Raw genomic sequence first — 125,682 nt, 5'->3', positions numbered from 1 at the left:
GAAAGAAGGTATTTCCTGATGTCTACCTTCGCAATATGAGCGTTTTCAGGTGTCTCAGTCACGTGATGATTGTTTCATTGTTTTATGATCAACCCCATATTTTCTTGTTTTTTGATTGCCTCAAGACAGATCTTCAAATCAAGGGTAATTTCACAAAAATTGAAAGGCTGGAAATGCTGATAAATACAGGATATGTCGTATATTGTTATCTTACATTATAGAAAATAGACGCGGAGGCATTTAGTACCTTCTAATCATAATAAAGTGTTGAAATCAATAAACAGGTCCCGTAAGTGGATTGTATATTTAACAAGACTTAGTAATCAATGCCTTCGAGTGATTTATCTTTTAATTTACCACGGTTCAGATGCGTGGGAATTGAACGCCCTCGTGGTTAAATACTGAAACATCTGAACGTCCATACACAAGTAGCCAATGTGGCATAAAAAAGTGTTCGCCTTTTTCACATGCTTTGGAATTAACCATATATGGTTATGAATGTGCTATTCAATTTTATGCCAAATAAAGATTATGTTATGTAATGTTATGTTATATTACATAACATAACATAACATAACATAACATAACATAAATTTTATTAGTCTTAAGCACAAAACAGCTCATCGACATAAGCACAAATAAATGTTCACAAGCATGCGTAAAACATACATATAGTAAACCACGAAATACATTAAGTATCGAGAAACACATATTGCAAAATAGTTCATACATCTCGCATTACATTGCATTAAAGTTTTATAGTTATATTAAACAATCTCATTTCTGTTATATTACAGTATTTGACAACCAATTGGCCATATTTATTTATTTTGTTGGGTTTAACGTCGCACCGACATAATTATAGGTCATATGGCGACTTTCCAGCTTTGATGGTGGAGGAAGACCCCAGGTGCCCCTCTCGTGCATTATTTCGTCACGAACGGGCACCTGGATAGAACCACCGACCTTCCGTAAGCCAGCTGGATGGCTTCCTCACATGAAGAATTCAACGCCCCGAGTGAGGTTCGAACGCACATCAATGAGGGGCAAGTGATTTGAAGTCAGCTACCTTAACCCCTCGGCCACGGAGGCCCCCAATTGATAAAATTATATACACTCAAAAGGTGGTGTTCCGATCCTCCACATCCCTGCTCTTATGCCTATGTATGCAGTAAAGGTTACTGTTCATATATTGCAATAATGCATTAAAGCTTTAAAAATTTCAATTAATTTTGCACTCTTTAGCATTGTTTTAATGTTGATGGAAGTGCTGTTCTTCCTTAATAAAAAGTGTTATGTAATGGCACACACATTAATATAAAATATTAAATCTAAAAACAATACAAAATAAAAGAACATAGCCTTCAATATGATCTGGAGCCAGTCTTATTTTTCAGTGATTTGGGAGTCAGATTTTTTTTGTCATTATCCCCCACCCTTGAATATCAAATGGTCGGTCCCTAATACTTCCTCATTGTTTCCACGATATCTTAATAATTATCCCTTTATCCCTGACATTTTGCAACATCTTTATCATTGCCATTTATGATGTTTTTTTCTCTGATTAGAACACTATTTTTACTTATTATTTTGTAACTTATTAATAAGGTTAATATGAGCCAAACAGTCGTTTATTTAATAATAGAGATCAATCAATGATACAAATATTAACCCTTCCCTGCATTAACCTGCACACCTGTATGTTAAAGACTTAGTGATAAGTCATTTCATTAAAGTTTCAAATTTCTTGGTAAACGCTGAAGAGTTTTTTCTTGTTTTATCTATGATGTGTGATATGGTAGAAATAACATTATATCTAAATTTCAGCTGAATTTATTTTATCAGACTTGAAACGTTTTCCGATGTCATACAACAATCATGTATTTGACATCTTATTTTATTTGAGTTAAGTTCTTCCCGTAATAATCCAGGTATAACTGAGGATTAAAGATTGATCAATGACTTGATAGATAAGGGGATACATGGAACTTGAATAAGAAGTTTTAGACAATCTTAAACAACATGCTTCAAAATGATCAAATCAAGACTTATGTTTTATATTCCGCCTTAAATGTTATATTTAAACAACTAAAGTGAATTTTTAATTGCTTTTCATAATTTAAAATTTTAGGTACTATCTACTATCTCTATAATGTATTTATTTAATGTCATTGTTTGGGGAGTAAGAATGTTTTACACTTTCCTGGCGGCGTTTGCATACTTTATTGCTTATTTTTTATATTTTATATATTGATTTATATTTAAAACTATGCATTTTCTGATGAATAAGTTGTCCCAGGATACAGAAAATGATTCTTCTCGTATAAAATGGACTTGGCTGATCCGTCAGGTCTAGCTTTACTTTACCAACCTGCGGTTGTCCGATTTTCGGTTGACACGCTAAATACAAACTCCGTCAAAACAAAAGAATCATAGAGTGATAATACGTACATAAAAACAACACATTATAAGGTCAAAAAATAAATTCTTTAACGTTTTGATTAAAAAAAATGAATCTAAAACAAATGCATCCGTACATCCCTATTAAAAGTCATTCATGAAAATGAAAGCAATAGACGCATTTTTCTACAAACTAAAGAAATTCATAAATAACAGGAGAACAATAGTACATGTATATCGATTTTAGATAACGTATGTTTTCTTTACAGATCAGCAATAGGCGTCACTTAGTTTGCAAAATCTGAATTACTTCGATGACAAAGGTTGTTATTTCTGCTTATTAAGTCAATAACCAGACTCGTAATGGCATGCAAAAAAGGACAAACTGGTATTGATGGATTAGAAAGGATTAATTCAGCACTTGATGTTCTTGTGAGGTATATAAAGAAACAGCGGACGACAAAGGAAATAGATGTACTGTCATCTAAAGTAAAGAATGAGATCCAAAAGGGAAAAAGAGCATGTAAGTTTTTTGTTTTATAATATTATATTCACAAAAGCAATGCCAGAAACATATTACATATTCCAGAAACTTGGTAATTGATTTGTCTATTTATATTGATTTGAAAACGTCAAATTAGATAAATGCTATTCTGTAAAAAAAAAAATACGAGCGGTGTTCAATAAATACCTAATAAGTGCTCTCATTTCTTCATGTATCATCAAAAATCAATGAAACTGTTACATACTGTAGACCAGGGAATACATAGTTCATATGTCAAAACATATTTTTTGTGGAAAATTAATAGAAAATGCTAGTCCCCATGGCAACGTCATGTGACGTCATCAGGCCCAATTTTATGTATTTTTCTATTTTCCATTCTATAAATCATTTCTTGCCATTTACTTATTTTTCGAGCTACCTTTTCTTAAATAGCATGAATATTAACGTGAAATATAAAATAAAAAGTGGAAAACCACAGGTCGCCCAACACGACATAAACGAAAATGTTGCAGGCTCGGTTTGATTGAGCCTGTTCATGGACGGTAGTGGAAATGCAAGCTACCTTCCGCACCCTCTAGCCCTGGGTTGAGCAGAACATTATTTCGCTAATAAATTATAAATGTGACACCATTGACATGTTTGACAGGCATATTTCGTTGGACATCGCTTAAAAATAAGTGTTGAACGGAGACATGAGGTAACATGCTTGTGTTTTGAAAACATGTATAAAAAGATCAAGGAAAATGACAAATGCTATGTTACATAAGCTTTAAGAGTCAATGTCTTAAAGAAAACAAAATTTTATTAGTGGTACGGGAGGTTTAAAGTTGTTAGAAGAATATTGCTAACGGCTCGCGGTCCCGACGTCAAAAGACAACAAAGTTCGGTCACGTTTTAAAATAAAAAGAACTCCGATACGGGTTGGTGCATCACAATAAAGTTTCCCATTTCATCAGTACGATAGTACATGTAATGTCATATGAACAATATTTATTTGTTCTTAGGAATGTGTAGAAAATGTATTAAATGTCAAGAAACACTTAACCCATTGAAATTACAAGTTATATTGATTAAGTGTGTATAATATGACAGCGTCATAATGATGTTGGGCCTCTTTAGAGGTAGTGACGTTGCCATGGTGACGATAAATAAATAGTGTGCATGTTCTAAAATCAGTTATTTAATAATTCACCTTAAGTATGTTCTTGTCAATCATATTTTCAAATGCTAACAAAAGGACCAGAAACAAAGATATATTCCGAATATTGTTTTAACACCCCTCGTATTTGAAAAAAAAAATACCGTTTCACAGGCCGAGAATCGCCAAACAGGTATTGATGGATTAGAAAAGATCGATTCAGCACTTAATGCTCTTGTGATGGATATAAAGAAACTGCCGACGACAAGAGGAATAAATGTACTGTCATCTAAAGTAAAGACTGAGATCCAAAGGGAAAAATTGCGTGTAAGTATTCTGTTTTATAATATTATATTCATAAGAGTAAAGCAAGAAAAATATTTCTTATTCCTGAAACTTGGTGATTGATTTGTTCATTTATATTGATTTAAAAACGTTACATTAAATAAATGCTATTCTAAAAAATGCTTTAAAATAACTTACCTTTTCACAGGCCGAGAATCGCAAGTTAGAAATAAAACAACTACAAGAAGATAAAAGGAAATACGAGGAACAGATTGAAAACTACACAAACTTATACTCTAAAGACCGACATGATATGGAAGGAGCATTAACGTCAAAGGAAATGGGTATAATAAATGAACTTTTGGTAAAGAAAGTTAAGGAAAAAGATGTGCAGCTATCTGAGCAGAAAGATAGGTACCAACAAGCTTTGAATCATATACAAGATAAAGAGGCAGAATCTAAAACCAAAATAATTTCACTGAATATAAGAAATGAGCATTTAGAAAAAGAGAAAGATTCTCGAGATCGGAAAATAGAACATCTGCAAGAAAAGTTACAGGGTATTGAGATAAACCTTGAACGTCGTGATCTGAAAATTAAAGATCTAGAGGAAAGGTTAGACAGTATCAGAACGGAAATGACCTGTGAAAAAGAGCTTCTTATAAAGAAAATGGAAAAACAAAAGAAGCAATTGTCAAAGCAGAGGGATGAGCTGCATGAAGCCTCAAATCAAATATACGAGTCCGATCAGAGCCGAATTATAAACTCGCTAAAGAAAGACAACCAGGAAAAAGATTACCACATTTTTGAGCTGAGTGAGCAACTGAAACATACTACGAAAATAGCGGATGACAAAAACGCTAAAATGTTAAACAGAAAAGTGGTCGAAATAAGTCAATTGAATGACAGAAATGAGTTTTTAAAACAAAAAATGAGGGAAAAGGATAGTCAGTTACATAAACAGCATGATCAACATAACCGCACTCTGGAAAGACTGCGAGAAACAGAGACTATGGCGAATGAAAACAAAGCGTCACTAGAAATAACAATTCAAAGTCTTGAAAGAAATATTGAACGCCGTGATCTGCATGTTAAGGATCTTGAAAAAAGTTTAGACAGTATGAAGGCTGTATTGAGTTGTGGAAATGAACGTCTTGAACAGAAACTGATTGCAAAAGACAAACAGTTATCTGTAGTTAATGCCCAGTTGGAAGAAGTTTTGAATCAATTACAGGAAACAAAAAGCGACCAAGGTAGACTCCTCACCTCACTAAAGAATGAAAATATGTGTCTTTTGGCACAGGTGAAGCTAAGAGATTTGAAAATAAATAAGCTAGAGGAAATGTTGGAAAGCACAATTACTGAAACAAGGATGCAAAGGAACGAATAGCAAATGAAACTGTACAAGAGAAATATAACCAGATATCTAAACTAACAGATCAACAGCAACACAATTTGGAAACATTGCAGAATAAAGAGGCAGAATTGAAAGAAATTATCACATCACTGGAAAGAAAACTTAACTGTCTTAAATCAGAGCTGGAGCTCCGTGATCAGAAGATAAAACAATACGAGGAAATATTAATAGGTATTAATTTCAAAATGACACAAACTAGTTATAGAAATGAATTTCTAGAAATTAAATTAAAGGAAAAGGATGAGCATACTGATCAACGGGGTCGCACTTTGGAAAGACTGCAAAAATCGAAAACTGAATTGGTAGGAACTATCGCTGACTTAAAGAAAAAAAATCTACACCTTGAGACACATATTGAGGATAGTGACCTGAAAGTAAAAGATCTTGAGAAAAGGTTTAACAGTATGAGGACTGAACTAAAAGATGAAAATAAGCTTCTTGTAAATAAATTTGAGGAAAAAGATAGGGATCAAAGGGAACAGCTACAACAAGCTAACAATCAGTTATATAAAAGAGAGGTCGAATTGAATGACATTATCATCTCGCTAAAGAAAGAAAATCAGGAAGAGGATTATCGGAAATCTAAACTGAAAGATCAGCTGAAACAAACTTTGAAAAAGTTGGATGACAAAGAGGCTGATATGACAGAAATAAACACTTCACTGAATAGGAAACTCGAGTGTCTTGAGGCAGAGGTGGGTCGCCGTGAGCGGAATGTAAGACATCTACAGGAACTGTTAAACGATAGGAAGATTGAAGTGACTAACGTTTCTGAAAGAAATGAACTTTTAGAAAAAAAGTTGAAAGAAATGGACGACCGGTTACGTGAACAGAACGAACAGCAGCGAAAGAATACTCAGCATCTTCACAGAGAGGTTGAACACCGTGAAAAAGATGTAAGGGAAAAAGACGAGAAGACGTCCGAGCTGAAAGAACTGTTGCAACAGACTTTGAAAAAATTACACGATATAGAGATTGAACAAGATGAAACTAAAACAAGGTAAGCATATATAATGCATTACTCAACACTTATTAACTGCAGCTCACAACTGTTCTTTTAATTAAAGTATTAATAGCATTTGTTCATCTGAACGTTGCACGGTAATTCTGGGTTATTTTGCAGGTTTAACTAAGCGACAAGATACATGTTATACTATGCTTTCAGAAAAATAACATTCTATATGACTCTCATTTTATATAACTGTACACTAACTGAAATTTGTTGCATTTTGCTCTAAAGTCTCATTAAAGCTACGGGAGACAGTTTGGCTGATAATAACCCTAACATTACCGACCTAAGCGAAAGGATTCGCCCTACAAAACTCGCTGAAAGATGTGCTGAGTTGTATGACAATCAATGGACTGATGCGTTTGACATTCTCGACAAACACTTCGATACAGAGGAAAATGTTATAGAAGCCCTCCTATGGATATTGCAGGTACATTGTAATTGCATTGCAGATCACATGATTGTAAACTAAAGGAGCAGTGTCAATATCTATTTTACACGGTGAACTTACGAGGACCAATACATGTATATATATATTCCTTTCCAAAACCCTAGTCACGAAGCGCTTTAAGTCACATAATGCATGCATATCTGCTAATAGAATGAGATTTTTATAACTTTGGTGTCAGATTAAAGATATCCAATGCCTTTCTTTCATTACAATATTTTATCTTTAGATATTTACTTCAAATGTAGAAAATCCTCGTCAAATGATGTTAACTTTACTTAATATATAAATTAATTGTGTGTAGAGCTACATTCATAATTCAAAGTTATGTAGTAACTGTCGTTTGTTAGAAAACACTTTCACTTTTTAGTGGTACACACATTTATTCTGTGTTGAGCTATACATTGAGTATGTACTATTTTAAACCTAATACATAGTATTTGTTAAATTAAATATACACAGACTTGTTAATTTTAAATTTACAATAAATTGAATGTAGTAATTGCTAATGCTTTCAAACATGAAACTTGGGTCTACAGAACCTTAAATAAATTAAGCAAAATTATGTTAGATCAAAGAGAGGTAATCATATATTCTATATTATACTGTTAATGTCTATAGCCTCACGTCTTAACCATTTTGAAAGGAGGCATAAAAAAGCATCCACGAAGTTAGATTCTACATTTTAAATGTGCTATGATCTCGTCTGCAGGATGTCGTGACTTTCTGCGAAACAAAGGCGCACAGACAGATGGAGGAGTTAGGACGTGAACTGATATTTGCAGACAAACATGTACGACAGTAACTATGAATTAACGTTTTGATCTACGACTCATAACTTGTATAATACAACCTTTCGTCTAGGTAGTTGTTGTATCGTTTTTTAACCCATTTTGTCTCGGATATGTACATTGCATATTACATTTACTTTAAAGTTCATGTATCTACATTTTGCCCTAGCATTAAAAAAGAAAAATTCAAATTTTACAGGAGAGTAGAGATATATCAGCCGATGTGCGTAAACTCTTTAAAGATTGCAGGAGGACAGTGTCACCTGTTGCCGTAGGAAACCTATATAAGGTAAAGGAAAATTTAATTGAGAATGCTTGAATTTATGTAATCAAATATAAAATTGTTCAAATATAAAACTGTTATGTAATCACCTAGTGAAGTACATTTCAGTATCAAAACATTTCCCAACAACTGATAAATTACTGTTAGTTATTATTTATTGTTTGATTATCGAAAAGCGAAAACTCTATTTTTCACCTTTCTCCTATTTTCTTTTTCTAAACACATTGGACAACTACCAGCAGCTTCCTACAATAATAATCATGTCATTTCTTATCCGAGTGTAAGTGTTTACGTCACGCGCACCTGCTGCATACGCTGAGTTGATACCCATCCAGCTGGTTAGTCGTTATTTTAGTTATTAAAGCTACAGTCACACATACGGATATGTCCGTGCGTTGAGGTACGGTGCGGATAGGATTAGTCTGTGGGTGTATAACTACGGAGCAGTACGTCTTAGTACGTGAAAAATACTGAGAAACAGGAAACAAACAAAACAATACAGGACGCGAATAAGTACGGATAGGTACGAGGTAATACGTTGAATTACGTTTTACTGCGCCTTGCAACTTGCCCAGCGCACGGACGGGTCTGCGGTAAACTACGTTGAAATATGCTAAGTACGAGCAGCCTCGGATAACTACGTTCAGCTACGGTGAGGTACGTAACAGCACGGATAACTACGTTTAAGTACGTTTAACTACTGATGAATAAGTTTCAGCCAAGTTGGACTAAAGTCACGCTCAAATGGCTACGGTTCGCTCAAACTTTTGTGCATGTTCAAAAGTTGGAGAAACTTGCAAGTTTGGAATAAGTTTTGAATACGTTTTGACCACGTTTTGGTACGGATTAATACGAATGACTACTCTGAGGTACGGCTCAGGTACGGATCGATACGGATTACTACGTTTCTGTCCGTAGCTAGACGTAGCTATCCGCGCCGTATGTGTGACTGGGGTATTAGACCATCATCTATTAATCATCCTGGCTAACAAGCAACGTTCTGAATGCTTCACAAGGTTTCAAGATTACCTCCGCACAATGAGATTAACAGCATAGATACAGTTTACACAATATTGCCGCTTTTAATTGTGCCGCTTTTAAATGTTTATTTACCCTCTATTCAGCATATGTAGAGTGGAAAGTCAGATTCGATCGGTCCCAAAATCAAGAAACATTCTTTGTAAACTCTAGTGTACGTTGGGTTTGACCGTTTCATCGAGGATTGTCTACTTGAACTGGAAGTGGTGTAAAATCATTGTAAACGGGATCCGTGCAGCAAGTGCGCTCGACGATAATTCTTACCTAAAGCTTTCTTTCAGATGTATATGTTTCATCTAAGAAAATCCACCGACTAATGTCATTTATTGTGTCGATTTTATTGTCTAAATGTTGATATTTTCAGATGTATGTGTCACATCTTGGACAGTCAACAGATAAAACATTAAGAACAGCTGTAGAAGTCAGCTCATATACATCAGAATGCCTTGAAATCTGCTGGTTTATGGTGGTTTGTATTTAATACATATACGAGACGAGACGTTTTGTAGAGAATATTAAGAAAATTTTACATTTATAAAGTATATCAGTACAAGACATATCCTACTTATGCGTAATTAAGACTTTGGCACGTTCATGCTTCCGTAGAAACAACATTTATTGCTTTAGCCGATATTTTAAAAAATGAAAACGGCTTTGAACAAAAACCCTTCCAAATTGATATGAGTCATTTTACCACATCAGGTATAGTTAAAAGCTCAACTAATTTTGAAATTCATGAGTCAGTTTCACCTGTTGATTAATAAAAAATACACATGCACCTATGATTAGATTATTTTCAAACCGCTGAACTAAACATATATAGGTACTGCAAAAGTAGGAGATGAAATCTCGACTTACATTAGAGTAAATCAATTATGTCAAATACAGTACAACCTCTCCAGAGCGGCCCTCTCTTAAGCAAAAACCTTCGAGTTGGAACGAACCAGATCGGCTTTTGGCGAAATTAACCAAATAATGTAATTTAACCTTATTTTTTCCCAGGAATCCCCGTTTGGTCGGTGAAAGATAAAATGAGAATTTTGATTGTTCCGCTAAATATTACTGTCCAATGAAATAGCGCGTTTCAAACTAAACTTGGCTTGCTACCCAAGATGGACGCTCAGATAAAAAATTGAAGATAAAGATGTTGCCGAAATGAAAATTTTACCCGTTGGGTACAACACAAAAGATCTAGAAGAGACCGAGAAAAACAAATGGAGGTGGGAATGGCTAAACGAAATGGCTAAAGAAAACCGATATTTTGTGAATTTTGTGCGAAAACGATCAAGTACGGATCGAATGGAAAGAAAGGTCTAAAAAACATGCAAATGATTCGAACCACCTGAAAAACAATTATTAAAAGATTATTTTACCAGTTGTTTCCTTTTGTTAATTGCATACTTTTCATCTGCACTGCTTTTGTCTACCGAAAATTCATCATTGATAGTGACTAGTTATGGACCACAACAGATGGATATTTCGAGGTTGTTGTGTCTGTGAAATGCATTTTTCAGGTCTGGTAATTCGCATATTTCTGGGAGCTTCCTGGGGCCTCCAGCCCCCTTGACCCCAGCAGAAATTTTCAGGTTTTTCTGAATTTTTAACTTTCACCCATGCGGATAGTGTACCAAACAAAACCGTTACAATAGAAATGTGTTTTTCAGGGGTGTAAAACCTAATTTTTTCGACATTATTGACCCTCTGCCGCGCGCAACATTTTCTTTTAAACATTTAAGGGGCGGAAAAATATGTGCCCAGTGGAAACTCTGCCTCAATATAACAACATCATCAAAATTTCCCTAAGCTGACATATACAATCAAATTTACCTCTCCAGAACAACAGCCTCTACATAACATTAAATATTTGTATCTCCCAAAGGGTGTTGCTCAACAGAGGTTGCACTGATATATTTAGTCTGGATTAATCCCATCCTCGTCGCAAGTTCAGGTTATTTTGACGACGACATTCCTAAGGATATAAAAAATCACAAACCGAATAGTGTAAAACAACTTTCAGCTTATTTAAAACTCCGTTTGTACCATGTTTTGCATAAAATACATTCGAATTGAATTATTACAGATCCACGACCCAACCGTAGTATTTTCACCGTTGCTAAGGAGAGGTTCAAGCCTTAATACGGACCTGTACAAACCCTACACAAGCTGCGGCACACACGTCGACTATGTGGTATGGCCTCCCCTATTATTACACGAGGGTGGCCCAATTCTGGCGAAAGGTGTAGCTCAGGGATACGGCAAGAAATCAGAAAAGAGTACATAATGAAATATTTATTTCACATCAGCTGATTAAGAAAGGTTTAACCAGCTAAACAGTGCGATAGAAACGTGAACTGACCAAATTTAAAGACTGATTTCGAGATGTAACTTAATTCGTCAACTCTGTGATTCATCATTATTTGGTTTTTATCACTTTTATTATTTCGTTTCCCACATGTAGTGGTAGAGACATACTGATTTAGTTCTGTCTGTCTGTCTGTCTGTCTATCACAAAGTTTGTCCACGCAACTCCCCCAACACCATCGGACATATTTACATCAACTTTCACAAGAATGATCAATGTCAAGACCAGTTGTGCATGTCGGCATTTTCTGGTTTGATCATTTTCAGTGAAGATACGGACCTTAATTCTTCAAATTTTATGATGGTTTGGCCATTTTTCTTGTGTTATTGGGCAGATTTCCAGCATACCTTACAGGAGTAATTAGTGCTAAGCCTCATTTTGCATATTATCAGCATTTTCCGGTTAGATGATTTCAGAAGAGCTATGGCCCTTGATTCAACAAATGCTATGATGTTTTGACCACTTTTCTTATATAATTGGGCGGTTTTCCACCAAATCTTACAGGAATTATCAGTGCTAAGCCTTATTATGCATATTATTGGAATGTTCCAGTTCAGTCATTTTTTAGTGGAGTTACGCCCCTTGATTAGTTGTATTTTACCTTGTCTGGGCAACTGCTCAGATACCACAAAGAGGAATTACACAAAATTTTAAAAAGTGATCATTGCCAAGTCTAGTTCTGAATATCGCGAGCATGGTCTATTAGTTCGGTGTTTTTCAGCAGAGTTGTGGCCCTAGATTCGTCAAATTCTATGATGTTTTAGACACCTCTTATATGATAGGGTGGATTTCCACCAAACATTACAGAAGTTAACAGTGCCGAAAAAAAGCAAGGATAAATATCAAACAGATGTACACACTGCCAATACATAAACTCACATACAAAGCAAACACATGAGGTCAAAACGAATAAACATTATGTTTATCATGTCTTATGCATATTATCGGAATGTTCTTGTTCGGTGATTTTCAGGGGAGTTATGACCCTATACTTGTCAAGTTTTATAACAGTTTGGCAACTTTTCTCACATCATTTGACAGATGTCCACCAAACCGTACAGGAGTTATCAGTACCATTCCTAGTTGTAGTACATATCATAGGCATGTTCCGTTTCAGTGATTTTCAGGCGAGTTATGACCTTGAATTTGTAATATTTTCAAGAATTACACTGCTTGCTGTATACAATTAGGCTGAGTTTTTAATTGTGAAGTGTAGTTATGCATATTATTTCAATTTCCGATTATATGATTTTCAACGGAGTCATGGTTCTTGAGTGATCTGTACTACTTCTCCTATACCACTGGTTGGAATTCCACCAGATTTCACAGGAGTTACCGCTGTCAAGCCTAGTTGTCTATTTCGTTGGAATGTTATGGTTTATTGATCTTGCCGGGGCATAACTAAAATACTATGCAAAGTATTGGTTTGATACTCAACATATTGATAGAGGTCGATGAGAGGGGGTACAGTGACAAGGAACCATAACTCTACGCGATCCCATTTTTTAATTATCTACATTTTTTGAAAAATTTATACTGGACATAACTTGGATATTATGTAAGATATTTATTTCATACTTCACATATTCATAAAGGTCAATGAGAGGGAGTGCAGTGGCAAGGACACATAACTCTAGGTGTTCCCGTTTTTTAATTATTTCCCTTTTTATAAAACCTTGTCCAGGCAATAGCTCCAGTACTATGTAAGGGATTGAACTGATACTTCAAAAATTGATAGGGGTCAGTGAGAGGGAGTGCAGTTAAAAGGAACAATAATTCTGGGTGGTCCCTTTCTTAATTGTTTCCCTTTTTTTGAAAACTTTGTCTAGGGCATAACTTGAATGCTATGTAAGGTTTTGACTTTATACTTTATATATTTATAGAGGTCAATGAGAGAAAGTGCATTGACAATGAACCATAACTCAAGGTGGCCGCATTTTGAATTATCTCCCGTTTTTGAAAACCTTGCCCAGGGGTATAACTGGAATACTTTATAAGATCAGTGACCGGTAGTCACAACTCTTGCTGAAAACGTTTGTCCTTAACACAACCTCCGTGACTAAAAAGCCCATTATGCTACAGTGATTTCGTAATGGCACCCATTGGTGTTTCCGATCGCCTTGTTTGCTTTTGTCTGCCACTCTCACGCACACTATTAGTTTTGCCACGGCTTTATTTTTTTTCAATTAGAATATACGTAGTTGCTGTTTGTATTCCCTGTCTATACCACTATGTTTATATTCTTTATTCATATCATTTGTATTTATTAAACTGGTTGTTTCTCTATTCCATTTCTTAATTCATTGTTATAATAGTGACATGCTATAATCTATCCTTACATGTGAAATGTCTTGATATTATTCCAAATTAGTATAATTATTCCGTCAATCACTTTCGGGAAGGCGCCAACAGAAGTTGTTATTTAATACTATTGTCATTATCGTAGTCAAAGTGACATGTATCGCATTGCAGTGAATGAATTATCAAATATGCTCATTTTTGTTACAGTATAGAATCACATTCCTTCATCCGAGGTACCTTTAATCACTTTTTGTATCGACTGCTGCTTTACAATTTGCAAATTTGCAAATTATTTAAGAACATTACAGAATGTCGTTTTACCACGCGGACGTTTATATCTCAGACTGATTTAAGAATAAGTGCTAATAAAAATAGTTGGAATATGTTTACCCGTTTATGTTTTTGTTAATAATGAAAAATGTTATTCCGATTTATTAATACCATGTATAACTTGTCTCAGTCCTTGGGCCCCTTTTCTTTCTAGTATATGTTAATGACATCATTGAGAATTTGTTATGTATTGCACGTCTTTTTGCGGATGACACTTCTTTAGCATGTACTACATCTTCTTTGACTGATCTTGAAGGAATTGTTAACCATGATCTTGCCATGATAAATGCATGGTCTAAAGAATGGCTTGTAGATTTTAATCCGAATAAAACAGAAGCAATGTTTTTTTAACTTTACAACAAAATATCAACAAACCATATTTGACATTTGATAACGTACCTGTTAGATTTGTTGAACGACATAAACACTTAGGTTTAACACTAAGTTCAAATGGAAAATGGCACGACCACATTGACCAAATAACTACATCAGCTTCAAAATTGTTAGGTATGATGAGAAAATTAAAGTATACTCTTAATAGACAGACTCTTTATCAAATATATATATCTTTCTTAAGACCTGTTTTAGAATATGCTTCTGTAGTGTGGGACGGCTGTACTCAGTACGAAAAAGAAACACTAGAGAAAATTCAACATGAAGCAGCCCGTATTGTAACTGGACTTACCCGGTCTGTCTCAATTCAAAATTTATATCAGGAAATTAACTGGCTCTCACTATCTGACAGACGATCATATCAAAAACTTTTAATCACATTTAGAATTCGCAACGGTGATGCGCCCAAGTATTTGAATAATATTTTTCCAAACATTGTCAACAATTCTACACATTACAACTTAAGAAACGCTGAAAATTTTATAATCCTCAGTCGAAGAACTCAAATATTTTCTAATTCCTTTGTGCCTTCTGCTATTGATATTTGGAACAATTTGAGTCCTGAAATAAGAGCCACAAACACCTTATCAAGTTTTAAAAGATTGTTAAAAAATACCGTTTTTCCAACTACAGAAACTCCAAAATGGTATCTTGTAGGAGAAAGAAAATTTTCTATAATTCATGCAAGGCTTAGAAACGCGTGCAGTAATTTGAATTTTCATTTATTTTGCAACCATCTGTGTCAGGACTCAATCTGTTCTTGCGGAGAAGATATTGAAGACGTTAAACATTTTCTTTTCACTTGTACGAAATATACAAATCAAAGGATTAAACTTTATCACGATCTAAGGCAATTTCATCCTTTAAATACCCAACTTCTTTTAGTTGGTAATTCCGAATTGTCATATGAAGACAACAGCAAAATATTCTGCTCAGTCCAACATTACATAAAATCAACAAACGCTTTTGAGACTCACCATATTTAGCAGGCAATATTATTCAATTTATTCATATATAATTATATAAGTTTATTATTGACAAGACCCCAGTTGTTTCTTTTTTTTATGTTCTTTTCCCCCAAATGTAGTACATGTTAATGCAATTGAATTGCATCTCATTTTTTGTACTCTTACATCTTTTTGCACACTGACTAGTCACAAATATGTTTGTCTATATAAGTCACATGTACTCGTTTCTCTTTTTTAAATTTTTTCCCCCAAATGTAGTACATGTTAATGCAAATTAATTGCATCATTTTTACTCTTACATCTATCTATACATTGCCATTAGTCACAAATGTGATTGCTTTTATAAGTACACATGTACTTGTACCTTATACTTATCTCAACTCTTTTTTTTTCTTTCCTTTTTTTTTTGTAGCTATAATATTGTAAATTTACTATTTACCACACATGTACCTGATTAGTTGTCATTGTTGTAAATTAAATATGTAAATATTTGCATTAGGGAAGACCCGTTACTAATGTTGCGAGAACTTGTGGGTCGACCCTTTTGCCTATTATATGTACAATTGACGTAGATATCTGTTTATATATGTATATATTGGCAATAAAATATGTTTAAAATAAACTATAACTTGTCTGTAATATGTTTATACATACTCTGTGTCTTGTTCATCTCTTCATGTTAGAGGAGTAAATGAAATAAAGGAAATAACCAGGAAAGGTTTTCTATCATTGTTTTGTTATGATCAGAGAACATTGTGTAATGCTAAACCATTTATTATTATTAGACGTTTAAATGTGAAATGTGTAAAGGGAGGTAAATCGACAATATCTTAAGTTTGAATATCAATATTTCAATAATAATTGTCATTGTTGTATTTACATTAAAGAAAGTTCTTGCATTTGTTTTTATTTCAACAAAAGTTACAAAGTAATGTTTATGATTTCCGATTATGTCAATCAAAATGGTCTGTAATTGTTAAATAATTGCGGTTACTTGGAATAGAAAACGAGTATACACATTTTAATCATCATAATCAAATCCCGCAGCGTTTAATCAATAACCCGAATCTAATATAAATTCTAACACGATCCGATTCATTTTCCTATTAAACAAAAAACAGTGAATTATTAAACAACAAATCACTGTTCTGACGTCACAATTATTACGTCATGGCGTCAAACGGCATAGCGGCGCGCTGGAAAAGAAACCGATTGAAAACGGGCAAATATTTCATGAATGTCGTCAAGGATGTACTTAAAAATCCTTGGTAACGTGTTAGAATCGAAATAATATATCTCATTTAGTGATTTGCTCTTGAATAAATCATTGTTTGTCGTTCAGCTGCGCCCTCGTGATATAATTCCTTCGCATCTGAACTCCAAACAATGATTTATTCAACGACAAATCACTGGATGAGATATATTATTTCTTAAATATATTCGTATTATCTCCGAAAAAAGATATTAGCCTACAAAAGGTACATTTTTGACTGTACTTGTTATTCCTAAAAGCATACACATCGCATGTTTTGTCGCTACTGTCGTTTATACAGGTTTGTAATATCCGTATCTTTAGTGTGTTTATATTATACTAGCTCTTTTCTCTAATTCGCGACTTAAATGGTGATAACAGTAGTTCCCTAACGTGACCATAACGTCACGTACATTACGAACCTTACCAAAAATAATAACTCTAACTACAAATAACATTTCAGATTATTATTTGATAATCGTCATATACGAAGCACTTGCGAGGCGCAACATGAAAAATACACAATTTTAACCATATTATTACAACAATTCATAATATTCAATACATTTATACATATAAATATATATGTTTGGCATTAAACATATGCTTAATAACAACATGAGAGCTTATTTCTCTCATAATGTAACTTGTATATATCGATTTACTAATCATTAGTGCATCTATCCTTACTTCACACTGCCAATAACGTCAAAACATTACTTAAATATAAAATTTAACGTGTGAACAGTTACGCCTCGCAAAGCTGAATGACCACTTTTCATAAATTATTAATCAATGCGCTATGTATTATAGCGCATAATCAACTGTCCGTGACTATCTTACACATAAGGGAAAATAGTTTTCTTTTAATTCGTAAACTCAAACTCAGAAAACTATATTTTCTTTTATTCCACAATTAAAGTGTACTGATGATGTAGTTTCGTCAATCAGTTTCGAAAAGGCGCCATTAGCAGTGACGGTAATCCACTATCATCACATAATAGTAGCGATACAGTTCTTTATGATGGGAATAAATGTCGCTGAAAATCTGAGATTCTAACTTTTTCCTAAGTAGACCCTTGAGCCTACAATCTTATACATGGAACATCTAACGCGGACACTCTTGTACTTCATTGATATATACTCATCAACTTTAAAGACGCCTCATCCATATATGGCAATTATTTCATTCTTGCAAATTATATTTTCATGTATTATTAACCATTAATATATCTTAATATATACCAATCTAGTGATTGATTCTTATGTGATACTTGAAGCATGGCCTTGTCACCTTTGCACGCACAGCTCGTGCTATAATTCATGACATCTCCGTTTGACACCTCCAAGTGAATGTTTAAAATTACGCCAACGCCGACTACGTTGTCGTTTTACAGTTTGTTTATCATTGACAAAACTGGTTATTATATGTACAGTCGAGTCCACTTAATACGAACTCGCTTGATACGAATTTTCGGATTAAACGAACAAAGTCCGAATTCCCCGGCCGAGTCCTTCTATTTTCTTTGTAAAATTATTTCGGTAATAGCGAACTCGCTTGTTACGAATAATCGGTAGATACGAACACATTTTGGAAGTCCCAATAAGCTTAAATATTATACTTTTCCATCTTTTGATACGAATTAATTTTAGAAGTCGGGGCCGTTATAAAATGTGTTGAAAATAATAATATGGACAAGCTTGTGCCGCTTGGTAATTGGACAATGGAGTAGTTCACACCTATTCACAAACAAACACTCGGTCCTTTGTGTATCATGTCAATATAAAATAATATAATCAATTAACAGGTCAAGATTTAAAGAGGTGTAAATAATTTTAAACACATTATTGACGTTCTAGTGTCGATACAGGTAGGCTGTGTCTTCCAAAATATACAAACTTTTATACCTCTTAGAATTCTTGTTATATAGTACAAGCTTCAATGTTGGCGATGGATATAATTTGGCGCTCTTGACCTCGAACGCACATTAAAATTTAAATTAATACAGTTTTACCTGTTTAAGTATGACTTTTCTTGAGTAATTTCAATGTTATCTGCATGAATTAACTTAATCAGTTTAAAACTATTAACTACTTTCATGTATCATAATATTGGAATCTATTCACCGGTGATACCGGTGATACTGCCTAAATTGCTCGGACAAATTATCTGGTCATACATTCATTAATACGAATTTCGTTTGATACGAACATATTTCATAGGTCCGGATGAGTTCGTATAAAGCGAGTTTGACTGTATTTATCTTTTAACGACTTGAACGAATATTTGATATTCTTTTCCGACGACGACAATGGAATCCCTCTATCCGAATAGAACTAATCCGAATATAAACTGCATACTTCGTGTAGCACAGAAAAACATAAAAATCAACTTGGAGCAAATTTTCAAAATGCGTTTAAGTGTATATACAAATATATGATGTTGATATATTGTCTGCTCGTTCATATATAATGCATCGTGGATTAACACATATCTGCCAATGCATATGCCATATGATATTATCATCAATAAGAAGATAATACTATGTCGATCTATATTTATGTACATGTATCTGTAGTGGTAGCAGTGCTTGCGACATTCTTCCGATCACAAATCAATGCGTTTAAAGCACTTATGATGTCTGCAGTTGCTTCTAATCAAATTGCCAAATATTGACAAAAAGTAGCATCTTAGCAATTCTCTTTCTATAAATCAGAAGAACAAATACTTTTTGCAAAACATTCAGCTTTTGAAATTTCAGTGTTTATGTATTTTCGTTAGTTTACATAGCTTAAATACACACTGATTTAGTCTTAAAGTTTAATGGATAATTTTGCTTTTTATTTGATTATCTGTGATGAAAACGGAAACAAAATTTACACCCGATGTTGGTTTTTTTTGCTATAAATAGGAATTTCAAAATGTACATTTTCCAAATTATTTAATTTTAAGATCTTTTCTAATGTTTTTGAACAATGCTTGCCGTTGATTCTATACACATTGATGTAGTCCTTACCAGAGAACTTTGGTTTTCGTGAGATTATTGTGAAGGAAATCACCACAAATATGCACCACAAATTTACCTCAGAATTCAAGTTAGTCTAGTCGGCAGTAAGATATACAGAATAAAACAATAGAGAAGCAAAACGTATCACCCTATTTTCTGTACCCTAAACCCGATACATAAAAAAGCAGGCTTCGCGAAAATGCCGGACAGACTGCTTCATAACTTTTGTCTTGCCGAGAGAGGCATTAAAAATTGGTTACTGGCGAAACAAAACCGGTATAATGTTGAAGCATAATTGTATATGTATCAACCCTGAAAGAATATTTAATAGAAGAGGAAGCTAGAGCAGAAGAGTTTTTAGAAAAAAATTAATTGTTTCAATATTTCTATTGATGAAAAGGCAATGGTGGTATAAATTTAAAGTCTTCATGTTTTGGCTGCAAGACTGAATTGTTCATATTTTGAGAAAATACAGGAATTGTCAAAACTGGAAAAAAAACCTCTCCAACGACATCTCAAAGAGGCTGAAATATAGGGAGACCCAACATCTAACACCACTCTCGAGAAAGTTAGAAATGTAAACATTTGGTACTAAAAGTCTATCCGTTAATCGGTAATTGTTTTGGGTACAAATATGTTTTCTAAATTAATTCTTGTTTATTAATCTTGATCGTGATATTAGAATAAAACATTTGAAAGATATGCTGGACAATAAGAAGATTGAGATACCAAACGCAAATGAACTAGAACTAAACACTCAGTTAAAAGAAAGAGATGACCAGTTATCTGAATTGAGTATCCAGCTTCAACATACTTTAGAACAAATGCAGGAAACGGAGACCGCTTTTGATGCAAGAGTCACTTCACAACGAAAGAAAATTCAACATCTTGAAAGTGAGTTGGATCAATGTATTCTAACAATTAACTGTAAAACGGTACAAATGACGGAAATGAGTAAAGTAAATAAACATTTAGAAAAGAATGTAAAGGAAAATGATGGAATAATACGTAAACAAGGTGATCAACTGAATTGCACTTTGAATAGACTGCAAGAAAAAGAAACTGAATTTGTTGGAACAAATATCTCATTAAAGAAGAAAGAACAGGAGCTTGAGCGTCTTGATCAGAAAGTAAAAGATCTGGAGGAAACGTTAGCAAAGATGAGGACGGAAATTAATGGTGGAAATGAACATCTCCTAAATCAGGTGAAGGAAAAGGATAAACAACTATCTGATCTGAGTGATCAGCTGCACGAAGCTTTCGAACAATTACATGAAAACGATATTAAACAGGGTGAAACTATAACCTCACTAAAGCAAGAAAACGTGCATCTTGTGGCGCGAGTTAATAGTAGTGAAATGCAAGTGTACACTCTAGAGAAAATGTTAGACAACACAATTTCCGAAATAACTGATATAAATGAACGATCTGCAAACAACGCTGCAAATGAAAATGATGATCAGATATCTGACATGAAAGTTCAGCTGGACCTTACTTTAAAATCAATGCATGACAAAGAGTCTGACTTGAATGGCCTTATCACAACACTGAAGAAAAAATCTCGGGAAAAGGATGATCAGATGCTTGAATTAAGTGTTCAGTTAACACGAACTTTGAACCAATTGCATGACAAAGAAACTGAAATGAGACAAAATGACATTGTGCTGCAGAAAAAGCAAAAATATATTGAGGAAGAGGTAGATGATAATAAGTGGAAAATTAAACATCTGGAAGAACTATTAAACAGAAAAGAAAATGAGATGACGCAAATAATTCACAAAAATAAACTTTTAGAAAAAAAGCTAATGGAAAACTACAAAAGTATCTCTGAACGGGATCAAACTTTGAAGAATCTTGATCTGACAGTGAAAGAGCTTGAGAAAATTATTAATAATCGTGATCTAACAGTGAAAGATCTTGAGGAAAAGTTACAAAAAATGAGAACTGAAATCAGAGATGGAAGTGATAGCCTTGTAATTGAGGTGAAGGATAAAGATCAGCAGTTGTCTAAGCAGGCAGCTAGACTGCAACAAATCTTAAATCAGTTACACGAAAAAGAGTCCGAATTAGGTGGAACTATTTCTTTACTAAAGAGACAAATACAAGGAAAGGATGACCACATATCTGAACTGAAACAAGCTTTGAAACTGTTAGGTGACAGAGAATTTGAAATGAAAGAAATCGACACTTCGCTGAGGACGAAACTTGATTATCTCGAGAAGGAATTGGAACGCCGTGAGCGGGAGGTAGAAAAACATTTAGAGGACATTTTAAACAGTAAAACGGCAGAAATTACTAAAATGAGTGCTCAAAATGAATATCTAGAAAACAAGGTGAAAGAAAAAGACGAACTGATTGATCAGCGGGATCGCGTCTTGAAGAAACAGCAAGAAGCAAAGACTGAGTTGTGTGGAATTATAACTTCACTACAGAAGAAGAATGAGGATCTTGGAACAGACATTAACGATCGTGATTTGACAGTAAAAGATCTTGAAAAAAGGTTAGAAAGAATGAGGATGGAAATTAGTGGTGGAAATGAACGTCTTATACTGGCGATGACGGAAAAAGATAAGCAGATATCTAAACAGGCGGCTAAACTGCAACATGCCTTAAATAAATTGCACGAAACAGAGGCCGAATTAGGCGGAATTATTACTTCACTAAAGAAACAAATTCAGGGAAAAGATGACCAGATATCTAAACTTGGAGATCAGTTGAAACAAACTTTGAAACTGTTAGATGACAAAGAATCTGAAGTGAAAGAAATTGACGCTACTCTGAGAAAGAAAATTGAATATCTGTTGGAACGCCGTGAGCGGAAGGCAGAAACACATTTACAGGAAATGTTAAACAGAAAAACGGCAGAAATTACTAAAATGAGAGCAGAAACTGATCTTCTAGAAATAAAATTGAAGGAAAACGACAAACAGAGTGATCAGCGGGATCGAATTTTGAGGAGACTGCAAAAAGCGGAGACTGAATCGAGTAGAATTATAAATTCACTGCAGGAAAAGAACTACGGTCTTGATACGGATATCAAGGGTCGTGATAAGAAAGTTAAAGATCTTGAAGAAAAAAATGCAAAAATGAAGACTGAAAGTAGAGTTGAAAATGAACGGCTTATAATGGAGGTGATGGGAAAAGATAAGCAGATATCTGAACAGACGCTTCGTCTGGAACAAGCTTTAAGTCAGTTTCATGTAAAAGAGACCAAATTAGGTGAAACTATCATTTCACTAAGAACAGAATGTCAGGCAAAAGACGGCCTTATATCTGAACTGAGAGATCAGTTGAAACAAACTCTAGAAAAGCTGGATGTAAGAGATTCTGAATTAAAAGAAATTGAAACTTCCCTTCAGGAGATGGAACGCCAGAAACGGAAAGCAGAAATACATTTAAAGGAAATGCTTAAAAATACAAACGTAGAAAAATCTAATGTGAGGGAAAGAAATGAAACTCTAGAAAACAAGGTGAAGGAAAAAGATAAACAGTTAATCGAACAGAGAGATCAATTGCGACAGACTGTTAAACAAATGAATGAAACACAAGATAAATTAGATGGAGTTATTACTCCGCAAAAGAAGACAATTCAGCATCTTCAGAGAGAGGTTGAACGACGTGATCTTAAGATAAACGATATAGAGAAACTTTTACATAGTATAAAGACTGAAAGCAGAGGAAATCAGCAGAGTGAAGCTGTAATAGAAAAAGAAGTTAAGATAGCAGAGCTGAAAGACCAGTTGCAAAAGACTTTGACAACATTGCAAGATACAGAGGCTGAACTAGACGAAACTAAAACAAGGTAAATATAATTATTGTCAGGATACTGGTTATATGACCCAGGGAAGTGCCTACGCCTTTAGTATCTTGAACAATGGTTTGGGTCCAATCGCTAAGGTGACTATGTCTTAGACTAGCTGACAAACGATGTAGAATGTCCTTTGTTAAAACTTATAGCTGGTGAGACCAAATATCTCATATATATAGAATTTTCCTCTGGCTACCTTGCCTAAATGATTCGTGTACCAATGATTCGTAAATGATTTCTTATTATAATCTAGATGATTTCAGGGATCAGGCAAATCATTAAATGTTTCGAACTAACAATCTTCATTTAAAAATGATTAGCTCAAACTCCTATAGGCTGGAGACTCTATACTTGACTGGTCTTTTTATTGAAGTTCCCGTCAGACACTGTCTTTGAATCAACAACATACGAGTCCTATCGCATAGATGCTCGGCCTCTGTCCTCTTAACTCTATATGATTGCCCTGACTCCTGGATGCTCAGCGCCTATATGCTATCATATGTAACATTCAACTACCATATAGGTATTATCCCCGATGCCTTGGCTGTACTTCGCCAATAATGCTGAACCGTATATAAGCTGGAACTCTCCTACTATCTCAGTAGATTACCAAACTCAGGGTCTCTGTCTCAGCTTCCCGATGCTCAGCCTATATATGCTATCGTCTATAGCATTCAACTACCCTTAAGGGTAAACTCCTATGCGCTGGCCCTATAGCTCGAAACCTTATCGAAATTCTGCTACTCTTCTTTAGTCTTCTATTTTTTTTCCTTTTAATAATTTATCCGCCCTGACAGTGTAGTTGCAATAACTTCCTTATCAAGGTACTGGGATAAATTATTAGTTGAATCCACGATGTGTCTTCTTCAACCGCTGGATACCGAATGAGCTCTCTGTCATCCATCTACCTATTTATACCCCAGCAGACGTGCTATTTTTAGAACTTGTTTCTGATTGGTCCAAATTTAAACATAACGTATTACAATGAGTACCTGCTCTATCAAATATCTGGTTCCCTTTAATTTTTGTATATGGCATAATGTGCGAAGCTGGGACCCAGCCATCCACATAATGAACCCAAATCAGCCACAAATGACCCAAATTCTATTAATAACAGCAATTCAACAATAATTATAGCAATGATAGCATGGAAAGGGAGTCAGGCACTATCTGTGCTTAATGTGTTACGTTATCAATATATAAAAAAATACAAATTATTCTGACAATAGCCCCCTTCTCAAGAAAATACTTTCAGTTTTTCAAACACTTAAGGAATAATTTGTGTACAAAACAAAATCTCCTTTTCTTTTTACTATTTCTCGATTTTTACAAATCATGTATCACTGCTATTATTAACATACATTCACTAATATACTGATTGAATCAGTATCAAAGATCAAACATCTCTAAAAGACTCAACATAAAGTATATGATCTCAAGAATAGCTTACAACGTTAATCTCCTGACCTTTTAATTTACTATCATCATTCTTCATAAATGATATTCATTTGTTTCACTGATTGTGAGAGTACTTGTCATCTTTTCTGTTGACATAATAATTGTTTTCACCAAAACCTCCTTTTACATGATAACTCCAGTCAGATCTACGTATAAACTCTTTACCGAGATCATCTCTCATGTCATTTTGTCTCCATGACTTCTTATGATTAGATTTATTTGGGCCATGGTCTTTATAACCCCTATCATCTCGTAGGTTAGTATATCTATCATATATACCCTTTCTGTTATGCCAACGTGATCCTCTTTTTACGTACCTAATAGATGACCTCTCATGATACAGGCTGAATCCTTGCTCATCAAAATTGTGTGACTCTAGTCTGTCATCAGGTTGTCTCCAGTTTCTTTCTGTTCTATCATGATGCCTATATTCTTGCAAACCATGTCTACCGTAACTGCTCTTTGATGCCAGGTCAGTCTTTACTTTCTGGCATACATCACATGACCGGCAAAACCTTGTAACTTCATTTGTGATGCCTGGCCAATGAAAACTCATTCGTATTTTATCAAGTGTCTCTTTAGCTGATAAGTGGCCCCTGGCTATTGACTTATGAGCTAATGTCATAACACTTCTCCTAAACTGTGTTGGGACTACTATCTGTTTAACAACTCTGCCCTTCTTCTCCTCGAAGATCCTATATAATACGTTTTTCCTCACTTCATAATGAAACCTGAAACCTCTTTTTGTTTTCAGTTTCGCCTTATCTTTAGCATAAGTCCAAAGTTTCTGTAACGTCTCATCATCTTTCTGAGCAATTTTCATTTGCTCAACATTAAACGTTTGCTCTTTGACTTCGCAAACCTCAGAGGGTTCCGTAATTTCTACATTTATTGCATGCTGGGTTTCCGTCATCCCAGTGGCAGCAATATTTTCACCGGATGAAGGCTGTCTTTCATCTCGGATTCTCCAGTTTATGTCTGGTTCATCTGAAACTCCTTTTATATTTCCGATTATCAAATCGCATATCATATTTGGCACAACCATTGCCTCAATTTCACCTTTAAAATATGGTGTATCAACCTGTATCATTGCTGCTGGAACTGTCCTTGAACGTCCATCAATCGCAACCATAAGATACGTCTTATCCAACATTTGATTCTCTGATACGTGATCTTTCTTGACAGCTGCCAATTCACACCCTGTATCTCTCAAAACTTGAACTTCTTTATCACCAATATATCCTTTCTTCAATATCAAGTTCCTTTCACCGTTTGTTGAATCAATGGTACAGGTGCTTGCTATAACCGAAATGGATTTTCCATGTGCTAGCATAAGTCGTCCATCTTCTATGCAGTCTTTCAACCGTTCGTCATCTAATGATATTGCTACAACTGAGGCTGCAACTTTCCTTTCATCCGACTGTCTGTCTTTCTGCGCTTGGCCTTCCTTTCTCCAATCTTTAGGTGTAGACTCTTGTGTTCCATGCCTATTTCTCTGTCTTTCCTCATATAATCTCCTACTAGCTAAAGCTGCACCGCTTACGTTCCTCTTGGATAGGTCTCTGCATTCTCGTGCTATATGACCTTCCTTATTACATATGAAACATATGGGCTTCTTAAAAGCTGGCTTTTCTCTTTGTGTAGGCTGAGACACTGGCTGAACCTCGGTCGAAGGCTGTGGCTCTTTGCTGCATGACAAATTACTTCTATTCATCCGGTTAGATGTGATAGAGCCACCATGAGCTTCAATATATTGTTCTGCCAACTGTGTGATCTCAGCTCTCGACTTTGCAACTCTTTCCTTTAAGAATAAAGCAAGGTCCTTGGAACAAGTTTGGATGAACTGTTCTCTGATCATAAGGTCTTTCAGCATTTCAAACGTATCGTCAACTTCTGCCATCTCCGTCCATCGACTGAAATACCTGTCCAGCCTTGCCATAAACTGGAAAACAGTTTCACCACGCTCTGGCTTGCATTCCCTGAACTTCAATCTAAAACCTTCTTCTGTTAACTGATAACGCTTCAGTACGGCTTTCTTCAATGCCGTATAGTCATTGGCTTGGTCTGGAGGCATGCTTGTATATACGTCCAGGCCTTTTCCTGTCAGCAATGAACTGAGGCTCACAGCCCATGTCTCTTCTTTCCATCCCTGGGTTTTTGCAAAACGCTCAAATCGTTCGAGGTATGCATCCATATCATCTTTACTTTCCTCGAACTTCGGGAGTCTCGGCCGCAATGTCTTACTGTTGTGGTGCTCAGAACCTTTATCATCTCCCAAAGCTCCGGCATCAGCCTTTATTTTAAGCATCTCCAACTCCTGTTCCTTCAAAGCTCGTTCTTTTTCCAAACGTTCCAACTCAAATAACCTTTTCTTCTCAGCCTGTTCTTCCTCATAATGCCGCAGCTTCTCGGCCTGTTCAAGCTCAAACAATCGTTTCTTCTCAGCTTCTTGAGCCTCAAACCTTCGCCTGTCTTCATCCCGTCTCAGCATACGCTCCTCGCGTTCAGTGTACTCCTTTTCCTTTCTATCCACATAATCGCTCAGCTCTGAACCCGAAAAGCCCATTCGTTCACCCATCGCTACCCATTTATTGTAGTCCATCTTGAAACTTTAAGTTGGAACTATCTCTAAAGCTCAACTGTATGTAGCTCAGACTACCTGCTGTCACAGCGCCTTCTGGTACACCAACAGAACGTTAAAACCACTAGTCTCTGTACCTCCTTGGATATAGATCCCGGACGAGCCCCCAAATTGTCAGGATACTGGTTATATGACCCAGGGAAGTGCCTACGCCTTTAGTATCTTGAACAATGGTTTGGGTCCAATCGCTAAGGTGACTATGTCTTAGACTAGCTGACAAACGATGTAGAATGTCCTTTGTTAAAACGTATAGCTGGTGAGACCAAATATCTCATATATATAGAATTTTCCTCTGGCTACCTTGCCTAAATGATTCGTGTACCAATGATTCGTAAATGATTTCTTATTATAATCTAGATGATTTCAGGGATCAGGCAAATCATAAAATGTTTCGAACTAACAATCTTCATTTAAAAATGATTAGCTCAAACTCCTATAGGCTGGAGACTCTATACTTGACTGGTCTTTTTATTGAAGTTCCCGTCAGACACTGTCTTTGAATCAACAACATACGAGTCCTGTCGCATAGATGCTCGGCCTCTGTCCTCTTAACTCTATATGATTGCCCTGACTCCTGGATGCTCAGCGCCTATATGCTATCATATGTAGCATTCAACTACCATATAGGTATTATCCCCGATGCCTTGGCTGTACTTCGCCAATAATGCTGAACCGTATATAAGCTGGAACTCTCCTACTATCTCAGTAGATTACCAAACTCAGGGTCTCTGTCTCAGCTTCCCGATGCTCAGCCTATATATGCTATCGTCTATAGCATTCAACTACCCTTAAGGGTAAACTCCTATGCGCTGGCCCTATAGCTCGAAACCTTATCGAAATTCTGCTACTCTTCTTTAGTCTTCTATTTTGTTTCCTTTTAATAATTTATCCGCCCTGACAGTGTAGTTGCAATAACTTCCTTATCAAGGTACTGGGATAAATTATTAGTTGAATCCACGATGTGTCTTCTTCAACCGCTGGATACCGAATGAGCTCTCTGTCATCCATCTACCTATTTATACCCCAGCAGACGTGCTATTTTTAGAACTTGTTTCTGATTGGTCCAAATTTAAACATAACGTATTACAATGAGTACCTGCTCTATCAAATATCTGGTTCCCTTTAATTTTTGTATATGGCATAATGTGCGAAGCTGGGACCCAGCCATCCACATAATGAACCCAAATCAGCCACAAATGACCCAAATTCTATTAATAACAGCAATTCAACAATAATTATAGCAATGATAGCATGGAAAGGGAGTCAGGCACTATCTGTGCTTAATGTGTTACGTTATCAATATATTAAAAATACAAATTATTCTGACAATTATACCTAAAACAAATTTTAAAAATTATTAAGACGTTTATTATCAGACAATTGCATGGCAGAGCTACATTAAATTTATAACAATTGGCCATCAGGAATTATTTTAACATTAATTATATTATTAAAAAAAAGATCCCCTGTGCCATTTTCAATTAATTGATATTGTCTCTAAAGGCTCAGTAAAGCTATGGGAGACAGACTGACTGATAACAACCCAAATATTACGGACTTAAGCGACAAAAATCGCCCTACAAAACTCGCTGAGAGATGTGCTGAGCTGTATGATAATCAGTGGACTGATGCGTTTGACATTCTTGACAAATACTTCGATACAGAAGAAAATGTTATAGGAGCCCTCTTAGAGATTTTGCAGGTAAGCATAATGCGGGTTACATAATTGTTAAATGAAACGAAATTAACCAGTGGAAGCAATGAGCATGAACATTTTCTGTTTTATACGCTTCGTTATGAACTTATAAATAGTTCTCTATTTAACATGTGAAGCCTTTTTCAAAACGCTTTACTTTTTATGAACAAGATATGTCACTTTTATAATTAAGTATCATATTAGCATTATTGTTCAATGCTTTGAATAATGATACCACCAGTAGCCCACTGAACTTTAAGTAATCCCTGTAAATCAGACTGTTATATTTTGCTGCAGGATACTATGACTTTCTGCATAAAAAGGGCACATGAACAGATGGAAGAATTAGGACGTGAACTGAAATTTGCAGACCAACATGTACGACATCTTTTATCTTAGGCTTTTATAACTCAATTAACCGTTTTGAATTATGACTTATCTATCACGCGGTTAAGGTATTTAAACAGTAATATTCACAAAAATAATTGGTATAATACATTCGTTTTTCCTTATGCTCATTTCTAATTGGATAGGTATAGAATCACATAAATATTTCTGGTCTTTACAAATGTATGCTTATCTTGCTATAATTAAAATAAAAAGTATTTTATCAGGGAAATGGAGATGTATCAGCAGATGTGCGTAAACTCTTGAAAGATTGCAGAAAGGCAGTAGCACCTGTTGCCGTTGGAAACCTATATACGGTATATGTACATACATTAAGAGGAATGATTGAAACTAATATAAAATTCAATATTTATAATGTATCTAAAACGTTATCACATTAAGGCAGTTTATATCAATATCATAAAAATATGAAACCAGTTATACTTGTATAACAATTACTTCTACATTTGAAAGGCTATCGACAAATGAAAAGTTTGACTTTTTTCACATTTCTCACATTTTCTTTAACTAAATAGACAGATCAGCTATCAGTAGCCTCTTCAATGATATTCTGTATTAAAGGTGGTTATTTCACGATTGTGTTGTTCCATGTTTCTTGTCTAATAGTTCCAATTTTCAGATGTATGAGTCTCGTCTTAAACGGTCAACTGATAAAACATTAAGAACAGCTTTAGAAGTCAGCTCATATACATCAGAATGTCTTGAAATCTGCTGGTTTATGATGGTTTGTATTTTAAAAGTTTATGGACGTAATGTAGAAATATTGAGTAAACCAAACATGTACATGTATCTTGTGCAATGTAGGAATTGTATAAACAGATGCGTACGAGTACTTTATTTACTTTTTATGTACTTTTGCATGTACGTTATACTAGTCATGCATTTTTTATTCAGCAATAAAACGAGCGGCATCAGTTGTTAATTCCATTGTTTCTGGCACAACTAAATATGAACATTTTTCACTGCTGTTAATGTTACATTTTCTGTTGCGCAAATCAAAGATCACAGACAAGATATTTTATTGGCTGTGCTGATCTTCCGATATTTAATAACATGACTCTACAATTTATTCGTTAAAAACCATAACCAATACATATCAAAGAAGTATCATTTGAATATTTTATTTCTAAACATGCGGAAAAGCTGTATTTTGACCATGTTAGATCAAACAGCTAATTATTTGTTGACATATTTACATATAGAAAAACTCATATAAATCACAAGCCGAGTTTCACTTATTAAAACCTCTATGTTATCAATTGTTTTTCGTGGAATACATTTGAATTGAATGTTACAGATCCAAGATCCGCCCGTTGCGTTTGCTCCGTTGCTTAGAAAAGGTTCAAGCTTTAACACCGACTTGTACAAACCATATACCAGCAGTGGGACAAACATTGACTATGTAGTCTGGCCTCCTTTGCTTTTACACGAGAGTGGTCCAATTCTGGCGAAAGGCGTAGCTCAAGGGTACGGCAAGAAATCAAAAAAGAGTGCAGAGTGAAATGATAATGTCACAACAGTTGATAAATAACAGTTCAGCACGTTACACAGTACGATAGAGACAAGAACATCAGACTGATATGTAGATGTAACTACATGCAATAATAGTATGATTTATTATGCCTGTTTTTGATGATGATTATTATTATTAATAGTATTATTGTTGTATCTACTTAAACTTTTAATGTGTCACTTAGTTTATAACCAGCATGTTATTTGTGTACACGACCACTAGAATCTTCAAAGTTATACATCTTACTAGAATCTAAGTGCGATATTCCTTTTGTTTTAAAATTCTTAAACGCATACATAAACAGCCTCAACTCGGGACAATTCAGTGTCTACCTGTTTATCATTTCATTAGACTGCAACTCTCACGAACACTTTATTTGATTTTTCGACGGCGTTCTTTTTGCGGTCGCTTTATGTTGTAGTTGCTTTTTGTATGTCCTGTAAAGGTTCCCTTGATCATAACAGTATCACTGTTGTGTGTTACACTTTTTCGTTTTTCTGATCGCTTTCCCATTATAGACAAATAATGAAGTTACGGCGCAAAATGATAATTTAGACTTCAGAGTGATATTATTTATTATTTCGTTCGGAGTCTAAATAGTTTTCCAACTGAATGTAGTTATTTCGTCAATCACATTCGAGAAGCTTCCAGTAGAAGCTAGAGGAGATTGATTATCTTAGTCACAGTTAATCGTGTCAGTTAATTGTCACGTTTTTTTAATCTCAAAGAGCTTTCTCGACAGTTTTTTTTCAACAGTATCAAACTTCTGCCCTTCAGCCAAAGGATTTTAATACTTATATGTAAGGACTGGTGCTTTACAGGTTCAAATTATCTAAAAACTATTCAAAATATTTTTACTTTGATGACGTCTATGGCAGACTGTTGGAAAAGTCATTATTATTATTAAGTATTATTATCATGTATACCCTTTTATATTTTTGTATATCCAATACATTGCATACTTTATTGTTATATCATCTAATATTCTGAGTGACAAATGTTTTAGGCACAATATACCGTATCATAACGATTTAATTGCCCTGAAACTTCTATTTCTGCTTCGTTATAATCACGGTTCATTTTTAATAGTTGTTACACGTCCAACTTCATGTAAAGGGAGGTAATTTGAAATATGATAAGTTTGGTCTAAATATGGATATTCTCTCACAATAGGAATTTCCTGATTTTGTTTCTTGGATGTTACTATAGTTACAAAGTATTGTTTAGGAATTCCACATGTTAGTCAGAAATGTCATTAACACATAATAGCGGTTTCATGGAATAAAAAATAATACACATATTTTTATTAGAATATAAAACACCGTAGCATTTGGTCAGTAATACCGATAGTGTATCTATAGACCTAATGAAAATTTCGATTTAGAATTTGTAAAGCAAAGTTGTACATATCAACAGTGTGTATAAAGAAACATCTATTGTTTATCTGTGCTATCTTCAATACACAGACAAGGCATATTAGCTTTTTGTTTTATATTTCTTGGTAATATACACTGTTCTGTTCAAACATTTTTATTTTAGCAAGCTTTTAATAAAGATGTGATTATATTAGTTTCTCAAATATTAGATTACTTAAAGTATTGATTGGTTTTTTCCTATGAAGATGTTGCGAATTACTGTAACAGTTGTGTGCTAATGATTTTGAAATCGCCTTATTTTTTAAATATATTGAAGAAAATTAAAAAAGACTCATTCACACAAGGAAAAAAATTATTCCTTTAATCTGTATGCAAATATTTTTGTTAATTTATGATTATTTATTACATACAATGTGTCATCAAATGTATGCCAAAAGAAGTTGTAACAGTTTTAATTAACAGATCTCAATTAAGTAAAGGGACACAACTAAGTTTTACAGTATAATCATTGATTTGTCATTTGATCAAGTTACCTGAAATAGAAGATATTAAATCTGTAAGAGTTTCTTTTGAAAGCAGTAGATTTTTACAGTACTTTACGTTCATCCCTGTTAGTATGTGAGTTTATGCATGCTTAACTGATTTTCGTCTATATGAAAATTGCAAATATAAATTACAAATATATGCTTAATTGCAGATGGTTCTTTCATTTCTAATTTAATGTCAGCATTGTTACTGTCAAGGGAATATCTCTAAACAGAAGCACGAGGAGCGTTCAAATATGAATGCAACTAGGGTTATATCTCGCTTGTACCACAATTTTCACAAAATAATTAACTGTATTTTGCGGGATGTCAGGCTACTGCATAACAATGTGTCTTCACACAAGGCGGCCATTGTACGAGACGTTCTGAAACAGGAAAAGGTTGTTGAGCTTCCCTACCCTCCGTATTCGCCCAACCTTGTCCCTTGCGACTTTTTCCTGTTTACAAGCCTCAAAAATACCTTACCGAAAGAAAGTATTAAAACACGTAAGAATTTCGGTCCAGTTATTTTTCTGGACCAGTGTCTGCACAGTATACCTAGAAAAGATTATGAAAACGCCTTTAAAAATTAGATTAGAAGACTGAAATTATGTATATCAAATGATGGTGAATATTTTGAAAGAATGAGATAATTATTTTGAGATTGTTTGTTTACTACTAATCAAATTGCACAGAATTGCATTCAAATTTGAACGCTTCTCGTATTTTCATTTCCTATAAAACCTGGCAAAGGAGTCTTACCCAATTGTATTTTACATCTGCTGGAATATAAACAAATATCTCTTCTTTTATATGAATTGAAACATATAAACATAGTTTTAACTAAAATATAAATATGCTTGAATAAAACAGTAAAATATGACTTGATACGTGGGGGCGGTGTAGACCTTACTTTGACACATATCAAAATGAGCTTGTTGACGTTTTATGCCTTGTATTACACCACTGGTCTTAAACTGACGGTCTTTACTTGGATGCATTGTAACTGATTTACTTTGTTCTTTGGGATAACAGAACCCACTCAATGTTCAATTGTAATGAGTTCTGCTTAAGCCAGTACTAGCATGGGTGAGATAAGTTGAACTTCTCTTACGAATAAATTCAACAAACCCGCCTCTGCTACTATTTAGCCTGGTTGCGATCTGTGCTTTCAAGCGATCTTCTTACAAACTTACTTAGTGCTATATTTGTTATTTTCATATAGAAGAGTAACGGAGGCAGTTATCGACCCTTTAAGAATCATTTCACAAAATTCTCTCATTTGATTGGTTACTTTCACACTGCCTTTGGCCCAACCAAATTAATAAACCTAAGAGGAAATAAGTAGGCCTAGTGATAGGTTACATACCACTATATTCTACAAGATGACCTTGGGAAAAGTATTAGGTTAATCGGCATATATCGACATGTTTCGGCAGTTATCGACAGGGTGAAACGGTTTTAAAAAAGTGAACGAACTTTACCAGTATTTTATTTAAGGGAGTGCAATTCTATTTCTATAGCTGCATAACAATACATAGTAGTACGACATTTACTTTTAACAGTCTGAATCAAATTAAATTCATTTCTATTTTACTAAATACCCGGCAACATCAGCCGCTAAATGTTTTATTTGATTACGTTTAAACAGTCGGAATCAAAATAAACAATTTATTCAGTCCTTCTAACATTGAATTTTTCTAAAGACAATACTCGCAATAAAACGGGTAGTTTTTCAACTGCTGCACTGGTATTTCCAGTAAAACTGCATCGCCTGTGCAGCTGACATGCCACATGCGTGGGCACTTTTGACACTTAATCCATTCATCGTCATCTCCGCTAACATCATCAGTATGACAGCCTGGACACAGTTCTGTTTCATCGAAACTATCGTCCGACTCCATGTACTCTATTTTCACTTTCCTGTTTACTTCTTCATCCGATGAAGAGCTGTCTATGTCTTTTCGTTGACGTTTTGCCTTAGATTTCTGTTTCCGCTTTTTTTTTATCCCTTTCTAATCGTTTTTGTGCTTTCATTATTTCCTTTTCCTTCCTTTTCTTTTCCATTTCTTCTTTACGCTTACGTTTCCTTTCTAACTCTTCCTCCTTCTGTTTTTCCTTTTGTGCAAATATTTATATGGCTTTAGTCCCAGATATAGCTTTCGGCAACTTGCTTTGCAATGTTGCAGGTCGTTTCCTCTCTTTGGGCTCTGGCACTTTCAATAAAGCAAATGCTGGAGACACGTAGCCAGGACCAGACTGTGACACTATTCTGCTAGGCCCTGGTTGCTCAGAAATAGTTAGTTTTGTAATGACAACTTCTTCACTACTCTGTATGTTTGTAATTTGTGTTTGGTTTTTACTATCGTTTAGTTCTGCTTTGGTATTCTCGTTTGAAAGAGAGGTAGCATTGTAGGATTCGTCATGGTCTGGTACCATGCCATCCTGACTGTCTGGAACTGAAGCTGCATTGCCATTATCTCCAGTTGCAGTGACCTGATGGTTGTTCGCGTTAGTTTCCATACTTTTGATCGGATTAGCAACGTTTGACGGTTCTAACTTTGTTTTGTCAATAAGGTTCGAATCTAATGGAAATAATCCAGATCTCCTGAAGCCATGCATCGCAACTTCTGTAGTAGCAACACAATCCCATGCCTTTTTTAATACTATCGGGAAGTCCCGTTTCGTTAGTGCTTCACCGATATTTTTAAGTTGCCATTCTTTTACGCTACATTTCCACGCCGATTTCATTGGGGAAAAGAAACCCACGTCACATGGCTGCAAGATGTGGGTTGCGTTGGCTAGCAAACAATGCAATATGATACCCTTGTCAGCGCAAAACTGCGCTGCAGAGCGAGTCATATGGGTGGAATGACCGTCCACAAACAAAAGGACAGGTTTACTTATTTGTTTCTCGGTCACATACGATTCGAATGGTTGCAACCATGCAACAAATAGTTCTCCGTCCATCCACCCATTGACACTATGTCCATACGTTGCCTGTGGAAAGTCTGCTAATCCCGTGTCACGAAAGCGTTGTCCTGGATAAACAATAAGCGGTGGCAAATAGTCACCAAAGGCGTTGAAGCATACCATGACAGTTATTTGTTGTTTATTACTTGTCGTCACATTGTACACATGCGATGCCCCTTTGGAAGCTAGCACTTTGCCAGTTTTGAAATACAAGGGAAAGCCTGACTCATCCGCATTGAATATGCGCCTCGGGTCTTTTACTAAATTTTCATAGTCTTGCACTTCACTCTTAAGGTACTCATATAACCCGGCGTACCAACCCTCAACCATTGCCAAATTGACTATAGCTCGCTGATGACCTAAATGCATCGCGGTACGCTCGCTTACATCCGGATGGCGCTTTTTAAAAGAATAGAACCAGTCCTTTCCGGGATTATTGTTCTTAAACGGATTACTGCGGCCGTCAATATCTAGGATTTTTTAACTTCAAGAAGGAGTTCTTCTCTAGATACTGGATAGCCTATGCTGGCCATAAGCTTCAAATAGTCCACCAATACAGTTTCGTCTGAAGAAGTAAGCACAGGCTTTGTTCCTGGGGAGGTTCGCTCTTCTGGTACACGTCCAGCAACCTTGTCTAAAAGGGTTGTCCTTGGGACACCATACGTCTTAGCAGCTTGTCGCTTAGACATCAAACCCTGCTTTACCATAGAAACTGCAGTCGCCATTTTCGTTGGTGAATATTTTAACCTCTTTCGTGCGTTTTGCTGACTCGACATCTGAAATAGAGAAAATATGTTTGCTAAACGATGTATTAAGATATGTTGTCATTATTCAATGTCAAATACGCACCCGGTCGATAACTCCAGAAATACAATATTTGATCTGGAGTTATCGACACCCTCCTTGCCATGTGAACGACAGTCCGGCAATATGAATTCGCGATCAAATTTTAAAGGCAGACATAGTTCATATATAATAAATGTCTACATAAGCTCACTGATGTAAAAACTATACATAAAATTTATTTAGAATATTACCACTTCTTATGAAACTCAGTAACGAACGCATAATATTAAGTAGAAATAATACATACCTCAAAGTTGGTGCCAATACAATTTTGTATGGAGTGCGGGCATATACAAAAAATGGCGGAAAAAACTTCCGAGAAAAATTTTGACGTATTCGATGAAGTCAAATATATTTGATTGACGCGAGGAAATTAGAAAATAAGTGGAATTTAATTGACTGTCGATAAGTGCAGTTGCTCTACATAGTGTTCGGTATGAAGGTAAATGTAAATCCAATTGCTTTAGTAGTATCAGTAAAATCTCTTGAAACTGTCATTATGACCGTTTTAGTGCCTTTAATTACCCTGACTTCCGATAAGGATACAGTACCAGTGTGTGCCATTTTGTACATAATGAATTATTAAGGTAAGGTTAAGTAAACAATGAAATACGTACCATGTACATTTTGTCATATTAAATTCACAGGAAATTTCAAAAATTCAGTTTTTTCTTCTTTTGTTTTTTAAAAAAAATAAAATAAACATTGAAATTGATGATAAAATGGAAAAAGTGTTCAGCAGTGCCGAGACACCGACATTTACAGCTACTGCCGTGACCAGGATTCGAACCTGGGTTGTCGCGGCCACAACGCGAAGTACTAACCACTATACGATCACGGCTGTTGCGCTGAACTGATATATACAGTACAATCCACTCAAATTATAGAAGTACTTCAAGAGTTTGTATTGCTTCTTAAAGCTTTAGCCTTTTAGTGTTTTGCATTCTCCTACCATATTTCTTTTCATAGTATTATTACTAGTGTTGTAACTATTTCTTTTCCACGTAGCTGTAAACAATTAATAAATGACCTTAATGACAATCTACAATAAGAAAAACTAACATTTACTTACATTAATTTAACAGAACTTAGACGACTCTCGTAACAATTAATGTTTTTACTTTACATATATTGGTATTAAAGGAAAGCTGCCAATCTTGATGCGTACATGTATGTATAGTAATAAGAAAATGTATTTACATTTTCCTTAAAACTGTCACAAAATTTGTCTCAAAAATATGACGCGTTTCACGGTTACTGGTTTTATGGATGTTTAGGTAGATGAATTTATTTTTCCCCTAGCTGTCCTCACTACCTTATATACTGACATGGCATGGTATTTTAACGTGTGAGTGTTTTTAAGAAAAGCATATTAACATTATTCCCCGTGAATTTCATAGAATAAAAAACAACTTGATTTCCACACTTTCTGAATTTACTTTTCAAAGAAAACATGAATTTCTCTGAAACAAGTTTCAGTTTTGTTTATGAACTCAGCTAGACCGAAAATGTAAACAAAAAGTAAGACACGATAAATAGTTCAGTCATAAACCTGTTCGTTTACTTTCCTGTAATGTAAAATTAACTGAAGTGCATTAAATCGTATACTATAACTTAATGTTCTCTGTTTGATGTGCAACAAAGAAAGCAAGATAAATCAAAGTGGGGTAATAAATGAATACGATTTCGACTGATTGGCTGTTGAACATATAAGTTTCAATGCAAATCTTAGACAAACATACAAAAAATTCTTATATTTATATTATTCCTTGTGTAAAGTATGTTTATCAAATCTATTCTGATGATAAACATGTTTAAAAATCAAATTTAAAAAACATTATATGATTACACATGTATCTGACATCAATTACTTTTAAGGCTTACAAAACATTAATACAAGTAAACTGTTGCACAAATTATTTTTATAACAAAAAGATCTGATTAACCACAGCACCGACGTGTTCTCCGCAAGGTAGTGACAACTTGCCAACATGAATCAGACGTCCCGAAAGTAACTGATTAAACCATGTCTTCCTTCAAAATGTCTCAGCGCACTGTTACAAAAATTCAAAGCTTAAATAACTTGACGAAATTTGACATGTGTTATATTTAAGCATATCATTATATATCCATCGGAGTATTTGGACAATTGTCCGTCGCATTGCAGGTTGAGCTTAGGATTTTCCACGGGCGGTGCCAGTTCAGCCTCCTGTATCTTTGTAGGCTTACGAAGACAGTTAGTTCAAGCTTGTGTAAGATTAAAGAATAATCATGCATGGTGAATTTTCGGTGAAAGTCTTTGTTTTCTAAATTGTGTACATTTGAAAGGATATTGCAGCCGTAACTTAGAGCCACGTTTAATACAATTCAAGATTGACTTACTTTGTTATGATGTATACCATTCGAAATAAATAAAATTTTGAACATCTTAAAATGAGCTCAAAGAATATGAATATGTTTTAAAATAACTAAGCGTTTGGAAGCTGGTATTGTGCAGCCTGCCTTCCAACAGGAATTACCTCCCTTACATCACTTATTATTATCATGCAACTATGGTTGTTTGAATGAGCATGATACAAGTGATTCTGTTAACACTTTTCCTGACTATAACTTAAAAAATGTCTTAAAGGTGAATAAACATGTTTCGGTCGAGTAATGGATTCATTCAAAACGTAAACATCTGATCATTCACACTTATATATGATCTCAGAGTGCTTAACACAAGTCATGCTAGATATTTTAGCGTTGTTTTTAAGTCTGATTTTCCTATCCTGGTCGCCAATCAAGACTTGTTTTAGGATAACTATAAATTTGATGAACCAACTTTGTCTTAGTAACAGACTTTATTAAAGAACTATTGCATAATAGTCGTCAAAGACTTGCATAGACAATGATGCATGTACCCGCGTTAGAAATGCAAATCTGTAAAATTATTGTTACCTCCCTTTGCCTATACTGGTTGCAAAAACCGTAGAAGTACAAAGCCACACGCATTTAAGAAGTTTGATCGTTTGTTCAGATTGTTGAAATATCTCGTTATTTATGAAATGAATATATGAAACTAGAAATTATATTGAAGTCATTCATGAAATATACTTTCATATCAAAAAGAGGTAAAGCACATTTTACAAAAAAAAAAATCGAATAAAAATACATTCTAACTAGGATCTATATAAATATAACTTTTGTCTTTGGGTATTTCTTTTTCTTAAATGAATCCTTTATCAAAATACGTTGCTGACCACCTTAATATAAAAACAAAATGATAAAGTCACATATTTTACTGAATCTTTATAGCGTTAGAGGCCTATGAATGTAAAGTCAGACCATTGCGCATGAGCATGATTTTACGACATGTGCCCGACATATACACATAATGTGTCTTATTGCACACACAATTTTCAAGTAACCGTACAGCTATCGGGAGACAACTTGACCAGCACAATAAATCGTTACAAAGCTAGCCGATGTACAGTTCACAGGTAAGTTTTACAACAAAAATATTTGGTCCAGAATTTATATCGAAAAATGCTTGTGGAAATTCACTGTCGTATTATTGGACAACACACGGATTATATTTGCAGTGAATCTTACAGACATTGTTGTACAGTATTCCATTAGGGCTATTATTGTTTCGGCTCTTCGTTTTTTTACATTGGTAAGGGCGATAGTGTGATAACATTATGCAAAAACGCCAAAACACGATAATGTGAAGTTATTATCATCGCACTTTCGCATTCTTACGGTGAAATCACTAAAGTACGACATTAATACTGCATTTAATTTACCAAACAATGCTGTCGCGTTTTTCGTATCGTGTTTCCGTGCCGTCGCCCCTTTCATCCTAACGGCGAAAGTTCGATGTTGATATCGTAATTTTGGCCCTAGCCGATGGAGCGATATTGCGATAATAGGATGCGCGAATGCGAACACACGATACGAAAGTGCTATATTAACACACCGCTATCATTAATATCGATGGCACGAACGGAACACCATATTATCATATACAGTACTTTTCTAGTGCAGTTGCCCATTTTAAATACAAACTGCTGAAATTTGACTCAACGATGTATTTTACGAGAGCTTGTTTAAGAAATTAAATGTGTTTTAAAATAAAAACTTTTAATATCATACTTGAAACAAAGAAAATTATAAGTTTTAGTTTTGATTAAAGTTATATTTACATATATCTAACTTGAACAAGCGTGCTCGGCAGATTTATATCGAATGTCCTTAAAATGTTTTACAGGTCAAAGGCGAGTTCTTGTGTAGCGCCTGTATTCTTATGTCGTGTTCTTAACATGAGCTCTGTGCCACCAAATGTAAATATTTCATCAACAGCGTTGTTATCAGCCTTTAAAGTGCGATCCATTGGTATTACAACATGTCCAATGACTTCACAATCCGGATCTGTTGTGTATGCCGGATTGCGTTGCTTTGATTTGACAATTTTTAGAGAAATCTTTGGTTGGTAATCATCGACCGCTCTTCCAATCCTTGGCACTTCGTGTCCATTCTTTATCACCTGTCCGATCTCAACAGCCTTCCAAAACGAATCTCGGCATAACGGTCCAGCATCCGTATCAACTAGTTTTTCTCTAGAATGCTTTGTACGATCAAAAGGAACAGCAATTTCCAGACCGTATGTGTACCGTGCAATTCTTGCTGTTACAACTGTAGGGTTTTGCCCAAAGAGTACAGCTCCTTTTAAGACAGCAAGGCCACATTCTGATGGAATAATAATTCGTCTGCCTGTAAAGTGTGCTTTGAAAGTCTCTTGTACGTACGGGCTTTCAGCGAACCCTCCCACCAGCATTATCTTGTCAACATTTCCCATGTTTTCTTCTGATAAAATCTCTTCCACATGTGCAATGACATCATTCACTGGACCTTCGAAACATTTCTTCATTAATGTTACAGCTACTCTTAATTTGTCCTTTTTCCAGTCGATATTCCTGTTAAACCTTTCTTCCACATCTGATATAGACCTCTTTCCATTATGTTCATAAGCATCTTTCAGACTGCTCGGCATCTTGACAGTGATCTGACCGGATGAAATGGTAGATATATTTCTTTTCTTAGTTTCAAAGTCCCTATGGATGTCAAGTATATCTTCCAGTTCTTTTTGCTCGTACTTTTTCCATTCGTTCGGTCCAATTATTTTTGCTAGAAGTTGTATGTAATTTTTGTCAACTTCTGTTCCTCCCCACGCTCCTCCTGTAGCTTTATGTATCTCTAAGAGTGTATTGTTGTGTCTCTTCTCGTGAACAGTGATGTCTGCGGTTCCACCTGTTGCAAAAATATGGATCTTAAGATACTTTTAACTGCAAGTCATTTAAACGCAAGTTTGATGAAAACAATAGAATGATTGTGCTCTTGATTTTCGTTTCGTATTAAATTGTTTCGAGATAATTGCTTGAGGACAAACGAAAAATTGAAGTTCATAAACGTTGACCACTTAATGATATAATCATTCATGTTATATTAAAATAATCATCCATGTTATATTAAAATTTTAACTTAAAACGATAATATAATCCTTGCCGTAACCTCTATAGCTTTTTTTCATGCTATTACCAAATTGGCAACTTACGATACACATAACAATTTAATAAGAAAGTCCTTCAAACGAACGCCAGTATAGCAACTTTAAGACAGAGACAATAACTGAGTGTGTAAGACCTTCAAGTGAAAGATACTTTATATTTTGGTTTACGAAATATTCTAACTCTTGGCCATACCGCCTAAATCCACAATCATGTATCGTGTACCAACAGCTGAAATACCAAGATCGGTGGTATCAAAGTTTCGTTGAACCTCTGTGTGGATCCCCTGACACCAAATAGACGCTGCTTCAGGTTCAAGCGCTAATGTAATTTGGTCGTTTGGAATACCAGCCTGCAATTTAAACGAAGGCCTACAGTTGATATCAGAGTGACATATGATCAGACAAAAACACGGTAATTGGTCTAGTAAATTTCAAAGGGAAACTACGTAACGTAATTTTGTCTACATAATAATATTAAAATATCAATATACATTAAGTAATTATGAGTACAGGTATCATTTTACTTCATGTTATTTTAATAACAATTATTATCATGACAGATTCTTTGAGAGTCCATACGTGCACGAGTATGCAAACATGTTGAATTTAATCAAACACCTAAAATAAGCGCTAAGGTACACATTCATAAAAAACCAATATGTTTTTAGTTCGCCTGAGCACGAAATGCTCAAGGTGAGCTATTGTGACCGGTTACAGCCCGTCTGTCGTGCGTCGTCCGTCAACATTTGCCTCGTGAACACTCTAGAGGCCACAGTTGTGATCCAATCTTTATGAAACTTGGTCAGAATGTTTGTCTTGATGATTTCTAGGTCAAGATTGGAACTGGGTCATGTTGGATCGAAAACTAGGTCAGTAGGTCAGATCAAAGGAAAAACTTGTGAACACTCTAGAGGCCACAAGTGTGACTAAATCTTTATGAAACTTGGTCAGAATGTTTGTCTTGATAATCTCCAGGTCAAGTTTGAATCTGGGTTATGTGGGGTCAAAAACTAGATCACCCGGTCAAATCAAAGGAAAAGATTGTGAACACTCTAGAGGCCACAGTTGTGACTCAGTCTTTATGACACTTAATCAGAATGTTTGTCTTGATAATCTCTAGGTCAAGTTAGGAATCGGTTATGTGGGGTCAAAAACTAGGTCAGTAGGCCAGATAAAAGGAAAATCTTGTCAACACTCTAAAGAACAAAATTTAAGCATTGAACTCATGAGACTTAGTCAGAATATTTGTCTTGATGACTTCTAGATCAAGTTTTAATCTAGGTCATGTGGAGTCAAAAACTAGGTCACCCGGTCAAATCAAAGGAAAAGATTGTGAACACTCTGGAGGCCGCAGCTGTGACTCATTCTGTATTATACTTATTCAAAATGCTGCCTTGATGATCTCTCGGTCAATTTAGTAAACTGGGTTGTGTGGGGTCAAAAACTAGGTCACTAAGCCAGATGAAAGGAAAATCTTGTTAACACTTTTAGAGTCCACAGTTTAAGACTGAAACTCATAAGAACTGGTCAGAATGTTTGTCTTGATGAAATCTAGGTCAGGCTTGAATATTGGTCATCTTGGGTCAAAAACTAGGTCACTAGGTCAAGTCAAAGAAAAACTGTTTGTGCAATAGTTGCTGCATCTTTGACTGGATATTCATGGTGTACGCGCATGGCAACCTCTCTAATAACTCTAAACGTGATATTATAAAAACAAGAGATCACAGAGTGATCTTGGCGCCCACCAATGTGCCATTTTTGAGTGTTCCAAATTTCAAGACTTATTGACTAGCTCAAGGTCAAATTTCCGTACACAACACTGTGCATGTGGTCCAAATTCGAAAGCTGTAGCTTGAGAAATGTGAAAGTAGGTCACTAGATCAATTTCAAGAACAAAGTTCTTTGTACACAAAACTATGCATGTGCATCAAGTTTGAAGGCTGTAGTTTGAGAAATTTGAAAGTAGGTCATTAGGTCAATCTTAAGGTCAAAGTTTATTTCGGTACACAAAACTATGCAAGTGGTCCAAATTTGAAGGCTGTAGCTTGAGAAATGTGAAAGTAGGTCACTGGGTCAAAATCAAAGTCAAATTTCACTTCAGAACACAAATCTATGCATGTGGTCCAAATTTGAAGCCTGTACCTTCAAAAATGTGAAAGTAGGTCACTAGGTCAATGTCAAGGTCAGTTTGTTTCGGTACACAATACTATGCATGTGGTCTAAATTTGGAGCTTGTAGCTACAGAAATGTGAAAGTAGGTCACTAGGTCAAACTTAAGGTCAAAGTTCATTTTGGTACACAAAACTATGCAAGTGGTCCAAATTTGAAGGCTGTAGCTTAAGAAATGTAGAAGTAGGTCACTAGGTCAAAATCAAGGTCAAATTTAATTTCAGAACACAGAACTATGCATGTGGTCCAAATGTGAAGCCTGTACGTTCAAAAATGTGAAAGTAGGTCACTAGGTCAATGTAAAGGAGGTCAAAGTTTGTTTCGGTACACAAAACCATGCATGTGGTCCAAATTTGAAGGCTGTAGCTTGAGAAATGTGAAAGTAGGTCACTGGGTCAAAAACAAGGTCAAATTTCATTTCGGAACACGAAACTATGCATGTGGTCCAAATTTGACCTTGACATTGACCTAGTGACCTACTTTCACATTTTTGAAGGTACAGGCCTACTTTCACATTTTTGAAGGTACAGGCTTCAAAGTTTTTTCCAGTGCACAACACTATGCATGTGGTCCAAATTTGAAGGCTGTAGCTACAGAAATGTGAAAGTAGGTCACTAGGTCAAAATCAAGGTCAACTCACGTCAAGGTTCATCTTGCCACGCAAAACCATACATGTGGCCCAAATTTGAATGTTGTAGGTTATTGACAAGAAGATTTTAAAAGCTTTTCCCTATATAAGTCTATATGAACCATGTGACCCCCAGGGCGGGGCCATATTTGACCCTAGGGGGATAATTTTAACAAACTTGGTAGAGAACCACTAGATGATGCTACATTACAAATATCAAAGCCCTAGGCTTTGTGGTTTGGACAAGATGATTTTCAAAGTTTTTCCCTATATAAGTCTATGTAAACCATGTGACCCCCGGGGCGGGGCCATATTTGACCCTAGTGGGATAATTTGAACAATCTTAGTAGAAGACCACTAGATGATGTCACAAACAAAATATCAAAGCCCTAGGCCCTGTAGTTTTGGACAAGAGGTTTTTCAAAGATTCTCCCTATATAAGTCTATATAAACCATGTGACCCCCGGGGCGGGGCCATATTAGACCCCAGGGAAATAATTTGAATCATCTTGGTAGAGGACCACTAGATGATGCTTCATACCAAATATCAAAGCCCTAGGCTCTGTGGTTTTGGATAAGAAGATTTTCAAAGTTTTTCCCTATATAAATCTATGTAAATTATAGAAATAAACAAAGGGCCATAACTTACTTAAAAATACTGAACCAGTCTGATTTTCAGGGGGACACAACTAGGGTACCAATACATCATTCTGACAAAGTTTGGTCAAAATCCCCCTGGTAGTTTCTGAGGAGATGCGATAACGAGAAATTGTTAACGGACGGAAGGACGACGGACCACGGACGCAGACTGATTTGAATAACCCACCATCTGATGATGGTGGGCTAAAAACTACCATTACCTCAATAGCTGCTTCTCGCATAAATCGCTTTGCCATGTCGTTCCAAATTGCTGGAACTGTTAGAACATAATTCACATCGGTGTCCTTGACATTCTGAACTCTGTTATGGACTGTTTGCATGAAGTTGTTCTTCAGATAACGTATGGCATGAGCAAATATTACCAGTGCTGGCATTTTCTTTCCAGATATGTCTTCAATGCTCGTGTGACGATTCAGTTTCTTGAAAGGAAAATAATATGTTTAAGACTTACTTTATGAATAATTCAGAACTATTTAGGCTTACATAGTATACACTCATCCGAGGTGCCGTGGACGGTCAGTATTTATGACTTTTGACCTTTGACAATAATTGCGACTGTTAACCGGCAAGCCGTTCAATAAGTATTTACGTACATGATACAGAAATGTTTTGTTTTTCAATGATATATGTTTCCTTCAACTTTGGACTTAAATTCCTGAACAAATTATTGTTTGATATCAGAGTTGTCAAGAGCAGAAACTACTGTCTTATATAAATAGTATTATGATAATAATAATAAGCATCTGCTGAAAGTCTTCTAATTGAGTTGTTTGCTATGTCATGTGTTCTATTTCAAATTTAAGTTTAACAAGTATATTTCAAATGTGTAAATCTCGAACATTAAAAAAAAATAAAGTCATGTTCTATATTTGACACATCAGGCAATTCTTGAAAATTAAGAATAAAATCCCACTCATCCACCTCTGTGCTAAGTTAATTTAGAGTTTACAATACGTAAGTGTAAATGCACACACAAAATACTAATGCAGCAAACAAAGCCGAGTCGGATGAAAAGACAGCTTACATGAAACGTATGTACAAGGAAAAAGAAGGCCGTTGATGTGGTACATAAAACTAGTCTGTTATATCGCATGAAATATATGGATATTTCACACTTTTGTTACAGATGTCTGCATTTTTTTTTCGTCTACACGGTTTGAAAACAACTTACACGATCATCAAACAAAGTCATTTTAAACCTTCGAAAGTAGTACCATCCATGATGCTTGCCTTCTTCTGCAAGACCTGCAAACTTAGTTTCTGCTTCGTAGCCAAACGCTTCGAACTCTTTTTTCGGCGAAAGCAGAACACAAGAGGGTGTCTTTTGTGACGCTAGTGTTCCTGTGCCAGCAAACCATGCTTGGTTGGCAAGTACTTTATCAGGGTCATTAAGTGTAGAATAAGCCCAGCCGCTGTATGTTGTACCTAGATCTATAGCTGCCACGAATAGACGTTTCTTTTTGGATGGCTGCTTTGACGTTGCAGCTGCCATTCTTGTGCTAAGAATATAAATATAGATTCGCTTTATTGTATTTTTCCCATACGTTTGTTAAATATTGTCTTATAATAAGTGTAATTAGATAGAAAAATATACATTGATAATTCATCTCTCGTCAAATTAAAATAATTGTGCGTCATAAAAGCCTCGAGTGTTAGTTCTATTTATTTATTGTACTGAAATGTCCACGAGGACATACATTCATAATATTATGGAAAGTGTATGTTAACATATACAGTACAATGTCAAATGCAAACTATACACTATGTTATTGTTTAGACAAATATTTTTCATCACCGTGAATCCAGTATCCATGTATTTAAGAAAGTTCTTTTTTATGCAAGTAAAAATGTCTCAAGTCGTCGTTTTTAAATACATGTATATTATCTATAATGCATGTATACATACATACAGAAAGTTTATCTTAAATCTAAAACCAGTGATACGATAAATACACAGTGTTGACATGTCATTTCTTTTTTATCTTAAACAATGTTAGTTTCTATAAATATACTTAAATACAATCTACATTAATTTTGTCAGTTAGTATCCGCGTTAAAAGATATACAGATTTTCGTAACATGTTATTATTTGAAAATTAAATTATTAAGGTTTCGATGGAGGCCTTGAGAAACAAAAATCAAACAACACCAAATCATAGAAAGAAAGAGTTGTTTGACATAAAAATTGAACAGCATGTAAAACATGTATATTACTTTACGAAACAAGTGTCAGTATACTGATATAAACATTGAATTCCGGAAAAGAGCTGCCCAAAGGGGCTCCACTTCCGGACAGTTAAACGCCTTTAAAAACTCACCATTTTCAAAGAACTGTTACACGTGTTTGTTTTGATGCATTTGCAATAGCGTGCGAGTGGTGAAATTTCACGTAACAAGGTGGAACATAGTTTTCAGCAATTGTTTATCTTTTTTTCTTTACAAATGGCATTCATTTTCAAAGGGAGACAACCTGTTCTCAAAGATTACTTAAAATAATCGGAAAAAGTTGTTTCCCTTTGAAAATGAATGCCATTTGTACTTAAAATAATCGGGAACAGTTGTCTCCCTTTGAAAATGAATGCCATTTGTAAAGAAATAAAGATAAACAATTGCTGAAAACTGTGTTCCACCTTGTTATGCGAAATTTCACCACTCGTACGCTATTGTAAATGCATCAAAACGAACATGTGTAACTGTTCTTTGAAAATGGTGAGTTTTTAAAGGCGTTTAACTGTCCGGAAGTGGAGTCCCTTTAGGCAGCCCTTTTCTGGAATTCAATGTTTATATCAGTATACTGACACCTGTTTCGTAAAGTAATATACATGTTTTACATGCTGTTCAATTTTGATGTCAAACAACTCTTTCTTTCTATGATTTGGTGTTGTTTGATTTTTGTTTCTCAAGGCCTCCATCGAAACCTTAACTAATATGTAATTTAAATAAGTCGGATATATTGTTATATTGTTTAAACAAAATGAAAAGTTGGCCTCTGAAAAGTGAAATTCTCAAGCGTGTGAAATAAATGCATTTTACCTCCAGCCATAAAGAAAGCATTTTGAATAGATTTTGCTAATGTCAATTATGTAAATAAACTACAAGTGTACCCTATTTTTCGACCAAGAATGCAAGATGAATATAAATCCTACTGAAGTATACATGAGATGAAATATTCTTACCGTACATATGTATATTTGCTCCTATCTATTGATCACCATTTTTGACCTCTAAAATCAACACGAGGAAAAAATCCGTTTTTATAGATTTGAACTCGACAGGATAATACAGCCCGGAATGTAATATCAATACAACCAGTAATTTACTTCCTCTTTCGCTTTCAAATACCTGGCAAATGGTGTTAAGCCCTAAAGATTTACTCCCCTTTTAAGTATAAAGTTTATACAGGTTGTAAACATTATTTATCCGTAACGGTTACTATAATATTATGCCAAAGTGCATAGAAGATAACGTATCTATAAACGTGATTAAGGTACTTTCTTCGTATAATTTCAGAAGCCAATACATGGTACTAGCATGCTACTCCCTGTAAACGTATTGTAAGCTTAACATGTAGGTTTACCTTTAAATGGACAGATTATCATAACAACATAGTTATTTAAGTTTTGGATCTAGTAACATATTATCAGACTATAGTTTAAAGGTTATCTAATAGTAAACGGATAATTTAAATGGACAGATTATCATAACAACATAGTTATTTAAGTTTTGGATCTAGTAACATATTATCAGACTATAGTTTAAAGGTTATCTAATAGTAAACGGATAATTGTGATGGGCATATGGGGGAAGGGGTGGCGGTGGTGGGTGGGAGAGAGAGAAATATATTTACTTCTACAGGCATGTCACCAGATCAAAGTATCAAAATTTCTAACACAATATTATATTAACATCTATAAGATATAAAAATGTTACGTTTGTCAATAGCATGCATGCTTTCTAATATTATACAGGACATAACAAAGTAGAGACATATAGCATATATATATATATATATATATATATATATATATATATATATATATATATATATATATATATCATTGGTTTGGATGGGAAGCAAATATTGTCAACATGAGTCAATTGTCAACTGAGGGCAGAGCCGAGGCTCCCCAAATATTGACATATTACTGTCCCAGCAACGGAAAAATAAAAAGATTAAAGTGCACTCTGACTTTAAAATTTACAAAATAATTGATGATCTGTTTCAGACGAGTACCATTATATCAAAAATATGTAAATCGATATCAAAACCGTAAAAAGCGTTCGAAACTCATAGTATCTTAGTTAGTAATAACTGTCAAATCGTTGAAATCTCAAACCGACCACTTGAAATAAAGAGATTTTTAAGAATATTTAACATTTGTTATATGGGAGTTTTGAAGTGGCAATAAATCTAAAGTGAATCGCTTTGGTTTTATTTTTTGTTTTCTAATAAATAAAAACACGCTTTTAAACTTTCATATTCAGTAAAGACGTAAGTTTAGAATTTATGCTATGACGTCATCCTTTATAAATAAATGATTTTACAGGGTAAATATGATAAGGTATTTGATATACCGTATTATTTATTGATAACCTTGTTTGATTGTTTTATATTGTAATTTTATAGCAAATGTAAAAATCAGTCACTTTTTTGTGGATGGATAAGATAGCGTTTTCTGCACCTTTTGCACAGATGCATACGAGGAAAAATGACATATACATTAGAAGGACATAGGACTTCCAGTTGTAAGTGCAGCGCTAATCTTTAACCGCTGAATTATTACTTCCTCTATACACTGTCATGATTTTGTCCTTTTACCTTGTTCCATTTTTCCCTTTACGGTGCCCCTTACTTTCGGTTTAAAAAGATATAGGTATCAAGCGTAAACGGTTATCAAAAGTGTACGCCTTAATATTTCGCTGATAAAACGAGAATTTTAAGAAAACTAGTTTTAATATACTTCCTGGATTAATTGGTATAATCGAATCCATATAGCAGTTTTTACCAAATGGAGATAGATATGTTTCTGTAAGAAAAGGGTAAGCAAATTATCTTCCTGAAGTTTTACTTGCTAAATCTTAATATCATAAAAGGGTTTACGTTCTTAAAAATTATAGATCTAATGTTTACATAAAGTTTACTTTGTATTCGTGATTCCGTTGATATATCATTCTTATTTGGATTTAATTTGTTTTCTCTCTTTTTCAAGTCTACAGAAAGTCATAAATATCTCTTAATTGCGTCGTTGTGTCAGTGTGACTAGAAAACCTAACATATATAATTATGTATTTCATGGTCATGTTTGAATGTAAATGTATAAATTTTGACATTTATGTTGGCATGGCATTTTCGCTTTCTTCTATAATGTTATCGACGCATGGAGAAACAATTCAACTTAATGTTATGTATATTTCGAATATTTTGCGTCCCAGAATGTAGTTTTGTGTAACAAGAGAAGCCCTGAAACAAAATGCCAACAAGGAGGAAAATATTAGGACTCTATCGATTGTCCAACGCTGTTCCGGCCCAATGGTAGTTTCGCTTTCAACCAGGCATTTAATGAGAACACCCCTGTACTCTGCGGCCATGCGGCTAATTTGCACAATCTGCGGTCAACTGCGGTGCATTTATAAGAGTTGATTGGTATTGATGATAAGATCCATACCACCTATCGTTTTATACTGCTTGACAAGACAGCATTAAAATGTCATACATCTTTCAGACAACTTTGCCTTTTTAATGGCTTTATAGTGAACAATATTTTTGTCAAGGGCACGGATTTACAAACATTTGTATTTGCATTATCAAACTACACAGGTGCTAACATTTTCCAGAAAAAATACTTGTTATCTGTGGTGAGAACATTATGAAAGTGTTAGTGGATATAACTTATTCCAGTTTATGTCCGGATCATTTTTAAGTCTGAAATTTTGGTTAAGTGTGATATGTTACTGATGTAGATTTTAATGCAACTATCTACATATAATATCTTTGAAAAGTATAGATTTTGTGAACTTTACTGATGCGTAAGACATTATAATTTGAATATGATTACGTGTCAACAGAAATTAATTTTGTTATGATAACCATCTTTTAAATATTTCAAATGAATCTTCAGAAGAAAAAAAAACAGATTTAATAGACAGGAAGAAAATTGAGTTCTATTAACTAATTCATCCGATTACAGGTTTTATCAAGGTAAATGCCTTGAAGTCATGTAATGACTTCAATATTACAATCTTAAGACGGAAGAATTATCTAAATTATATTATTTTCTATTGATTGTTACAGTATATTCAAACGATTATTATTATATTTTTTTAGAATGATTAAAAAGCACTCCTACAAATATTGCAGCATTACGCAACATGCCTTCGAAACATCTAGTGTTTTTTTCTATCGAGGGAAATGCTTAAAATTCATGATTTCTTTAATCCAATTTAATTGGTTCTACCAAATGGTGTATAAAACTGATTGAAACGAGTTTATTGCTTGATTTGCACTGTTATCTCTGAAGATTTCTTCAAGTACTACATATGCATTTAATCTAAGTTTAATAAATCGAGCAGTACTAACTCATTTTGATCTTGCATCGGTAGGTAATATGTAGGAGGGTGATTCAGAAGTAACCGGACTTATATTATAACTTATTTTTAAATACGAGAAAAGATACTTAAATAAATTATGATTTCCTAAATATACAATATATACAAATGTACCACTTTATATGTGTAAACTTACTAGTTGGTGCACCAAAAACAAAATGGCAGTACTCTCATATTGGCAGAAGTATGTAAGGGCTGGGAACCTGGGGCAACGTCGTAGTTGAGTTACAATTTCTTTTCTCAAATCAATCAGATCATCTTATATTGCATAACTATTAGACACTGGTGATGCTTTAATGTATCAAGGATGAAGCAGACACCATTGTAACAATCATTTGATTGTCGTTGAATTATTTCCGAAAGTACTAAAATTTTGATTTTTTTTTTAAATTTGGACTCTCTAATCATTCATATTTTCCAGTAGACGAATGTGTCGTTCCTTATTTGTCCTAGTGTCAACATAATAATGGATCTCCTGTTCTTCGATTCGATTATAATTCCAGTAAGGGCATGTAATTGAAAATTGAAAACATACGTCGACACCCATTTTTAGCTCGACTATTCGAAGAATATGGGAGCTATCCTACTCGCCCCGGCGTCGGCGTGAGCGTGAGCGTCACACAAATGTTAAAGTTTAGGTACCACCCCAAATATTTTCAACGTCCATTGAGATATTGCTTTCATATTTTGCATACTTGTTTACCATCATGACCCCAGTCTGTGAAAAGGAGGAGGCAACTCTATCAAGCGTTTTGACTGAATTATGGCCCCTTTCCGACTTAGAATAAACGTTAATGTTTGCGTACCACCCCAAATATTTTCAAAGTCCATTGAGATATTGCTTTCATATTTTGCATACTTGTTTACCATCATGACCCCAGTCTGTGAAAAGGAGGAGGCAACTCTATCAAGCATTTTGACTGAATTATGGCCCCTTTTTCGACTTAGAATATGCTTATTGTAATGTTACAGTTTTACTCATAGCTTATATTATACTGTCAAGCACTGAGAATAGTCGAGCGCGCTGTCAAGTTATAGCTCTTGTTTATGTCTGTTCTAGCTGTAAACTAAAAAAAAAACATGTACAATAGTTCAAATATGCATGTATAACAGCGCCACAATTTCTAAAATAGTGATAAAAAAAGTTTTAAATATATCGCTGTATAGCATCTTCATTGACAAACATATGTTGTTGTTGAAATTCCATGTGTACTCTGGATTATATGATAGGATACAGGTGACAGTGCACGTATCTTGAAAGTATTGTACTGTGAGCTACAATTTATTGGCAATACATTTTCTGAATAATGAAAATTAGGATTTTGTACGTGTTTTCTAGAACGACATGCACAACAGATTGAAATGGGGTGCCCAGAGTCAAAGACAAATTATCAGACGAATCCTCAAGAGGAAAGATGTGATAACACCAAGTCACCGCCATCACAAGAAATCGCAGTAGAAAACACGTATGTTGCTATAGTAACTATGATCACGTAATTATTATAAATAATAAATTGCTTACTGGCGTTAAACAATAAATATTCACAAATTTTATTATAAATTGGCTTAGAAATGGGCAATCAAATGTTGGATATTCATACCATTTAGTTCAAGATTGACCTTACTGTAAGTGGTAAATGAACGATGTTACAGATGACGTCACATATGGCATGTCAGACGTTGCTAAATTATTATGTATGTTATTATTATTGTATGTTTGTTATTGTTATTCAATGTCTTGTCATTCATATTCTAAAAGTCATTATTGTTATTCTATATTTCGTTATTCTTATTGTATCTTTGATATTGTTATTCAATGTCGTGTCATTCATATTCTAAGTCTTACCATTGTTATTCTATATGTCGTTATTCTTATTGTATGTTCGATTTTCATATTCTAAAAGTCATTATTGTTATTCTATATTTCGTTATTCTTATTGTATCTTTGATATTGTTATTCAATGTCGTGTCATTCATATTCGAAGTATTACCATTGTTATTGTATATGTCGTTATTCTTATTGTATGTTCGATTTTCTTATGGTAAAAGTCATCATTGTTGTTCAATATCTGACGATTCTGTTTACAAAACGTGTCATTCTTATTCTATGTTATGTGATTGTATTTGTATAGCTTCGCTGTGCTCTTTATATCGCGGGAAATCGCACATACAATAAGAATATCAAGCTTACAAAAACAATAATGAATATACAACAACAATATAACGTCTTTTACAATAAGAATATCGAACATACAATAAGAATAACGACATATAGAATAACAGTGGTAACTGACACGACATTGAATAACAATATCAAAGATACAATAAGAATAACGAAATATAGAATAACAATAATGACTTTTACCATAAGAATATCGAACATACAATAAGAATAACGACATATACAATAACAATGGTAAGACTTAGAATATCAATGACACGACATTGAATAGAATATCATAGAATAAAATAATGACTTTTACCATAAGAATATCAAACATACCATAAGAATAACGACATATACAAGAACAATAGCAAATTTCAGAATATGAATGACACGACATTGAATAACAATAACAAACATACAATAATAATAACATACATATATAATTTAGCAACGTTTGAGCATTCATAAGCAAAACCGGCTTCTAGCGACATTATAATCGTGGTTAAATTGTGCTCACAGGCATGTAAAAAGAGCAAAGAACAAAGAAATGTATTAAACAAAATACGACGCAAAGACATGTCACTGCGTATTTGACACTTCATCCGTAAATCCTAAGATGAATTCATGTTAATAGTTAGAAAAGAACCGAAAGGTAGAGAGGATCTTTGCTATTAAACATGACTAGATACGCTCAGCATTATATGTTTGTACGATAAAAACGACACTTAAGTGGCAAAAGACAAAGTAGCGAAAAGAGAGAAAAGGAGTAGGACGAAAATGTGAAAGTATCAAGGAGAAAGGGCGTGCAAGAAAGTATTAAACAATACGACCATAGACATGTTATTGCTATTTTGGGATGCTTTCAATCCGTAAAGAATGTTTTGAAACTGTTAATTGACGTCAGGAGAGAGAGAGAGCAAGAGCAACTGTACTGTTAAAACATTCAAAAGCATAACTGGCTTCTAGCGACATTATAATAGTGGTTAAATTGTCTTAACAGGGATGGAAAAAGCGAACACTTAAGTGGCAAAACTGAGAGCAAAAAGAATTCAGACGAAAAAAAGAAAAAGAAAAAGGAAAAGGGACAGAAGGGCAAAACATGTGAACAGGTGTCAGATGTAGAAGCAAAGTGGGCGGTGCCGGAAGAAAGGTATTAAACAATATACGACTCATAGACATGTTATTGCTATTTTGGGAACTGCTTCCAATCCGCTTATATTCTAATAGAAAAATCTCGTTTATATTTCATAAAACATGATTATATTGACGTCAAGGGAGAGAGAGGTGGGGAGGGAGAGAGAGAAGAAAAGCTGTTTGCTGTTACAATCATGTACAGTCGCATTAACGCATAGCCTTACGTTTAAAGCTGACTCTTTGGCTCTGTGGTTAAGCATAGTCTAGCACCGAGCGAACCGGATCGAATCCCGACTGAGGCAGTTGGGAAATGTCGTCATTAAAATGCTATGCTCTTCGATATGTTAGACTTTACCATCGTAAGATGGGGGCACGTCAGGATACGGACTTTTATCTCGTGTCGAAATTCGCATTTCATGCCAAAATGTTCTTTGAAGAGTGGAAGTGTTACGGTCGCTTACGCATGCTGTACGTATAGCCAATCCTGCAACTGCGTTAGAAGTCGACTCTTTGGCTCAGTGGTTAGAGCATTGAGACTAGCACCCGAGCCACAGGCAGCTGGGATTTTCGTCAAAAATACGATGCACTTTGATTTGTTACGGCAAAATAAAGGCGTAAGAGCGTAAAAGTGGTTCTAGCGACTTATAATCGTGGTTAAATGTGCTCAGGATGTAAAAAGAGAAAGAACAAATAAAGGTATTATGATAAACAAAATACGACTCATAGACATGTCACTGCTATGTTGGGATCTGCTTTCAATCCGTAAGAATTTTTACAGAAAAATCGTGATTATATTGACGTCAGGAGAGAGAGAGAGAGCTGTTAACTGTTAAAACATTCAAAAGCAGAACTGGCTTCTAGCGACATTATAATAGTGGTTAAATTGTGTTAACAGGGATGGAAAAAGCGAACACTTAGGTGGCAAAACTGAGAGCAAAAAGAATTCAGAGGAAAAAAAGAAAAAGGAAAAGGGACAGAAGGGCAAAACATGTGAACAGGTATCAGATGTAGAAGCAAAGTGGGCGGTGCCGGAAGAAAGGTATTAAACAATATACGACTCATAGACATGTTATTGCTATTTTGGGAACGCTTATATTCTAATAGAAAAATCTCGTTTATATTTCATAAAACATGATTATATTGACGTCAAGGGAGAGAGAGTGGGGGGGGAAGAAAAAGCTGTTTGCTGTTACATCATTGTACAGTCGCTACCGCATAGCCTGTACGTTTAAAGCTGACTCTTTGGCTCTGTGGTTAGAGCAATAGTCTAGCACCCGAGCGACCCGGGATCGAATCCCGCTGCAGGCAGTTTGGATATTTCATCATTAAAATGCTATGCTCTTCGATATGTTACGCCTTTACCATCGTAAGATGGGGGCACGTCCAGGATATGGACTTTATCTCGTGTCGAAATTCGCACTTTCTATGCCAAAATGGCTTCTTTGAAGAGTGGAAGTGTTACGGTCGCTTACGCATAGCCTGTACGTATAAAGCCAATCTCTGACAACTGCGTTAGGAAGTCGACTCTTTGGCTCAGTGGTTAGAGCATTGGACTAGCACCCGAGCCACAGGCAGCTGGGATTTTTCGTCAAAAATACGATGCACTTTGATTTGTTACGGCAAAAAAAAAGGCGTAAGAGCGTAAAAGTGGCTTCTAGCGACATTATAATCGTGGTTACAATGTACTCACAGCATGTAAAAAGAGCAAAGAACAAATAAAGGTGTTATGATAAACAAAATACGGACTCATAGACATGTCACTGCTATGTTGGGATCTGCTTTCAATCCGTAAAAAAGTTTAAGAAAAAATAATGATAAATACGCTCAAGAAAGAGCTGTTGACTGTTCATCAAAAGAATTTTTACGAAATAATAGTTAATTGGTTAAGGATGGAAAAGCAACACTTAGCAAAACTGGAGCAAAAAGTATTAAAGGAACAGAGGAAAAAGGAAAAGGGCAAAGGGCAAAAAAGAAATATCAGATGAAAAAAGTGGGTGCCAGAAAGGTATAAACATAACAGGTATAGATGTTATGCATATTGGGCTGCCAAGTATATTCAATAGAAAAATGTTTATATTTCATAAAAATGATTTAAAAATTTGACGTCAAGGAGAGAGAGAGGGGGGTGGGGAGGGGGCGGGGGGCGAGAAAAAGCTGTTTGCTGTTACATCATTGTACAGTCGCTACCGCATAGCCTGTACGTTTAAAGCTGACTCTTTGGCTCTGTGGTTAGAGCAATAGTCTAGCACCCGAGCGACCCGGATCGAATCCCGCTGCAGGCATTTGGATATTTCATCATTAAATGCTATGCTCTTCGATATGTTACGCCTTTACCATCGTAAGATGGGCACGTCCAGGATATGGACTTTATCTGTGTTGAAATTCGCACTTTCTATGCCAAAATGGCTTCTTTGAAGAGTGGAAGTGTTACGGTCGCTTACGCATAGCCTGTACGTATAAAGCCAATCTCTGACAACTGCGTTAGGAAGTCGACTCTTTGGCTCAGTGGTTAGAGCATTGGACTAGCACCCGAGCCACAGGTAGCTGGGATTTTTCGTCAAAAATACGATGCACTTTGATTTGTTACGGCAAATAAAAAGGCGTAAGAGCGTAAAAGTGGCTTCTAGCGACATTATAATCGTGGTTAAATTGTGCTCACAGGCATGTAAAAAGAGCAAAGAACAAATAAAGGTATTATGATAAACAAAATACGACTCATAGACATGTCACTGCTATGTTGGGATCTGCTTTCAATCCGTAAGAATTTTTACAGAAAAATCATGATTATATTGACGTCTCGAGAGAGAGAGAGAGCTGTTAACTGTTAAAACATTCAAAAGCAGAACTGGCTTCTAGCGACATTATAATAGTGGTTAAATTGTGTTAACAGGGATGGAAAAAGTGAAAACTTAGGTGGCAAAACTGAGAGCAAAATGAATACAGACGACAAAAAGAAAAAGAAAAAGGAAAAGGGACAGAAGGGCGAAACATGTGAACAGGTATCAGGTGGAGAAGCAAAGCGGACGGTGCCGGAAGAAAGGTAATAAGATATAGCTCATGGACATGTTATTGCTATCTTGAGCTCTGCTTTAAATCCATTAAAATCTATAATATGACAATCCTGTTCATTTTCATTAGAATGTGATAACACAATAACTAGCGGATTTCCAGCATTAATTTGTGACAATTTATAGGTACTCCTGTAAGAAAATACGGGATGATATTGATGTCACGTCGACATATTATTTGGCGACATAGAGTACATCTACGCACTCCTAAATTGTTTCGCGAGACTTACTGTTTGGCGCCATACAGGCGCCAAGATACAGTGCTTCCCTGTTTCATCCACTTTCTTACATACAGTGTAACAGGCATATTAGAATTGAGGTGATATAAAGTAGATTTTTATTACGAAAAAGAGGATTTACGCCTACGGAATAATTTCAACAGGGCGTATTTGTTAAATAAATATAAGACGATGGTTGAATCTCAAAATGATAATAAAATTGTTATCAAATTTCCGCGATGTACTGGCTCTCCGTGGAGCGTTTTCTATCTCAACATACAAACTTTTTACAAAATCTTCAGTTTTGGATGTTTAATGTTGTATTCTGCAGAATGCTCAACTATAAAGATAATAATTCTAGGTGTATACTACTACAAAAAAATCTATCATTAGATCATCCGACAATAATTCTTGTGATAATATTTTCCCATTAACGGCGTAATGCAGTACGAAATGCAAATGACAAACTGTATCACCGGCTTACTGTGCGGTATGCCATATCCTGCAGTAAACCATGTTAGGTATATCGCCGTATAATACAGATTTGTAATTTAGTATAAAACTACCATATGTCTCGTAACAGTACAATGTAGCATATCTTTTTTCTTCCAGCAGAAATAACATGTCATCAATGCAATCAGAGCCAACAAAACCAATGACAGAAGTATCGACAGCAAACTCGAATGATCCGACGAAAAAACATGACGAGAAGAAAAGCAAGCAAGGGTAATGTGTCCTAATATATGTGAAAGAGGCTAATTGTAAAAATTAAAACGTTTGAAAATGAAACATACAAAAATTATTTATTCCATAGACAAATGCGATTTGGTATAAGTAACATCTCTTACAGTTCGCCCAAGTTGCTCTGCCAATGGCATTGCACCATTTCGTTCAAATATTGCCATTCTATTTCACATACAGTTGTCACAACAACTTTATGTATAAAATCTAATTGTTAAATGTTAAGATTTAATAGACTCCGCCCAATAACACTGTGGCGAACTGTAAGACAGTTATAAATTGAATACAGCAGTTTTAAGATATTTATTTCACGCTTCGCTAACGCTCGCTCGAAATTAATATCTTAAAACTGCTATATTCAACCTTAATCTATACATTATATTTTTTTATATAATCTAATACCTTTCAGTTTTATCGGCTTTTGATTTCAATATATGTATGGGTACGTGCAGTACTTTCCTAAACATGTTGATAAGGGTGTATTTAAGGCACATTTGAAAAAGTAAGCTTAATTCATACACATAAATCTACGCATTTTAACCTGAAAAATAAGTTTTACATGCATCCGTTTCAATGTGTATCGCTAAAGCATACACCGAATCAGAAAATTTTCAAATTAATGAATGTATTTTTGCTCGCACACGTTCTGGTGTAACAACCCAGTTTTTCCCCAGTCAGTTTTTCCCCGGGGAAAAACTGACTGGTTGATTTTTTCCCCGAGGAAAAAATCAACCGGTTGGTTCTTTTCCCCCTTGGTTTTTTTCCCCCTTCATTTTTGTACACAAAAGGGGAGAAAAATCCAACCAGTTGGTTTTTCTCCCCATGATTATTTTTATGCCCCTCGAAGCTGGGCATATTAAAATTGCACTATGCGTCTGTGCATCCATGCATGCATCTGTGCAAATTCTTGTCTGGGCTGTATGTAACTCTGCCATCCGTAGAGGGATTTTGAAATAACTTGGAATAAATGTTCACCATAATGAGACGTTGTGTCATGTGCAAGACTTAAACCCCTAAAAAAACTAGCCAGTGAGTTTTTTCTACCCACTATGAGCTTTTAACCCCCAACCCCTTGTACAAAAATGGAGAAAAAACCAACCAGTTGTTTTTTTCTCCCCCAAACCAACTAGTCAGTTTCTTCACCCTACACCGTCTATTATTCACACATGCAGAATGCAGATACGTAAATATCAGGGGGGAAGATTTAGAACCAACTAGACAGTTTCTTCCCCATTCACCATGTATTATTCATACATAGATATATACATACTAGTGGGTAAACAACCAACTAGTCAGTTTATTCCACCTTCGCTGTGTATCATTCAGACATGTAGATACAAACATACCAGGGAAAGAACCAACTAGTCAGTTTCTTCCCCATTCGCTATTTTTTTTTTCATTCAGGTATGTGCATACTAGGTGGGAAAGAACCAGCCAGTCAGTTTCTTCCCCCTGCACTATGTATTATTCAGACATATAGATACATACATACTAAGGGGAAAGAACCAACTAGTCAGTTTCTTCCCCTTTCACCGCCTATTATTCACACATGTAGATACATACATGCTATAGGGGAAAGAACCAACCAGTCATTTTCTTCCCCCTGCACTATGTATTATTCAGACATGTAGATACATACACACTAAGGGGAAAGAACCAACTAGTCAGTTTCTTCCCCTTTCACCGCCTATTATTCACACATGTAGATACATACATGCTATAGGGGAAAGAACCAACCAGTCATTTTCTTCCCCCTGCACTATGTATTATTCAGACATGTAGATACATACACAGTAAGGGGAAAGAACCAACTAGTCAGTTTCTTCCCCTTTCACCGCCTATTATTCACACATGTAGATACATACATACTATGGGGGAAAGAATCAACCAGTCATTTTCTTCCCCCTGCACTATGTATTATTCAGACATGTAGATACATACACACTAGGGGGAAAGAACCAACTAGTCAGTTTCTTCCCCCTGCACTATGTATTATTCAGACATGTAGATACATACACACTAGGGGGAAAGAACCAAACTAGTCAGTTTCTTCCCCATTCGCTATTTTGTTTTTATTCAGGTATGTGCATACTAGGTGGGAAAGAACCCACCAGTCAGTTTCTCCCCCCAGCAGTATGTATTATTCAGACATGTAGATACATACACACTAGGGGGAAAGAACCAACTAGTCAGTTTCTTCCCCTTTCACCGCCTATTATTTACACATGTTATTGCTATCTTGGCCATTAAAATCTATAATATTAAAAATCTTGTTCATTTTCATTAGAATGTGATAACACAATAACAAATTGATTTCCAGCATAAAATTGTGACAATTTATGGGTACTCCTGTACGAAAATACGGGATGATATTGATGTTATGTCGACATATTATTTGACGACATAGGATGCTACCATATTTGATCTTCTATATGTAATGTTTATAAAAGACATTTAAGAATAGAATTCGAAATGGTTTAACACTGGGACACTTAAATGATTGTAAAGCGCGCAGAATAATTCACTGTACATCTAAGCACTCCTACATTATAAATAGTAGAGTCATGATGTATTATTTTTATTACGAAATAGAGGTTATACGCCAGCGGAATAATTTCACGAAGGTGTATTTCTTAAGTATAAGATGATAGTTGTATCCAGAAATGATAATTAAATTGTTTTCAAACTTCCGCGATGTACTGACTCTCTGATGAGCGTTTTCTATCTCAACATTTAAACTTTTTACAAAATCTTCAGTTTGGATGTTTAATGTTGTATTCCACAGAATTAACTATAAAGTTAATAATTATATGTGTATACTACTACAAATCAAAGCGCTGACAGCACAGAAAGGTTGAAACCCGCATTTGATGTGCAATATACCAATCCGCTGTAACAGTTAAGTCACTTCCATGAAACAGTATGACGTTCAAACCATTTGCATCAATGTTACATTATATACTAGAAATTCTGCTCTGACTTAACCCACCAAGTGTCTTGAAACACACTGACGGGCTGGGCAAGCTCATCGGCTTGATTAAAAATTACAATAATGATACCAATCGGAAAATACTGAAAAAAATCGACTTTTAAGGGCAGATCATTCATGATCAAGCCTGGGTACCTATGATTTTTAATATGTATTTCCGTTTTAATCTTGATTCTCAGTCAGTACACAAAGTTTAAAGAGATTCTGCCCGTAGGAAAATGTTTGCCGAGAATACATAAAGGCAACTGTCCCATTTATCCTTAATCCTTTCTATAATTGAATACTAAATGATCTGATAAGGAGATATTGTCTTATCAATACCAAGTTAATTGTCTAACATTATATGAACCATACTGTCTTTGTACTAATGCGCTGTCAAAATACAGCCACAAATGGCAAGTTGATACATGTCAGGCATGATACATGTCAGTACAACATAAACCAGTATCAACATTTGATTACTGATAAAACTTATTGAAAAATGTTATTTTATACAAGATTCCTCATATGTAAGATTGTCTGTCACATGTTTCAACGAATGTTGACTTCACTTCAATTTTCCATAGAAAATATCGGCTGCGCAGTATATAAAAATCCATTAATAGTGTTCAGCAAATAGTAAACAAATGTCATTTAACACATCCCATAAACAAACACAAATGTATTATAAAATCCACCAATAGTGTTCATCAGATAGTTAACAAATGTCATTCAACTCAAATTGTGACAAACTCCAAAACAGTCCATACAAATCACACTGATGCTTTATGCGATAAAGATCTGGGAAACAGGGGCATTATCACCGGCATCGGTTTAAAACGATTCGCCGGTCGCTTTCCCAGAAATAATTGTACCGCGCTTTTAAACCGGCTGCGTTGAAAGCATAAGATGTTTTCCGTCAGCGCTGAGATGTGTTGCCAAGGGGAGCCGTACCTTAGGTCTATCGTCTGGTCCATAAACACTGGTGCCCCTGAAATGCATGTCGTCCATTCTACAGGTAGAGGAGCAACTTGGACAGCAAAAATGTCCACACATCTGATGTTCCCAAATATAATCAGATTTGGTTTTATTTAGTTGTTTCATGCCTTTGGAGTACACATATTAAATATTTTAGTTAACTATCGACAATTTTTCGTTATTTCATTGATTTTACAAAGATAGCTGCAAATCAGCGATAGATACGTTACAGTGCGAATTTTCCGGATACAAAAAAATATTTTAATATAACACATAACAATATTTGTGTCCGTTATTTACATGTTCAGACTAAATACTCTTTATAGTTTTATAAGAAATGAAGTTATTTATATATTATGATCGAAGAAATAAATCAAATTGCATGGAAAAACAAACGTAATTTACACAAATATCAGTTGTCATAAAACGCACTTCATATTGGATTATGAAATAAGATCTGTATCATCATGTATGTTAACGTACTAGAACTGATGAGGGAAACACTATATGAACAATATAACTATTGGTTCTTAGATATATCCGAAAATACAGTCTTTTTGGTGAAAATAGTCTACCCATTTCGTATAAACGTATCTGTCGCATTTTTAAATTGCTTAATTGCCGTTACTTTTGCTTTATATTTCATATATTTTGATATGATTCTATTTGAAAATAAAGAAATATAACATAAAATGTTCATGTTTTGTATAGAAAAACTCAAGATACCAATAATAAAATCGTAATCAACTATTTTCTAAAACTTAAGTTAAGGTGATGATTATTCAAACAATTCAAACATTTTTACACTTTTATAGCACAGTCGTATAACGTATCTGTTGTTTGTAACGTATCTGTTTTTAATATGTTTTCTCAAGTGAAAAAATATGAAATCTTGACTAAAAGATAAATACTTTAACTCGGATACAAAGTTAAACACATGTTCTACTACACTGTCCAGTAACATTTCTAGATAAATGCAATATAAATGTATCCTGAATGAAACACTTCGTAACGTATCTGTTAAAAACAAATTGAAACACAGTGGCAGTTGAACATCATTTTATTCTATTTTCTACAATATGTTCATTTCGTTAATAAATAAATGTTATTTTGATAATCATATCATTATACATTCAAACTGTCAATAGTCATTCCGGAACATGCATTACGCACCTCAGTATTTGAAGTGAATAGATGTTGTAAAGTATCTGTTGTCCAAATTGTCGACATAAAAGGTATGCGATCAATATACACATGATTGACACATATTGAAAAAGGCGATATTTTATTCAAGATATATATCATTAACTAATCATTTGAGCATAACAGTTTAGTAATTGTCCCGATATTTAAATTTCGGTACCATGAAATTTAATTTAACCCTAGGTCGTCGACATAGATTTTTGACCTAATGTGCATGTGTTTAACGTCTGATTTCGAAAACTAGTTATCTTTAGCGGACATTTCAGTGCGATTTTAGACAGTATAAAACACGCCTCTTTCATTTTGAAAGCAAAATAATGATAATACCAAAAAGTACAAAAAGTTTAACTGTGCCGACATCTTTAAATTGGAGTTGCTCCTCTATCTGTAGAATGGACGATAAAAGCTTGGACAGAAAATAAATAAAAATTAGCATTAATACGCTGATTATGAATAATCAGTTGTATTAGATCAATGTTACATCATAAGGTCTGATATTAATTTTATAATGATGACCGAGGAGGGCGGGTGGGTTTTTATTTCCCCCTTGTCCTGAAGCTACTCTCAGTCTGCGCGAGACCGCGAGAAAGAAAGTGACGTATAAGGGTACGTGTGACGTCACAGGTACAGGGTGGCGGAAAAGTTGTCGCCCAAATAACAGAGACTATCCTCAAGAGATATTCGTCATTATACATGTATCTTTTTCCTTCAAACAGAAATAACATGGCATTAACGCAATCAGAGAGAACAAAATCAATGAAAGAAATGCCGGCAGCAAACTCGAACGATCTGACGAAAACACATGAGGAAAAGAAAAACAAGCAAGTTCCGGGGTAATGTGTCCTAATTTACTGTTCAACAGGCCTTCTTGTAAAAAATAAAACATTTGAAAATGAAACATACAAAAATCATTTATTCAAAAGATAAATGTGACTTGATGTAAGTAACATCTCTTATAATTTTGATATAAGATTTAATTCTAGTAGTTTTCAGTTTTATCAGCTTTTGATTTCAGTATATGTATGGGTACGTGTATTACATCCCTAAACATATTGATAAGCGCGTATTTAGGGCACTTTTGAAAAAGTAAGCTTAATCAATACAAATTAACCTACCCATTTTAACCTGAAAATGGGTTTTACATGCGTTCGTTTCAATGTGTATCGCTAAATCGTATACGAATCAGAGATATTTTCAAAATAATGAATGTAATTTTGCTCATACACGTTCCGGTACAAGTGCTTTATTATAAAATTGTAAAGTATGTTGTATATGAACTAAATGTTTAGTGCGCAGTTTATAGATGGTATTCGAATGGTATAAAATATGATATTTTTCCTTACAGTGATATGGAAATGATCAACATCATGATGAGCGCTACAATTTTCTATAATTATTTTTTTATAGAATTTGACGATATACCACTATATATTCTCAGAACTAGTTACAAGAGTAAAGCCTTTCCACAAAGCCAAAATACAGTCTTGTTTTCGAAATATTAACAAGATTTATTCTGTACGACATGCATGCAGGTTACATTTCCCGATTATTCCAACATTTAATGGTGTCTTAGTTTCGCTTTGCAGAGGTTATATATGTCATGAACTAGTACACATACAAGTAAAAATGTACTGACATGATAATTCTATGTTTTTAACTTTTACAAGATAAAGAAATTGTTTCTTTCACTATCCATATGCACTTTTCTCTTTAGATAATACCAAGGTACTGAAAAAGAAATGGAGAAACTAGCAAAAATATTGGAAATAATTATACTTGACTGCTTCAGGGAAGTTATAAATCATACTGCAGCAGTTATCTATGTTTTTCAATGGATAGTATGGTAAATAATTCTTATGTTAACAGAAATAGCAATGTGAGTGTGATACATATTGTGTCACAACCAGGACCAGTTATACCACCGGAAGTAAAAACACCTACTGTCACATCTGACGAACAAGTTACACAAGTAGAAAAAGAAAACCATGACGAGAATCAAAATGAACGGTAACTCATGTTTGTAATTATATAACGACCCATGCATACGTCCGTCTGTCTGCCTGCGTGTCTACCTTACTGCCTGCATCTATCTATCTATCTATCTATCTACCTACCTACCTGTCAACTTCTTCACATTAGGAGTTTCATTCAAGTATAAATTTCTTACATAATTTGCATGCATACTGAGATTCTTCTTAATGACTCGTGTGTCCTTTATCATAAGTTAATATCAAACAGTAACCGGATTTTACAAAAAGTAGTGTATACTTTTCTTGAAAAACAAAAATAGTCAAGGAAATACTACCCTTGATGTTGATAAACAAACCGTTGGACAGTCAGGAGAGATTATGCCGGCTGAGTCAGCTCCAGAGAAACAAGACATACAGTTTGAAAGAAAGGAAAAGGAAACTATGACAGGGTAAAGTATTGCCATTTCATGGTTCATACATAACTGGTATATGCCTCCTGGTATGCCTCAATGATTGTTAACATTTAGAACATCACAGCTGGTATTAAACATTGAGAATAGTACAGTAAGAATGCCATTGTATTCCTGTAATAACACACAGCAAAAACAAGGTCCTGGTGGGCAAGATGGAGAAAATACTGCAGACGAAGTAAGGTAAAGGAATCATTTGATATACAACATGGTATCATGTTGAAAATTGTAGTTACTTCAGTCATAGAGATGAGTGATAACTGTGTTATCGAAATTTTGTGATCAATTTCAGATACGTAGAGAAGTTGGAAAGTCTAATAAGCAGTACAAGTGAACCGATAAGGCCTGATAGAAAATTAGAAAAGGAAAACAAAGAGTTAAAGTAAGTTTATACATACTTAGGGAGTTCATTATGCACTCGTGTAAACGTACAGAGATACATTTTATATTCGTCCTAAGCGTCTGCTTAGTGTTTACAGGGCTCTAAATATAACTCTTTAGATCTCAAAGTTATATTCCACCACATAAATTGGATTCTTAAGTCTTAAACCTTAAAAGAAAGCTACGCGTATAGGTACTGAATAATTTTATTTTATTTATTTATTATGCATTTGTATTATATAAATACTAACTTGTTCACATTATTCCAATGTCACTGTGTAGTATTTTTATTCACAAAAGGAAAGAAGTTCAAGAAAAAGACGGGATGTTAGCAAAGCTAAAGAAAGACATGGAGGAGAAAAAAAAGTACATATTTAAATTTATTTTATTTCATATCGAAGATATTTCAAAGTGCACATTCATCTGAATGTGAAATTGTGTTTTCTATATGAAACACGCAAAATAATTATATCAATAACTTCTGAGTATTAGTTTTAAACCATTTTTAGTTGGTTTTCTTTTTATGCAGGGGATGGGGGTTAACGTCACAGCAATACTATCATAGGTCATATGGACGTCTTTCTAGCTTTTCATGGTGGAGGAAGACAACAGGTCCCCTTCCGTGCATTTTTTTCATCACGGGCGGGCACTTGGGTAAAACCAGCGACCTTCCGTCCGCCAGCTGATTATCATCCCCACATGGAGAAATGAACGCCCTAGCTCGAACCAACATCGTTGAGGTGCAAGTGATTCAATGCCAGCGACCTTCGGCCACGGAGGCCCCACAGTTGTTAGTAATAAGGGTGTAACGGTATATCGAAATTCACTGTATCACGATACATTAGTTTGGCTATACGCGTATCGTAGCATAGGCCTGTTTCACGATACTGAAACAATACAGTGAAAAAATAGAAACATTGAATGAAAACTTTCATACAATCAGTGTTAAAGATAGTAACTAAACAAATGTATCATTTGTAACAATTTCTGTACTTTTAAAGCAAAATTTCAAGTACTTTCAAAGTGTAGGACCATTGATTTTATTTTTCATTTTGTCACATGAATGCTTACTTATGGTACTCAATTTGTATCGCAATATGTGTAGTATCGTTGCATCTGTATCCCGATATGTATTGTATCGTGCGGCTAGCGTATCGTTACAACGTAGTAAACCACTAAATTGTTGCTTACATGCTAGTAAATTAACACTTTGTTGACACATGATACAGATGACTTTCAATTGTTGGTAATTATTGTATGCGTTCTTTTAAAATGTTCCTCACCTAAAATAAGTCTCTTTTACTTCTAAACGAGAAAAGTTGATGGTTGTGAATTTGTCCCCAGAAAAATGACACTGGGATTTAAAACAACCGATGATAAGCTATACATTCTGACAACTGCTGTCACATTGAAAATAATATTTTAAGAATAGTTTGTAAGTTTGGTTAACATTGATCCCCATTAAATGCCAAAATGAGTATTACCTAAAAGGTTGAGCAATTCTACAGGCTATTAAGTAACATCATTCTCTGTCTTTAGACATTCGGACCTATTTGTCAAATGGCAGAATATCTTCTAAGATTTAAAATGTTTAGGACCACTTCTATCCCAGTATAAAACACGTCTTGTAAGTGGCAGGAAATGAAAAATGATGCAGCTTTGTTTTTCACGTATTAACAGTGACATCAGCCTTCTAGAGATTATTCAGATATTTACAAGATTTGCCTATGTTCGGTGCCATGGGCAATAGATGTTAATACAGAAACAATCTCCTGATGTTACTTCCACTGTAAACTTATATAAGAAATAAATGTTAAATGATCCAGGGATTTCCGACTCCGAATGGTTAGGATCGCTGACTTTGAATCAGTTGCCCCTCACCGATATGGGTTCAACCTTTGCTCGGGGCGTCCAATTCTTCATGTGAGGAAGCCATCTATCTGGCTAATGGAAGTTCGGCGATTCTCCCCTAAGGTGCCCGCCCGTGATGAAAAAATGTATGAAGGGGCACGTGGGGTCTTTCTCCACCATAAAAAAACTAGAAAGTTGCCATATGACCTATAATAAATGCCGGTGTGACATTTAACCCTACAAAACAAACAATATTCATAAACTTTTACTATGGAAAGATGTCAACATAAAACTCAACTTATTTTTTTACCAATTGATAGAAATAAACTTTTGCTACTGTATGTATGGAATTAAGAAACTCTACTATATGTATAGAAATTAGAAAATCTATACTGGTTAACATTTCACAGATTTTTTATATGGGAAAATTAGACCCATCGATTTTTCGCACAAGTGAAAATATTTTATATAGCGCAAAGAAGGAGCCCTTTACTTTATTTAAATTTATAGAAAAAGTATTATATATGAGTATAGGTTTTTTTTTTCGTTATCGGAAAGACTCAAACATTCTCGGACAGTTGCGTAAATTCTTACGGAATTTAAGCTCCTTAACGGTAAAGACTGATTTCTTCTCAACCGCTAAACTGCACACAAGTACGGATTTACAAATTAGTGGACGATCCATAATATATTTTTATTTACAGCCAATAGTCAACTTTAAACAGCTTGACGATCGAAATTCAAAATTTCAGAAAGAAGAATTTCGAGTTTGCATCGAATTTGTATCTTGCTCGAAGCTCGAAACTGAAATGTTCAGTGTTTCAGCATTGAACATCGAGTCCGTCGAAAATGGAAATCTTAAGGAACTGATTTCGAGCTTGAATTAAATTTCGAGCGTGTATGAAGAAAAAAGACTTAAATATGAGTTTCAAAACGTTGAAATTTGAGGCGGCATATTTTGGGCAAGTTAGAAGTAGAAGATCGGAATTCAAATTTTCGAAAGGATGACGTTGAACTTCGCTTAATTCAATTTCGCACAAACTCGGAAATCGAAATTAAAATCAAAAGAAATCATCGAATTTTGAGGCAGAATTGAAATTAAAGCCAGCAGGAAGATCGAAATTCAAATATTTTGCTGGGAGCGGTGGTCTAGTGGATAATGTGTCGGCCGCTCAACCCAGGGGTCGTGGGTTCGAGCCCCACTGGGATCACGGCCATGACTTCTCATAATAACACCAGTACCGGTATTTCCAGGAAGCTTGAAGCTTTCATCACAATCGAGCTAAAACAAATTCGTATAAATTAAACTAATTATTTTGATCTAGCATGAATTTCTAGTCAATCTTTTCAAAATTTAAAGTACGATTTTCGAGCTGGCTCGGCACTAATGGTTTTCTCGATATTTGACTTTTTAAAAAATCCATACCAATCTTTAGGCTGTTCAATACAAGATCGGAATTTGGCGTTTGGAATATTATGAATTTCGATCATTGAGCTGGCCACAAATTAAAAGCTATTTTAAAATTTGACGTTTTCGATCTTCAGAGGTAGCTTGGAATCAAAATTCGACAGGTTATGAAGTTGAATTTCGATCTTCGAGCTGGCATAAGATTCTAATCTAGCTGGACACAGCTCACGACATAATAATAAATGTGCAGTTATTTGATTACACAAAAAACTATTTAAAACCTTTATTTCATAATCATGATCATCAAACAATGTATTATAAAGGCGGGTCCATCTGATTGTAAGATAGTAGAAATTATTTTTGCAAAGTGATTGTTCGGTTTTATAATAATGTGTTTGTTGAGAATGCCGTTATAATGGTATTCTGATTAATCCGCCAAATACCATTTAGGTTCCGATTAGTTCCAATTTATTTTCTAATTTATCTTAAGTTTGCAATCACAGTAAATTAGACTTGATATTATTCCTTAAATCCATATGATCAAAAGTATTAATGTAACGGTACATTGGCGAAGAAGGGATTACTTGTTAGACATCGGACTAAAATACAGATTAGGCCGAAAACTAGCGAACAGTCTCGACAGCCAATTTACTTGGACAAACTTAGGTAGCAGGGTACACTTAGATTCAAAATGTCTGGGCATGCATGTAGCGAGCCGCAGTATTGCACTTCCGTAGTGAGCAGATTCAGGGTGGCCATTTTATAAATTGCGTGCATATTTTGTGCTTTTAACAAATGGCAAGATCAGGACTCTCATACAAGAATATAGAAAGTTATCAAAACGAAAGTTTTACAGAATCCAAAATAGCATGCCAAAATCATCAATTTGCACTTTTTGAACAGCCTGCAATGATCCCGCTGCAGGAACAATGTCTAATTTTATTGCATTTCTCAATTTCATAGTCCCTACTGAACTTCAGGATATAAACGGAATGGGAGCCCATCCAGCTCGTTTTTTTTTCACAAAATAGCGAAAAAGTTCCCTAGTATCAATCAACAAACACGGAACCCTTCCGTGATTTGAATTTCCCGCGCCAAGGTGACTCACCGATTCATGCAAAGCTAGCAGCAGTTAGGTTTACAACTTACATCAGAATTTTACATGACATTTTGTATCGGCTGTTTAAATTTTCTAAAGAATTAACAATCATTATCTCTCACCTTAATTTACAGACATCCAAAATCACGAAGTTCTAATTATAACTAGTGATGAGAATCGGACAGCTGAAGCAGAATCGATTAATCGGTCCGATTCTGATCTCTCTCCGATTCGTTTAATCGAAAGAATCGGAACCGAAAGATCAATACAGACTTTTGTAATGTGGCAATATGGTAGTAACAGCAAACCTTTCTCAAGACTTTCAGATTATTGTATGACTACTTTTATTACTTTTTATGAAGAATTCTATGACACAGCTGCTGTACTGCACAGCCTTTAGCAATGGTTGGGCAATTATGGCCCAGTTGTTCGAATCTTTAACCGGCTGTTAACCTATCTGCTGGTTAGATCTTGATTCAAAATATTTGTCTTGATGGGATTTTTTTTTATTTCACTGTAAAGGCAGTCCTTAACTCAAAAATGTGTTTTTCAAATTCTTCTAAAATGTCGACATATAGCCTTAAAAGTTAACCAACCGATAGCTTAACGGGCTGTTCAAAAGTTCGAACAAATAAGTCCAAACTGCGATCTGGGAGGAACTATTGGACCAAATGCAAAAGGACCTAGAATTCATCTTTTGTCTATGACTCAATGCCTGGGATTCAAGTCATGCTAGATGCACTGCCAAATTTGACATGGAATATATGCTGGGGACATTGCTGGCAGGTCTGGAATTAGTTTATCATCTTTTTAGAAGTTAATCCACTATTTTGTATTGAAGGAATAATAAAAGCTTGTCAAATAAAATCTGAAAATTGTTTCCAATTAGAAAACAAGTGGGTGAGGTACCTTCGTTAATGTACGCTTTAAAGCATATTTTGCAAACAGCTCTAGTAGTATCAACTTGAAGGTTTTCCTTAAAAGGAGCCAACCCCCGGCATTCAGGCTTCATGCAGAACCCAAAATATTTCAAGGCGTCTGATATTTTACTACTAGGGCAACAACATTTTTATCATTGTTACGATCATGACAGCTGGCCTGACAGCGTTCTCCATTTTAAAGAGCAGATATTTTGTAATACTAACCCAAAGATTAAAAAAGAGCAAAAGTATTTAAGCTAAACAGCGAGAAGTATCTGAAAAAGTCCTGAAAGCGGGATTTTAGTTTTTAAATAAAATCAGCGACTAGAATCGATTCTTTTTGGTCAGAATCGATGTCGCCGACTTTGAAACTTTGGCGATGATTAATCGAACATCGGCGACAATCGGAACATCACTAATTATAACATATATTGACGGGGGGCCGAAGTGTACCCTGCTACCTTAAGATTTTTCAGTTAATGAACAAAAGAGAGTTTTACTAGTTCTGAACTTTTATATATCTTTCGCAAATTAAACCAAATTAAAATGTTTATAATAGCATGAAAAGAAGTCTGTATGTGAGCGTCTAAACTTGCCCACCCCTAACGCACAAATTTAGCCAAAATTAACAAATTGTCGCTACAAGACAAAGAACGTACAATACATCCGTTTTTATCATTTTCTGGCATGATTTAACGTATTTTGTCATTAAGATGATATAAGGGCAATTTTACATCATTTTGCGAAAATAAAATGCCCCCACCCCCTATTTTCCTATTTCATGTGGTCCCTACTGTCCGAACATCCCCCTGATTGACGAAATGCATAGCTGATGGGCCAGATATGCGCTATGTGGATTAATAATGATACAAATGATGTTTTTACTGTATTAGAACCCTGTTAATGGTGATAAAATCGTATGCGTGTATTCTGACTTTTATGCTTTTATGTGTCCTCATGTCGCAGTCCAAAATACCCTGGCTTATTTACTGGTATGATGCTGCTCCTGTGAGTTCGAGACTCGGGCAAGGGATAACGGGTCTGGAAAAACACAAATGTGCGCGTATATAATTTATTTATTGTCAGAGACAAAATCTGTGGCCTTCGCCATCAATATTTCATTCCAAGTGCCAATACATAGAAATAACAAAACCGATGAATGTCAAAATGTAGATAAATGATTCAGCATCAAAAACAATCTTCTAAATTACCTGGAAAAACACAAATGTGCGCGTATATAATTTATTTATTGTCAGAGACAAAATCTGTGGCCTTCGCCATCAATATTTCATTCCAAGTGCACTTGCGTTGTGCAAATTAACCGGGAAATCGAAAATTAGAAGAGAGGCCCATCCATGCGGTTAGTTATTATAGTTAGTGAATTATGAATAAATGATATGGGTAAAGTCTGGACTACTGGATATGATTTATATGAGGTGTATTGACTGAAGAATAATGCCTAAACATAACTAAATACAACAATTAGACTACGCAAGACGATAACGGACTTAATACAATACTACGACTACGGAGGACAATACGGGGCATACAGAACATAAACATATAGAAAACATAAACTACGGTCAGTGTATAATTGACCCTGCGACATCCTCCCCTTCACAGGGAAATGTCGTCCCGACATTTTAAATATCTATCAGTACGTATTAGATTCACCGCAAGGTTTAAGTCTAATATATCTATGGCAAATACAACCAATATATACACAAAATTTGAATCCAATTATAAATTCAAATCTATATGTGTAATTGCAGCTATTTACAGTCTCTATCACTGTTTTTCTCAAAATCACAATGACAAGTTAAACATGAGCATCAGGCCTAAAATGCTCAAAATTCAGAACTTCTGATTTACTGTTACAATCAGAAAAATAAAATTGATGCACTATAAAGATTAACACCAAAACATTCACAGATGGCACTTAAATCTGTGAAACAAACATCAATAGTGTATGTGCACAATCAAATGGATTCTAAGAATTTCCATTTGTACATCATGAGGACCTTTTCACTATGCAGTTCATGTCATCATCATCAATTTCAGTATGTACAACATCAAATCATTCTTAGTGATACTTTTCTATCTGATCTATATACATCACCCGTTTAATGCAACAACATTTGGTCACAATTACCTTCACTCTATATCATATACAAATACAAATACATGGCATTTATATAGCGCAAAAATTATAAAATATTCTTTTGCGCTTTACAATTACATAACACACATTTAACATATATACATACAAAATATGAACAGGATTCTAGAACTTAGATTTAAAGATTTGGACATATATAAATACTATTTTACACCACTTCTGAATATTTTGTATTTTAACAAGACTACACTCATTGTTCATAAAACTGTCTAAATAAATGTGTTTTCAGTTTTGATCTAAAGCTGGCTTCAGACTGAATGTTTTTCAGATAGCTAGGCAGATCGTTCCACCATTTGGGACCAACGACTGCCATAGATCTGTCTGCTAGTTTTGTTCGCCGTCTAGGGATGTTAAAGTTAGTGTCACTTTGTGAGCGAAGTCTGTATCGTTGTCGAGTAGGTACAAACATTTCCCTCAGATATACTGGAGCTGTACCATTGATGACACGGAAGACATTTACTTAAACTTTGAACATGACTCAAGCCTTAACTGGAAGCCAGTGTAATTCTTTCAGAAGTTCGGTACTTGGTTTTTCATAGGAAGCATTCTTGACTACTCTAGCGGCATGATTTTGGACTCGCTGTAGTTTATTGATTTGGTAGGCTGGAATTTCTGTAAATAAACTGTTGCAGAAGTCAATGTGAGAATGAACCAATCCTGCACTAATGATTCAGTTGACTTCTGTGTGAGATGTTTCCGTATTAGCCCTAAGGTTTCGTAACTGTACATGAGCTATTGACACTTTTCTGAATGTGATGGTCAAAGTTGAGTGTATTGGTCATAGTTACACCTAGGTCTCTGACGTGATCGACGCATTTTACGTCACACCCACCAACGTTTACACTTGTGATGTCCATTTCGCTAACTGTTGTCTTGTTCCATACATTATAATTTCAGTTTTAGGACTGATTCATTTTCAGTTTGAAGGTTGTCATCCATTTTATGATTTCATTTAGACAACTGTCGAGTTGTTGAAGAAACAGTTGTCTCATTTTGAGATTTCCCGCTTGAATTTTTAAACGCAATCTTGTGGTCGTCCGCGTATCCATAGAGATCAGCTGGATATTTCTGCACCACTCGGTTAAGAGCCGATATATACAGGGTAAAGATCACAGGTCCGGCACAAGAACCCTGCGGGACACCCAAACTCAGTGGCTCCGTGTCAGATGCTGACTGTTCGACTAAAACTTTCATTGTTCTGTTCGTGAGATAAGATTCTATCCATTTCAAGGGAGTGCTTATGTATACCAAAGTCATCTTGAAGGATTTGAATTAGTATCGGGATATCGATGGTATCGAACGCTGCACTCAAGTCGATCATGACCACGATTGTTATTTGATTTTCATCTATGGTTTCCAAAAGATCATTATACATTTTGACCATTGCTGTTTCAACCCATGATACGTTCTATAGGCACTTTGGTAAGCTGGGAGGAGATTGTTAGCTTCAATATGCTTGTTGATTTGATTTAGTGCAGCTTTTTCAAGAATTTTGGAGAGGAATGTTAAATTTGACTCTGGGCGATAGTTTTGCAGTTCAAGTGGGAGACCTTTCTTCTTCAACAAAGGTTTTATCACAGGACTTTTCCATTCATCAGGGAACACACCAGATAGCAGTGATCGATTTACAATTTCTGTCACAACGGGAACAAGTTGTGAAAAATGCTCCTTTAATTTCTTAGTTGGTATCACATCAAGTTCACAAGTTGTAGATTTTGATGCATATACAAGTTTCAAAATATCGTTTTCGGAAAGTGGTTTGAACGCAGTAAATGTATTCATAGTCACAGGTGGATTTGAGTAGGAAGAATTACTATTGGATGTTTCAGTTGATATGTTGTCCAGATCATTTCTCAACTTGATTATTTTATCAGCAAAGTATCGTAGAAAGTCATTTGCCAAAGATACTGCACTTGTGTGTAATGGGAGCGGATTCTCTTTCGACCTTCCCAGTAAATCGGATGTTACGGCATACAGTTTTTTGATGTTTCCTTCTGCTTCTCCAATCTTGTTCTGGTAATACTCATCCTTGGCCCTAGAAAGCTCAGCGCTATATACATTTCTTACACCACTATACACTTTCTTTGAAAGGTCAGATTTGTCATTCATAAAAATTTTTTCTATTGATCGTTTGTATTGTTTCAGCTGTTTTAGGTATCCAGAGTACCAAGGAACTGTCGGTCTACAGAGAATAGTTCTTTCCTTTAGAGGGGCATGTTTCTGAACAATGTCGGACGTGATTCTAGTGAACTCAGACACAAGATCATTGACATTGGAAGTGTTCACTACAATTTCATTTAATTGACCGAATTCTGATTGTAATATGTCACTTGATACAGATTTCCAATTGCGAGATTTAATTTCTTTCCTGATCAAGGGAGGGCGACACTGTTCAATGCTACAACTTACAAAGCAGTGGTCAGAGATGTAATAGTCTGGCAAAGGTTCTGAGACATTCACACGTTTGTCTTCTAGCTTTGTGATCATCAGGTCAAGAATATGACCACCAGAATGAGTAGGAGCATTACAATCATACGTATTCCGAGGAAACTGTACTGCATAGATTACTTTAAAAACAATGCCTTCTAAAGAGCTTAGAATGTTAAGGTAATTAGCTTCACAATATTCTCAATATTATGATATAAGTGTATATAAAAAAAAATCTGTACATTTAAAAATACAAAAAGCGCTAGCGCACTTAACTTCAAAACAACACTGTCAACTATACTGTAATATGTCAAATGCAAACTTCTATTTGACCCAATCTGTAGATGCTAACCGTTTTGGTGGCCTTCTGGTTCGAGCATTTCGATCAGGGTAAAATGGTGCAGCATTGGGGTTCAGTGCTCGCCTCCGTCTGGCTGGGATGACATACTTGTCAGAAGTAGTTTGTGAACTGGAACAGGGGACTGGGGAAAACTTCAGTTAGACGGTCCTATGTGTGAATCTACTGCAACAGAATCTGAGCTTGGGCTATGAGAACCTATGGAAAGATGATCAGTAGGGCCGAAAGTTTTAGGTTCCTGTAGAGGAATTCCCATAAAAGGGAGAAGAAGGTTCCTATGAACCGTTCTAAGAGAACCACGACCATGTTCCCTTTTCACAACAAACACTGGTACATCAGAATTGGGTTGATACTGGACCACATACACATCTTTGCCCCATCTATCAGCGAGCTTATTCTTGCCTTTGAGACCCACATTTCTCACAAGGACTCGATCACCTGGGCTCAATCTTGGCTCTCGCACCCGAAAGTCATAGCGACGCTTATGACGGCGTGCTTGTCGTTTCGACTCTCGAGAGGCTACCTTATAGGCAAACTTCAAGCGGTTCTGCAGGTCTCGAACATAATTAGAATGACTTGATGATCTTCCAGAGTCATCAGGCTGGGTGCCAAGGAAAGCATCGATGGCAAGGCGTGGATGCCTACCGAACAAAAGAAAGTGGGGTGTTAGCCCCGTGCTTTCGTGTCGGGTTGAGTTGTAGGCATGCACTAATGCCGGTACATATGCTTTCCAATTGGACTTCTGAGAGTCATCTAATGTTCCCAACATGTTCAAGAGAGTTTGGTTGAACCGTTCTGGCATGCCATTGCCTTGTGGATGGTAGGGGGTAGTCCTACTTTTTTGCATGTCGGCCAACTTACACAGTTCCTTGATGACGGCACTTTCGAAATTACGTCCTTGGTCGCTGTGTAAGCGGCTTGGGAAGCCGTAATGGCAAATAAACTGCTCGAATAGAATCTTGGCAGTAATACGGGCCGTTTGGTTTCTAGTCGGGATGGCTTGGGCAAAACGAGTATAGTGGTCTGTAATGACCAGGATGTGCTCATACCCACCTGAAGACATCTCATGGGACAGATAGTCCATACAGACAAGTTCAAGGGCGGAAGTGGATTTCACAGAAACGAGAGGGGTGGACCTCTCTACTGGAGTCTTACGACGCACACATCTTGGACACTCCCGGACTCGCTTCTCTACAAACTTGTCTAAACCTGGCCAGAAAAACCTGGACTTAATCAACGACAAGGTTCGATCTCTTCCCTGGTGACCTGCGTCGTCATGAAGACCAGCAAAGATGATGTCATAAAAGACACTAGGTACAACAAGCTGAACCACAGGATTTCCACATAAAGAACCTTTTCTGTACAAGATACCGTTTTTAAGGAAAAGGGTATTCCACTCACGTAGATACAACCGGACAGAATCTGTTTCCATGCAACTCTGGCGACTTGTAAGTTTATGACCAGCCTGGACTATACTGACAACTCGAGAAATAGACTGATCCTTGGACTGTTCAACCATCCAATCTATATCACTGACAGAAGTGCCAATATCAACATCTTCAGCAGGGGCAGTACCTAGTACCTGTCGAGAGACACATAGACATTCAATTGCAGGGAGTTCACGGACATCAGCAAGAGTAGCTTGAAACAAAGCCTTCAAAACCTCAGGGTAAAGAATCTTGGTTTCTCCACTGTTTGTCTCTTCCAAACCAGGTAATCTTGATAAGACATCAGCATCCACATTGCTTTTTCCTGACCGATACTGGATAGAGAAGTGATAGGCAGAAAGAGATGCCAACCAGCGATGAGACTGAGCGTCCAGTTTAGCAGAAGTGAAGACGTATGTAAGGGGATTATTATCGGTGCGGACCAGGAACTGATTTCCATAAAGGTAATCATGAAATTTGTCCACCACTGCCCATTTCAAAGAGAGAAATTCGAGTTTATGGGCAGGATAATTCCGTTCCGCTGGTCTCAATCCTCTACTGGCATAAGCGACAACCCTTTCAATACCACGACTCCTGATAAAGAACGGCTCCAAGACCAAGACTACTAGCATCGATGTTCAAGATGAAAGGCTGAGAAAAATTGGCATATGTAAGAATAGGTGCTGATGTAAGCTTCTCAATGATGATCTCAAAAGCCTCTTGCTGTTTTGGACCCCAATGCCAAAGAGTTTTTGGTTTAGTGGGTTTACTCTTTCTGTTTGTTGGGTGTCCTACAAGCAGATCGTTCAGTGGTTTTGCAAGTTGGGAGAATCCAGAGACAAAACGTCTATAATACCTCGCGAAACCAAGAAAGAAACGAAGGTCTTTGATGGATCTCGGAACTGGCCAATCTTTCAATGCAGAGATCTTTTCAGGATCAGTTTTCACACCGTCCTTACTGACTACATGGCCAAGATATTTCACCTCCAGCTGAAAAAACTCACACTTGGAACCTTTGAGTTTCAATCCATACTGTTCAAGTCTAGTAAAAACAGCTTCAAGTCTCTGAAAATGGTTTTCGACAGTATCACTGAAGATTATGACGTCATCCAAGTAAATGAGACATTCCTTCGAGTTGAGCTCGCCCATGCACCGCTCCATCAATCTCTGAAAGGTAGCCGGGGCATTTGTAAGACCAAATGCCATTCTTTCACACTCAAAGAAGCCAAGAGGACCCGCAGAAAAAGCTGTCTTTGGTTTGTCAGATTCACGGAGTGGAACCTGCCAATACCCTGAACGGAGATCCAACTTAGTGAAGTAGCGAGACCCAGAAAGGGAACCGATAGTCTCATCATTGAGTGGGAGGGCATAAGCGTCCTTCACAGTATTATTTTTGAGACGACGAAAATCAATGCAGTAGCGCAGCGATCCGTCTTTCTTCCTTACAAGAACAATGTTGGAAGAAAAGGGACTGTGAGAGGGTCTAATAGCGCCAGCTTTCAGCATTTCTTGGATGTGTTCCCTCACCTCTTCAAACATTCCAGGAGGGATCCTTCGATAAGGCTGCTTAAATGGAGTTTCGTCAGAAAACTCTATCTTGTGTTCAACTGAACTAGAACAACCAAGATCTGTCAAACCAGAAGAAAAAATATGCTTCCAACGGCCGAGAAATTCAGTAGCCTGAGTACATTCAGCAGGGGTAAGATAACTTGAAGGAAGGGAAATGCCTAATTCTTCAAGAGTCGTATCCTGATTGTGGGTTTTGTAACTCAAACATTCAGATGGATCCAAAGGACGGATGATGTCTACCTCCTTTAAACTACAGAGCACTGACTTAGGTTTAATCACCACTGGTCTGGCTGACAAGTTGCAGATCCTTACAGGGATTCTAGAAAAAATTTTACCTGGCCGAACATTCACAACCCTTGGACATATATTCAAGTAATGTGATGAATCAAGTGTCTCAGTTACACCAATTCTCATGTCACCAACGTTCCTCACCTTCCCGGTAACTGTGTACGTCTGATATGGCTGGATAGTAAGAGGCTTACGAGTGTAAGTCTTTACTGGAACTGACTGCACATTAGAAAGGGCAGAGAAAGCCTGTTGCCAACAATGGGGAACATGATCAAGGGCATCAACAGAATGTAAGTGTCTAATGACATTCGTGCCCACAATAACTGGAACTGATGATGAATACTTAGTGTCTGAAACTATTAACACTGGAACGGTTATGGACGCGGAGTTTAATGAAGGAACAGAAAACTCAAGAAGAGCATAACCTTTATAAGGAACCTTAGAATCATTTGCTGCCGAAACATCAAGGGCAAAATCCTCTAAACTGAATATCTCAGGAGTGGGTGTCAGTGACTTGAAGAAAGATTCACAAATGGTAGTGATCATGGACCCAGTGTCAATCAAGGCTTGACAATACTGACCACTGAAGACAATATCAGACTGGTTTGAACATCCAACCAGTGGAACAATAGTAGGGCCTTTCACATCATGCTGACCTTCTACTGACACTTGGTAGAAGGTCTGGGTCCGTTTAAATCTTCTTTGTGTGAAGACGCTTCTTTGTTTAAAGGTGCAGCATCCGGCTTCTTCTCTTCCTGCGTTCCTGTATCCTGAGACTTATTTGTTGGCCTATAACCAAAACGTCTACGCCAACCACCAAAAGGAAAGAATCAACTAAAGTCTGGCTTGTAATGCTTGTGTACAGACTGCCCAACACCTTGTGACTTGTGACCACTTTCACACAACACTGATACAAGATACACACCTGAAAAGTACAGAATGAAATGTTAACATGATCTCAAATGTCAAAACATTCATGTAAACAACAATCAAATTCCTATAGCCTAAAATTCTAAATATAGACTTAAATTCACTGAGATTATAAGCAGTTTATTTCCAAGCACTATTCATTCACTAAAGTTTTCACAGAAGTTCTATATCACTATACTGTTGACTGTTGAAGATAACATTTGACACTAATGCCAGCTGTCATCCTAAGATAAAATTTAGGTCACACAAATGTACATGTAGATTCAATGTGTAATCTGTTTACACATTCCATACTCCTCCATTGCACTGTTCACATCCATAGCTATGATTTGATTTATTTAAAATTGAAATTATCTTTCACTGTTTAGGCCTATTTGTTAAAAAAAATAACCCACATACTTCATTTTACACAATGTTTACGTTCACGTGTAATACTTATACTTGGGAAATCCCCTGTGTAAACTATACAGTAGTGACGACACTCGGAAAAACACCGCTCTGGTCGTCCTCAAATTTCGTCGACCTCGCACCACCTTGGCAGCCCAAGTCCCACGTTGGGCGCCATTTGTCGCAGTCCAAAATACCCTGGCTTATTTACTGGTATGATGCTGCTCCTGTGAGTTCGAGACTCGGGCAAGGGATAACGGGTCTGGAAAAACACAAATGTGCGCGTATATAATTTATTTATTGTCAGAGACAAAATCTGTGGCCTTCGCCATCAATATTTCATTCCAAGTGCCAATACATAGAAATAACAAAACCGATGAATGTCAAAATGTAGATAAATGATTCAGCATCAAAAACAACCTTCTAAATTACCTGGAAAAACACAAATGTGCGCGTATATAATTTATTTATTGTCAGAGACAAAATCTGTGGCCTTCGCCATCAATATTTCATTCCAAGTGCGCATGCGTTGTGCAAATTAACCGGGAAATCGAAAATTAGAAGAGAGGCCCATCCATGCGGTTAGTTATTATAGTTAGTGAATTATGAATAAATGATATGGGTAAAGTCTGGACTACTGGATATGATTTATATGAGGTGTATTGACTGAAGAATAATGCCTAAACATAACTAAATACAACAATTAGACTACGCAAGATGATAACGGACTTAATACAATACTTCGACTACGGAGGACAATACGGGACATACAGAACATAAACATATAGAAAACATAAACTACGGTCAGTGTATAATTGACCCTGCGACACTCACCTTAACATTTTTGTGCTGCTGTGCCGTCAGGTAGCGTTTTAAGTCCCCAGAAAGCTTAGAATATCAAAGAAGATGTTCTAAACTATGTGAAACCGCACAATTTTAAGAGTTCTTTCGAAATTTAATTTTGGCAGATTTCCCTTAAGGTAGCAGGGTACACTTAGATTCGAAAATTTTGGTCACGGCCAGGCTTACATGTAGCGGACCGCAATATTGCACTTCCCTAATGAGCAGAATCAGGGTGGTCATTTTATAAATTGCGTGCATGTTTTGTGCTTTTAATAAATGGCAAGATCAGGACTCTCATACAAGAATAAGAAAGTTATCATAACGAAAGTTTTACATAATCCATTAAAAATAGCATGCCAAAATCATCAGTTTGCACTTTTTGAACAGCCTGCAATGATCCCGCTGCAGGAACAATGCCTAATTTTATTACATTCCTCAATTTCATAGTCCCTACTGAACTTCAGGATATAAACGGAATGGGGACCCATCCAGCTCGTTTTTTCACAAAATAGCGAAAAAGTTCCTGAGTATCAATCAACAAACACGGAACCCTTTCGTGATTTGAATTTCCCGCTCCAAGGTGACTCACCGATTCATGCAAAGCTAGCAGCAGTTAGTTTTACAACTTACATCAGAATTTTACATGTATCGGCTGTTTAAATTTTCTAAAGAATTAAAAGAATTAACAATCATTATCTCTCACCTTAATTTATAGACATCCAAAATCACGAAGTTCTAATTATAACAAATATTGACGGGGTCCAAAATTCGAAGTGTGCCCTGCTATCTTATTATCGGCTTTTGTGGTGATTTTCACGATGGGTCTAATTTTCCCATATGTTCAACGGATGCACCCAATTTCGATTCAGTTACTTCTCTTTACGCATTACTTGCAATTTACAAACAAACATGTAAAATCATAAATATTAAATTTTAAACCTTTCTAGAAAGGAACATACTAAACATAAAGAGAAATAATTTTGACAGATGTTATATTAACAAACAGATCTGGACGAAAATCATTAAGCAATAATTCAAATTAGACAAATATACCTGATAAGCGTCGATATTTTTTATACATGACTTTGTATTTTCTTCAAATGAAGAAAATCCTTATCAAAAAGTAAGTGTGTATATGGAGATTATATTTATTTCAAAGCCAAATCAAAGACCTAGAAGACGAAATAAAAGAAACACAGGACAGAGCTAATAAAATTATGAAAAGCAAAATGTAAAGTGAACTTTTTTGCTTGTCTCTCCTAGTTTTTACAATCTGATCTCGTATTCTGCTAGTATTGTTGTTTATTTTAAGTGTTAACATGTACTACCGACGTATTTACATTGTTTACACAGTGTATATTGAAATTTGTCGTTCCGGGTGTGGTTCCTGTGTGGTGAGTAAAACTATTACCAGGATACAATCTCGAGTTGTAATCTTTGCTTAAACATGCAATGTGTGTAACACATACTATCAATTACGGTTTTTTGCGTTAGTCATTAAAAATTTTTGTCGATATTTTTTTTTTTTTTGACGAGAGCTTTAAATGTTTAAACTTCATGTGAATTAAAAATAGTATTTCCATTCATATTAAATTCAACTGAACTTGAGTTGAACTTGTGTTAGAGTTTCAAAACATATATGTATGCATAATTAGGTACTTTGTGTTTTAGGTATAATTCCTTTTTTTCTTCAAAATAGTCTGCATATTCAAGACACAAATAAAATTCATTATCTTATAGTGAACGCATAACCATAAAAGACAGCGAGGAGTTGGCTAAATTAAAACAACAACTTAAGGATATGACAACTGAAAAAGAGAATATACAAATCAAAATGAAGGAAATGGAGAAGGAGAAAGATGCTGTTGTTGCTAGAAAAGTAAAAGAGATACGGAACTTGGAAAAGGAGAAGGACGAACTTCTTTGTCGGTGAGAAACAAAATGACTCGATAAAAAGCTATATGCAACCTATATATGATTATCTAATGCCTATATAAATTCTTTAGAACATACGGCTTGTAAATATGAACATACAGAAAACAAAAACCGTACTGTATAATGTTAAAATTCAACCCTGTAGCATTTGTGTATGTATGGGGACGGATTTAGGAGTGTGTGCAGGCGTCTTTCGTTAATATTCATGAACCGGTTCTTTAAATAATCCAATCCTTCCTTAAATTTCAAATTTCTGATAATGACATCATTTTCTTATTCATTTCGAACATTTTATTGCGCTTTTCGAGCAATAAATTGCAAATGTAAACGAAACGCAGGGTGAAGAAAAAAGGCATCATCAAGCGACTGTTAGAAATAGACCGTACCAAGAGCTCTTCGCGTACTTTCGTTTTTTAAATGTAATTGGATTTACTTGCGTACCACTAACGACTAAAAGTATATACTTTATGTCTAGGAATTATTGGAACCATGACCATAGGCGTAGAAGCAGTGGGGGCGGAGAGGGGGGGTGCAGCGGGGGCCAGACCCCGCAAAGCTAGGAGAGGGGGGGCCAAAGTATAGTCTGGCCCCCCGAATATTTTGAAAAAGAGATATAAATTGCAGTCTAATATAACATTTACTTAGCATCATATAATTCTTTTCAACCTGATTTCTGATTTGCATTTGGCCTTCCCTTGTATTCTGACTAAAAATATCTCTTTCCGTAGTGTGAGTACTGAAATCTGTACGCGCCACGCCAAGAATTGTTTACATTTTATAAAAATAATATATCATTGAGCGCAATCAACTACAGTTCCGGTTTGAGCGTCTGCAAAATCAATGTAGGCCTAACTATTAAGCCTGTTTACGCATGTAAACGTTGTGTATTTTTTTGTTTTTCATTGTCCATTCAAGGGAAATGATATTTCCACAACTTCATACCACAATTAGACAAATGCAGTGCTAATTGATTGTATGTCCAGGGCTTCAACAGAAGAATGTAAAAAACAAATGGCACACTTAATTAGAACAATACATAATATGACTTATTAAGACCGTTCAGTGCCTAGTCATATGTGTATCATCAGAATAACTCAGTGATTGCTAAAACATAAAGGTTTGAGGGGTCTATGGCCCAATTAATCCCTGTACAAGGCTTTGAGTCTTTGTCACGAATAATGCACCGAGGATACCTTGCCGCAAACTAACCCCCGCCCCCACCCAAACCGCCGGTCGAAAAGGTTTGCCCCCCCCCCCCCCCCCCCCCCCCCCCCCCCCCAAAGTTAAAGTCGCTCCTACGCCCATGATGACGGTCGATAATAGTCCTAATACTGATTGACAACAAATGCTAATGTCTTTGTGAGATGGAGAGAGATATTTAGTTTGTAACTGTAATTTCCTATCTATTGAAATCCTGTAGAAACTTGTAAAATTGTGCTGAAATCTTGACAAACCTTGCTGTCTTCGTCGTTCGCCTTCTGTTAAGAGGTCAAATGTAAAATATTCGGTGTAAGTTATATTTCACTGGTACTTCCAGTAGCGAAATTTAGGCAGTATTGATCGATATAAAATGTTGGGAAAATGAGATCATAATTATTTTGTCTTGCTAGCCTTCCTCGTTCCGCTCAATGGGACGACTTATTCCATGATCTGATTTCATAGTTGCCATCCCTCTTATCATTACCCGTATCTGCAATTTACTGTTGGGTAAACAAAGACAATCAAAAATCCAAAAGAGTCATAAAATGCTGATCAAACTTATTTGCTCCAATAAATTAAATACTAATATTTACATGGGGTAGGACGTAAATGGTGTTTTTTCGGTAGTTTAAGTGAGAAAACTGTGTCTAACGGGTAAATATGGCGGATTTTGTTGACAAATCATCAGCCTAGGGTGGAATCTTGCCAAGTATGTGAGTTTTTCTTTTACTTTGGAAACATTGCATGCGTGCATTCTGTGGCCACGCTATTTATCTCATCCCGACAATTTACCCCGAGACTGTACCTGGCGCCGTAAAAAAGTTATTGAACGCTTTATACGAAGATAGTTCAGCTCCTGCTTAAGTCCACTTTTCCAATGACTTTTGTAAAAAACAGTAAGAGTTCGAAAAAATTTATGATAGCAAAAACTTATGAATTATTAATTCTTACTTATGATTGCATAGCACAAGTGCAAGAACCTTTTCTTGTCGATTTTTGGCAAAATATCCGCCCTAGGGTGACGATTTGTCAACAAAATTCGCCATATTTACACGATAGACACAATTTTCTCACTTAAACCACCGAAAAACACCATTTACGTCCTACCCCCTGATTAATGTAGAAACTTCAAATGAGTACAGGTGCGAGTGGTTTCAATACACAACGAACCGCCGATTACACTGAATTGCAGAAACAAAACACAGAATATACAGCAGGGCAATTTCATGCTTTAATGTCAACATAAATTCATTATCTGAGATGTAATCAAAACTAATATATTATCATATAACAGAAAACGTTCCCAACGGTATGGCGGCATATTTCTGCCACACGATAGCTAGGTAGCTGTCGCGATAATATTGTAAACTTGTCAGGAAATGTGAGCGTTTTTCTGTAAACGTAGAAGTATAAATGATATTTTCTGGATATTTTATTTATTTCCTGAATTTTTAGCCAACATTTTGCCATGAAATCCTTGGGAGCTATCACGATAATATTTGTTGTGGGTCCATACGCAAACCGTGTCGAAATAATAGTGTAAATTATCGCGATAATATTTCCAGGAAACTTTCAACTTTGAGATGTTTTCAGAAAACTTCTCTTTATGAATCGTGATAGGTACCTAACTATCTCGTGGGCGGCAGAAATATGCCAACATACAACGGATTTTCATTGAGTATCCTAACAGAATTATGCAGAATAAGTTTGCGCGTAACGGGATAGCGACCGTCAAAAGTTATCACGCTGCCCCTAGAATATTGCCATTAGCTAACAAAGTTAATATACCAATAGCCTAGAGTACTCCGAACATGTCATTTGCATAAAATCGCTCCGGTTCACGTTATATGGCCGGGAAGAGAAAAATAATATCCGAGATCACTGTTGAATGTAAAATACAATACACCAAAATAAAAATTTCCAAATTATTATGTTCCTTTGATGTTTCTACTCTACATTACCAAGATGAGTTACATTTCCTTGATCTGTGAAAATATAAACTGCTCATAGCTATGCATATTCGGTAAAATATTATAAATATATCTATTTTTGAGAAATATATAGACGTTCGTATGCATTTCAAAGCTTTTAAACTTCATAGATTCATACATATGTTTTGAAAAAAAAAAAACGTACTGTCTCTATAATAACCCAGTTGTATAGTACAAAGTCATATAAGCTGGTCAGTTTAACTTTCGGGGTTGAACTTATTCCAACATATCATTTCTGGTGTGGAATGGGTAGTATGTAAAAAAAAATGAAACAGAAAGAAAATCCTCAAAAATATCATGACACATTATTAGCTCAACAATTTGACTGTTAACACTCTAGAGGTCACAATTTTGGCCCAGTCTTAATGAAACTTGGTCAGAATGTTACCCCCAATAAAATCACGGACGAGTCGATATTGGGTCATCTGGGGTCAAAAACTAGGTCACCAGGTCAAATAAAAGGAAAAGCTTGTTAACACTCTAGAGGTCACAATTTTGGTCCAATCTTAATTAAACTTAGTCAGAATGTTACTCTCAATAAAATCTTGGACGAGTTTGATATTGGGTCATCTGGGGTCAAAAACTAGATCACCAGGTCAGATCTAAAGAAAAGCTTGTTAACACATTAGAGGCCACATTTATGACTGTATCTCTTGAAACCTTGTCAGAATGTTAATCTTGATGATCTTTAGGTCAGATTTGAACCTGGGTCATGTTGGGTCAAAAATTAGGTCACCAGGTCAGATCAAAGGAAAAGCTTGTTAACACTGTGGAGGCCACATTTATGATTGTATCTTCATGAAACTTGGTCAGAATGTTACTCTTGATGATTTTTAGGTCAAGTTTGAATCTGGGTCATTTGGGGTCAAAAACTAGGTCACCAGGTCAAATCAAAGGAAAAGCTAGATAACACACTAGAGGCCACACTCATGGCCATATCTTAATGAAACTAAATCAAAATGTTATTCTTGATGATCTTAAGGTCAAGTTTAAATCTGGATCAGGTGGGATCAGAAACTAGATCACCAAGTCAAATAAAATGTAAAGCTTGTTAACATTCTAGAGGCCACATTTATGAAAATATCTCTATGAAACTTAATCAGAATGTTAACTTTGATGATCTTTAGGTCAAGTTTAAATCTAGGTCAAGTGGAGTCAGAAACTAGGTCACCAGGTCAAATCAAAGGTAAAGCTTGTTAACACTCTAGATGCCACATTTATGACTATATCTTAATGAAACTTGGTCAGAATGTTAACCTTGACGATTTTTAAGTCAAATTCAGATCTGGGTCAGGTGAGATCAAAAACGAGGTCACCAGGTCAAATCAAAGGAAAAGCTAGTAAACACTCTATTAGCCACATTTATGATTGTATTTTAATGAAACTTGGTCAGAATGTTAATCTTGACGATCTTTAGGTCAAGTTTAAATCTGGGTCATGTTGGATCAAAAACTAGGCCACCAGGTCAAATCAAAGGAAAAGCTAGTAAACACTCTATTAGCCACATTTATGACGGTATCTTAATTAAGCTTGGTTAGAATGTTAATCTTGATGATCTTCAGGTCAAGTTGGTCAGGTGGGGTCAAAAACAAGGTCACCAGGTCAAATTAAAGGAAAAGCTTGTTAACACTCTATAAGCCACATTTATGGCCGTATTTTAATGAAACTTAGTCAGAATGTTAACCTTGATGATCTTTATGTCAAGTTTAAATCTGGGTCATGTTGGAACAAAAACTAGGTCACTAGGTCAAATCAAAGGAAAAGATAGTAAACACTCTAGAGGCCACATTTATGACTGTATCTTCATGAAACATGGTCAGAATGTTAACCTTGCTTATCTTTAGGGCAAGTTCGAATCTTGGTTACGTGGTTTCAAAAACTACGTTACCAGCTCAGATCAAAGGAAAAGCTAGTTAACACTCTAGAGACAACATTTATGACCATATCTTAATGGCATTTAGTCAGAATGTTAATCTTGAAGATCTTTAGGTCAAGTTTCAATCTTGTACAGGTGGAGTCATAAACTAGGTCACCAGATCAAATCAAAGGTAAAGCTTGTTAACACTCTAGAGACCTAGTTTTGAGTTTGAAACTCTTGGGAATTGATCAGAATATTTGCCTTGATGACCTCTAGGTCAGATTCGAATCTGGGTCATGTGGGGTCAAAAATTATGTTACCAGGTCAAATCAAAGGTAAAGCTTGTTAACAATCTAAAGTCAAATTTATGACTTATCTTCATGAAACTTGGTCAGAATGTTGATCTTGATGATATTTAGGCCAAGTTGGAATCTGGGTCATGTGGGATCAAAAACAAGGTCATCAGGTCAAATCAAAGGAAAAGCTAGTGAACGCTCTAGAGACCACATTTATGACCACATCTTTATGAAACTTGGTCAGAATTTTAAACTTAATGATCTTAAGGTTAAATTCCAATCTGTGTTAGGTGGGGTCAAAAACTAGGTCACCAGGTCAAATCAAAAGTAAAGCTTTTTAACAATTTAGAAGCCACATTTATGACTGTATCTTATGAAACTTGGTCAGAATGTTAATCTTGAAGATCTTTAGGTAAAATATGACTCTAGGCCATGTGGGGTCAAAAACTAGGTCACTAGGTCAAAGTAAAGGAAAAACTAGCTAACACTCTAGAGGCAACATTAAATTTTTATGAAACATGGTCTGAATGTTAAGATTGATGATCTTTAGGTCAGTAGGTCAGGTGAGCAATACAGGGCCTTAATAGCCCTCTTCTTTTTGAGAAAATGCATCTGGAATTCTAATAGCCTTGCTCATCTGGCTTATGGAGATGACTTATTTTACGATCTGATATTTTTAGTTGTCATCCTGTATCTGCATTTTACTGTTAAGAAAACGAAAACATTAAAAAATCAAAACAGAAGTCATAAAATACTGGTCAGACTTACTTGCTCCAATAAATTAAACATTAATATTCATGTAGAAACTTCAAACGGGTTGAATTTAGCTCATAATATTAAATGAGAGATTTAAATCTTCGGAAATATGATATAACAGGTGCGAGGAGATATCTGCCCCGACACCGGTTTCAATACACAACGGACAGCCGATGACATTAAATTGCAGAAACAAAACACAAAATATGCATTCAAAAATCTCAGCGATGCAATTCTATGCTTTAATGGCAACATAAATTCATTATTAGAGATGTACTCATTACAAATACATTGTACTTGTACCTAAAAACGTTCCCAACCTATTTCATTGGGGATTTCCTAACAGAAATATGCAGAGTAAGTTTGGACGTGACGGGACAGCGACAGTCAAAAGTTATCACGCTGTCCCGAAACGTCCTACTATTTGGACTAGAATTCTAAAAGAAGTAGACCTAACATCTGATCAGGTATTGTGGCCGTCACTGTGTACCATATGCTGTATTGGTCTACTACTGTTTATAGACTGTCGCATAAATATTTGCTTTGAATATCAAAAAATAATATTTCACGATTTCTAACAAGTACTCGTAGGCTACGTTTAGCGTTTTACAATCTTTACCAAAAAGCGTTGGGGTGTCATAATTCAGAACATATGTGTCAAAATACAGAACATTATATAATTTCTAACTAAATTTATACATACATATTACTAAAACAAACACCCACAAGTTAATAGGGGCTGAAATTAACATGCATAGGGAATTAATGAAGAAAAAGTATCCACAATGTTATTGCCGATGGGTGGGGTACTAGATAACATTGATATTTGTTCGAAATTCATAAACAGTTTATTTATTAGTTATTTATAAAATTTTCTTAAACTGCATCATGCATGTGAATAAAGAAATGCTACTAATTTTCGTTTAATTGATTTTATTTTACATCAGTTTGCAATACTTTGAAAGTCTAATGGAAGCTGCCCTTAAATATCACGTTAGTTTCAGAGTTTGTATCGGACTTCCTTTGAGGATTAAAGACACTGATTCTGGTATGCAAGGTATGTGGCCTATGGTCTGCGTATTGGCGGTAAGAGCCAATATACAAGACTGGACGATTGATAGACTTGCTTCTGTTTATCATATTAAGCTACTGTATAGCTACTGTGCAGTAAATAAATTGCAGGTGATATTTCTCACCTTTATAGCAAATCAGTTCTCACCTTTATAACGAGTTTAGAAAGCTTGATTGAATTTGGGCTAAATAAACAAAGTGGTAAGATACAACAGTGTTTTTATCATATTTTTAATAAATCAAGTTTTCTAACAATTACATCTCATCATTGCTGTTTTTTTATCAAAAATATAAAAAATGCATTCAGGCACATAGCTTTTAGAAATAATAAATTATGTGTATTTTGAACAATGATATGTCTTTATTGTTGGATTTATTATACATAAAAGAAACATTATTTAGACAACACAAGGGGAGTTATGCATGCAAAGAAGTATAAAATACACAAGAATGGCAACAGGAGATAATCTCACGTAAGCTCGTGTCAGCGCGTTATCTTATTGAAGTGTCTGCCGACTTGATCAGTCGTGATCAAATCAACAGACGCTTATTAAAGTAGTACACTCACGTAATAAACCGAATCGGGGCCAATTTTCAAACGACAATTGTAGATTTCTCAGACTTCCAATCATAAATTCCTTCCTTCCCCGTGTAGAAAATACTTATAACATTTTTAGCAGTGCTCAGGGTGAGCTATTGTGATCGCTCACCGTCCGGCCTCCGTCCGTCCGTCCGTCGTCCGTCCGTCCGTCCACACTTTCCTTTAAACAACATCTCCTCCTAAACCAACAGGCCAGTTTTGATGAAACTTCACAGGGATGTTCCTTAGATGGTCTTCTTTAAAAATTATTCAGAGAATTGAATTCCATGCAGAACTCTGGTTGCCATGGCAACAGAAAGGAAAAAATTTAAAAAATCTTCTCCTCAAAAACCAGAAGCACTAGAGCTTAGATATTTGGTGTGAAGCATTGCCTAGTGGACCTCTACCAAGTTTGTTCAAATCATGACCTGGGGTCAAAACTGACCCCGCCCTAGGGGTCACTTGATTTTACATAGGAAAATCTTAAAAATTCTTCCTCTCAAAAACCAGAACCCCTAGAGCTTAGATATTTGACATGTAGCATTACCTAGAGGACCTCTACTAAAATTGTTCAAATCATGGCTCCGGGGTCAAAATTGACCCCGCCCCAGGGGTCACTTGATTTTACATAGGAAAATCTTCAAAAAAATTCTAAAAATAAATAGAAGGCCTAGAGCTTAGATATTTCACGTGTAGCATTGCTTAGTGGACCTCTACAAAATTTGTTCAAATCATGACCCCCAGGATCAAAATTGACTCCGCCCCAGAGGTCACTTGATTTTACATAGGAAAATCTTCAAAATTTTTCTAGAAATAAACCAGAAGACCTAGATCTTAGATATTTAACGTGTAGCATTGCCTAGTAGACTTCTACAAAGTTTGTTCAAATCATGACCTCCGGGATCAAATTGACCCCGCCCAATGGGGTTACTTGATTGTACATAGAAAAATCTTCAAATTTTTCTAAAAATAAACCAGAAGGCCTACAGCTTAGATATTTGATATGTAGCATTGCCTAATGGACCTCTACAAAATCTGTTCAAATCATGACCCCCCCGGGGTCAAAATTGACCCCGGCCCAGGGGTCACTTGATTTTACATAGGAAAATCTTCAAAATTTTTCTAAAAATAAACCAGAAGGCCTACAGCTTAGATATTTCACGTGTAGCATTGCCTAGTAGACCTCTACAAAATTTGTTCAAATCATGACCCCCGGGATCAAAATTGACCCCGTCCCAGGGGTCACTTGATTTTACATAGGAAAATCTTCAAAAATTTTCTAAAAATAAACCAAAAGGCCTAGATCTTAGATATTTAACGTGTAGCATTGCCTAATCGACTTCTACAAAAAAAATTCAAATCATGACCCCAGGGGTGAAATTGACCCCGCCCAATGGGGTCACTTGATTTTACATAGGAAAATCTTCAAAAGTTTTCAAATCATGACCCCCGGGGTCAAATTGACACCGCCCCATGGGGTCACTTGATTTTACGTAGGAAAATCTTCAAATAATTTCCAAAAATAAACCAGAAGGCCTAGATCTTAGATATTTGACGTGTAGCATTGCCTAATAGACTTCTACAAAATAAATTCAAATCTGGACCCCCAGGGTCAAATTTACCCATCCCCAGGGGTTACTTGATTGTATATAGGGAAATCTTCATAAATTTGCTAAAAATAAACCAGAAGGCCTAGATCTTAGATATTTGATATGTTACATTGCCTAGTAGACTTCTACAAACTTTGTTCCATTCATGACCCCCGGGGTAAACTTGGCCCCGCCCCAGGGGTTACTTGATTGTACATCAGAAAATCTTCCAAAAAAATTCTAAAAATCATCAGTTTGACATTTGAAACATGTAGCTCATATTTACTCTGGTGAGCGATCCAGGGTCATCATGACCCTCTTGTTAAAAAACACCATTATCATTATAAACAAACGACACAAATTTTTATCCATCTGCTGTCTGTTTCATACACCGGTAAAACGAGATCTCATTCAGTTTCCACGTGATGTTGGCGAGATTTGCTCTATATGCCTTTCAAGTTGCCGATCTATTTATTAGTCCCCTACTGGTTGAAAACCAGTTTCGGGGACTATAGGAATGCACTTTTCCGTCATTCCGTCTTTCCGTCATTCCGTCCGTCCGCAATTTCGTGTCCGGTCCATAACTCTGTCATCCATGAAGGGATTTTAATATTACTTGGCACAAATGTTCCCCATGATGAGACGACGTGTCATGCGCAAAACCCGGACCCCTAGCTCAAAGGTCAAGGTCACAATTGGAGGTCAAAGGTCAACAGGGCTTTTTTCCTGTCCAGTCCACAACTCTCCCATCCTTGAAGGGATTTTAGTATTACTTGGCACAAATGTTCCCCATGATGAGATGATGTGTCATGCGCAAATCCCGGACCCCTAGCTCAAAGGTCAAGGTCACAATTGGAGGTCAAAGGTCAACAGGGCTTTTTTCCTGTCCGGTCCATAACTCTCCCATCCATGAAGAGATTTTAATATTACTTGGCACAAATGTTCCCCATGAGGAGACGACGTGTCATGCGCAAAACCTGGACCCCTAGCTTAAAGGTCAAGGTCACAATTGGAGGTCAAAGGTCAACAAGGCTTTTTTCCTGTCCGGTCCATAACTCTCCCATCTATGAAGGGATTTTAATATTACTTGGCACAAATTTACCTCATAATAAGACGATGTGTCATGCACAACTTTCAGTCCCCTAGCTCAAAGGTCAAGGTCACACTTAGCAGTCAAATGTTAACATAGCATGAACAGGGTCTGTTTCGTGTCCGGTCCATAACTCTGACATTCATTAAGGGATTTTAATATCACTTAGCACAAGTGTTCCCCATGATGAGACGATGTGTCGTGCGCAAATCCCGGACCCCTAGCTCAAAGGTCAAGGTCACAATTAGGGGTCAAAGGTCAACAGAGTTTTTTTCCTGTCCTGTCCATAACTCTGCCATCCATGAAGGGATTTTAATATTACTTGGCACAAATGTTTCCCATGATGAGACGACACCCAGTACCCAAGCTTAAAGGTCAAGGTCACACTTTGAGATCAAAGGTCAAGAGGATTTTTTTCCTGTCCGGTCTATAACTTTGTCATGCAAAGCAGGATTTAGATATCAGTTGGCACAAATATTCCCCTGGATGAGACAACATGTCATGCGCAAGAACCAGGTCCCTAGGTCTAAGGTCAAGGTCATATTTAGAGGTCAAAGGTCAAATTCAAGAATGACTTTGTATGGAACATTTCTTCTTCATGCATGGAGGGATTTTGATGTAACTTGGACCAAATGTTCACCACCATGAGGCACCCTTGTTTTTAGAATTACGTCCCTTTGTTATTACTATAAATAGATTTTAATGTAACTTTTTTATTACTGGCGGTAGAGAAAAATCGAGACCACTTTTCTGTGGTACAGCATGCATGTTACATCCAATTTTTAGGTGTATTTTGACCTATCTCTACCTGGTAAAGAGTTTCTTGTGGACTTATATTATTTTTATTTTTTTATTTTTTTTTTTTTTTTTAAAGATTAATTTCCCTTTGTTGTTACTATAAATAACTTACATGATAACATTTTTATAATCAGCCAAAAAAATTCAATATGAAAACAACTGTGGGTTTTTATATATGCACATTTTAATCCAAGTGTGTTGTTATAACATATTGTATATGTAGTACAATATTGTTTATACATCATTGACAGATATCAGTTCATTATGTTATACTGCAGTAGAGAAAATTAGGTGCCTTCCAGTAGGGGACTTTGTATTGCATGGCAATACTTCATTCACTTGTTTTTATAGCTCTTTGATTAAATTAACAAAAGGTGATAAATCAACAGTAAAACATTATGCTGGAAATAGTTTAAGGTTCTGAAATCTTTTCTAGCAATTTAACTGGCCAAATAATATTTCAGGTTAAGTGAAATGGCAGGTAGGCGACTTACTGACAATAACCCAAACATAGCAGATCTGAGTGATTTAAACAGACCAACAAAACTGGCAGAAAAATACGCCGAGTTGTATGACAATGATTGGACAGATGCATATTCATATCTGGAAACTTTAGATGCGTATAAAGGTTCAGAAGAGACAATGATAGCTTCATTAATGAAAATGCTTACAGTATGTTTTACTAAATATATTTTTTTAATTTGTTTCGACTCGCCTCTTATTTTTGACTTCGAGTGGGCGTGAGAGGTGTTGCACATTTCATTACCTCTCATGAACAGACTCAAACAGAGTCTGCTATAACTATGACTGCTTTCTATGCTTCAAAAATATATTATATCTATGGAAGCGTCCTGGTGCCAGCAGAGAGATTTAAATAAGTCTTACGTCCGACTTACTATCTCCTACGTAGGACATAGTATCTCCTACGTAGTACTTAATATCTCCTACGTAGGACATTGTATCTCCTACGTAGGACTTAGTATCTCCTACGTAAGACATAGTATCTCCTACGTAGGAGTTAGTATCTCCTACGTAGGACATAGTATCTCCTACGTAGGAGATGTTAAGTACTACGTAGGAGTTAGTATCTCTTACGTAGGACATAGTATCTCCTACGTAGGACTTAGTATCTCCTACGTAGGAGTTAGTATCTCCTACGTAGGACTTAGTAACTTATAAGTAAGGGTTCCTGTTTTGGGGCGCTGCAGTGTTCTGTGGTCCTACTCCCGTTTCCGGTATATGTGTTAATTGAACATTGCTGGTTGACTTTTTAATTGCGTGCTGATAAATTGCATTTATTGCAATATTTTATTTATTTTCTAAACTATTTATATTCTTGTATTTTATGTGTTGTCTCGAGAAGGGGCTTAAATAAATAACTTTTCATTGCAATCTGTGAAATTATCTCTTAACCACTGTTTCTAACCAATAACAAAGAACGAATTTATATAGACCTGATTGCATGACACGATTATCAATGTTCTATAAGATTTAGTTAGTTTCAACTAGTCAATTATTCTTTCATCTAGTCACTCTGATCAAACAAAATTGTAAACTTAAGGTTATTTCGCATGAAATTAGCTCTTATATTTAAAAAAAAATATAGCCTCTACTGTGAAGAGCGATAAAGGGAAATAAATCATGTTTACCAAGTTACTCGTCCTTAATTTCTTCTCTCAAGGCATACACTTAACAAAACAAAGGATAACCAGATTTAATGACTGAAACCTACAAATTCGCCGTGATATTCGGTAATTAAAAGATTTTACTGTAAAAAAAAATGCTTCACTTGATTTAAATACTATTCTTTTCTTCCTCTTTTTCACAACATATACAATATATAGAAGATACACACACCATGTTAAAGAAAGCAAAACTGTCGGACCACAAGTTGATTTGACATTAGTTTTTCGGCGACGCCGTCTAAATTCGTTTTCGTTACCCATGCCACGTGACTTCAGTTTGCAAATCAAACTACTTGATAACGCATTATAGATAATTTATCAAAATGGAAGATTTATGCAACACTCTGCCTGATTGGACGAGAGCGTCAATTTCTTTCACTCTGTTGATTGTGCTACGCTGAGTGAAATGTAGACAAAGCGTTTATCCTAAACGACGCTGTTCACAGTTTTAAAGCTAACTTTGGCTCAGTATATTTAGCAAGAATATTGATATATCTCAAAATGATAAGTAAGTTTAATAAATATGATAAAAACCTGTTCAAATACCTCAAATATATCAAATTAAAGAAAGAGCTGAATACGGTCTGCGTATCACATGAATAAGGGTGTGATAAGAGTCTTTTATGTAGAGAAGTGCTTTTTAAAAGATTTTCCTTGTTACAATTGTCGTCTGTATATGAAAAGGTTTCTTGCTTTTGTGACTTATTCAGATTGCATATTAAAATGAGTACTTGTTTGCTTTGATATATTTGTTATAAATTATTTAACTGATTTATTATATATGAATATTTTTCTTTAGTATGGTATGCAAATATTGAACTCAGTTGAAATCTGTTTAATTATATACATGCTATAAAATGACTGAATCTCATTACACTGAAGTGAAGGTACGCTGCATACAGTTTATCTATGTGATATGACTACGGTCAAACTTTGCTTATGAAACAAAAATATTGAAATAATTACAATTGTATGTTTTGCTTGACCTTCACTTTTTTATAGGTGTGACGTCATTGTCCAAAGACTCATGAATAGCGAATATGCATTTGTTAAAGCGGGATCAGTTGGCCTATTTTAGAAATAAATAAAAATAATAAATAAAAAAAATCCTTTAATTGATTTTTTTCTCATGTATTCTAATCAAACTTGATTTGTAGCATCTTTATTAGGCCCGCAGCCAACTTTGTTCAGCTGGGACATTTGACCCCTTTTAGGGGCTGCTAGAGCTAAAACTAGAAATGCCTTTATACAGCGTCTCATGAACAGCTTGGTGGATCTTTTGTCATACTTGGTCTGGAGCATCATTATAAGGTCCTCTTCCAAATTTATTTATATAGAAAATTGGGCCCTTTTAGGGACTACTATAGCTAAAAGTAGATATGCCTTTCTTCGCATTAACCACTAAAATGTAATGGATTTTTATCAAACTCGATGTGTAACAATATCGTAAGGTCTCCTGCTATTTTGTTACAAATGGGGATAGGGACCAATTTAGCTAAAAATATAAACACGTTTAATGACATCTTCTCATGAACCGCTTCATGAATCTTCATCAAACTACTGCTGTAATTATTCGTCTAAGGATAAACGAAACAAAATAGCAGCCCTACGAAACCTTTGCGAAAAATTAAAAGAGAACCATTTAAATTGTTAAAGTGCGGTGTTTAGTTTGCAATTTGAAAAATGTTAGATGAAAGATGAATGTTAGATGAAAAATTCATAAACTTCTTTCCTTATTACAATTCGCCGACCATCATTTTTAAAGATATTTCTTGTTCAGACTGGCATCAGTCGTTAAGAGTCATTAAATGTAAAGCACTTGGCCATAAAATCGATCCGCTCTGATACCACTTTCTGAAAAAAAATTAATACCTCTTACGGTCTTACCTCTGACTCTAACGACTGGACAAATGCGATCTGAGCTAGACAGTTTTCATCCCAGCTATAATAATCACCATCTCATTAGAGATCATTGCAAATGTGTTCATGATGTAACATAACCCTTGATCGACTTCAGTGCCCTGGATCATAGAATATTCTTTATGAACTTCACAGTCTGCATAATGAATTGCTTGCCAATGAGTACCTTTTATTATCACCCGCCGATGAAATCGGGAGGGGGGTATTGAAATGGCGTTGTCCGTCCGTCAGTCCGTCCGTCCGCAGCCATTTCTCAGTAGCTACCTGGTAGAATTTTATGAAACTTGAAATAAACATGAACCAACATACTGCGATGATGCCCGTCAAGCTTTTTTTTTTGATTGGTCAATTTCCGTAAGAGTTATTGCCCTTGATTTAATGAAAAATGTCCGTCCGCAGCCATTTCTCAGTAACTAGCAGGTAGAATTTCATCAAACTTGAAACAGACATGAACCAAGATACTGTGATGATGCCCTTCAAGTTTTGTTTTCGATTGGTCAATTTCCCTTAGAATTATTGCCCTTGATTTAATGAAAAATGCACAGAAATGTCCGTCCGCAGCCATTTCTCAGTTACTAGCAGGTAGAATTTCATCAAACTTGAAATAAATATGAACCAACATACTTTGATGATGCTCGTCGTTTTCTTTTTTTATTGCTCTATTTTCCATACAGTTATTGCCCTTTAATTGTTTAAAAATCCACAGATTTGTACATAACAAACCAACCAATTGGAAGAATTTCATTAAACTTCTTTCATTCTTTTCCATGAACAATTATAATAAACATGTGAAGTTGTGTACCCACACCTCGTCGCCACCTTGCCTCTTCCCCCCCCCCCCCCCCCCATTTTTTTTTAATTTTCCATCAATATTTATAATCAATATGTAAACTTTTGTACCATCCCCCCCCCACCCCCCCCCCCCCCCCCACACACACACACACACACTAACACACACAAAAAAACATTCATTTTCTGTTAATTTGATTTTGACTAATGAAATTATTTGCTTCTTTCTAACATTCTTAACTTTTTGCTGGGTATATTTTTTGCTGTTCCTCACCACAGACCCTTTCGGCGGGGGATACCAATTCATCGAATTTGCTTGTTACCAGATGAATGGGAGAGGTGTTAATGAACTTTATACTTTAATAAACTTCATAAATGTATCATCTTTAATATGCAAATAATGTAGAAATGAGTGTTTGAAACAAAAAAGTATCAGTAGTTTATTACCATGTTAAATCATGCTTTAGATGCAGTAGCTTGACCTGAATGTAGAAAAAGAAATGAGCCGTTCCATGAGAAAACAAACATAGTGACTTTGCGACCAGCATGGATCCAGACCAGCCTGTGCATCAGCACAGTCTGGTCAGGATCCATGCTGTTCACTAATGGTCTCTCTAATTGCAAAAGGCTTTGAAAGCGAACAACATGGATCCTGACCAGACTGCGCGGATGGTCTGGATCCATGCTGGTCGCAAAGCCACTATGTTGGTTTTCTCATGGCGCAGCTCAAATGATGATGACACCTAATACATATTGATTATTAAAGGCAATGTCCTTGAGATCATACGATAACAGGAAAAAGAGAAATTTTAGGTACCAGTATCAAGAAATTGATGCTAATACCGCTTAAGAAAGCTTTGAATCAATTACTGACAGATTATATGTTATTGAAACACATGAGAACTAGTTGTCTTAACTAACTTTTACACTGGAAATTAAAAAGCGTTTACTGAGGTAAACTGCCTAATTATCAAATATCTACATTCAAGAGTCATTGTATACATATTCCTCCGTGGTGTATACTGTAGAATCATTTAATTTCACGGGCATAAAATTACGTGGTTTTGGTCTAAACGGCAATTTTGTGGGGATATGAATTCGTGGATTTCAACTTTTGAACATAATATTTATGGGAATAATACTTGTTCGTTGGGATAAAATTTCGTGGATTGACTCAACCATGAAATCCACGAAATTTGGTCCCCCACGAATATTAATGATTTCACAGTATTGTTAAAGACAGCAGGAAAATTTTCATTGCCGTGGCGGCCCGGGTTCGATTCCCGGCTCTGACATCTTATTTTCTTGATTGAGTAGATTAAGGATAGTTTAGAAACAAAAACTCGAATTTTAATGTCCATAGTATGACCGAACTTCAATTTTAAAGAACGACCATTTTTAGCCAAAATTTGTAGGTCAGTTCCTTTATTAAGATAAAGTTTATTTAAAATCACACAATCGGCCAGAACAATAACTGGCGGTCATTATATTTAGTAACTTCCATGATATACTTTAATAATACTTTTGAACTCTCTACATAATTTCAAGAGAGGCCTCCATAGCCGAACGGTAAAGGTTCGAAACCTCACATGACATGTTTCAATTCTTCATGCTCATAAACCGCCCGGTTGGCTTATGGAATGTCGGCGGTTGTAACCTGATGTCTGCCCATGCCTGGAGCAATGCCTAGAAGTGCACCTTGGGGGTATCGCAGTGTGACTATTACCAAACTACATAGTCCCCGAAAAAATACAAAAATAAAAAATTAAAAAAAATGTTCAAAAATATCTATTAAAAAAATTTATTGACTACTTCATCTGTCAAATTCAGAACTTGGTCAAATGTGTCTTTAATCCATACTTAGGAAGTTTGTGTTAGACATTGAAAGAAGGGAGATGTTTAGTCATTTAGCACGCGTTGGACAGCCTTGCAAGCGTTTCACAGCATTCATAAAATAACCAGCAATTATCTTAGGATCGCTGTTTGTTTTGTGCACCTCAAGCCATATTATGAAACGAGAAAATCCGTCGATAGCTCCGTTGATACACAGCCCGTACGATTTAAGTTTATCATACCCGTCGATATGCCATAAATAATTAGGTCCAAGGTTCAGGTACATCCGACGTTAAAGACGAGTTCTCCTTCTCTGTTCAATACCTTCTTTGTCACAAATATGCATCATCAGGCGAACTGTTTCCTGTGAAACAACATATCCCTCTTGAAGGAGTTTCTGATGCATCATCTTGTATCCAAGTTGTTTGCTGGATGTCATTACATTTTCTATGACATAGAAAGCAACACTAAGTTCATCACTTTTATTTATGCGTCTAAATAACTTCATACGTGACAATATCCGTTTAAGGCTTCGTAAAGAAACTTTAAACCCATTTATTTTTTCAAGACAAAGTAATATTTCACGGTATTTCATACCAGATGCAAAATATGTTTTTATAAAGTCATCCAGGCCGTGTAATTTTCGATTACACACGTTTCCTTACAAAATAATAGTACACACGAGTATATTGTTCCACTGCGCATGCTTGAGGGTCTTTTAGTCAGTGACATACGTACGGGGTACTAACTCCTACGTAGGAGATACTAAGTCCTGCGTAGGAGAGACTAAGTCCTACGTAGGAGATACTAACTCCGACGTAGTACTTAATATGTCCTACGTAGGAGATACTATGTCCTACGTAGGAGATATTAAGTACTACGTAGGAGATACAATGTCCTACGTAGGAGATACTAACTCCTACGTAGGAGATAGTAAGTCGTACGTAAGACAAATTTAAATCTCTCTGCTGGCACTAGGACGCTTCCATAATTATATATCAACGTAAACATATAGTACAACTGGTTATTTAACCAGCATACACACTAGAATGACTGCAATTTGATGCGGTAATGCACTACCTACATGCGTGTTCAAATGCAAGAATTTATCAGAGACACTAATGCGACCGGTACAAGTTAGTATATCATTAATGTAGTTTGTACGTTCATATGTGTATCATGTAACATGCCGTGTAAAATGTTTGGTCGAACTGCCATAAATCCGTTTATATCTTTAATATTCTACAGACTATGGACGTTATCAACAGTACAAAACAAGAACACTAAATGTGAGCATTTATTACATCAATGGAGGATGCACTGTGCCACATATTCCCGTTTTTTTGCTTTTTTATATTACAGACAGCATACAAAATGTCATTGGAAACTGCAGAAAGCCAGTTAGAGGCATTGCATCATATTCTCAGCGATTTCCGTGGGGTATGCAGATTGTTTATATTTTCACACTGCCTTAGAGTTTAATATAATATGTCAATGTTAATAAATTTTGCCAGTTACACCACTCCATCTGAAGACGTATGTGTTATCTTTTTAGCATATGCTTTAACCGAGTTTTATGAAATGCATATTCAATTACTTTCAGTCTATACCACATCCAGATCAACAAGTAAAAGATGTTATAAAGCAATTGAAAGATCAAAGAAAACGAGCCGTCCAGCCTAGCAAAGATTTGACAGAGGTAAACCAATAAGATACGAACTTAATACAGCATATTTCTCTTCACCTACGGTTTTCCGAACGTCAAGGCCACATTGGGAGAGAGGGTCAAAGCTCATTTTATAGTTTGTCTGGGAAAACATTAATGGAGCTATCTTTTTCCCCAAGTTTCTACTTCAAAAGTCAAAATCACACTTTTTTGTTATACACTCGAAGGGACGTATTATGTTATGACGCTGGTGTCCGTCTGTCCGTCTGTCCGTTAGCAATTTCGTGTCTGCTCTGTAACTCTTGAACCCCTTGAAGGATTTCAAGGAAACTTTACACAAATGTTCACCACACCGAGACGATGTGCAGAGCGCATGTTTTGGATGTCTCGCTTCAAGGTCAAGGTCACACTTAGGAGTCAAATGTCATATCAGTCTGTTTCGTGTCCGCTCTGTAACTCTTGAACCCCTTGAAGGATTTCATAGAAACTTCACACAAATGTTCACCACACCAAGATGACGTGCAGAGCGCATGTTCCGGATCACTTGCTTCAAGGTCAAGGTCACACTTAGGAGTCAAAAGTCATATCAGTTTGTTTCGTGTCCGCTCTGTAACTCTTGAACTGCTGGAAGGTTTTCAAAGAAACTTGGCAGAAATGTTCATCACATTGTAACGATGTGCAGAGCGCATGTTTCGGATGACTCGCTTCAAGGTCAAGGTCACAGCGGTTAAAGGTCATATATGACTTTGCTTTGTGTATATTGCTCTGCATTGCAGTACTCTTGTTTTTATTTGGCAGATCTCTTTTTTGTACCTACAATCATTTATTTTTGAATTACTTCCCTTTTATGTTACTATAAATAGCTTATTTTGAAACTTTTTTATTATTGGCCGTAGGGAAAAACCGAGACCACTTTTCTGTGGTACAGCATGGATGGTACCTCCAATTTTAAGTTGTATTTTTAAATACCTATACCTGATAAGGATTTTTTTTTGTAGACTTTGAATATATTTTTTGTGGACTTAGATTTGTTTTTTGAAGTTTTCCTTTTGTTGTTCCAGTCCATTGGGGCTACAACAGTCAAGTTCTTAAAATTTTGCTCCCATCCTATGATGTAAGCCTTCATGCGTATATTGCCCCGTTTGGCGGCGCTCTTGTTAAATATCATGTCAGATCTTGCCTGGCCATAACTTTGAATTGTATGGAGCAATTTTATCTATGTTTGGCATACATGTTTACTCCAGTGAGATAGTGTCGCGCATGAAGCCCGGGTTCTAAAAGGTCAAAGTCGCATGTGAGGGCTCAAATATCATTTGACTGCTTGTCCTGACTTTAAGTTTAACAATACAATCGTGAATCAGTCTTATTTTAATTTGGCGTAAGTGTTGCCTGAATATGACGGAGTGATGTTTGTAAGCCCCAGGTCGTTGCCATGAGGATAAATGTCATTTTTTAGAATTTATCCAGGCTATAAGTTTGACAAGCATTGAACAATGATATTTTTATTTTGCGTATGTGTTTGGCTGAATGGGATGGAGTGTCAAGGCCTATCGGACTTTTAAGTAATAGTTAGGGGCCGAAGATCAGTTAAGATCAATTTGTCCGGGTCAATACTTGGACGAACATCGAGCAGTCTTATTTCTATTTGGCATAAGTGTTTGCCTTATTGGGATGAAGTGCCACGCGTAAATCCAATGCCCTTATATCAAAGGTCAAAGTCACAATTAGGGGTCAAAGTAATTTGAGATCTTGTCTAGACATAACTTATCCATGCATTCAGTAATCTTAGATGAAAGTACTTCGTTGAAACATATATTTCCACAGGAGACCGGGGCCAGTTTTACTAAGTCTACCTAGGATAATGTTTGAACTTTGGAGTAGGCTGTTTTACGACCATCACTTTATGTAGATTCATTTTAACTGTAAGACTATTCTTAGAATTTGAGCCGAACAAAATAAGATAGATTTGTCCCCAAATTGAAATAATGACACCTTTTTAAAAGCATACAATTACTTTCCCATGAAATAAATAAAAGTTTTAAAAGCCATACTTAAGAGAGAACTTAGAATGAGACTTATAAAGAAAGTGGGATCTTGCAAAAAAAATTGAAATGCAAGATATTATTTTCAAGACACCTGATTCATTGATAGACGACAATGTGCAGAAGATGCACGTTATTAGTTCGACAAGAAAAAGTAGAGCTATTGCACTCGCCCTGGCGTCGGCGTCACTGTTGGTTAAAGTTTTTGATAAAGTCAAATATCTATGTTACTATCAAAGCTATTGGCTTGAAACTTGAAATATTTATTGATTATCAAATTCTACACCAAGAGAAATAATCCCCATAACTGGTTTGAATTTTGACAGAGTAATGCCCCTTTTAAACTTACAATTTGTGGTTAAAGTTTTTCATCAAGTCCAGTATCTCTGTTACTATCAAAGCTTTAGACTTGAAACTTAAAATGGTTATTTACTATCAAAAGGTACATCAGGGGAAATAATCCCTCGAACTCTGATTAGAATTTTGACAGAGTTATGCCCCTTTTTAACTTAGATTTATTTTGGTTAAAGTTTTTGATAAAGACCAGTATCTCTGTTACTATCAAAGCTTTTGACTTGAAACTTAAAATAGTTATTTACTGTCAAAGTGTACACCAGGGGAAATAATCCCTCTAAGTCTGGTTTGAATTTTGACAGAGTTATGCCCCTTTTTAACTTAGATTTGTTTTTGGTTAAAGTTTTTGATAAAGTCAAATATCTCTGTTACCATCAAAACTTTCGACTTGAAACTTAAAATAGTTATCTACTATCAAAGTGTAAACCAGGAGAAACAACCCCATAACTCTGATTTGAATTTTGACAGAGTTACGCCTATTTTTAACTTTTTTGGTTAAAGTTTTTACGGGCGAAGCTCTAATACAGAGTCAAGCACTAAGAAAAGTCGAGCGTGTTGCCTTACGGACAGCTCTTGTTTTACCTTTTCCGCCTTTCCGTTTGTTCGTTCATCTGTCAGTCCGTCAGTCAAAATGGTTGATTCTTCCATAACTTTAAAAATAGAAGAGATTTATTGTTTTCGTGAAACATTTATATTTGGTGGAAGGCAATATGAAATATATCTAATTTGTTTTATTTGAACATTTGTTTGTCTGTTCGTCCGTCTGGATGTCCATTCGTCAGTCACAAAAGATAGATACTGCGTTAACTTTAAGAGAACAAGAACCTTGCTTATAGATGGTGGTTTATTTAAAGAATATGCAGGTCCTTCGATTAAGAGTCAGATAAAAAAGCGGTTCTTGTTACAACAAATTTGACACATGGCCCTTCAAATAGGGGACCTTTATTGCTTATTTCTCGTCTTATAAAAAGTCTCAAATATTTATGATTTATATTTGCTACCAAGGTCAGTTTTGTGTTAAACAGTTGTTAATTTTAGATTACTAAACTCAGTCTGTCTGCAATAATTCACATCAATATATTTTTTTCTTTCCCAAGAAAACTTAATAATACCTGTATTTTAGTATGACATTTTCTGTCTGGCTGTGTAATCAGTGATAAAATATTTGTTCATTTTATTTAAGAAATAATGTATAAAAAAAATCGTGTTTTAATGTTATTAATACACGGAAAGAGGATATACGTCCGTGGAATAATTTCACGAGGGCGTAGCCCGAGTGAATTATTCTGGTGACGTATTACCGATTTTGAGTGTCTTAATTTAGGTAAACCACGATTTTCGATTCTAATATGCCCTTAATCTAAACCAGTAGAACTAGCATATTAATATTTAACATAACAGTCCACAGTATATGAGTCGATAGGTCACCTATTCGATACCAGAAGTGTGTTCAAATCGACTCTGATTCTGATGGCGAAGTTCTATTTTACTTGTGGAAAACATGCCATTACTGATCAAAATATAAAAAAAAGCATTGCTTTGGTGAGCAGACATTCTCTACATAACTGATATTTTGTTTAAATGGTGTAAAGCCTGAATAAAACACCAATATAAGTACGTAACTTATTTACTGAAACAAGCTTTGTTACTTTTAAGGCAATCAAAAATTAAATATAGATACTTTATATTTCAGAAATACCGAAAGAAAATTGAAAAGGCGTTTCCTAAACTTGGTTCGTCAATTCTTGAATCTGAAGCGTTGAAGCTCTACCTTCAAAAATGTTTAGAATTGTGTTGGTTGATGGCAATTCAAGACCCTCCGGTTCATTTGAAATGTGATGTTTGCAAATCAGGTGATCCGTTTGATAAAAATATGTATAAAGAGTATACACAAGCTGGTCTGTCTATAAAATATGCTGTCTGGCCTGCAGTGTTCTTGGAGAAGAACGGTGCTCTCCTATGTAAAGGTGTTGTTCAATGTGCCAAGCAGCGCTCCAGATCCTTTCGTTCAACGCAGGAGAAAAATGTCATTCAAGTGCCAACGAAATCAGCTTCCGTACGTGTAACTGGAACTCAGGCGCTTACCATAGTTCATAGTGATAAAGTCGCCAGGGAAACGATCGTCGTAACGGAAGATGGCCATTCAGAAAAACGAAACTCACAAACAGCAACAGATGTTGACAGCACAGATTTACGGATACAAGATAGTGAAACTAGAATTACACAATTATAAAACAGCAAATTACGAAATGTACATTGAAATGTACATTAATTGTAAATCTGAAAAATATTTCATATCCTGACAATATATGAACAAAATATATACATGATATAATGAGAGATGAAATCATTCAGCAAAGCAGACAAAACACACACTCACACGCAGGGTGCAATACCGTTTTATACGATACATTTCATATAATTATGTTTCTTATGAAATTACAGCCTTTATCAAAATATTTAATATCAATTTTGATGACAGCACTGGAAGAGTCTATGTCAATTTATTTTGCAAATATTCACTATTGTATAAATATAAGGCATGTATTCTTTATAATAACGATAATTTTACTGTTTGTCCGCTTGTATTCCTTGGGACGTTCTATAGTGCGTTCAACTGGAAACAATCTAGGGTGATAAATTATACGCTAGTGGACTAATCCTTTTAAGGCGGCAATAATGACTTCAGTAGACTAAACAATGTAAACCGCGCAAGGCAGCTTTTTATCTTGAAATGAATTCGAATATGAAATTTACATAAACTTGTTTCGGTACATCATTGTGTCAATATATACAGAATGTAGGTATATAACAATTAATGATAGATAATGGATATTTTTGCAAAACAACATTTATGACGCGATTCAAACTATTTGCTTTTATTATCTTATTAGATTAGTGATGTCACGGAATCGTATATATTCTTTATCGTGACGTGTCAGAAATATGTAATCAGATATTTTAGCACAAATATGCATTTTTATATATATTTCTAATTATTATAGAAAATGTTATCAACCTGTATTTCACTATGTAAGCTTGAATCCTTTAATGCTCAAGTACACTTAATTATCATTGCAACACTGGATTTAGACGATGAATAGACTCCTTGTCTCTTATCATATTAGTTCATGTTTCAAAAATAATCTGAATTATGTACCTACGTATTTACGGATGAGATGTATCACTTGCACACAAACATAAGGAAAACATTCCAAAGGAATGAGATCGTATTGTGTTGTACGCAGATACCCTGTAGCAGAGTTATTCAAAATGTTTACTGTTATACTGTAATTTTGCAATCTGGAAGCCTGTGTCGTATATCATCTTTCAAAAAGGTCTACATTTCGGATTAAAATTAGATATGTTTAGCCCACTAGCAGAGCTTGTCCTCTTTCCAGCAACAGCTTTCTCAACATAGTTTACCATGTGAAATTATGTCGGATTTAACTTTATAGAATAAATCATCTGTATGTTGACAAATTATGTCCCAGAAGGTATTTCATGTTTTTCAACTATTTCTTGTCATATTTAGATATATTTTTACCGGCCATGTTCCAGCCAACAACATTCCTGTTCCAACGATGTATTATACTGCAATGTGACTTCTGCCGTTTTTCCATTTACCGTTTTTGGTCACATTGTGTCCAAAATTCAAAATAAGGCATTTTATGTATTTAAACAGCTCTGTTCATGGGTAGAAACAGATGGAAAATACAGTTCGATTAAGTATTTTGCTTCACGTGCGACTTGTAAGTGTTTAAGCATGTTTTCTATGTTCCAGTGATACATGTCTAAATGGTCACATTGTGTCATGGTCACAATGTGTTTAAATGTGGTCAATCACATTTGAGCAATATTTAATGACATTTTACAGTTTTCATATATTCTGCTAGAGATTTATTTAAGGAACAAAAGAACCCATTACATAAAGTTAGATTCCTACTCGAAATGTATATTTCATTACTTTTCATGAAATTTTGCAATTAGGTTTTAATATAATGTCTAGTTTTACATTTGTATTTGAGAAATATTGGGATATTTGAACTGCCTGAAACAAAAGGCAAGTTTTAAAACAGCATGTAGCTTTAAAATTCATTCGTTTTCAATCTATCTTGGTTGCGCAACGTAGATAGGCAAAGGGAGGTAATAATAACTTTATATATTTGCATTTCTAATGAAATTTGGCAAAATATATACTTGTTAATGTAAATCTTGGACAAATTTAATAATTATTATTATAAAAGTGCTTATATTCATATCAAAATTAAAATATTTGAAAGTTTCTAACAAAGATGTTATATTAGAAAACATGAAAATCAAAATGCAACCCATTTTGGTAACGCAATAAAGAATTTATCATGTAGATGTTCAACTTAGTTCAGTACCAGTTTGTTCATGCCAAGGCCGTATTTGACATTTTCATAACCATCATTGGTTTCTAGAAAACAAAGATTTGTTTTTTATGAATTTGAATCGCAAACATACCAAAATAGTGTTTAAAAGGTAAAAGGAGGAAAAACAAGGTTAAAAAGTGCGGTTCTGGTGGGGTTTGAACACACGGCTTGAAAACGTGTAACATTAATTACTACTTCAAAGTCGATCTCGGCCACAGAGACAAGTGATGTATGAAGGTCTAATAAATCATATACTATATTATGTTTTTTACAGTTAACAAATCTAAATGACATATATATCATATTAGACTGGCATCAGTCGTAAGAGTCCTTTAAAATAAATATCTCTGCCATTAAATCCTCTCAAACAGCACTTTTTGAAGAAGAAAAACTTACAATATCTTTTATCTCTGGCTCTAACGACTGGACAAATGCGATCTGAACTGGACAGCTTTCATCCCAGCTAATAATCACCATCTCATTAGCGATCATTGAAAATGTGTTCATGATGTAACATAACCCCCAGTTGACTCCAGTTCCATGTATCATAGAATCCTTAATGGCCTTCACTGTCTGTATTTATAATGAATTGCATGCCAATAAGTACTCTTTGTTACCAGATGAATAGGAAAGTGTTAATCAACTTTACTATGACAGTCTTTAATAAATGTAATCCTAAGCATATTAAAGGGTGTAATTATTTAAAACAAGAAAATATTGATAGTTTTATGTTATAATATGTTAAATCATGCTTTAGATGCAGTTACAGTAATATCCTGTAACACTTGTATGTAGAAAAAAGGTTTATGATAACACCAACCAAATATTGATCATTAATGGGAGACAGTTCATTAATGAAATCACACAATCGCTCAAAACAGTAACTGGCGGTCATTATGCTTGGTCACTTTCATAAATTACTTTAATCATACTTTTGCACTGTCTACATAATTTCAAGAAAGGCCGCCATGACAGAATGGTAAATGTTGCTGACTTCTAATTACTGGCCTTTCACCACTATGGGTTCGAAACTTCACATGAGTTGTTTGAATTCTTCATGTGTGAAAACCGTCCAGGTGGCTTACGGAATGCTGGTGGTTCTGCCCATACCTACGACAACGCATGGAGGTGCACCTGGGGTCTGTCTCTACCAATTCTGCCATACGACTTAACTGTGACAGTGTGACCCCCCCCCCCCCCCCACGCACCCCCCAGATGACTACACACTGACAAATGTTGTAATATTGTTAAGTCCAGCAACGGCTAATAACACAAGAAAAAATAATTGAACAAAAAAAAAACCCGATGATATTCGCTTGTCAAATTCATGTTGACATTGTATATGAATTTTCATTTGAACTTGATGGAAACCATAAGGAGTAGTTGAGTAAGCAATGTACAGATGTAGTATTAATATTATCAAATCCAATTAAGGGGAATAACACAAAAATCCTAACATTATGCACCACTTCATGTTGATGATGTATACCAGATTTCATTTAGATTGGATCAGAACTGCAGCAGACGAGTACACAAGAACGTGTATGTATGTATCTATGTACATGTATGTTTATTAATAGTCGCCACCGGTTACCCATATGGGCAACTCCTCCAGAAGACAGTAGTAATGTTAGTAAGAGGATATTGCAAGATACAGAAGACGCTTCAATTCCAGTTTCATTGGTTCTTTAACGTGCCAGGTGTAAAGCACCCATACACGGGACTCTTATCCCAATGTTAGTAATTTATAGTTGGAGAAGCGGGGACTCGAACTGACGACCCCTGATTTCGTAGTCAGTGTTACCACTAAAAAAGACTTACAAAAATGTGTGGCGGAATCAAAATGACGGATGGTCAGATCCAACACTAAATGCCTATCGGGTCTTTCACGTTTAATTAAGGAGTGAATCATTGAATAAAACAGCTCCATGTGTACGTAATAATATAAATTGAAAAATGGAACCGATGGTTGTTCTGATCATCAATGTATCTAAATAAAATGTTTTGAGATACTCGCTAAAATGGCAGTAAGTGTATCGGATTACGATCTCGCCATATATTTACACAATGCAGGAATGTGTATATGAAAGAGGTAAACAGACGCGTATTATAGATACGGAAATTGAATTCAATTAAAAAAGACGTGTAGGTTTGCTTTTTAAAATTTCTACTTTGATTTCTATTTCAGTTATACGATGGCATTTTTGTTAATGTAAAGGTTTCATGTCTAAGTATTTTACAGAGAATGTATATAAACTATGTTAAAGTAGTTAAACCAAGTGCATGTCCGCACATGGAATTTGTTAAACAATAGATTATTTTTATTCTAGATCTACATTTGTAATTAATCTTAAAAGCAAGTAAATATATATGTTTATTCAGCGTTTGTCATAACTTAACTTAATACGGATAACATATAGTAGCATCTGTACTCTGTGAGTAAAACTTGCAACGAGTGCGTAATAAGCTGGGGTGTTAATACATATGATACTTGCTATTTGCAGTTCAAAATGGCGATATTTGTTTACTTTTTACCAACAAATTTTCAATAGTAAGTGACTTTATTATCTACGAATTTTCAAACGATAACGCCAAGTTGGTGGCCATAAATTATCTTTACCCGGTTTTAAGTATGACATGTTTGTCTTTGTTTGTAAAAAAATATCGAAGGTACAGTGTCAGTTCAAACTGACGAAAAAATCGTAACCGTGAATGAAAATGCGATTTCTGTACAAAACACTACACAGGATGCTTATAGTTTTGGACGAATACATAACAATATAATCTTATTGAAGATATATATGTGATGCTTCTAATATCTCCTCTTGCAAAAATATTCTGGTATTTTGTTGTTTGATGTTATACACACGACAGTTTTGTTGTTTGATTGTTCTAACGAAATGAATGTTAGAAGTTTACAAACTAATACACCTTGGAGTTAGAAATTCTGTTTATAAAATACTAAGTCTATTATGGTATTCAACGATACTAGTGAAGGCAGCAATATTGATATTATGCTTTTCTTTATCCTATCATGTTCCTATAATTGAAGATCAAAATAATCACTTATTGTCTCCGGAGGTAGCATGACGTCACGCTGCCCTTGATATTCGCATTTTCTTGGCCACACTTATCTATGTTCTATGTAGAAAAGCAATAACATATTTTTCATTTCCGTTCAAAGAATTGTTTATAATGGGGACCAATGAATTTTATACTATTTATACTATTTTGCAGAATGAGATGTAAAAAACGCTCAAAATAAAAGAAAAAAGCGAATATGAACAATGTCAGCTACATCTGCTTAGTTCATAGCCAGTTTACACAAAATCGGTAGTTCGTGTCTAGACAGGCTTAACTTTAGTGGAACTGTTATTATATATACGAATTTCGGTTTTAGCTCGACTATACGAAGTATATGGAGAGCTATCCTACTCACCCGGCGTCGGCGTCGGCGACTTTCCGCGTCCCCATATTGGTTAAAGTTTTTATGCACTTTCTCTTTTTTCTCTCCTTATCTGTGTAATTACTCGATAGATTTGCTTTTAACTTAAAATAGTTATTCCTCATCATCATCCACATCATCTAGCATAAGAGCCATAACTCTCACACCAATATTCCATAAATTATCCACCCTTTTTACTCAGAATGTCAGGTTAAAGTTTTGATGCACTTTCACTCTATCTCAGTTATTACTATGGATTTGATTCAAATTTAAAATAGTTGTTCCATATCGTCACCCACATCATATGACACAAGGTCCATAACTCTGGCACTAATTTTTCATGAATTATGTCCCCTTTTTACTTGAAATTTCAGGTTAAAGTTTTGGTGCACTTCCACTTTATCTCAGTTATAACTAAAAGGATTTAATTCAAATTTAAAACAATTGTTCGGCATCATCACTCACATAATTTGCCACAAGAGTCATAACTATGGCACCAACATTTCATGAATTATTTCCCCTATTTACATAAAATTTCAGGTTAAAGTTTTGATACACTTTCAATCTTTATCTCTTATTACCAAACGGATTTGATTCAAACTTAAAATAATTGTAGCACATCATCACCCACATCATATGACACAATGGCCACAACTCTGGCAATAATATTTCATGAATTATGCCCCCTTTTTACTTAGAATTTTAAGTTAATGTTGGTGCACCTTCACTTTATCTTTGTTATTACTTAATGAATTTGATTCAAACTTAAAATAGTTCTTCCACATTGTCGCCTTCGTCATATGACACAAGGTCCATAATTCTGGCACAAATATTTAGTGACTTGTGTCCCTTTTTTACTTAGAATTTCAGTTTAATTTTGATTCTTTTTCACTATATTTCGGTTGTTACTAAATGGATTTTATTCAAACTTATAACGGTGGTTCCACATGGTCACAAACATTATATGACACAATGTTCATGATAATTGCACAAAGTGCTATGAGTTATACCCCACTTTTACTAGAATTTCAGGTTCAAGCTATGATGCACTTCTGTTCTATCTCTCTTATCTGATTAAAACTTCAAATACTTGCTACACATTATATTATTAGCCACATGATATTACACAATGTCCTGGTGCATTACTTTTGCAGATATTTCTATGAATTATGACCTTTTTATACTTATTTAATGTTTTGATACACTTCTCGATCCCTGTTAGACACAGACTGTAACATTTGACACAGCCTTAAGCTTTTGTCCAATATCTTCATCCACATTGGAGTAATTAAACACTTCAGTGACAGCTCCAGCTTCCTCACATGTGCCCAGTTTCACTATCCAGCATCGAAATAGTCAAGCGCGCTGTCTCGTGTGACAGCTCTTGTTTTTATTTGTAGCTGAGAAAATTAAAACTGATGGAAATTACACATTTAAGTTGGTGTCGATATTATATACGCCCTACCACGGTTTAAGCAATAGGTCATATGCTAACTTTGCTGGTTCCTCAAACAAATTAATTCCATTTGCAAGTCAGCCATCGCATGTATAGTACTATCTTGCAGTCTGCAAAACATTAACGCTTGGTCAATAGTATTGCTACTATCAGTAGTAATTTGTCCTTTTCAAATATTCGTAGTTTTGATTAAAGTTTTACAAATATTTATTTATTTTCTCTTTAAATGAGAAAAACATGCGGTATAGGATCATAGATCATACAGCAGTAAATATCAAAGGAACTGTTTCTCTCTATACATAATTTACAGAATATATTAAGAGGGGCCAGGAGAGAACTTCTGGTTTAGAGCCAGACACTTCAATGATTAAGGTCACTGAGATCAGATACTGATATATTGTTCCGGGTTAAAGTTTTACATGTTTTACATGCTGTTCAATTTTCATGTCAAACAACTCTTTCTTTCTATGATTTGGTGTTGTTTGATTTTTGAGTCGGCTAAACGCTTTCAAGCGTTTGACGAGTCCTTGCTATCGCCCGATTTCTCATTCTTAAATGGCCTCACAACACAGCGAAGTGATGTAGTTCCATTTGATTGTCTCTAATTTCAAAGAGTTCATTGATTGAATGAAGTTCATTTATGTCAATCCTATTTGCTATGACCAATATATGATGTAATCTGTCATATTTATGACTTGTAATTGTGCAATACTCGAATAAAGCCACGTATTTTCTTCCGCGGTAGCTCATTAAGTATAAACACGGATAACGATTCTGCGGGATTTGGTAATACAATGGCGCATATGATTATGGTGACGAATTTTATGCCCTTTTGTCACAAAATAGCAAATATGATGTTCACAAATTCAAATGAAAACTGCATATTAACTTATTAGCCAAATTATCCAGTTGTTACCCTGTCCGTTTCAAAAAATAAACTTTAAAATCATTGCGCAAATAACAAAATTATTGCGCTGTGCATTTTATGAATTGCGCAGGCTTACCAAGCTTGCGTAACATCCAGCGAAAGACAAAATATAGTTCCAGAACATACTGCTAGTATTTTATTGAGTGGGTACCGCTGAAAGCATTGGAATGTCTCTTATCAAAGAGTTTACCACATCGATGAAATTAAATTATGACAGCTTCATTTTAAATGACCCGAATAAGATATGTGCAGTACGTTAATTCTTCCGCGAGACTTCGCGGATGAATCCTAACTACATTCTGGACACTTGTCGGCGAACACGCGTGACCTGTTTATAACAACGCTTCTACGACTTTGCGTGAGTTGAATTTTGCAGTTAGTAAACGGATAAATTATCGGAAGAAGAAGCTCTTACTGGTTTGTTTAATTACTACTGATATTAAAAATGATTTTATTTCTTATTTTTCGAGAAATAAACGAATCGGCGAAACATTAAATTGTATTTTCTTGTAGTTTTTGAAATCGAAAGTAGATCGTCTATGTTTGGCTGCTTTGACGAAACGAAACAACTTTTTTATGAAAAGATTTAAATAAGAGGTAATTTAACCGTAAACTTCAATGTCAGATACTGCCAATTGCTGCTAAATGTCTTCGTATCATCACAATTTGTAAAACATATTGTTGAAACTAGAGAAAAATGTAATCGTATCCGGATATAATATTTTGGGTAAATATCGAGCTGTGTTATGAAATTTTAACATTCAAGTAACAGACATGATAAATATTATTGTAACAGAAATGATTCTAGAATTTATTTTTATAACACCTACATATAATCTATATCAGACTCATATTCTAGTCCTGAGGCATGATCTGAAAGTAAAAAGATGAAGTGACAGTCATACTTTGGATATTGTAATACTAGAAAGAATCTAGGTAATATTTAGAAATTGAAACATAAGATTTTTAGTTAAAATCGCACCAAAGGCTGTATCAAGGGTCTACATATTCAAAAATTTCTTGTGGTGATATCCCAAACCCTACTTGCAGGAGGGGGTATCCTCCCACACCCTTCCCCCATATTGCCACTTTACAGTTTGATACATTTGCCCTTTTACCACCTGCCGCAATGCCCATTTCAAAATCTGACTGCAATTTAAAGCAACATTTTTATTTCTGCGAACCACTTTTCAATTTTAGAGAAATATATTGCCAATGGTTTTAAATACTTGTTTAATGTCAATCAAAGTTTTACTAGGCATCGACCGAATGTTCATTTCATTTATTGTAACAAAATCTCTCTTTAGTTGGGGAAAAAAACTAAAAACAAACTGAAACTGGTAGACTATACTGTCAGTACATCAATCATTAGCCGACTCTGGCCCTTCAGGCCTTTGATTGTTTCTCAGTGCCTACTTCGAAACCTTAAAAGCTTGAATTTCCAATGTGAATTAGTTTGTAGACTTCTGAAAGACATCTCGGTAGAACAATTAAACAACAAAAATACCGTGTATATAACATCAAAGAACAAAATATTGCTTCTAGCAGAATATTTTTGCAAGAGGAGATATTAGAAGCAGCACATGTATATTCAAGGACAATATATTGTCAGGTATTCGTCCAAAACTATAAATATCCTGTTTTGTACAGAAATCGCATTTTCATTCACGGTTACGATTTTTCGTCAGTTTGGACTTACACTGTACCTTTAATAACTTTTTGATAAACATGTCATACTAAAAACCGAGTAAAGTTAATTTATATGGCCACCAAAATTCGTAGATAATATAGTCACTTACCACTGAAAATGTGTCCATTTGGTGGTCAAAAAGCAAACAAATATCACCATTTTGAACTGCAACTAACATTTTTTCTCGCCTAAAAACAGCAATTCACAAAGTACGTCAACCCCCTGTTGCAATGATAATATTTTAATAGTTTTAGTATAAAACTTTGTTTAGTAAAGTGTACAACATTGTAAAACCAATAAAAACATCAAAAATTTAAATAAAAATAGTGAAAGAAACAAAACGCTTTTGTATAAAACAAAATCGGGGAATCGATGAAATAAATCGGTTCAGGCATGCATGACTGACTTTTAAAGTAATGTCTGAATAATATGTCTTTAACTGCCTTACAGTCTTAGGATTTCATATTTATTTCATAGGTAAATTTTCACATACCATACACTCTTTGGAACAATGAGTGACATTCATTCCGACGAAGCAATAGATCGTTTGCGACAAAAGATGAAAGCGGCGGATGACTCTCTTCATGACGTTCTAGCTATTGTAGAAACCCAGCAGAAGGTAACCCCGCACAAGCTAGCAACTTTTGCTAAGAATTCGTCAGTAATGAACTTATTTTTATCAAATAATCAAGGCCCCAATCAGGTTCATCTTCTACTTTTCTATGGTTTAAAGTTCATATGTCCAGGAATTAAATCATGAGGGCGTTAGCATGAGTCTTTTAATAAAACTAAAACCTTTCCCTGGTTGTAGATATTGATGGGTATGTTCGGTAACTTTTTGGCGGTTATGATATTATCAAGTTCGTGTGCCACTGTTTTCGTGGTAACTCGTTACTGACTAAATAGTTACTTTTGAACAAGATATTACCGCAAAACAGTTACTAACGACCAGTATATTACCTATAAAATTCTTTTATTGGCTGTAGGAGCAGATGAGATTATCCGGCTAGAGCGTAACTGTTTTGGAGGTAACGAGGCTGTGCCGAGTTAACCGAGAGCTGGATATTTCCATCTGTATCGACAGTTAACCCTGAGCTGGACATTCCCATTTGCACCTACATCCAGTGAAATAATGTTCTTTGCATTTCATATTTAAAAAGATAGTTAAAATTAAGTCAAAAGAACACTTCTCTTTTTAGTATTACTGTCTTATTGCAACGTATTTAAACAAAGCGCAGGAGCACAACGACCCTAAACAGGACAGTCGTCATGACGTTTAAAAGACAAACAACGATGCTTAGATGCGGTTTTGTTTTATCATTTGCAATTTAACGTTTTGTAATTGAAATAACGTTATATGAATCAACCAATATATTAAAAGGAACAAAGTGAAATTATTTAGTTATTTAATTTTTGTTCCGTTTTATGTTACGAAATTAAATTACTACATAAATCTTCTTTATAGATATAAATTTGTAGTTCATTATAAGTCATTTACAGCACGAAAGTCATGGGGCTTTCCACAATCGGTGAAAACAATGGGAATCCCCGTTTAGTATGCAAGTATATAATAATCTGTCACTGGTTGTACATACAAATGGGAATACCCGAATCGAGGGCAACTGTTTTGGCGATAACGAGACTTTGCTGAGTTGAACCGGATGTTCCCATCTGCATCTGCTAGCAGTGGCAGATTATTTTCTTGCACAACGTATTTTACAAATTATAGAACAAATAAAGCAAAACGAAATACTTTCGTTATATTATTCTTTCTTACAGTAGCGTATTTAAACAAAGAACAAGAAATAAACGTCCGTAAACAAACAATAACTTCACGAGGAACAACAGCGATGTTTTGGATAAGTTTTTTATCATTCTTAGCGTAACGTTATGGTTTTGCCTTAATATAATTTATGTTGAATCAAGATATATATCTTAAACGAAGAGCAATTTTCAAGGTAATTTTTATCGCATTTTACATATACAATATATTAAGATTAATGCACGAATCGTTAGTTGTCATTAACAACACGATAGTCATTTGGCGTTGGCGGAGGGGGTTCCCAGATAGGTTTTGTCAGCTTCGATTAAATCACTGGAAACACCAATCCGATGTGCAAGACAATAAGATTATTTCACTCCCCCTTGTTGTAGGTACAGGTGGGAAGATCCATCTGTATGGTAGCGGTTTAAAGGTGGTTATCAACAAACAGATTTGCTAGAAAATTAACTTACTGAATATTGACACTAAGTCTTATTGTGTTCACTGATTTCTTAATACATGTATTTTTAAAATATTTTTTCCTATTCTGGTTGCCCAACTAAGATAGCATTATTTTAGCATACATATGAATTTAACAATCATGTTTTGCCTAATGAAATATATGAATATAAGCACTATTTTATTAAAGTTGTCAAAAATAACATTGACCAGTAAATAGTTTGCTAAAATTCATTAGAAATACAAGTTTACAAAATTATCATTACCTCCCTTTGTCTATCTCGGTTTCGCAACCAAGATAGATTGAAAATAGATGAATTCCAAAGCTAAATGTTGTTTTAAAAGATAAAAGGTAAGGGTATATTTCACAGGGCACCCCAAACACAGCCATAGAGCCATGCATCGCAAAGTAGGCCCACAACAAAAATATGCTGTAACGGAAAAATATTGTGGACGGGTTTCTTCAAAAATCCAACAAGTACATTTTAATTATATGCAAAATACAGAAAAGGGTGCGGGAAGGGAAGGTGTAAGGGGTAGATAAAAGAGACGGATGTAAAACTTGCCTTTTGTTTCAGGTAGTTGAAATATCCCAGTTTTTTGCACTTGTAAAATTAAAACATATATTGAAGTCAAGGCAAATAGTCCACGTTTTGAACACTCTTCTATCAAAGGGAGGTGCTTACAAAATTTCATAAAAAGTAATAAAATTTGCATTTCAAATGGGGATCTAACTCTATGTAATGGATATATTAGTTCCTTAAAATAGATTTCTAACAGAATATATAAAAACTGAAAAATGTCATAAAATGTTGCTAAACTGTGACCACCTGTAACCGGTAACTAGGTTTTGCCGAGTTACCAAATAAATAGTTACCCGAGAGCCAGAAATTTAAATCTATACCTGTAACAAGTGATAGAATCTTTTTCTTGCATGCCATATTTGACAAATAATAGTAAAAATGAAATCAAACAAATTACTTTTGTAAGCTAATTTTTTAATTCCAATAGCGTATTAAACAAAGAGCAGGAATTCCATAACCAGGAAGTACGTGATGACGTTACAAAAACAAAGTAATAGCTCCGATTTTCGTAAACATTTTTTAATCAACAAATATATCATCAGGATCAAGGTATATGATTCTTATCCAGTTTTATTTAAAAAGATAATACTACTTTATAGAAACGTCATTTAAAACAATAGAGAGATATCTTACACCTCGGGGTGTAAGATGGAGTTTTTCAACACCGATGAAATCACCGTTAACCTTAGACAGATGTGCAAGAAATATGCATTTACAACCAGTGGTCATCTGCATCTACACTCCCTAGCAGATTATTTTCCTTACATATCATTTGTTATAGCTTATTAAATAAATAAGTCAAAACGAAATAATTTCTTTGAAGAACTCTTTTTTAATATAAGCGTATTAAACGAACTGTGTCAACGTTCTGGTTTGGTTCATCATTTAATGCGTAACATTATGTATTGTCTGAAAGAATCAGACCAGAAGATTTTCAAGCTTGAAGCGCAGTTGGATGAATGTGTTTCTACAATAACAATGCAGAGCAAAGAAATCCAAATGCTACAAGACAAACTAGAGAGATCAAAAGAAGAATGTCAGAAGCTGGCAGATTTAAACCGCGTAGAAAAGCAGAAGACGAGAGGGTACGTAAAAAGTTTAAGAGATTTAGAAAAGTCCAAAGACGAAATAAAGACATATATAAGATATAAGGATTTGAACATCCAGCACCTCGAGAGTGATGCAAAACAGCATGAGCAAAAGGTAGAAATGCTTGAAAATGTTTTGGAAATCAGAAATCTAAGTAGAAAGCATTGCGAATGGAATTGGAGAATAATCAAATAATTAAGAGGGAATAGCTGAAGTTGTTTTGAAGGTAAGACGTCTTCGGGACAGTTGAATGATTTTTAACAGGTTAACTCCGAGTAACATAAAGAATAGATATTTATGAACGTATGCATTTATATACTCCTACATGTAAATGATTACGGTGTAAGTGATTCACATAACGAAACAAAACAAAAGTATATTTATCATAAAAAGTAATGTTAACAAGACAACAGGAAATATCCCATGATGATAATTATGAAATTCAAAAAAAGAAAAGTTTCATGATAGGATTTTTAATCAGTGCAGAACCCAAACTGCTTCTTGAAATGGTGACTTTATTAAATACAAATAGCGAGCTACTTTCTTGACAGCGGTGTGAGATAGAAAAAATATGCAAATTTTAACTGCCAGCATTAACGAACGGAGTAATATTTTTCCTTAAATGACGCCCTACATAGTTTTTAAAACTAAAATATTTTATGTGTCTGACAAAACAGAAAAATTATTCATAAGCGTCTGGAAAATTTGGAATAAAATATCTTATTGAAATATTTATCTATTCAAATAAAAGACTGAAATGTTAAAATTTATATATACAACTTTTTACTATATCAAAGTAAGAAAATAAAGTATAATAATACCATACAAATTTATACATGTACAATTTTCTGAAATATAGTTGAAATACCGGTATGATGCTAAATTAAAATACATTTATTTTCTGAGAAACGAAAGAAGGTTTTATTTATCTGTACATAAAAAACAGATATACTCACCATTGTCACCAAGATTCTTTTAGATAAAATATAAAAAAGTATAAAATATTTTTGGATAGCCTAACATGTCCAAAAAAGGGGACTTTGAATTTGATCGCCACATTAATGTCTACAGTTCATTACAACAAAAACTCTCGTCGGTGCCATCTTCTGTCACTTCGTCACAGACCTTGCGATATGAGCCGATCGCAACAACAGAAAAGATTTGTTGTGGTGGTAGCTTCTGACGCTGAAAGCTGTATGAAGCTACCCGTACTATTTCGCGCATCCCGGTTACATCAACGCTGTTACTCCGGCATCCGATATTAGTAGCTATATATGGCATGCCTTTTAGCATTTTATTAGGTCATTGATAAGAAACTATAAAATGAGAAAATTTAGTCAAAACATAAATAAGAAATTTTGTTTGTTTTACGTGTAAGAGCAAAATATCTTTCACTCGCGAACACCATATTTTACTTTTTTTAATCCCCCTGGAAGCCCAATTGCTTTTGCTTTTCAGTCGTTAATGATATATCAATCTTATATTGAAACAAACAGATATCCTCTATATCTTCACGAAACCGATGTGTTATGCAAAGGGCAATCTTTTGTCATACTGAAGTAACACTGGAACTCCTAAACGTGCAAAGACTACCCCATCTTTCCAAAATATATGCTACTAGATTAGACCAAGGACACTTAAGGGTAAAATGTCATTTAAGAGCTTGTCCGGGATGTAACTGTGTCATGCATAGAGCAATCTTTTTTATTCGGCATAAATGTTCGCCTCAATGAGACGGAGTGTCGCGCGCAAACGTAAACCGTAGGCCCCTATCTCAAAGGTCAAGGTCAAACTTAGGAGGTCAAAGGTCGTATAAGATCTTAGGCCATAACTTTGACATGCATTGGTCAATCTTTTTTGTTTGACATATCCCTTTTATAGACTTATAATATTTTTGGAAATACCCTTTCTTGTTACTATAAATAGCTTATTTTGTAACTTTTTATTATTGGCCGTATGGAAAACAAGACATTTGTCCGTGGTAGAACATGGATGGTTTTTCAATGGGTGTATTTTGACAAATCTGTACGTCTTAAGGATTTTTTTGTGGACTAAGATTTTTTTTTATTTTATCATTTTATTTTGTGTGCGTGTATGCGTGCATGCGTGTCGGCTTATAACTTTTTTTAGAATTATTTGCCTTTGTTGTTCCTATAAATAGTCTTTGCTGTTCCTATAAATAGCTTATTTTGTAACTTCTTTGGCCATACGGAAAAAACACCACCACTTTTCTATGGTATAGCATGGATGATACATCAAATTTTAGGTGTATTTTGACCTCCTGTCTCTACCTGGAAAAGATTTTTGCGGACGATCGTTTCCAGGTACTAGCTTTAGTTTGGGTCAAGATAATGACATGAAATTTCATTTAATTCGCTGAAATGTTTGAGTCATTCAGGCGGTGTGTCAACAAATAATGGGCTTCAACATTCTAGTTACTGATACATTGTCGTAGTAACATAAACTCGGTTGGGGCTTCAACAATAGCCCTAATGTCATAATGCACTTCCCCTTCAATTTTGATTTACTTGGTTAAAGCATGTATAGTTACTAGGGGTGAATTGGGGCTTCTGTGCTTTGCCTTAAGATTAATTACACCACAAATTGCATAACGGTAAATAAAATATTCAAGATGAATACTTCCCGACCC

General features: G+C 35.3%; 5 protein-coding genes and 1 non-coding gene across 7 annotated transcripts; 3 read left to right on the top strand and 3 right to left on the bottom strand.

The window, feature by feature from the left end:
* The first annotated feature begins 4,244 nt into the window (after window positions 1–4,244).
* Window positions 4,245–11,595, top strand: LOC123526624 (interaptin-like). The gene is made up of 7 exons (XM_053544627.1): window positions 4,245–4,370; window positions 4,537–5,697; window positions 5,799–6,745; window positions 6,986–7,184; window positions 8,193–8,282; window positions 9,679–9,783; window positions 11,395–11,595. Exons 1-7 carry the CDS (start codon window positions 4,284–4,286, stop codon window positions 11,593–11,595), a joined length of 2,790 nt encoding a protein of 929 aa, XP_053400602.1. The 5' UTR covers window positions 4,245–4,283.
* A 9,006-nt stretch (window positions 11,596–20,601) lies between these two features.
* On the top strand, window positions 20,602–33,524 carry LOC123558451 (putative leucine-rich repeat-containing protein DDB_G0290503). Its single transcript, XM_053543708.1, has 6 exons — window positions 20,602–23,730; window positions 29,339–29,537; window positions 29,829–29,909; window positions 30,146–30,235; window positions 30,559–30,663; window positions 31,237–33,524. Exons 1-6 carry the CDS (start codon window positions 20,630–20,632, stop codon window positions 31,438–31,440), a joined length of 3,780 nt encoding a protein of 1,259 aa, XP_053399683.1. The 5' UTR covers window positions 20,602–20,629; the 3' UTR covers window positions 31,441–33,524.
* A 1,961-nt stretch (window positions 33,525–35,485) lies between these two features.
* LOC123558450 (uncharacterized) lies at window positions 35,486–36,694 on the bottom strand. Its single transcript, XM_045350328.2, has one exon. It carries the CDS (start codon window positions 36,692–36,694, stop codon window positions 35,486–35,488), a length of 1,209 nt encoding a protein of 402 aa, XP_045206263.2.
* A 1,246-nt stretch (window positions 36,695–37,940) lies between these two features.
* Window positions 37,941–38,012, bottom strand: Trnah-gug (transfer RNA histidin (anticodon GUG)). The gene has a single exon. It is a non-coding gene; the product is annotated as a tRNA-His (tRNA).
* A 3,245-nt stretch (window positions 38,013–41,257) lies between these two features.
* LOC123558447 (heat shock 70 kDa protein 12B-like) lies at window positions 41,258–49,518 on the bottom strand. Its single transcript, XM_053543717.1, has 5 exons — window positions 49,356–49,518; window positions 47,351–47,678; window positions 46,380–46,598; window positions 42,916–43,072; window positions 41,258–42,463 (listed from the first exon to the last, which is right to left on the bottom strand). The coding sequence occupies exons 2-5, from the start codon at window positions 47,669–47,671 to the stop codon at window positions 41,418–41,420; spliced, it is 1,743 nt and encodes a 580-aa protein (XP_053399692.1). The 5' UTR covers window positions 47,672–47,678; window positions 49,356–49,518; the 3' UTR covers window positions 41,258–41,417.
* Window positions 49,519–51,025: 1,507 nt separating this feature from the next.
* Window positions 51,026–111,205, top strand: LOC123557349 (DNA ligase 1-like). 2 transcript variants are annotated; one of them, XM_053543709.1, is made up of 16 exons: window positions 51,026–51,219; window positions 54,125–54,251; window positions 55,953–56,102; window positions 56,982–57,125; window positions 58,977–59,126; window positions 59,985–60,098; window positions 65,979–66,095; window positions 67,129–67,269; window positions 67,547–67,681; window positions 67,995–68,084; window positions 68,384–68,449; window positions 85,510–85,698; window positions 97,398–97,605; window positions 104,523–104,600; window positions 104,764–104,859; window positions 108,916–111,205. In XM_053543709.1, exons 2-16 carry the CDS (start codon window positions 54,148–54,150, stop codon window positions 109,453–109,455), a joined length of 2,322 nt encoding a protein of 773 aa, XP_053399684.1. In that variant the 5' UTR covers window positions 51,026–51,219; window positions 54,125–54,147; the 3' UTR covers window positions 109,456–111,205. The 2 variants fall into 2 exon arrangements, with proteins under 2 accessions (XP_053399684.1, XP_053399685.1); XM_053543710.1 differs by lacking the exon at window positions 67,547–67,681.
* The last annotated feature ends 14,477 nt before the right edge of the window (window positions 111,206–125,682 follow it).

This window comes from Mercenaria mercenaria, chromosome 5 (assembly GCF_021730395.1).
Source record: "Mercenaria mercenaria strain notata chromosome 5, MADL_Memer_1, whole genome shotgun sequence".
NCBI lineage: Eukaryota > Metazoa > Mollusca > Bivalvia > Venerida > Veneridae > Mercenaria > Mercenaria mercenaria.
The sequence above is the reverse complement of the archived record's forward strand: the minus strand, read 5'-3'. Positions and strand labels throughout refer to the sequence as shown.

Coding starts and splice junctions, on each gene's coding strand:
- LOC123558447 (XM_053543717.1), bottom strand. CDS start 47,671: ATGGCAGCTGCAACGTCAAAGCAGCCATCCAAAAAGAAACGTCTATTC. Junction 46,599..47,350: donor TGACTTTGTTTGATGATCGT/GTAAGTTGTTTT, acceptor TTTCCTTTCAAG/AAACTGAATCGTCACACGAG. Junction 43,073..46,379: donor TGCGAGAAGCAGCTATTGAG/GTAATGGTAGTT, acceptor TTTAAATTGCAG/GCTGGTATTCCAAACGACCA.
- LOC123558451 (XM_053543708.1), top strand. CDS start 20,630: ATGCTGGACAATAAGAAGATTGAGATACCAAACGCAAATGAACTAGAA. Junction 29,538..29,828: donor CCCTCTTAGAGATTTTGCAG/GTAAGCATAATG, acceptor ATTTTGCTGCAG/GATACTATGACTTTCTGCAT. Junction 30,236..30,558: donor CCGTTGGAAACCTATATACG/GTATATGTACAT, acceptor TCCAATTTTCAG/ATGTATGAGTCTCGTCTTAA.
- LOC123557349 (XM_053543709.1), top strand. CDS start 54,148: ATGGGGTGCCCAGAGTCAAAGACAAATTATCAGACGAATCCTCAAGAG. Junction 85,699..97,397: donor AAGGACGAACTTCTTTGTCG/GTGAGAAACAAA, acceptor ATAATATTTCAG/GTTAAGTGAAATGGCAGGTA. Junction 97,606..104,522: donor CATTAATGAAAATGCTTACA/GTATGTTTTACT, acceptor TTTATATTACAG/ACAGCATACAAAATGTCATT.
- LOC123526624 (XM_053544627.1), top strand. CDS start 4,284: ATGGATATAAAGAAACTGCCGACGACAAGAGGAATAAATGTACTGTCA. Junction 8,283..9,678: donor CCGTAGGAAACCTATATAAG/GTAAAGGAAAAT, acceptor TGATATTTTCAG/ATGTATGTGTCACATCTTGG. Junction 9,784..11,394: donor AAATCTGCTGGTTTATGGTG/GTTTGTATTTAA, acceptor GAATTATTACAG/ATCCACGACCCAACCGTAGT.
- LOC123558450 (XM_045350328.2), bottom strand. CDS start 36,694: ATGCATTTAGGTCATCAGCGAGCTATAGTCAATTTGGCAATGGTTGAG.